Here is a 122,412-nt window from a genome sequence, read left to right as displayed (position 1 = left end):
CTGTGGGCCACATTTAGCAAAATTTGCACCACAAAAATATGCCGAATTAGCTATCAGCAGTTCATGTTTGCAGTGCAACAATGGATATATAAATAACTATCACTGCATTACTTTGATACTGAGGAAAACTTAAAAATGTGAAGATTATCAGGCACATTCTTCAGTTATAAGGAGCCCCTTCTTTCTTTGATTGTATATAAACAAATATCTTATTTACAACACACTATAATGTATTCATAAGCCGATAAGGGTTTATTGTACAGTGTTTGCCAATGGTCAAAAGTCATTTTGTTCTATTACTGATTTTTAGCTACATTTAAATTGATGTAGAATAAAATAACCTGTACTTTCACCCACCTCGACTAATTGGTGCCAACAGAAGGAGCTATAGCTTTAATAATATGCATATCTGCTTACAACCACATTATCGTGTGTTATAAACCATTTATTAACTATCTATATTGTATGCTGATTATTAATGCTTAATATGTGGGAGTAAAGTAGTGGAAACCAAAAAGAAAAAGCTGCAAACAGAGAATGTTGGCCATTTTTTTTTTCTTCTGCTTCTTTTTTCTCCTGTTAAGTGACAGCAAACAATAATGCAGTCAACAAAATAATCAACAGTCTCTTCCCCGATGGTGGACCGATGTGTTAATCGCCAGCATCTTCAGCTCTGGTCCTGGTGCAGCCGAACATGTGGGTGCAACAGAGCTGGTCTCGGGCTCCAGGTGCTGAGCAGACACCAGCAGAGGAAGGTGAGTGTGTGAATAACGCAGGCAGGCAGCAGATTCAGGGGCTGTGACAATGAGTCAGCAGCAGCACAGAGGGGGGGGAAAGCTGTGCAGAGAGTGTTCCCGGACCAACACACACTCACGCAGACACGCCGCACTGAAACATAATGGAGGTACCTTAGTGATGATGCATACCTGACATATTCAAGAACAGCATCTGTTTATTTTACACGGCTACAAGAATATTCCTGCTCTGGTGGGAAAAGACTGGCTCAGAATTTGCCTAAAAGCATTTCGGACTTAATTATTAAGTGCTCTGTGACACACAGCGTTGTCCTTAAATGAATGATTAGTTTATTGATTTGCTTGCTTTGCTGAAACTGCATATTCATGCTCATTATCATAAGGGGAAGGGAAAGACTCTGGAGTGAGGATGAATGATGAAGCAAAAGAGGTTCCAGGTAATTCATAGAGATAAATCACCTTTTAGATGCATGTTACAAAGACCTAGGGTCAAATAGCAGTAAATTATTCCTATTTTTTTGCACCAGGATTGGGATTTTAACAGCTATAGGAGCACATTTGACTTCAAATCCCTGTCTTCAAATGTCTAAATGAAATATGCCGAGCATTGGCAAAAATATGTCGACAAACAGCTTTTAACTCAGGTGTTCAGGACAAGCAGAAAAAAAAGCCCTGATTTTTCACTCCTCCTCTCCACAGAGCCGTCCTCTGCGGGGGTTCAGTCTGTTAAACTGCTGAAATCTCGCTTTCCTTGAGGACTGCAGCTACGGGGGCATGTGGAGAGGGCACAGTAGCTGCAGTGGCTGAGCGTCAGTGCTGAGAGGCATAGATGGATTATGAGACAAAACACAGGAACACAGAAGCAAAAAATCCAAGACTCAGATAAATGCAAAGCGAGCACAAAACAATGGTGCATTGTTTGGGGTCGTTTGGCATCGGTGAAATCTTGCAGATGAACCAGAACTCTCAGGTGCCGCTGTTGACAAAAGGGCCACGCTGTCAGTGTCTTGAACAGATTTTATACTAAACACTGCAGCACACTGTACAAAGAATTGTAAGAGAGCCTTTTTTTCTTAAAGGAGAAGTTCAACCAAAATGAAAAAAAAAAGAAAATATCAGTAAAGGAAGGAGGTAACAATTCAAGATAATAGAGCAATGAAAGAACAAGAGATGAGATAACACAAAAGGTTCAAATGCTTACAAAATACAAAAATGACACCCATATATACATATTTTTCAACATTTTAATGCAGACATGTAACATCTTAAATCTGCAAGGGATCACCAAAGTTAATAAAAATGTATCCTGTGTTGGACATCCAATAGTTGTCAAGACATTTCACTTCAAACCACAAACATCAAAATCACGGTGTTGCCAGAGAAAAAGTTAAAAATCACAAAATTGATGCCAATGCCAATCCATTCAGTAGCTGTTGAGATATTTCAGTCTGCACAAACGTAATGGATCGAGCCAGCAGACCAACACTGCATTCCAAGAACCGCGCTGCAAGCACGGCTAGGATTGTGATCAGGACGTCACTTCCTCTAACGAAGCTCTGCGACTTTACAACAAGGAACGGTAGCAGTCACAGGTCCGGGGCCCCTCAGCTGCTGTTTAATTCCATCCATCTTCTGAAAAGTCATTATTCTTAATCTCACCCAAGACATTGAGATTAAAAAACGTCATGTGTGTCACAGAGGAGGACAATCTGAACACACTCCGAGGTTATGTGGTTTCCATATGACAACACTCTGATGGTCGATGATATGTATAAATATATTTCCTGGCCCTGGTCTGGCTGCCTGCAGGGGAAACCTGTAGGGACGGCTCTCAGCAGAAAGCACTCTCTCCATTTGTCAGCCTTTGACAGGCTCTCTCACCAGTCGAGCTGCATGCACTGCAAAAAATGACCATGTTGACAAGTTATGTTGTCTCATGTTAAGCTATAAAAGGTAGAGCTGAGATGATGAGTCAATTAATCGATTAGCCGGTCTTCCGTAAATTATCTGAGACTATTCTGACGATCGTTTTCTCAAATGAACAACTGTGATTATTCTCTGATTTCAGCTTCTTCAGTGTGAGGAATAATCACCTTTCTTTGTTTTATATCCTTGTTGAGGACATTTGAAGTCAAGAGCTCCAGGATATTGTGATGGATAGGTTTCAGTTCCCTAATGGTTTATAAATCAAAATCATTGATCAATTAATGGAGATAACAGTGAGCAGAATAATACATGATAGAAAAACAAATTAAACATTGTTATAGGTGAAAAATGACTGACAGACTGAATAATTCCAATTATCTGTGGGAATTTGCTCTTCTTTTTTTTTCTTGAGACAAGTGGCGATATTAAGAAGAAATTCGCAAATAAAGAAAAATGTACATACAGTCACTTAGGTTGAGGAAATCAACACCATAAATACATGAAGTTATTTCACCTTTTCCTTTCTCTTCTACATTTAGAGAGACTAATTGCGAGATTGAATGACTCAATGAAGTGGATATTTTTTACAGTGTGGACAACTCTCAACTGACCCACACAAGCCTTTACTGTAAATTCCACCAGCAGTTCAGTTAATGTGTCCTGGGCAGGAAAACTGACGTGCCCCTCCATCATCTTACCATATGTAATGGCTCCGCTGCTGTACGGGGTCTGTATGTAGTGCAATATGGACGGTGGTTTATGTCCAACGAGGTCTCGATGTCCTCTCTTGTAATCTCAGGGAGAAAAACATGTTTTATTTTCCTCATTTGGATTTTGACATGACAGCTATTTATGAGCTATCAATATTTAACCTGATCATCAGATGAGACAATATGTCACATACGGTTAGAATCTAAAATAACTTTCAGGAGTGATACGAAATCAATAGACTACAGTAGTGTGTTGAACAAAAGACCTAATTAAGACTGAGCTACAACTCTATAAATGGTATCTGATGGTAGTGGAGGCCCAGTGAATGTTGCGATCAGCTTTAAAGGAGTAGTTCAACATTTTGGAAAATGTCTTTTCTTGCTGAGAGTTAGATTAGCCACCACTCTGGGATCTGTACGGTAAACATTAAGCTGGTGACAGCTTCTGGTTAACTTAGCTCAGCTTAGCTTAGCTTAGCTTAGCTTAGCTTAGCTGGAACTGGAAACTGGAAACAGGGGTTAACAGCTAGCCTGGCTAGTGCTAGGGTAACAAAATCAGCCTCCCATTACAACATCGGCTCATCGGAAAAGGGTGAAACCGACATTCATCCCTGGGATTCACAGGTATTTATTGTCTCGACCTTGGATGGACATGCAAATTTTTCCCAACACCATGCTACATGTATGGTGAGTGTTGAAGTCACCTTAGTGTGTATACTTCCTCCTTCTCCGTATCGAACATGGAAACTGTGTTGTTTATTCATAATTTTTCACATTTAACTTAATCAATCTTCTCGCGCAACTCTTGATAAGAAAACAAACTTCCCAAAACATTGAACTTCTCCTTTAAAAGATCACTTCTTTCCCACGCAAAAACCCAGAGGCAATCAACAACTAAACACCTTTTCCAGCATTACAGTGACCTAGCATTCACAAACAAGACAAGTGATATCCTTTTGTGGTTTTGTATTTGCCAGCCTCCTTGAGCACTGGGCGGTCATGTAATTGAAGCGGGAAGGTCACTCCGCCGCTTTCATTGATGTTAAGTTTTGAATTTTCTCCCCCAGACAAGCACGCTGACACTGCACACCGGGCAGGAGGAGCATGTAAACTGAGATCCACATCGCCTGATACCACAAGGACACGTCCAGACTGGGAGCACCGATGACAGACTCTACCATGACTGGATAGATTAGACACTAACTGCACATATCTAACATTAAGGTGAGAGATTTATGCATTTATAAGGGTTGTTCTGAAATTTTGTACAGACATTCGTGGTCCCTAGAGGATGAATTACTTTGTTTATTGTGCCACCGTGAGGTTGTGTCTCAACACCTATTAGATCGATTGCCATCAAGTTTGGTTGAGACATTCAAGTGTCCCTCAGGATTAAGGCCCCCAGGAATTGCACTTAGGAGTCAATTTGACACAGTGACCAAACCCTGTAATTACAACATCATATGATACGCACATCGGCCCAAAAAGACTCTAGAGAATACATTGTCACAATTCCCAGGAGAGGACTCCTCCATACTCTGGATGAATTGTAACAGCTTTTATGATTACTAATCCTTTAATTTGGCACCATCACCAGGTTAAAAGAATCAATCTATCCAGTACTTTGGTTTATGACTTATGTTAGGTGCTGTCTGGTCTTGCTGCCCACAGGTTCCAACAGACATGGAGCTGGCCAATCAACATCCGGACTTTCAATAACAGGAGCACGCCTTTGTGTTGCATTGTTTTTAGCAGACTTGTTGAAAATACTAATTGGTGGTGGCAGGTTGAGGGCGTTTATACTTTTTCTCTTCTTTTTCACATCTCTTTTTGGTTATTGCTTGGTGCCAACTCTGTAATAGTTTTGGACGTTAGTTGGGTTTTTTTTTTGGTTATACTAATTTCTGTTTTTCTGACAAAACCACCTTGTCCCATCCTGCCCCACATTTTGAGAACGTTTGTCGTTAAGTATCATGTTTAGCATTGAATAAATCACCTTTATTGTCACTTCTGCTACTTCAGAACTCCCTTTTTTGGTTGTTGTCTTCATTGCCCTGTGTTTTCAAGAAGGAGACGTGACACCGAATCAAAGTGCCAATTACCAATTGTTAGCACGCTAGCCGACTAAACTAAGATGGCGAACATGGTCAGTGTGTCTGCTAAACATTAGCATGTTAGCATTGTTTTTACGAACATGTTAGTTTTTAGCATGAAGTACTGATAGAGCCTCATGGAGCCACTCGCATGTCTGTAGACTCTCGTTTCAGCGCTGTTTCTTTTCATGGACGGGTGGATGAAACTACGGACTGATCACTTCATAGACAGACTGTTTAATGGGCACATAAACGGATGGCGGACAGACAGACACGCTGATGCTTGTTTATAGTCTATGTACTCTGTCATGCTTTATTCTTAGAGCACGGTATGATGGTAGACGCTCACTTCATGATGTGTGAGTGTGTCCACGTCAAAGGAAATTGGATAAACGGATAAATGGATCAGTGGGTCATTTATGATGAAGTAACTCCTTCTGATCTCACGGCCGCCACCTTCACCGGATTGTATCATCGTTTTCGAATCACTACAGTTATGTAGAGCTGTCAGTGGCCTGGGGTAAAGAGATACATTTAACTGGCCTGAGTTTCACAGAGACCATTTGTGGACTTCCACAAGGACGAGGAAATTATGGACGTGCCCTTAATTATTAAACAAGTGTGTCAGCAGCCCGGCCTGATGGAGGTAATGCAAAGAGGAAGTGGGCCAGAGAGAGGGCCTCAGGGATCGAGGGGATAAGAGAGGCTGGTGGGCTTGGACCTGGGGGTGGGGTGGTGTTAGGCCCAAGGGCTTTGGCTCAAGCATGGGAGATCCAATAATGCTGTCAAAGCTATTTTGCACATTGTTAACATTCAGAACCTACTGTAGAAGAGGATGTTAGAGGTGGACTACTGTGCACAGGCATCTCAGTGATTTGGTTTTACACAGCAGTAAAGCCATCACCAGAGGACACTTGCGATTTGATACAGAATAATCACACGATACTGTGCATGCACAGCTGATTGGGCCACAATGAAAAGGTCCTTGAGAAACTTTTTGGATGACGTCAACAGGAATGGCATTTTTTGTACAAGGGATATGGGATGAGTGTCTGTCTTCAAAGAAATCGATCGGGGAATATCAAGTGAGCCAGAGGCCTGACTCAGGCAAACCGGCCATCCTCTGTGTGTGTGTGTGTGTGTGTGTGTGTGTGTGTGTGTGTGTGTGTGTGTGTGTGTGTGTGTGTGTGTGTGTGTGTGTGTGTGTGTGTGAACGAAAGACAGAAGCATTGAGGGGATGAGCACAGTACATTTGCTGTAAGCACTCATTGCTTCATAGGAAAACATTTCTAACAGCTGACTGACGACTTTGCATTCAGAGTGATATGTTCAGGCTGTACTGAGACAGAGCGTAGAGGGTGGATGAGGAGGCGGCGTTAAGCTCGCTGTAGGCCTACTGCACCACTGACCGACAGCACCTCAATTAGTCCAACACACTGATCAGGGATTACCAAGACAGTGGCTTAAACCACTGTCAATTATATGCTTCTCATTTGCAAGTGGAGGCTGACACCTGGGCACATGTGTTAACCTGAAATGTATAATAAACATCCACCAGTGAGTGCCATCTTTCTAAAGTAAAAGTAAAAGTCCACCAAGAGCTTAGTGTTATTTTTGTGACCTTTAATTCCTTTGTGCTAATAGACCTCTATCGTTGTCCTGAAAACGTTTTTTTGACATGTAATTGAGCCACATAGCTGACAATAGACTTATTACCATAGAACAACAGCACTGGAATTAATTTTGAGGCAGTCAAACATCCACAATCCTGCCATGAATACTCACTCAAGTACCAAATCCTCAGGGGAAAATAGTCTCAAACATAAGCACAATTGACTCCAGTTTGAATAACGTTTGCTTTAACTTACGGTGATCAGCTTTGCCTCTCCCCCCCAAAAAAGGGGGGGAGAGGCAAAGTGACCCTTCATTGCAAAAGCCTTTTGTAGCATTCTCTTAAACAACTGAAGTAGATGGGACTTGTTTTAAAACTTAACTTTTGAAATAAAAAATGGCTCCATACAGCTCTTTCAGCATCATCCAAGTCTCAAGACGCCCAGAGATCCCAAACTGATTTGAAAAGACACAAGTCACGCACCTTTAAAAGCTGAGGTCTTCAGTGTTGCTGCTAAACTAAAAGCATTAGCACGCACCCGGCTTGAAGTGACTGCACAAGCTCGACCGTGTATCAAGGCTGTAAAAAATAACGTCTTTTCAGTTCGTCTTGGGATCTCAGGGCTTCAGGAGACTTGGTTTATGCCGGACGAGCTGTATGGAGCCATCAAGTCCCCATCTACGTCAGTTGTTTAGGAGAATGCTGCAACACTGTTTTGCTATGAAGCTCCAGAAACCTCACCCGACTTTCCATCAGCGCGGGACTGAGTATAGAATGACCGAATTGTGATTTTGGGGGGGATGAATTCATCCTATATATAATAAATCTGGTTGTTGTGTGGGATTTTATTTTTTTGGCTACTTGGGGGCAGTGGAGCAAACTTTAAACATAACACTAACACACTGTATCTGCCTCTAAAGCTGTTAGGACAAAAATGTTAGACAACAGTTAGCAACATTAGCATTCGGTGTGGTTGTTATCTCTTTGCTAACTGTGTCTGGTGTTTGGTGTTTGGCTTTTATCAGAGATTTTTTTTTAATTAAAGGTGTACACTACACTACATAGTTTTGGGGAAGACCTTGTAATGGCTGATTTATTTTATGCATAAACAAACTGACCCTAAAGGACAACACAATACTGTTTTACTTTGTTTATATTTGGCGGACCCTGCCACCTTTTCTAGTTAGAAACAGTGTTCTGGAGACCTTATTTTTCCTTTGAGAACAGCTTGTTAATTCAGTTATTATTCAGAGTTTGTATTATGACCTCATCAATAGTGTAAATATGAACATTTGTAAACCACAGTTTCAACCAAACAATGGCAGAAAGATGCTAAAATTCTTCTTAAAGGCACGGCAGAGTGAGGTGATGCCGCTCTGCTGCTGCGTTTGTGCGAGCAACATCTCTCACATCGCACGTAGTCATTTATTCCATCAATGATAAAATATTTAGTGCGGCCTTAAAAAAGAAATACTCGCTCACTACAAATGGTCACGGAGGATGGGGAAAAAGTAAACACGAGCATGTCGACTGTTATCCGACAGTCATGGTTGGATTTAGAATTGCGTGTGCGCAAAAGGTAAAGATAAGTCTAACAACAGAGAGAGCAGGTGTGATATCCTCCACCATGACTGAGCTCCTCTTCTGTAATATTACAGTCCAGTGGAGCTTCAGTACAGCACTCAGGAGAGGGAGAAAGAGGGAGAGAGACAAACACAGACAGAGGGAGAGAGAAAGAGAGAGAGAGTATGTGTGTGCAAGAAGACTGGGACCGGCGCCAGCTTACCCCACCCTTACTGCTGCTGCCTGCAGAGTGAGGAGTGCTGCATTTCCTGAGGGCAATGCAGAGGACAAGGAAGAGGAGGCTCGCTTGCGTTAAGGTCACCATACAGCAAACACAGAGCCGGGCTGCGGACACAGGGAGCTGACGGCGGGCACAGAAAACTGAGAGGGACAGGAACACAGAGAAAGAGAGAGACAGATGGAGAGAGACAGACAGATGGACAGACAGAGAGGGAGACAGATGAGCTGCAGCATTCAGTGTGATGCCTCTGCTGTCCAATGTTCTCCATGAATGTTCAGCTTTCACGCAGTCAGAGGACAGAAGTGGGAATGAATCATTTTCACACCCAGAAAATTACGCCCACATAGTTCAGTTCCATTCGCTTGATTGTCCTTTGACTGTTCCATGACTGGATGTGTTTGTTTGTTCGCTGCTTTAGGGTTTCTGCCCTCGACAGCTGCACGCATTTAGCATAAAAAAGACCTCTTGATTATGAGGTTTTATCTGACATGTTGTCAAAATCACACTCTTAGAAACAAGATGTTTTAGAGTATGCTTTCAAAGGTTATATTGGACTCGCATTACTTGGCAATTGTTTTAAGTATAATTTATTCATCTTTTAATCAATTTCCAAGCAAACATAACAAACATTCCCTCGTACCAGCAACTAAATTTAGGATTTGCTGCTTCTATTTGTCTCTTGTGACGGAGTATCTTTAGATTTTAAACTGTTATAGGACAAAATAAACAGTTTGAAGGTGTCACCTTGAGCTTTAGGCAACATTTTATAGATCGTGAAGGAAAATAATTATGAGCTGCAGAAACTCGCACTCAGCACATGCAGAGCACCTCAGAGTCACGCTCAGATGGTTTAAAGCATGTGTCTGTGTGAGTACAGGAGACAGCAGAGAGAGGAAGAGGAGCTCTTCAGGCCCCTGAGGTGTGTAACAGCTCGGAGGGAATGACAGAGGTAAGTGTGCCTCTCCCGGGACACGAGGATTAGTGTGGAACCATTACCTTAGCCCCGTGAATCACCGCTAATGGCCTCAGTGAGAGGGTACTGAAGTACAGAGGTAGGACACATTTAGATTGAGACTTAGAGTTCTGTAACAACGCACACTGCAGCATATTTCTCCTGTTAGCGCAATGCAGAAAGGGCTGTGACAACTTAGTGTACAAGATGGTTTTATTTATGTAGCTTTTTGCGCAGGTCCACAGTGCAGATACACACCCCCATCCCGAAATGAGCATACACCAGCAGATCCTTAAAAATTTATTGAAGGTAATGTAAGGTGAAATCATAAGTGATATAAGAAAAAAAAAATTACAACCCTTGCATAGATCACAGACCATGCCTTTGTCATCATCTGACAAACTGAACACATTGTAGCATAATCCTTGTTAAACACAACGTGACAATGACAGCTGGATTAGGTAACACAATCAGAGTTTGGTTTGCTTGTGGATGAAGAGTTCAACAGTCCTTTTTGCGCTTTGCTCCAAAACTTCCCTGCTAGCGATAAAATGTGCATTCTTGACAGAACAGACAAACTCATAGCCATCAAACAACACAAACAAGATCTCATCAATAATCACCTTTGGTGAGTGAGGTACACAACATCCCAACATTTGATTCTGTTCAGTGCCTCCTCAGCAGGCAGAAAGCAGTCCAATATCAAGACCCTCAGCAAACAATGCCTCAAAACCAATGCAGTACAGAGGAGGGTGTGTGCGGCACAGGCCCTGCTTAGACATGATGGGCATGTTTCCCACAACACAGTATCACTACAGTCATGACTGAGATACGATTGCACAAAATGTCACTTTAAAGAGCGCTTCAGTCCGAGAATAGAGATAAAGTTTGAGAAACTAGCCCTTAATGTCCTTGCTCACATTCACAGCCTAGCAAGCACGACCTGAAAATCACACACAGACGATGAGAACGGCTCGGAAACCCAACGCCGTCCGAGTGATGAGGTCAGCGCTAAAGGTGCTTTTAAGAAATCCAGCACAGGACACGTCTCACGACAACATCTGAACAGGGCCTTACAGGAAGCCTTGGTGCAGATGAAAGCAAGGGTTTCTTTTTTTAAATGATGCAACTGTATTATCATTGATCCACAGTTTGAAAGGCAAAACTCATGCAGTCTTCCATCGACCATGCAGTTTTTTGCGATTAGTAGGTTTCTGTAGAGATACATTATAGCAGTAGGTTCAGCAGTGGAGATTGGAAAAATGTGAACATGGTGTTTGAATGAATCCTGTTTTCTTTTTTTTTTCTTGAAACCAATAAGACAAACCATTTGTTTTTTCGGATAATAGTACACTTCTTGTCCATATCATTTAGTGTATAGCAATTGATCATAATACAGTAGTTTTATTATCATGGCTTGCCAGAGGAACATATTGTCTTTGATATTCCAGTATATGGCATGTTCTTCCTATATCAGTCATGTTACAGTGCCACCAAAAAAACAATGTGAAAATAAAAACATACATTAAAATTGTTTTCCATACGTAATTGCGGTATATAGTGGTTACTTTTCTCTATCCTATTGTAGCTAAATTGCATTTTGTTCTATTGACATTTCATGTTTTTTTTCTTATAGTTGAATTCAGTTCATGTAGTCATTGATTTTTTATTTTTTTTAGATCTTCTCGCTCGTGTTTGTTTGCAGAAGCGTAACATCTAACAGTAAGCTAAACAAATGAATATGTAAAACATTTTAGGCACCTTCTCTGACTTTCTCTCAAACAGCTGATCAGTCCAGTGAACTGACGACAGATCCTCTGTAAGTGCATTACGGGCTGTCCCTTTGGGACGGTGTAACAGGTTCGACTGAACCCTTCAGCAGCCTTACTTCCTGACTGCAAAACAACTCCAGTCCGACCTGCTTGGTTAATGGTTGCTGCAACTATTACAAAGTCTATATTTGGATTTTTCACGGGTTTCTCTCAATAAATCTCCACCTCTACATCCAACCCCACTGACCTTACAAAATCACAGAACAGAGGGTAAGAGGTTGGTACATAAACAGCCCTGTTGTGAGTTATCTATCAAGTGATCGCAGCTTCTTTGACATTCAAAATAGATTTGTTTTACTATTTTTTTCTTACAAAAAGCATCTAAGAAACAGGCGATCTGTTATTTCTATTGCTGTTAAGAATGCATGTCTCTGTTGGGTAATACAATGCATAGCACCATCCATACATGCCCTCACAGCAAGAGTAGCGACAGCACTGCTAATGTGAGGGGTATCATTTGAGTTTTCTTCACCTCGCATTCAGCTGTTTCCTGCAGAACATGTTACACACAATCACTACTTTCAAGCATGAGTCTTACAAGAAACTGGTGACCAAAGCGAACAATTTCCTGATAGCTGCATTTATGAGACTACTATAATTGCCTATATCAATCTATATATAGTAATATTATGTATGGTGTTGGGTATTATTGGTGTCCTTCTGAATGAGAAACCCTATACAAATTGAAGATCCCTGACACAAAAGTGTATCTTTTTTTGCTCCCATGATAAGTTACTGACATCTAGCAAGGCTTTGACCTCACCTGAGGCAGCCACTCTTCAGCAGTACAGTACGAAGATCAGTTCCAAATAAAATGACAAACACTGCCCTGAACTAATTAACCAACCAGCCACCGATAACAAAACAGAAACAAAGAATTAAAGAATGGATGTCTCGTCCAAAACAATTAACAAAGGCTTGCTTCAGTTGATGCTTCAGATAACGTGTGATGTAACAAGACAACAGTGTTAGTCCTGTACTAGCACCACAAAAGATAGCCATTGCACCAACAGAAACATCTATGACATTCAAGTAGCACTGCAGTGGAGTTTTTTTTTTTTTACAGGACCTTGTCAGGTGAGCACTGATGAAAAAAGAGCATACAGTACAGTACAAAATCTTACCATCATGTGTGTGAAATCATGTTAATACTGAGTGTAGATTGATGTACAGTAGCTGGGAATTTTCAAGTAGTCATTACAATCTGTCCAAATCTATCTGCAGTTAGTTGTCTGGAACAATATGCTGAGAAACAATGCACTACTCATGAGCAAGCACAGTGAAAAACGAAAAAGAAAATCTCACAGGCAAAGTAATTGGTCAAGCAGTAGAACAAAATGATTGTGCAAAAAGACGGGCCACACTTTGCTGTGCGTCGTAATGCCCTCGGATTGTGGGATGACAGATTTGAAAACTATAAATAACATCTCCACATGTGTGTTGAAACACGCGTTCAGGTGTGTTTCAGTGACACAACAATAACTTCAGATTCCATCGTTTCAAAGAAACTAACATATAAAAAAGTCAATCTCATCCTGTTCGGAGAGTCAAGCAATCTCTATAAACTCCCTACAAATGAATGTTTTGATTGTGCGTAGCTTTAAGTGAAAGAAAAAAAGGAGCGAGATTGTAGTACACTATTTGCCCTAAGTGCTTGTGTAAAGGCTATGCTTTGGGACTCTCACATTCAATGTTGCATGACTGCAGTTTACACTTAAGGCTCCATTTTGCATTATGGTATAGGAAGCCCTGCATTGAAGCTTGCGGCTCTGCAGCAAGTTTGCAATGACCTCACTGAGGTAGAGACCCTGAAAGGATGCATGGTGCACGAAAAAAAACAACAGACATAAATAAAATATGTTCAAAAACTCTGGTTATTCCCTTTTGAATTGGATTGGTAAACATGCAGAGTACAATACATTGCTGCTTAAGGGCATAATTAAGTGCGTGACAGTATGAAAACTGGGTTGTGCATAACAGCCATGGATCTTTTTTTCCTTTTTTCGTTTTTACCACAATCACCTGCTGTTTCAAAGTTGCTCATCTGGCATCATTAACATCGTAACCAACAGTGTATCAACACGAGAACAGAAGATGAACCAGCTCTGCTCAACCTCACAAATCCAATTGTACACAGAGGCACTTTCACTGGTCCTGTTGGTGAAAGGGATAAAGGCACTAGCAACTAATGTCAGAATAATTCTCTGTAATATGAAGTGAAAATTTGGTATTGATCCTTTTTTGAGCGGACTCCAAACTAATGTGTACTAAAATTTGACATGGAAATGGAAGCATGACTAATGATATGTTAACATTTCTTGTTCAAAGAAGGTCCATGCACTGCACTATTGATGTAATACTGTTATTGGTGCTTATTATGCTTATATGCATTTTTGATAATATTTATTCAGTTTCTTTGACTACTTTTAAATTAGAAACTCTGCATCCTCAAGGTGGGTTTGGATATATTTGATCGCAATTCAGAAACATCCAGAATTTTTATTTCCTTAGTTTCCCTGACAATAGGACACTGCAGAGTGCCTGAATCGCAACAAGCTGTATACTCATGTCATGCATTAAATATACCAGGATACAAAAGTATCTTAGTCGATAGACCATAATGCAGGTTACTTTTTTCATGCTATGATCTCGTTTATGTACTGTTCCCTTAAGATTTAACATTCAATTTCTATACTTCTAAATGATTAGCATTTCAAATTAAAAACTCATCCAGTGCACTCAGTATGAAAACAGATGAGAAGGGTTGATGGGGGCAGGTATCCAAAAGAACATCCTTTCCATTATGTGAGATATGTCTCATGCATGCCGATATCAAAATGGAAAGTCTCTAATCATGCTCGTGTGAAGCTCACTTTATCATTGTGCTGTGTTGCATCTAAAGGGCATGACATTGAATCACTTGGTGATATCATAATTACAGCATCTGCTGGAAAACAGCAGCATTGCAGATGTCCATGAAGCGTGTAGATCACCGTCTGTTTACATCCAAACAAGAGAGATCAGTCTTCCTCCTATAAGGTGCTTTGCTGAATAGTAGATCCTTCGTAGGGAGAGAGAAGAGAGAGCAAGAGAGGAGGGGGGAGCGGGGTCACCTAACTTCTTGGCGCTTACCACTTGGCTGCAGGTGCTTGCGTGTCTCTGCAGACTTTTCTGGTGCATTGTGCAACTTGCTGAAATGTTATCTGTACTCCATGCATAAGATTTTAATTATCACGCCGTCATCTGATAAGACAGTGTGTGCTCTGCATCCTCCAGGGAGCCGTGTATATGCGTAATAATTGATGTTTTCTTTTTGATGTAACTATATATTTGTAGGATCAGAAGAATTAATTATTCTATCTACCTGTCATATACTCTAAGAGCTTCGTTTTTTCTGTTTCCTTTCTATATAGCTGAGCATAGTTGGAGGCCTAATGCCATAGAGTGCTTTGGGGAGGTAAATGAAGCATTCCTTACTGATGGTCTACTCCAAATATGACAGTCCCACAGAGATCCCAAAGTACCTAACTAGTGTCTAAACATCCGTAAGCAGCTTGCTTTTATTTACACAGTTTTGATTGGCTATAGTGCAATTGCCAGTTCTGAGGTTTGCCTCCCTAAAGTTGTCGATGCTATTGTTTATGTCTCCATCAATCTCCATGTACTCTGACTTGCTGACGGTGGATGAACTACGGCGGCTGGAATTGGTTTCAGAGGGGATGTTGGGATTGCTGACGTTGAGCAGCTGGGCCTGCTCTTCTCCCTCGGTCTCCCTGTGGTAGAAGTAGTTGAAGTTGGACACAATGACAGGCACTGGGAGCGCAATTGTTAACACTCCGGCGATGGCGCACAGAGATCCTACAATCTTGCCTCCTATAGTGACCGGGACCATGTCCCCATAGCCCACAGTTGTCATAGACACAACAGCCCACCAGAATGCATCTGGGATACTGCCAAAGTAGGATCCTTGTTCCTCTGCCTCAGCAAAGTAGACAGCACTGGAGAACAAGATGACTCCAATGAACAGAAAGAAGATCAGCAATCCCAGCTCTCGCATACTGGCCTTGAGGGTCTGCCCCAAAATCTGCAGTCCTTTGGAGTGTCGTGACAGCTTGAAAATCCGAAACACCCTGACCAGACGGATCACCCTGAGTATGGCCAGAGATGTTGCCTGCTCCCCCACTCCCTCCCCGTCTTCTGGGTCTTCAGCCAGCTCGGTGCCCAGTGTGATGAAGTAAGGGATGATGGCCACTATGTCGATCATGTTCATCATGTTCTTGAAGAAGGCCGGTTTGCTTGGGCACGCCAGAAAGCGTACAATCAACTCAAAGGAGAACCAGATTATACAGAGTGTCTCAATGACGAAGAAGGGGTCCGTGAGGATATTTGGCTTGTAATAAACAGTCGTGTTCCCGACTGTCACAAATCGACCTGCTGGGTCCTCTTTCAGCTGTGGTAAAGTCTCTAAACAAAAGATGACTATTGAAATCAGAATTACCATCACAGACACTATGGCAATTCCTCTCGCAGTGCCTGAGCTTTCAGGGTGCTCGAAGAGAAGCCAAATCTGACGCTGGAACTCCTTCTCAGGTAAAGGGCGCTCTTCCTCCCTGATGAAACCCTCATCCTCACGAAACTTCTCCATCGCGTCCACTCCCAGCTCGTAAAATTTGATTTCTTCTGAGAACATATCCAAAGGGACATTCACTGGTCTTCTCAGCCGACCCCCAGACTGGTAGTAATAGAGGATTGCATCAAAGCTAGGGCGGTTTCTGTCGAAGAAGTACTCGTTTCTCAGAGGGTCAAAGTACCTCATCCTCTTTTTGGGGTTGCCCAGCAACGTTTCTGGAAACTGGGAGAGAGTTTTCAACTGAGTCTCAAACCGGAGACCAGCTATGTTGATGACCACCCTCTCGCAGCATTCGTGGTCATTGTGGTCTGGGGGGTATGCGTCCTGAGGGTGGCCAGGGACAGCCGAGGTCTCGTCCATGTTATCTGCTGCTACCACGGTCATTTTGGGAAGAGGAGGAGGAGGAGGAGGAGGAAGAGGAGGAGGAGGAGGTGGAGGAGGTGGAGGAGGAGTTGCGCTGGGATGTCGGTTAGTCTGACTGAGCAGGCATTCAGGTTCGGGGGGAAATTTTCCACTCCTCAGCTTCCCACACCCCTTAAATTGTTGGAGACGTCCCCAGATACGAGGGGGCTGGTTGGCTGCTCTGCCTCAGTGCGGCTCCACTGCGGTTCTCGCTGACTTGACCATTGCTGCTCTCCGGTGCATCTGCTGCTGTTGTTACTGCTGCCTCTGTCACCCAGAGAGGGGGAGAGGGAGAGAGAGAGAGAGAGAGAGAAGAGGAGGAGGGGGAGGAGGAGAAGGTGGAGGAGGAGGAGGAGGAAATAATGGGATCAAACAGCCAAGATATTTGCTGGCTCAGCATTTTCTGCACTTTATTTATTTATCTACTTCTCTCAGCCTGCAATTAGTGCAGCTGTCCAGTAGTAAAGGTAAAGAAAAACAATCACCATAATGAGGATTTGAAGATGTTTCTATAATATTGGCATTTTCAATCTCTCTTTATTGAGTTTACATGATTTTTTGGCGCTACGTGGTATTTTCTTAATTCTAGGTTAAAAATTCGTATTGCAGTTTCATGGGTATTTTGTGTCCTGTACAGATTTTGTTTCCGTACAGGTGTTTACTTTATTTGAACAAACAAACGCCATGGTTCTCTGCACTGAAGGTGCATGGCAGTGATCCATCCTACGCCACTCTAACCAGCCTGAAATATGATGTGACGCATAACAGTTCATAGTACTGATGTTTCTACATGCATACAGCCTACAGCCTCACTGCGGGGCGAAAGAGGCAAGAAGAGAGAAAAAAAAACAACATAACACAGCAGCTGTCTGTTATTTTACATTAAGAGCAGCTGTCGGTAAAAAGAAGAATCTCGCTGATCATTATTGTATAAGTCAGCAGTTTCGGGGCTTACCGTGGGTTGATCTTGAAAGGTCTTGAATGCGTCTTCTCCTCGAGTAGAATCATCCAACAGCAGGGCACCAGTGAGTGTCATGTGCCAACTTTACATTGCACAGAGAGGCAAGAAGGGGGGAAAGAAAAGAAAAAGGGAAAGCCTAGAGCCGTACTGTGCTCATCGCCATCCCAGATGTGTCCGCAAATAGGTCTAAACGCCTTGAGGCGGCGAAAAGCGAAAGGAGATAAAACAAGATGAAAATCAGGCAGGTCTGATGAGGAGAGAGACGGAGAGGCAGAGCCGCAGCGTCGGTGGCTGCTCACGGTGGCGTGAACAGCTTACAGTATACCGCAGGAGAAAATCCTGCGCTGCAGTTCAGGGGGGGAGATACAGTAAGGGGCAATAAGCGAGCCCTTGGCATTTCCAGACATCACTGCATCAGCAGGAATCTGCTACCTTTTTTTTTTTTTTTTTTTTTTTTAACGAGTAGACGAGATGACGGGCAGAATGTGTTTCAGCGCGGAGAGCAGGCTGAAAACATCGAGATGGACAGTCGGAGGCACAGGCAGGTGCAGCAGCGAGGTCCAAATGTTCCCCCCACTATGTCAGGCAAGTTTCTGCCGTGTGTTTTACATGCGAGTGCAGGGGAGGTGAGAGGGAAAGGGAGAGGAGGGAGGAGAGGAGAGGAGAGGAGAGGGGATGGGGATGGGAGGGAAGCAGGAGAAGTAGGAGGAGGAGGAGTTGGAGGGTTTCGACGCAATGCAGACCGGCTCTACTAAAGCACGCCGCCAGAAGTTCTCCATACACCACAAAAACAAGAGCGTTTGTGTGCCAGCACTGGCGCAATCAGACTGCAAGGAAAGGACAGTGGGTAACACAACCTCTAAAATCCACTCCGAGTGCCATTTAGGGCCATCTCTAATGTAGAAAACAAACCTATCATCCGTTTGTGAAGGGATGAAATCCCCTTTTCATTCCATCACTCAGGGATTTAGGTGGATGTGGATGTGACTGACACGACATCTGAGCCGGCGTGAGAACAGGTTTGATTTTTTCCTAGTGAACGAATTGTGAAGAGAAAAATCGTTATCATCTCAGAACTATGAAACATGACATCCAGGGTCTCACACGCAGTCTCTGACGCTGAGTTATAACATCTCACCAACCTCTACACTCGTATGCAGATTTGAGAGGAGTGTAAGAGGAAATCTTTACTCTGCAGAGGGTGGAGGATCAGATTCAGCACCAAGGACAGCTCAGATGATTGATTCGCCTCATAAAAAAAAACTACAAATCCCAAACACAAACACCAGAACATACTCACCATCATCAGAACAAATAATCAATGGAGAGCCTATATTTACCCGCTGCTGACTCGACAGGAGCCTGCACGTATGTGGGGCCTAACAACACACTGAAGAGCTGGACTCAAATCATCTGTCTCTGACTGCCTAAAAAACACGCATTCAACACAAAATCAGGTTATCAGACATCTGTCTAATTATTCTGAATAAATACCCCCCACATTAGTCACTGTGACATTTTATTAAGTAACTGGTTTTGTGGCAAGACAGCCCAGTGTCTGCTTCTGCGCCTTTCCCCCCCATCATTCAGCAGCAAAACTAAACTAATGAATTTTCGCGGATCTGAGCATTTCACACGGATGACTTGCTGCCTTGCCTTCTGTGAGTCTGGTCTGTGTTACACTGAGAGTGAAAAACAACGAGTGGTATATTTTCGGATTCATAATTTATTTATCAAAAGGATTAAGTTAAGTTCACATACATTTTTTAAATTAGAAAAATAAATATTTCATCACATTCAAAATTCACAATGAATTCACGTCATGCAGACATTGCATCGTATGTTGTTGTTGTTGTTGTTGTTGTTTACAGCGAGCTGCAATGCAACCTGAATGTTTATGACAACACAGACGTAAATTGCGTAAAAAGCTGCACAAGAAAAAGAAAAAAAATCAGGGTTTACAAAAACGCGGTATACACAAGGCGTGGTCATTTATAAAGCCAGCGCAAAAGAATGTTGTTTTTCTCTACTGATGGGTCACACAATGTCCAACAAGGCAGATTTTTTTTTCTCCAAGCACTGGCATTTCAAGAATATCCATGGAGTATAATCCGATATTTTGGAGAAGAGGTGAATCCCACAGTTGTGTCAAGAGTCAAGCTTCACTTAATCGTCTGCCTCCTGCAAGTAAGCAGAAAACAAAACTCACTATGTTAACATGAGGAGGCAAGTTAAAATGCAGTCTGGCTTCTGGTGAGCTTTGGTGGCCATCACAAGCATCCGGATGCGTAAAGAGCATGACCTCAGGGGCTTATACCTAAATCAGTGAAGGCCAGCTGCAACAGTGCAAAGACACCCAAGCTGTATTAGTATTAGTTTTGCACACACTGGAGCCTGAATTGAGGGACACAGCAGGGACACGCATCGTCCACACAGTGGCGCTAAGAGCTCACTTGTTCATGCCTTTCTGATCAGATTCAAATAGAAGCATGCGCCAAAGATAAAAATGAAGATGTTTTCTCCTCTCTCGCACACAGTTACAGTGTGAAGGCGCACTTCCAGAGTTGTGACATATGTTATTTATAGAAAATAATCTCACGACGATGAAAAACCATCCCGTGATCATCAGATAGCTATCTTTTAATTATGGAATACTGATCTCGTTAACGTGTAAACTCTTGTACCCTGAGGGACAGAGCCTCGGTTAAGCCGGCAATGTTCCAGTCCAAATGGGCAAACAAGCTGCAAGTGCTACTATTAGAACTGAAGCAGTGGTTAAGATCACACGCTGTACCAAGTGTTTCAGCGAGACACACGTGAGGTCTCTACGAACCCCAAAACAGCCTGAGTAACTCTGTTGTGACAGAGAGATTAATGCCTTGGTTGAGGTGTGTGTCCTCCGTGCGCCATGCGCGCTTTTACGCACGGATGAGCTCTCCTCTTCAGATCATCCAAAGCTTGGATAGGAATAGGCTTCATGACTTTTCTCAAAAGTAGAAAGCCAAACTTAAGCCCATCTCCTTGTGCGTAAACATCACTTGAGAGCTTTATAGACTAGAAAACATCTCCAAGAGTATTTTTCTTTGGTTATTGTAATTTCCCTTCACAGAGGTTTGTTAGGGTGTGGCCCAATGGCTGCAGATGCAAGTACACCCAGGCATCCCAAAATGCGCGTTAGTGCACTGCTCCCCACTTAACTGTTTTTGTTTTTGTTTTCTACCAGTAAGAAAGGTTGCAGCAGTGGGAGGAATGATTTTCTTTTACAGTGAAATAAAGCCAATCCTCATTTTGGTGGGGGATGTAGCGTGGATATCTCAGGCACCACATGTGGCAACCGCTGTAGACAGCTCCTGCAAGGAGCCTAGATTGTAAGTCCACCGGACGCCAACTCACCAGAAATAAATAAAAGTGTCATCCAAAGGTGCGTTTTATACGTCTGTCAGTTTCCCTGTGTATATCTCCACGTGTGGGAATGTCAAAGTTTCCAGGTCGTCGCTCTCCTGATAGGACTCAGTTTTGGAGAGCGACTGGCTGCTTTTGTGTGAGTCACATTCACATAACGAGGGCGGCTGCGGCTGTCCGCATGTCACGTGTACGTACTGCACATTCTCCTCCTCCTCGTTCTCTCTGTGGTAGAAATAATTGAAGTTTGACACAATGACAGGGACAGGTAAAGCTATGGTTAGCACTCCGGCGATGGCACACAGAGACCCCACGAATTTCCCCCCGATGGTGGAGGGACACATGTCTCCATAACCAACAGTGGTCATCGTCACCACAGCCCACCAAAACGCGTCAGGTATGCTTGAAAATCCAGACTCGGGGTCTTCTGCCTCTGCAAAATAAACAGAGCTGGAGAATAAAACAACTCCAATGATCAGGAAGAATATGAGCAGTCCCAGCTCCCGGAGGCTGGCGTGAAGCGTTTGGCCGAGGATCTGGAGACCTTTGGAGTGTCTGGAAAGTTTAAAAATCCTGAAAACTCGGACCAGACGGATGACCCTCAGGATGGCCAGGGACGCAGCCTGCTGACTGCTGCCCTCATGCTCTGCTAGATCGAGGCCCAGGGTGATGAAATATGGAGCTATAGCCACAACATCGATCAGGTTCATGATGTTTTTAAAGAATGCCGCTTTACTGGGACAGGAGAGGAATCTCATGGTGAACTCAAAGGAGAACCACACGATGCAAAGTGTCTCCACCATAAAAAAGGGATCTGTGAACGGATTGGGTTCTGTGCCGTTAGCGCTTCCATTGACGTCATTGTCGGGCACTGCGGGGACTTCTCTGAACTCAGGTAAAGTCTCCAAGCAGAATATAATAATGGATATTAAGATAACCATCACGGACACGATGGCGATCATCCGTGCCGGTCCTGAGCTCTCTGGATACTCAAACAGGAGCCAGAACTGGCGCTGGAACTCGTTATCAGGCAGCGGCCGCTCCTCTTCCCTCGCCAAGCCCTCATCATCTCGGAAAAGCTCTATGACCTCCTCCTCAAGTTCATAAAACCGCAATTCTTCCAGGAAAATATCCACGGGCACACTTACGGGCCTCCGAAGCCGCCCCCCTGATTGGTAGTAGTAGAGGATGGCGTCAAAGCTCGGCCTGTTCCTGTCAAAGAAGTATTCGTTTCTCAGCGGGTCGAAGAAACGCATCCTTTTGCGCGGATCCCCCAGGAGCGTGGCCGGGAAGCGGGAAAGGGTCTTTAACTGCGTCTCAAAGCGTAGACCTGAGATGTTGATGATGACCCTCTCGCTGCACTCCTGGTCCGCCGGTTCCAACTCAGCAGCATCTTGCAACAGAGGAGTTACGACCACAGTCTCGTCGTGGTTCTCCTGGGACACCACAGTCATCTTTTTTACCCCTCCGAGGGTAAATCCGTCACTCACCTCCTCGGTGCCTTCCTCTTGCCCAATTGCCTGTGCGTCCTCGAAACTCTCTTTCTCATGCAGCCGCCCGAGATTCAGGCAACGTCCCCCTCTCTCGCGTCCCAACACTTTTATATGTTGATGTCCGAAATCGTTTGTGCTGTTGTTGATTTATGCCGTCCTTTTACCAGATTAGAGCCTCTGGTCTGTTTAACTTTCAATGGTGCAGACAGATCTCCACTTGCATAAGCTATACCGATGGCTATCATATTCACACCATTTTAAACTCCAAAGCCCTCCCCAAGTTGGAAGACCAGATGACACTTGCTGCTGCTGCTGCTGCTGCTGCTGTCCCTCTCACACTCAGTCACTTCACTGGAGCAGTGCAGTGTTTTCTCAGTAAACCGTGGCCTTACAGATAGGATCTTTCTCATTTTAAGTACAAGCAAATCTTTAAAAAAATATCCCAAATCCTAGATGAGAAAGTCCTCAGTCTTGTTTTGTTCAGAGTAAGGTCCGGTAAGTTTTCCACATCCAGTGTCAGCTCAGAAATGGACTCTCTCAAAGCCGCAAGTCCCTCATTCATGAAATCATGGGGCTATTCTTGTCACAAGGGGAACCTCCAGGACCCAGACCGTGTCTACAGTTTTAGAAACCAGGAACACAGACGAAGGTGAGAAATAGATTCAGCTTGTTAAGTGCAGGGAGGGTTTTTTCTTTCTGCAGCTAAGCCTACATATTAAATGTGTCTTGAAATAAATAAGATGAAATAACCTGAATGCCTGGAAGCACGGAGCCTCGTATAACCAGGGGCCCTCCTGGACCCAGCCAGTGGAAACTGCTGGCTTGACTGACACTTGAGTAGCCAGCAGAGAGGATAATGTCTTCAGGAAGCCACAGCCAAAATAATATTCACAGTGAGGAGCACTTGAAAAGGTTGATTGTGCAAATTGGAACACGGGGACCCCCAGAAGACAAGTGACCCAGCCTGAGGTCAGTGAGGTGTAAAAAAAAAAAAGAAGAAGAAAAGAAACACACACTCTTCCAAGATCCTAATCAGACCCTGAAATTCCTCCTTCAAGTGTTTTTATTCAGCACAAGTTCAAACTACTAATACATTTTTTCAAGTTAGAGTTTCATAATTGATCTTGAAGATTTGAATGATAAAAAGTATAGAAGTTGAGGCCCGGTGTTACAGAGTGAAGTAACATGTGCACTGCTGCATTGTGATCTATTTATAGCTCAGTTTTTTCCACTTTCATTGCCTTCATAAAGCCGTATCAAGTGTGTTAGTCACTGCGGTTGTAGACACAGGAGCACAGCAATAATAGCACAAGGGTGCTAATCAGTGTTGCTAAAACCAACCTGGGCGGTTTGCATTATTACGTACATGCGGGCAGTCTTCGGCGAGTATGACATGCCATCACAAACTTTTATGAGTGTTTTTTTTTTTATGACAGGTTAGCATGCACGCGTTCCCAGAGGAGCACGATATTTTTTAGGGCCTTTCCATTACTGAACAAAGGCTTGAATTTCAGAGTCAAATGTCAGTGTCAAGACATGGTGCCGCCTGCTGCTAATGTGTTAGCATATAGCGTTCACCAAATGACAGTCTGGTTCAAGCCAAGGTGTAAGGCCTTATATCCAAGGAAACAAACAATAACAAACAAGCTGAGGAATGAACATGTGACTTTTATATATAGGTTAGACAGAAAAAAGACTTTAAACTTCATTAATCTGTCAACATCTGTAGTGACTCCCTCATCTCACCATTGTTTATCGATTTATCATGGTGTTTAGATCTCTCTTGCAATAAATGTATTATTTATATTATCTTTTTATTGTTTAGAGGGTCTCTGTTGGGCTGGTAGCTGGTTGCTAGTTTATGTTTATTTTACAAAATAAACTTAGCTACTGTTGCTTTCTGTTAGCGGAGCAGAGAGACGCACTGAAACAAGGCACTTGAGAATGTGAATAAAGTCATATCCTTTGGAATCTCACAGAAAATCCAGCCAGGGTCCTTCACAAAGAAATCCAGCAGCATGAAACAACTTAAACAAAACTTCACATGCTTGTAAAGACAACTGAGAGAGACAGGGGCAGTCTAATTTTTCACATCACATTACAATCTGCTCAACATGGCCAAGAAAAAATGTGACTAATACATGCAAATTGTTACATGGAGCCCCTTAAATAACAACATAATAATATATAGTATATATACTGTATACTGTATCCTGCATGTTTGTCTTGCAGTTGTCCGTTATAATAAAATCCATATATTTTGTTATGTTGATTGTAGGGCTGCACAATTCATCAAAATATTGTGAAAAATTGCAATATGGCCAAGTGAATATCCAAAATGCTGAAGCGATAATTGGAATAAAGGTTAAAGGTGTGATAAAATATAATTAAAACACAGTACTGTTGTGCTGCAGAGATGCCCTGATATATAAATCTTGTTCTGCAAATGTCACATCATCATGATTTTAATATTTTCTTAAGTGAAAATAAAAATTGTGTTGCAAAAATAATCGCAGTATGACTTTTTCACCATATCAAGCAGCTCTAGTAAACAGATGCACGTATGCACATACTTTACTGTGACCCCATGTAATGAGACATAGCCTGGGAGAGACCTGCCGTAAAACCTGCAGGGTGCATGAATGCTGACAGGCAGGAACCTCCTTTCGTTATTAATGGCTCGACCTATGAATGCAGGACACCCCCATGGTAACAAGATACTGTGGATTCACTCACACCAAGAAAACATCTGCTTTCTCATCATTCTTATTAAAAAATAATATCTTTGAGTCATTGAGAAAATCAGTGATCTTGACTGACAGGTACATCTTCTTGATTTAATAACTATGATAGCATTATCAGGAGTACATTAAATAATCTCCACAACAGCATGATTAAAAACACTCATTATGACTGAAAAATGAGTAAACCTCATCGTAAATATGATGGCAATATTACAATTAATTATGTAATTAAAAATGTCCTCATAATGCATCGTTTTTGCAACACTCAGATATTATGAAACACAGTCATTTCATTTACCTAAAAGCAGCATTTTGACTTATTGTGATAAATTTTCTGAAGCTAGTTTTGGACTAAAGTACACAGAAGGAGATTACCTACTAACTCATTACAGACATGAGGTAACCACAGTAGCAACTTGTGTCAGTGACTCCGCTTGGCTTTCCTCCTCCTGAACCCCAGGCCAAGTATTTACAAAGTGTTTGTGTGTGTGTGTGTGTGTGTGTGCGTGTGTGTGTGTGTGTGTGTGTGTATTTCTGTAAGTGTGTATCCGGCATTGCTATTAGTACTATTGGTGAATGAACACATGTGCGTATCATGTTTGTGTGCGTGAGAGTGTTATAAATTGAAAGAGGAGTTTTTAGAAGGTCAGCCGTGCTAGTCAACAGCTCCGTCAGATTACATCGTTCTACGTCCAACTGCTCGGCTTGAAATGAAATAGGGGGCATTCGACCCAGTCTAATGTATGCTCTGTAGGACTGGTGATGACAGCTTCTCAGACACTGGAATGAGTCTATAAAGGCGGTGCTATATCTGGGAGGCCTCTGATTCTAGCCTCTTTACCTTTAGTCAAAAGACTTTCACGAAGGATCACTTGTAATTTTTCCAAATTCAATACTAACATTAGCAAAACTTAGGAAGGAGATATGATGTAAGAAATCTTGTTAAGCAGTGATTTAGCTATTTTCAGGTACACACCACGGGGTGACTTTGAGATTTGTCTACCACTAGAGATTTTATCATACTGTTTATACCCTGTGAACCCCTCTCCTCATTGAGCAGGACTGCTTTATGACCACATTCAATTTTACATTATCTCTGCATCATTGTGATTAACAGCTTCGATTTGTCTGCTTATGAAATTATTGGATTTGCCAAAACCAGCAATTCTTGTCTGCTTATTTTATCCAATAACAATTTTTCAACAGATTTTTCAAAGAAACTACTCTAAAATGATTTCTATGAATATGATGATGTACTCTGATAGACGTTTTTAATCAATATTCCTTACCCCTACATAAACCCAGGATACATTTGATTGATAAATGAAGGTTTGAAACATCGACTAGTGTCAGACACTCTGAGTTAATAGACTCAGTTCACCACTGTCAGCAGCCATAACCCCCCTATTTTAATAACAGTACACATTTTGTGCAACATTTTAACTTGTTTCTGTGAAATATCATGTTCAATTGTGCAAACACTCCAGTATACTGTGGCCTTTATACAGTACATTTCAATCATCACCAATTTCAATATTATTTAATATTATCTACACTGGAAAGTGAAGTATGAGGCCTTATTTCGTATTTCTATCTTTTATATAGTTCTCATCTATCAGTTTTAAGGCCCATTTTTTACATATTTAATGTTGTTATTATTATTATTATTATTATTATTATTATTATTATTATGTTCCTCTATGCTGTAACATTTCTTTTCAGGACCCAATGCCCCCAAGGAGATCAATTAACTGTTTCTGATTCAGATAACTGTGGTTTCGTTGGACCTTTTTGTAACTAATTTTCCATGTGAAGCAGGTCCTAATGGCATGTTGAAATATACTGATTAAAATGTCGAATTGTTGAGGCAGTGGTTAAGCTCTTGCATTTGGTTGAACAAACAGGGACCTTAACTTCTACTGAATGTAACATTTTACACCTACTGCAGATGTTTTTTGATCTGCAAATTCCCAGCACCATACTTGCTGAATTTAAGATTTATATATGTATAGGAATATGTCAATGACCACTTTAAGTCATAACACAGTGACAATAACTACATTTATTATAAATCACAACTCTTATTATAACACTGTAGGGTGAACTTGGGTTACAGCTTCCACCTTAGCATTCAATCATCAGCCAGTGTCTATGGCTGTGATGTGAGAAGCGTGTGCAGCTGCATCTAATTAACAGTGTGAAAATTTTTGCCTAATAGAGCCTAAGCTGTGTTTATGCCGTCCCCATTACCCTCTGTGCAAGTGAGCGGAGCGCACAGTCTCCTCACCCTGAGGTGTTTGAACCCAGGGCTTCCACTGTAGAAAGAGGATACCTCATCCAAGCTCCTTGCCAGTTCCTGGGTTTTGATATCCACCAATTTTAGCCCGCTGTCATCTGCAGTTGATGTTCATGTTTTTGCTGATAGGTAACCAGGCATGCCGCAAGAGATGAAACTGAGTACCTCAGATCCGGAGGGCAGGGTTCCTTGGAATTACCTCTGCATGTCATGTCCCACACCCACCTCGGATGCTCGTCTCACTCGTTGATCAAGCCTTTCCCTTTTTTAGTAGACAGTGTCGTCCAAAATGCAGACAGCGGGCAACTGCAGGGGGATCAGTTCACAGGAGAGCCACACATGGGTTGTTAATCAAGCATGACTTCAAAGGTCTAAAAGTTGCATTTTTATTGATGGCTTTATGTTTATCTGTTAGCATTTGATCGCATACCTACCCAATACGCTGACTGAGTTCCTGTTGACTTCTATCTATAAATCAGCTTATGTGTGGAAGCCTTCTACATTCTTAACATGCTGAGCCTCAACCAGAATATTTTCAAACAATCCACAGGCATTTATATATCGACAGTATTTCTTCTAGAGCTGAGTCATTTAATTGATTGATGGATTTAGTGACAGAGTGCAGGAAATTCTCCCCAAAAATCCAATATCAATGAAAAAACATGTTTCCCCTCTGCATTTTACCGAAAGATTCATTGAAAATAATCAAAGCACTTCACTAAGCACTATGTCACCTCGTGAGTGTTGTGTCTTAAAAAACATCTTTTGTGACTGAAATGTCAACCTTTTTAATAAATGAATCAATGCAGAGGTTAACTTTGTGTTGGAGTAATTATTTTTCCATTGGAAAGTAATTTATTAGGCAAAGACATCGAACATCAGGCCCCTCCTTTTAAAATGTGAACATTTGCTGCTTTTCTCCATCTTATATTATTGTAGGATTGGAGAGTGGATTGGACAAAACAAAATAATACACTGTGCAATCAATTATTAAAGAAATATAGATAATTTCATTAATGATATAAATTAATCATCACTTAATCCCTAGTCTTGTTTGTGCTGCTCTGAGTCAACATTTTGATGACTGCGTTCATACCTTGATCAGTGCTACAGTCAAAAAGATTAACTAAAAAAATGTATCCAGTCTGCTATAACTTGTCAGCTTTTCACTTACACCACCCCAAAAACATGATACTGAAACCTTACATTATTTTTATTCCAAACCGACTAGTGGTCACAACAACAATGGGCTGCCCCTGCTGGAAAAAATGACTAAAACAAGTACATATTTCTGCTGACATTTCTATGTCATCACTGTCACAGACAATAACTCCTCCTCTACAAAGATATGAAATACATTTCCATGCTCAAGTACACAACCTGACTGGTTTCTCTTCTTGGTGAGCTGCTGAAGACTCTACAGCCAAATCATCAAAACAAAATTCTGCCTGTACAAATAATTTCAGGAATCATTTGAAGTGAGTGCTGCTTTCCGTTTTCTGATTATTTTCTTTATAGGAAGAACCATATTTACACTGGCACTTACAAGGCCTGGCTTGTTCAGAAGCACAGAGGTTTACTCAGTGTCAACTCAAACATTTTCCTCTTTTTGCACCTCACCTGCCATGTCCCTACATGTTGCAGTGAGCTCTACAACGTAAACAGACTCCTGAACTGTGATATTAGGTCAGGCTGAGGTGGGTGCTGACCATCTGGACTGCAAGTTGTTGTCATGTGACTGATAGCATTTCTCAATCCATAGCTTCCGTGAAGTCCTCTTGCTTGTGCCTGCTCATAAATAAATCTCTCATGACTTCCTCATGCTCACAGCAAGATCAATTAAAAGCATAGCAGCTGATTCCTGTGTTTAGAATCAGCTGTTGTGCTTTTTGTCTGCTTTTGTCTTTGATTCAAATTAAAAATGATTCTATGTTTTTGAGCACAGGGAATTTGTGGCTCATACAGACACTGATTAACTGGTTTTGGGACGTTCACAGCACATGCTTAGTTGAACCGATTATGTAGGGTTCAATTGCCAACGTAGTTACATATACATTCACAGTGCATTGCCTATTTTTATGCAATTATCTTGCATAAGTCCCCTACATCTCACAATGTGAAGAAATAAAAAGCAAATATGAATATTCAAAATATGGCCTTTATGTGTTGAATAATGCATTTGGCAATGTATAATTCTCGGGAGAAAACATCACCACTATGTGCTTCAACTACTGTAAACACAGCGCAATATCCTAGGCCATACAGATTTATATTAAGAATTTATACTCATGTTTGTGGCTGTATTTTCAGCTTTCACCAGAGCTGTAATTTAATCCAGCTCAAAAAGCAACCCTCTGCTGTGGACCCTTAGAGACTCCTATAAATAAACAGGCAACACTCCTTCAACACTTGCCTATATGGCACATGGAATGATTAACTCATGGCAAGAGCCCTCTGATCTTACAGTGTGTAGCCACAACTATTTTCTGTCAGCTATGTGCATTGCCTAACTCGTGGAGTGTGTCAGGTATGTGGTCTCTCAGGAATTTGCAAAATTTTGTGAGCCTACACTGTACAATGGCCGTACGTACATTTGTTAAATAATGCTTTTTTTAACAGGTTAATTTGTAGAGGTCAAATGTTAAAGTCAATATGGATGCAATAGTATTAATAATTGCTACCATAAATGACTGACTGTTACAATAAGCTCAGCCCAATCAGTGACAAGAAAGAAAAAACATCTCAGCAAACTGAATACATGTATTTACCCTACTTTGCATATCGTTCACTAATTTGGGATTTTTACTTTGGACTTGATATTTGATTATTTCAAATAGCATTTCTAGCATAAACCCGTAAATTGACCCTTTTATATTATTAAGTAAAAAGGTTTAGGTCTCAATGTGTGTCCACTGTGAGAAAGAAATTTGACAGACAACTCTGATAAGTTACAGTAGTACTAGTAACTTTTGCTAATACAACACTCAAAATTAGTTAGGGGATATTGGGATGTGGATATTGGGATATGGATGCAATAAAAGTCAAATGAAATGTGTCGAATTTGGATCCCAAAAATATTCACAAAACACAAAATAAATATTCAGATATGTTACAGAATAAACAATCCATTGAAACACTTAAATATCCCAATATCCCTAACTAATTTTGAGTAGTGTATTTGTGATTATGGCTAACCTGTTGACAAACTTAACTTAAACTTTCAGGGCAACTTGAGATAACCATTAATTAGATGTACTTTTTGGGTCACCCACTGAAAATTGTCCAGTATTCACTCACCTGCTCTGAATTTGTTGCCAACACCTCTTGAGAAGAATATTTCCGTCTTTAGCATGCCAAAAGCTACTTTTTTGTCCTAGGAATGCATGGCAAGGGTACAGAGGTGCCTAACTTAAATGACTAGTGTTACCTAGAGCAGGCACTGACTGACATAAGAACCAAAAACATTGCTTAAACTGGCTAACAAAAGCTAAAAGGGTACAGTCATGCCTTAACTTGAATGGTTAACATTACCTAGAGAGTATATTGTGGAACTTATGAGCAAAGATATTACCTAAAAGTTGCTAACACAGGCAAAAAGGGTACAGACGTGCCTGAACTTAAACGGTTAGTATAACCTGGAGGGTGTATTGGCAGACTAGTGACAGCCCACCCTTCTCAAGAAAAACTAGAAGACAACAACTTATGCGATCTCAAGCCAGGCCAATCCTAATCAAAAGAGGTCATATCTGCCACTAGAAGCCAGGCTGGACCTGGTTAAGTTTATACCTCCTTTCCTTTCTGATAAAAATGAAACCATTTTCATACGTTTCTTCATATAACGTTTAACATATTTTATCCTCCGCAGTTTTAACTGGGTGAAACAGCGCCTCTCTGGGCTGCAATGTGTGATTGTGTGGTAAACAATGGTATTGCAGCCACTTGTTTCAGCTCTACCACCAAGAAGCCAGGTGAAGGTGGCTTTCCTTGATTGAACCTAGCTGGAAACTTTGTGTTGCAAAGAGAAACTGTTCAAGTGGTAAGATAAAAAATATCGAACTACGGTAATGTGGTTTTGGACTAGTTAATAAAACTACTGGAAGTTAAATTAACTAGTTGCTTAATGGAAAAAAAAAACACCAGTTAGCTACTTTTAAATTGGTAATGGTTTTTGTAACGCTAACGATGCTAATGTTAAGCTAGCCGTGATGATAATCAGATTCTTCATAAAAACTGCAGTTAAAAATGACAGACTGGGAATAAAATTGAGGCCTTTCTACCCTGACCTGTGAACAGTGGACGAAACGTGGCGGACGTGAGGGTGTTGGATGGTGCTGTCTGAGGTGGAGGACTTCAAACCCAGTGGGAAACTTGGAGAGGTCAAGTTATGACTTTGCCACCATGATTGGGACAGTGGTCTCCTTCAGATACTGGTATGTGAGACAAATACCCCTTCTTCTCTATCTCTGCCCCTTCCTGGTTGTACTGTTGGCATCATGTTAGGTCTGTATGAAGATAACATGAGTGGACAAGCACTCAGATCTGTTACTTTAGTAAAAGTAGTAAAGCCACAAGGAAATAATACTCTGTTACAAGTAAATGTCTTGCGTTTAGAATTTTTGTTTAAGTACATAACTGTTAGCTTGATTAGTATAAAAAGTAAAAGTACTTATTGTCTAGAATACATTTGTGTATATGTAAAAAAAATATTTATTACAGTACATGACAGTTGTTACAGTAATGTGTTGTGTGTGATCACTTTAATGTCGATGAGTTCATTTTAATTACTCATACTGCTGGGTAACTTGTTAACCCCCTAGATCAATAAAGTACAGTAAGTAAGAAGTACACCATTTCCGTCTTGTATGTAGTGGAGTTACAGTTAAAAGCAGCATAAAATTGGATTTACTTAAGTAAAGTACCTAATATTTGTACTTCAGTACAGCAAATGATCTCCTGACTTTTTGCCAATTGTGTAACGATACTGTGCACTTGTTGATGGGTTATGGTGCTGGTAATGAGTCAAATGTAAGTCAAATATAAGTAACCATATTTGCCTGAACAGAGCTGCCTTTGTCCAATAGAACTCAGGACGGCTGGACGCTATCATTGTCTCAGCACCATGGGACAGGGCTTGTCAAGGTGTTGATCAAATCAAGTGTTCACTGATTTCATACAGGTAGTTCGCCAAAAGTTGAACCGTAGTCATGTACATTGTCTATTTTTTCACTCAAAAACATCTTTTAGCATACTGTTGTTTTGTTTTGTAACCAACTGGCCCCCTTTCAGTTTCCTTTACCAAAACCAATGAGTTGCCAAGCACCGCCCCGACCCACAGTATGTCATTCATCAAAGGGAGTGTTTATTGATCCAACAGTGCATTCTGGATGTTGTAGGTTTTATTTATTTGTACCTTTTCAGCTAATGGGGATACCACAGCCCTTTTTCTGTTAAATCTGGTCATGAAGCACCTTGTTGCACTAACCGCTCCCACCACATAGACAGCCCACTTATACGCAAGGGGTAAGGTAGAGCCAACATTATAAAACTTATAAATATACCCTCTTCATTTACCAAGCGCGTGATTAAGTTGTACCAGCATTCTTTAAACAGACGAGATCGTGCACTCTTGCTTACCTGATACATGGTAATGATGAACCATAAAGGGTTGTGGCTGTCATCTAAATGAATTTATATCTCTGTGGAAAGGCTGCTTCATGTAGTAGCTGCATAGTGACCAGGGCAGGGAGTTTTAAGTGACATGGTAATTTAAATACTTTGTGGCAGCAGTTCCAGTGTAGATGTTCTGAAAATACTTCCAACCATGACAGAATGTGTTTAAGTGTTTGCTTTGCTGGGTTTTCCTGACTCATAGGTAATACTGGCAAACACTGACGTAGTGTCAATTTAATAAAACTCTCCTGAGGATAATGCTGATTGAGAAACTGAGGATGTGCATGCCCAATGAACAGAATATTTTGCATCTGGTAGTTTGATGCAAGCGTGAAGATGTTATATTAGCAGAACACATTTTATTTTAAATCATAAAATTGTCCTGCGACTCCCGTGAAATCCCCTCCATGTGAAACAGAACATGTAACATGTAATGCAATATTGAAAGTGAGACAATTGATAAGATTTGATAGAAGGACAATGATGCAGAAATCAGAGTTTCTACAAAATGCATTATTTTATTTCATTGTTAAAAAAGATGCAATGAAACAGAAGCCAAAAATGAAATCATAACTAATGACGTGTCAAAAAGGAAATAGCAGTTAGAATAAATATGATATCTTACCATAATATCAGGTAGGCCAAAGCTAATACATCAGTGTTATTCATCTTATGCTACCAAGCTATCAGACAAGTTTCAGGAAATATACATTAACAATTTCTTTTTTATTCTTATCTATAAATTAGAGCTTGACAGAATGGGTATTGGTTGGCCGATATTATTGGCTTTTCAAAGGTATAGCACATTAGCTTATATATTGCCTGATATGCGCAAGTATGAAAATGTTTATAATTTATAATGCAGTTATAAATATATTATTCTTTAATTCTCAAGGTTTCCTGTTTCAATTCACTGGTGTCATTTTGTTTTTTTTAAAACTATAGAATATCCTGCTTCTTGTTGGTGGTTAGGAGGTAGAAGTTTCCTGTCAATAAAGCAAACATTCCCAAGAAAACACTGCCAGATTGAGTTAGGGGAGCCCCTTCCTCTGATTAATTTTCTATGAGAAGCAGGAAATGCCTCATGATGAGTACGGCAAAATCACCGATAATGAGGCAAAAGCAAAATACAAGTATAGTTTTGCTTGTTGTTCTGCAAAGTGTTGTGCTTGGCAAATGGAGAGAAGACCAACACCAAACAACAATCTGCAAAAGATATTCCATTTACTGTCATGGATTTTTGCCATTTACCATATTGCATTGATCTATATTACATGTACACCAGAAATGCAAAAAAAATTGAAGCAAACACAAAGATCTGGAATGACATAAGTTGATCTGTCCACAAGCACCTGTTTCTGGAAGGGTTTGGCGTCCCATAGCAACCCCTTGTGGCCTCATCAAATTCAATCTCAAGTGGAGCTGAAACAATTCATTGGTTAGTTGAAAGGCAGAAAATTGCTGGTCAACTATTTCAATAATCAAATATTTGCAGTAATGTTTTTTCTAGCAAAAAATGCCAAAGGTTACCTGGTTGCCAGCTTCTCCATTGTGGGAGTTTATTGTTCTTCTTTGTTTCAGTAAAAATGAACAAAAACTAATCTGTCGTTGTTCAGAGGTTGCAGAGCAATCTCTATACTCTGATGTACGTTCAGTAGTTTAACTTGAAGCGCCTGAGCATGTGCTCTTTATTGCTTCACCTTATCTGACATGCTGATGGTCTACAGATGACGGTCTGTACAAGTCAGGCCAGCTGCCCTCGCTGTACTCTAAGGAGAAGGCCAAAAGTCAGGGGGCGAGCTGACAGAGGGTGGGGCAGGTTGTCTCCTATTACTGCAGTGGCCGCCAGAACTCAGCCGGACTTGTTATTACCTTTCCCAATCCCTGTTCCTTTCTGTATAACCACAACACCTGCTGCATGACCCTCTGCTTACTCTCCACCCACTCCAAACTTTGCTGCCTGAGGGAAAAAAAAAAGTGTAAACTGGTGGATCCATCGACTGAGGATCCATCCAGTAAATAGTCATCAGCTGCTGGTGAATTAAGCTAATTTTAACAGTCATCCCTAAAACACTTAGTGTAGTAATGCACCATTTTTGTCCTTTTTTTAATGTTTGATTGTAAAATAAGCATGAGATTAACCTCCCGTCAAAAAAACTGACTGGATGGTGTTCTCTAACATGGGGCTACGTCCAGTGCAGCCATGACATCCTGTTACAGCACATAAAATATTGAAACGTATTATTATTGTTAATATTATTGTTATTATGAAGAGCAGTAATTTACAACAGCACAGCCAAGAGAAAATATAACTGTGTTTTGGAGAAATATTTGAACAAAATCATACTTTACCTCACAATCTCTGTAATCCACACACCACATACTTGCCCCTGGATCAAATCCAGACAGAATTATGATATCAATATAACTCTCCAATACTGTACTATATATTTAGCAATGTGAATCACATATATTATACACTAAAACCTTAACTGAAAAAATCATAATCAGACTGGAGATCAGAATCTTGTCATTTAGTCCAGCATCATATTTTGGCCTCTGTGTTGTTAAAACGTCACTGTGATGGCTCAATTACATTGAGAAAAAAAATTAAAGGCTGCAGCTTACCCCACTGGAATACTCATGGGCTGGATCATACAGCTCATATTTAATGGCCATCCTCTGCCAGGATAGCAAAACTTAGTGAATGATTTGTTGCTTCTTGGATAAGAGCCGATCGGTAAAAGTTAATTTGTCATATGAGAATTTTTAAAGCAGGTTTTTAGAGTTTGTGGTGTGCAAATGTCCAAATATGATGGAATAACACAGCTTTATGGAGAGTCTCAAAAGTACATCTGTTTTCTAATTTATCATTGCCATGAAATAAAAGCAGTTTTGCTCTGGAGTAGGAATATAGACAAAGGGACTCATGGTGCTTACTAAACAAAAACGGCAGAAAAAAATACCCTCACATATTTACATACAGATAAAGCACACAAGGGACTTACAAGACAGGTCTTACCTTGTTTTACACAGTAACTCGTTTTGCATTGCTATCCTTAAGGCCCAATACAGATGCATATATCTTAAAAGTATTAAATTGTTCCTGCTTTTGTGCAAAAAAATCTACATTTCTCGCTCTTTTAGATTTTCTTTTATTTAAAACAATATTTTTTAAAAACTATTATACAATGGAATTATCTTATTTCATCAATATGAAGTTATACAGCAATGTTTTTGTTAGAAGTCAAAAAATAATTTTATAAGAAAGCACTTTGTAATGATGTATAGAAATAGAAGACATGAGAACTGGGACAAAAGAGGCATACAAATGCAACACAAAATGCTTCATGAGGGATATGGTCATTTTACTAGCATGTAAAAACAAACAAGGAAAGAGAACCAACCAAATAAGAAAAGTCACAGAAACATCTTGACCAATGAAAATAAACTAATCAAAAACATTTGATACAAACTCAGTGGGAATTTAATCAAAGTGCTGCCCAAAATATGAAATCAAGCTCACTGCTACTTACTTAAAAAAAGACTAAACTGCAGCTTCATGAATGTCTCATCATATTGTTTTTAATTCTCCATTATTTAGGTGGTAGCAGTAGACTACTCACAATAGGCTTACAGAGCTTACCTAACACTAGATACATACACTTAATTTTGATGATTATTTATTCTTTTTGCAGTTAACAGTGAATGTTTTGAGAAAACTTAAGCTCAGGCCTGAAAAATTATCCTCCAATATTTCCATGGCTTCTTATTTCTTCATTTATACCTCAGAAATGGAAGGTAATCACAAAAACATCCATCTTATTGTTTACAAAAGAAGTAGATTTTTATAAACAGTATACATAAAGAATTTCCTTAAATCTCATCAACTCTTTGCTTGATGCTTAAACAAATCATGTGTATTTAAAAGCTGTCTGTTGTGACACTAATGACCTGCGGCTGCACTCTATTCCTGTTACATCTGAAGAGCCAGGCTGCCCTCGTGTGGCGATAGCGCTTTGACAGCAGTACATAGAGCACAGGGTTGATACAGGGGTGCAGGTACTGCAGCACAGTACAGACGAAGTAAAACATCTCCCATGCCTGTCCATGGCGATACAGCCCCAGGTACACACACAGCTCCAGCACATAACCAGGCAGCCAACACACTGAAAAGGTAGCAGCAGCCAAGAACACCATGACAGAGGCGCGGCGGGTGTTCCTGGCACTGGACACCGACATTACAGGGCTCTTGTGGAGAAAGACAGCCAGCCGGACATAGTTGAAGGCAATGACCAGCATTGGAACAAAGTAGTAAAGTACAAACTGGCTGAGGACCACTTGGTAGTGGTGCTCATGAATGGTTGGAAGGCAGAAGGATAAGCCCAGGCTTGGGCCCAGGCTGTCTTTGGTGGCAAACATTCGCAGTGGCAGGCTGATGAAGAAGCTGAGGGCCCAGACCAGGACAAACATGAGGATGACCAGGTCCATAGTGGGTGGGTGGTACGGGTTGGTGATGATCATGGCGCGGGTCATAGATACAGCACACAATGAGTAGGTGCTGGCTGCCAGGCTGAAGGCCAGCAGAAACTGGTAGACCTTGCAGCCAGTGTCACCCAGAGGCCACGAGTGGCTTACAGCAGAGTGCAAGGTAAAAGGGATGAGCAGGAGGGTGAGGAAGTCAGCCAGGGTCATGCTGAGTAGGAGGATGTCTAGGCGGTTCTTCCGCAACGTGTTGTGCTTGGCAAACAGAGAGAAGACCAACAAGTTGGCACAGAGCCCAATGCCCAGGATCACTCCACAGGTACAGGCAAAGATCAGCCCATACGTGTTGAGAACAGCCATATTATCACCGACGTGACTTCAGCTTAAAAAAAAAAAAAAAAAAAAAAACCTTATTCATTTTCAGGGTTAATTGATTGACAACATTCATCAGCAGCACCATTTGATATATTTTTATTTGTTTTAGTTGTTGTTTTTTTGTATTTGCTGGTTCAAGCTTTTCAGGATTTTATGTTTTTTTATCACATGCAATAGTAAACCTAGTATCTTTGTGGTTTTGATTGTTGGTCGGTTGGCACTGGAAACAAATAATGGAAATTTTTTAGACAAATCAGTAATTTTAATTCAGTAAATATCTGTTAATCGATGAGATAATGAAAATATTTGTTACTCGAGGCACTGTTTGTGAAATGCATTTTTAAGTTCATAAAATTGAATCTGAAAGGCTTGCAAACCCATAGTAAAATTCTGCATATGTACTAACAACAAAAAAAACACATGATGTAATATCACCAAAGTGAAAAGTACAAGGTTTTAACATAACAACAGCAATATAGTTATTTGCCAAGGTACAAAATGTCTTTAATTTAACAGTTGACAGCTTCTCTTAACTGTTGTATATTTCAACAGATAGTGTCACTGGAACAGGTGTTTGTCTTATCACGATTCATTGCATTTTAAAATGGAGTCACATGTAGAAAATGATCCCATCAATTTGTCATACTTACCATCCTCATTCCTCAAAGCAGCATCTTCAGGCTCATGGTTTTAAAGTGAACTATCCTTATATAGTAAACTAGAAAAGTTTTGTTTAATGTTTTCCATCCTGTTAAACTGGACTGAAGGGGGAGAGGTGACAGCCTCTCACGACTCATTACAAGGTGTGATTGCTGAATGTGGTGGGAAGAAAGGCAAACATCACTTGGGTCAAATTGATTCTGGCTGACTGGGTTTAAAGGGAAATGGCCTCAGACTAGCTGCTAAGTGAACAGTGTTGTACTACTTGTTGTTGTTAGTATTATTATTAATATTAGAGGATGTGTATCTTTTTTGTTTTAACAATATAATATATATATATATATATATATATATATATATATATATATATATATATATATATATATATATATAGTTTAACATTTTCTACACTTTATTCAAGCTATATTTGACATTGTGAAACTTGTTGACTTGTTGATCTAATCTGTGTGTCTACAATATATCAATGTCTGTGGATCTCCTTTTTTGAGAGAATGTTGCTGTAAAAACTGAGACATCTCTCTTTATGGAGATGGTTTTGGGGATTTGGGACTATGAATTTAATAATCAGCCCTCTCCAAGCGCCAAAGAACAGAAGACCAGTCTATTGATTATGTTCTCTGTTCCTCCCCCTCTCTGGAGATGTTAATGTCTCTCTCCATTGTTTGATTGATTTCTTCAGTGTGAACTGCAGGCTCCTTTATCAGGCTTTCCACAGCATTTATGACTGTGTGTCAGGTAATGGCCTACGGTGTACACTGCTGCTCTTAGCACAGGATATAGCTGATGCTAATGCATTTGCTAACCCCTCCATTACCAGTGTCTATGCTGTGCAGTCAGTGGCTGTTAAAAATGCCACATGTTCTCAAAGTGGACATAAACAGGTTTGTTGTTTTCTGTCCACGCTGTGAAGTCGAAAGCGACATGGGTGCATTGGGTGTAAATTTCTTTTTTAAGTTTAGACCCAGTTCTTACACATCCTTTCTTTCAGAAAAAACTATAGAAAGGTCAAAGGTCATGGTAAAATACAAAAACTGAGAGGGATACAATGATTTGCTTAAATACACTTGAGCAGAAAAGATACTTAGTGCTGATTAAACTCAAGATATGGGCATACATTTTGCCCTTTTCTACCTTTTACATACAGGTCTTTGTGTGTGTGTGTGTGTGTGTGTGTGTGTGTGTGTGTGTGTGTGTGTGTGTGTGTGTGTGTGTGTGTGTGTGTGTGTTTCTATACATTGAATTTAATATCACATGAGAATTAAAAGCAAGTCCTCATATTTGAGAAGCTGGAATGGGGCACTATTTAGCCTGGTAGATTTCTTGTCAACCAGCTTTTCTTTTAAAGCAAGTTGCCACAAATGGCTTGTAAACAAAGAGACTATGAATCAGAAATGTTTCTAATGACTACACTTTTAATGGTTGATTAACTGGAAACATGAACAGTATGCGCTCAGTGCAAGTGAAGAACATTATATGAGTCTGAGAGCCCCTGTCTCGGTCTTGTTCTATAAAAATAAACTATAATGTAAAACGGTGAGAGTGGGTTTGATGAAGCATCCAATAAGTTACAAGTCCATTAGGAATCTAGGGTGGGAAAGGAAAGCAGGACCATCAAAAAGAAACATCAAATCAAAACTCAACCACAAAAGAACATGTACAGGATATAACTAAAGTGCATTACGGAATTTAGTCAGCAGCACCAAGATACATTCACAAAATAAATACACACTTTCAAAGTGAAATAAATTATGAAAAAGATGCAACAGATGTATTCATTGAACAGTTTGTATGTAACTGTAAGTCCAAGATAGTTAACACAAATGGAGCCAACAAAAGTAGACCACTAAGCCTCCCAAGTTCATGAAGTTGACATAATGACATTATTCAGGAAATAAATAGTTCCTCCTATGATCTACTTGATCACACGGTTGGTTAGAGATGACAACACATGGAATTGTTAAGATGTAAATCAGGATTACAGAGGTCTTCAGATTTTCCAAATAAATATGAACTGAAGAAGATGTTATGATGATAATTCACAAAACTTCAGGAACTATGAGATTGAAAATACAAACAGCGAAATATTATACAAGCACAATCCTGGGCCCGTGATGTGAAGCAACTGAGTCAGTGATGGATCGAGTCTGTCAGATCCCAGTCTGGTTGAACCTTTGTCAGTGTCTCAGCGCAGTACCATTTAAAGTCTGTTCAGAGTCTCTTTGCTGTGGTACTGCATCATTCATTGTTCCTTTGTTGTAACAGACCGTGCCCGCCTCCTCTTCTTGTCGCTCTCTCTACGTCGGCCTAACCTCACCTTTTTTTTCCTCTTTGTGGCCACTTTAAGTGGTTGGTCCTTATAAGCCAGAGCCTTGTTGGTCTCCTGGGGCAGGTTAGGACCTTCTCTGTCCAGCCTGAACCTGTCAGGGATGTTCTTGGTGGCCCCTGGGGGCTTCTCGTGCAGGGCATTGCCACTGAATGTTTGGCTCTGGGTTCTGCTCTGCACAGGTCGATCATCGGCTGTGTGCACCTCCTCGAGCAGCTCGTGCAGCCACATACGACGCTTGAACTCTTGTAAGGAGCGACCCTTGTCATGCATCAGCTGGGCGTGGCTCACTGACCTCCTCCTAAAGCCATCACAATAAATAGATGGTCAGATCAACAAGGATAGTTGCATAAAATCTACTAGCATCCTAAAACAGTATCATGCACGAACAATACCAAGTTCATTTTCTCTAAATCTGTCAGAGATCAGTCATTCTGTCCTGTCAGATTTATTTTAAATTACTAGTGAGATTCTCAATCTCTGAGTTGAAACAGCAAAATCTTACAACTTCCGTTTTTTGCTTGACCTTTTTAATACATTTCTTGGTACACCGCAGTGTTGAGTTTATGTGTGGAACAGTTTTAGAAGAGTTGTCAGCTAATATTGAAGGTCAGGCACCAGGAAACCTCAGTACAGTAGGTGGCAGCATAAACAAGTTTCTGAGAGCCATTACTAATACATCCTTAAGAAGCCAAAGTGCAAGTCAAAACAGAGAAAACCTTCTGTACCTTAATTTAATCTGTATAGGTTAACTGCAGTTGAGTTTTCTGAATCAAATCAACAGAATTGTTTAAAAATGTTGCTCCACTATGTTTAATTTTAATAAAGCTCTATATTGCATAACATTAAATTACTTTTCTATGGTTGTCAAAATGATTATAAAAAGTAACTCACGTTCTGCTACCAAGTGCATCAACTGGTTTCCCATCAAGAGTCACTGGGGAGCACAGCAAGAACACCGCCAGACTCCAATGATGAAGAATTACTATAGAGCACATCCTTGAGCCTAAGATCTAAGAACACAAGAAATATTATTTTAGATTTAGTTAATTAAGCAAAAATTGGTTTAATTAATTAATACTAAATAGTTTTCTCCCTATTTAACAGTTTGTGTCAGTAGCAGTGTAGACAGCTGAAAAATGACACCGTTCCTGTGTACGTGAGATCTCCCAGGCGGCATTACTTCTGCCAATAAACAGCTCATTAAAGTAAAGAAGAAACTTAGACTTACATGGTATGTATGTTTACTGTGAAAGTCCTCGAAAATATCAGTCTGCAAGCTCTTAAAAGATGATCTTGTTGCAAAAACAAATTTACAAAACGACAAGAAACATTATTCTGCCAAATAAACTTTGGCCAGCTCAAAACTTGTTTCCAGGTCCATTGGTGTGAAGGCAGCCTGGGGAAATCCCCCGTCAGTCTGTTCCATTCATTTGCCTCCCAACAGTGTGTGCTGAGCTATTTATTTCTCCCCAGCGTCCCAATTAAAAGAGAGATAAAGATGGAAAGAGCAGCAGCAGCCCATCCGCTGCAGATCTGCCACTCCGCTCAGTGCAGTAATCTCATGAAGAGTAACGATGAAGCATCTTCTCTGGTGGCGAGAGCTGGAGAGCAGAGCTGAGAGGGTTGTTCAGTCCAGCACTAGAAGCGAGCCTGTGTGAGTCTGTCTGAGAGAGGCACAGAGAGAAAGTCAAAACTGCTCTTTACGCGAAGATGCAGTCACTACCTTAGCCCCTACCCATTAAGTCCAATCCTAACACCCTCCCCAACCCCCCATCCCTCGCTGTCTCTCTCCCTCCCCTAGACCCTTCACACACACCTGCTGTGACAAGAAGGTGGCGCCCACACAACATCGAAACTACTGTACAACAAAGAGTACACTTGACGCCGTCTTAGAAAATGTAATTTTTAATCAATTTTACCTTATTTTAGCCATACTCTCTAATTAAAGTCTACTAATAATTTTATCATAAAAGAGGTCAGAAATGACAGGTGTGCATCATGGAGGTAATCAGGGTTTACCAAGCAGAGAGTGTATAAGGGGAGGGGCAGGGTTACTCCAAAGTAAACAGCCAGGCCTAACCACTTTCCCAGGGGAGAATGACCATAACCTCAGAGAAACCCAACCCACAGCCTCTCACTGCAGACCATTCAATTCACCTCCACTCTGCCTCAGCAAACCAGCTCACCACCGAATGGTTACAGTGGGCTCTGAGGTATCTCTTATATCCAGCTAATAAGAAAGTGGAGAGCATTGAATTGAAGCAGCCGTATACAATACCAGGATCACCGTGTATGTTAAAGCGATGAGACCAGTCTGTTGCATCCAGCCTCAGTTGGCATAATAAATACAGCCATCAAAGGTCAGTAGTCTGATGCAAGAAGTAGCTCTGTGGTTAAAAGTGCATGTATTTTTAGGATCAAATTGGTAGACAGGGCTATATGCTAACATGTTGTTATATATGCAACAAGGGCAATATTTGAATATCTTGTAATGTGTGTAAGTGTGTGTGTATGTGTGTCTATATATGTATGTACATATGTGTGTATATATATATATATGTATATGTATGTGTATTTATATGATATATGTATGTATATATGCATATGTGTATATATATATGTATATGTGTATGTGTGTGTATATATATAGTTCAGTCTGTTCATTGGTTGTCAAGACGTGTTACTCTAAACCACAGATTTGAACAATTTGAACAATTTGAATTGATCCTCAGGGGCCCATGAGTGTCTGCACAATATTTCATGGGAATCAGTCCAATAGTTGTTGAGATATTTCAGTCTGAACTGACAGGACAGACAGAACAACATTACCATCCCTTGACCCACACTGAAAATGTGTTGTCCTTTACACATTTAGTGCAGTCTTCAATTTTTAATCTTTGTCTTACATTTTGCTTGAACTATAAAACTTTGCAATAAAACTATTAACATGGATCATGGATAATGTTCTGTGTGTACTCAGGATTCACTAGAGTCCCCCAGCTGTGGTCAAAGTCAGTTTAGATCTGTTGGCAGATTGTTCTCAACCCAGTTAAATGTTCCTGTGATTCATTTCTGGGTCATGACCCATCAGTTAAAGACAATAGTACGGCCTGTGTTAACACAGAAGTTCTGCCTCTGTACAAACCACTCCTCTTCATTACACTCAACACTATTTTTGTTTCTCATTATTTATTAGACTTAGACATTATCACATCCAGAATTGTCTTTTTAGGAGTGGCTGCTTCAGTGCCACCTGGAAAAAGCAGGTCAGGTCATAAACAGGGATGAAATTGTAATAAATGGTGAAAACAGTGTGACTACCCCACTTTTGAATATTTCAACATCTAAATGTGGCACAAGAAAGGAACTTACAACAGAATCATAGGACAACAGAATAAACCCATTATTGGAAAACAAACCAAAGTTAAAATGCAACAACATTAACCACACCATTAGGTTGATACTATATGAATGCATTGCTTCTTTGTCTATTTTTAAGGATTAATTGTTCAAATTGGTTGTAAAGTGATTACGATGAATACAGTCCATTCAAAATCCTGAGTCATTTATGTGGTTACCGTACCTACTAGCTCTGTTTTACTGGATGGAATAACTGCATTTCTCCTCATGAATAAAACCCATAAATTATTTCTGTGAGCAGTGATGATTAGTAGAATCACTCCAGGCTAGACTGGAGACCGGTTGGTGGTAAATTACTTAATAGAGGGCTCAGTATTTTACAAGCAGTCATGATTCAATTCAGCAAGGGGTCCAGAAGGGGTTGGGCTGGGACAAATATATGGCAGACCCCCCCTGCTGTCTCCAAAACTCAGCTTTCCTGTGTTTCCACGAGTCTGCCTCAAACTTCCAACACTTTAACATTCGGTAAGGAAAAAATACCTCATTTGATTCCATTCTGCAAAGACTTTACCTGCAAAAAAATATGAAAAAAAATCCCATTTCCTGGCAGACGGCAGCACATGGAACAGGAGCCAGGAAAGCTGCTTTTGATTCATGCTAAATTGCACTCTCAACACAGAACAGTATTCCTGTCCGTTTTTCATCCTTATTCACACTGCACCTACTTCACATTCACACATACAGAACATATACATACCCACCCACCCAGCTTTCAAATAATTTGTACCCTTTCGGTTCCTAACATCCAGCTCATACACACTCTGCATCCACAGAAACACCCTCATTTCATGTATAACTTCAGAGTTCAGCCTCTATTTTTGAATGTGTTGTACCCATTTCTTCTAATGGCCCACCCTATTATGTCATAAATCCTGGCCTTAGTGGCAGCAACAGTTCCTGCTTTTGTTGTAGAGTAGTTACATTCAGAATCACTATGTACTTGGCCTGTACATGATGATTCTGTCTGTGTCGGTGAGTCAGTGTTAATTCCCACACAAGTCACACTATGGTGCTGTCAGCATTACCTATTATTTTATTGCTTTTATACAGCACCACTCCCCTTTAACTCACAGTTTTTGAAATGTGATAGAAAACTGAAGAATTGTACACTAAAAACATCTAATATCTGGTCAAAAAATAATAATTGAATCTGTTTCAGTGCAGAATCTGTTTGACATTACAGTCAAAAGCACCTATATAACCGTACGTAACCATACATTTACCTGCAAAGAACTGAATTGCTTTTTACAGTGTATTTGATAATGGTCCCTTTATGATGCAGTCAGAGCTTTGATTGTTTCGCCATTTGTTCTCATGGTTTGTTATCCTGGAAAACCTCACTTGAAAAATGACTTTTGCAGAGTTACTTTTCCCCCTTAATGGTTTTTTAACGGTGAGTTACTGTACGGACCGTTTCAGTTAGTTCACTTGAGGCATGCTTCATAATGTCGTATTGTGGGCTGTTGGAAGGGTTTTCGTCTAATCATTCACACCTACCAATCATAACTGTCATCTCTGGAATGCTCTTTATTCCACTTTACCTTCCTCTGGTTCTGGTTTCAACAGCTCTGCTACTGAAGCATCAGCTTTTATTAATAAAAGCTCAGGAGATGAAATTTGAAATTGATGCACTCTATTTTCTTTTTGGTTGGCGGTTTGTTGATGCTAAAAATGTCACTTTTTGACTGCGGGTTTTGCTACAGTAAACCTGGACGCTATGCAGTGACATGAAATCAGCACTTAGAGGATAGAGCTTCTCTTCAAATTTGCTTTGGAACATAGGAAAATTATGTATTATACAATATATATAGTATAATAAACATACATGCTTACCTTTAATTGTAGATGAAATGCTGTGATCTTGAGCTACTGTATCTGAGTTCAGATTTATTTGACTGGAGGGAAATTTATGAAAATGGAATGATTGTCTAAGCTTTCTATGAACCCTTTTATGTAAGTGGTTGCTAATCCAGGCTTTTTATGTGCTGAGGCTGTAAAGTGTTGCTTACTGTTTTGTTTGGTAAGTCGAATTGTTAAGATCAGAACATTCTAAGGTTATTTTCAGATTTGTATGTATGGTTACATGATGATAAGTGAACAAGCTCCTTAGTTTCAGAAGAAACTAGTATGAGAGTTAGGTTTTTGGCTTGACAAGATATCCTGCATAAACTAAGATTTCAAGAACATATGCAATTATTTAAGCGGTTAAAGAAAGTCACGGGTTGCGTATACTATATTTGTATTGAGACAATTTTATTCCATAATATTTCCTGATTTGTGGTGCTGTGGTTGGTATTGAATCTAAATAAATGTAGTATCCAGAATAATGTAAATCTCATCACTCCATTTAAGAATGAACATTTTCAACAATATTAGTAGGGATGAACGATTTATATTGGACTGATGAATTATAGGCCTGATATTGGGGTGTCTTTGTTATCAGCTTATTATTGTATTGGCATCAGTATTTACAGTTTCATAAGAAGACAAGAGAGGGAAAAAGTCTGTGTTAACCCAAAAAAATCGTCTGAGAGCTATGGGATACTTTCATCACTACATCGTAGCCTTTCTTACCCTAAGATATGCATAAACAACAAGTTAGAAACGTATCCCCTTAACCCTTATCATGCATCACAACTAAGAAGTCAGAAAAATATTGAATTTTTATAATTTGTCATTTGTTCAGATGTCTTGTTATATCTGACCAACAACCTAAAACCCCAAAATGTTCTGTTAACTATCACATATGACAAGCGGGCACCAGCCAATGTTTGGCATAGAAAAGTTTTTTGTATTTATATTTCATTTTCTGTCCATTAACTTATCAATTAATCAACTATTTCTTTCAGCTTTGTAAAGTTTAAAGAATTAATGAAAAAATGGCGTTGTTCGTGGTCCATCAATAACCTACCTGGATCCCTCTGATACTGTGGCTGTAGCTCATATTTATTGAGAGAGTATACTGGCTCACATTTGTAACTGTAATGTTGAGTATAACATTTTACATCCTCATATCCATTATATCACATCTATTTAAATGTACAGGTTTTGAGTCAATGTTTCCAGAAGCAAATGCAGACTTTTCGGATTTGAGCCACAATGCACAATGGACAGTTTAGTCAGGATGTCAGAGAAGGGTCACCGCTCCACACTTTAAGAGGCATACATCCTGAACATTACCTAATTCCTGCTCAGGGTTACCTAAACATGCCCTCCTCCGTCACGCATTTACTTGATCTGGAAGTAGCTGCAAGATTTGTCTGTTTCTGTTTCTGCTGCTTGATATATGATAATCCTCCTCAGGTAGCGCTTTGGGGCTGATTTCTTATTTACTGCTAGATTTTTCTATGTTAATCATAAATGTCAAGCTCTTGGAGACAGTGAGTCGGGGAGGTCTTAGTAGGACAAAAGCATGTTGTCCAGACTCAGTCTAGAGCACAGGTACATTAAATCATTATTTTTCAGACAGGAAATATCTGCCACTGGACATTTTGCCTGTAAAATGTATTTCTAAGATGAAATGATTCCTACCTGGCATAACTCTACTCTCATCTGTGTTGAAGATTTTTACAGTGTGTTTTTACACTATTCAATGTTGGAGCTTGTTTCTAGTGAAAAGCTTCGATGTTGTTCACCTTGCGATTTAACCGTTTGTTTGATCATGCCCAAGATGTGATTCAGAGTGATTAAAAAAGCAGAAAAACAAGTCCAAAGCCAGAGTCTTTGACCTGGCCGTACGAGGTGCCCACCACATTAGCATTTCACTCTTGGCTGATGTTGATGGTGGGGTGTCTGACTGTGGCCAGCCTCTCTGCAGTGGCCCTGTGCTCCAGGCTCTGGGGAAGATGAGGGGGGCTCCTTACTCCTTACCCACCCCCCCAAACCCAAACCACAAGCTGCCCCATGTCTGATGCCCCCCTCTCACTCTCCTGACCTCAGAGGCAGACCCCAGGCCAGCTGGATGTAGCCTGAAACCCCACACAGTCACCACACAGTCACCACCAATGGCCGCCACCCTCCTGCCCCTGACCTATCACCCAAAACATTACCATAAACTTCTGCCAGGCTGCCAAGCAGCACACACATTAGAGCTTACAGTCAGACTCGACCATGTAAAGATAGCTCTGTCTGAGGGTAGAAAGTTGAGCTGGTGGAGAGAGGTAAGCGCTCTCGGTTACGATGGTATTTTACACGCGACATAAAACCTACTGTGGTGTTTTATGTTTTGTGGCTTGTGGTGATGCCGTGGCATTGCCTGTGGAACAGACTCCTGCCCGCTGTAACAACTACTGTGCAGTATTTGAGGCTGATGAAAAATGTGTCCGCTAGTATGTTAACCGTTTTGAAACATGCCACAAGTCTGCGTGCTCCACGTCTTTCACTCACTTGACAAATCGTGCCATTTCGCATTGCCTCAGCCGCTGCGAAAATTGAAGAATCAATAGAGGTCTGATTGAGAAGACCACACGCACATGGTGTTACGGTAATAACGGGCTGAGACTGTTTGTTTGCATAAGTGAAGAGCAGGCTCAAATCGTTAATGAGTGCTTTGCGTCCAGCGTGCAACCACAGCTAAGCCAGTGGGTCAACAAGGTTGGCCAGACTAACCACTGTGTGTGTGTGTGTGTGTGTGTGTGTGTGTGTGTGTGTGTGTGTGTGTGTGAGAGAGAGAGAGAGAGAGAGAGGGAGAGACTATGTACATGTTTGTGCATGTCGTGGAAAAGTGAAAAAAAACATACAGAAGCTGAAGTAACATTATCAGAATTTGTCAGACTTGTTTTCCTCGCTTGTATTAATTTGCTCTTACATCATCTATAAGCACTCGCTGTAATGTTTCTATATTTAACATCATTCTATATTTACTGTGCTCTGACACACATGCTGTTTTGTTTTCCCAGTGAAAAAACATGTCTTTGAGACATTTCAGTGAATATTTAAACACTGAAAAAAATGCTTAACTTGAAATTTCCAAATCATTATAATGCACAGTTTGAGCCAAGTGCACTTCACTGACTCAAAGCTGATCCATTTACTGTAAATGAGCTTGTCTCTGTTGGTTTCCTGACCAATTACTGTACAGTGAACTTAGGTCTTGTATTTATTTATCCATAGGTTATTTTAAATGGACTGCACTCAATGCAGAGGCCTTGTTGAGCGGTCTTGTCCTCCCAGCCTGTCCTGGGATATGCTAGCAGCGCTTGGCAGACAGACACGGATGCTGAAGGCAGCCTCTGGACAGCTTTATCCTGCATTGAGCAAGGCCACCCGCTTCGTGCTCACCAGGGCACAGTGACTGGCACGGCATTCCCTCTGCCTCAGATTTTACCTCTCAGTTTCTGCTTCTCCAAGAGAACTTGAGAACACTGTATGCTCCTTGAAGCTGGGAAAGGATATCAAGGCCAACCAAAGAATAGGAAGTCTTCAAAAAACACTGCACAGAGGTTATTATTAAGTGAATTATATATTTTGATAGTTAAAGGGGCGTCGTGTAGTTTTGGAAAGGAAATAAAAACTCATAATTTTGATAATGAGGTAATAATACAACCTCAGAAATATTTATTTATAAACAAGCTGTTCTCAGAGGAAGATTAGGTCCCCAGGACACTGTTTGAGGCTAGAGAGGTGGCAGGGTCTGCCACATGTAAACAAAGTAAAACAGCATTAAGGGTTTATTTGTTTATTCAGTTTATTCAGTCATGAAAACGAGGACAGTGTATTTATTTAGTTTGTTTAACTAAAAAAAAAAGGGGTCAATGAAGATCTTTCTCTTCACGTTGAAATTTCTTGTCCAAAATTACAACAGTTGATAGACTGAAAAGTAGAAGATATTTTTCCAATTGATTGATTGATTTAATATTTTGTCTTCTTCATTTAAGATTGAAGCTGAAAAAATGAATAATCATTTGATAACATATTAATAGTTTGTCATTTGTCAAGCTAGAATGCCAAACATTTCTTCCAGTTCTGCAAATTTGGTAATTTACCGCCTTTCTTTGTCTTGTGTGATAGTAAACTGAAAGTCTCTAGGTTCTAACTGTTGGTCAGTCAGATTATTTTCATACCAATGGATTAATCAGTTAATAAAGACAATTGATATAAAGATTAATCAGATGAATTAATAATTATAATAACTATTTGCTACTCGCACCCCGTAAGCTATTTATGAATTTTTGTTGTTGTGGATAATTCGTCTTACAGGTGAATCCAAAACACAAGACAAAAATTAATAAGAGGAAACTGGGGCACTGCAGCAGCAAATGGGACATACAAAGAAAAATACAGCACGAAATGTTATTTTAGGGGTTTCGCAAAGCAAATTTCAGAAGAAGCCACATTCATTGTCAGACTGACTGGTACTAAATAAAGAAGGGATATGTTATGTTTGTTAAGTTATTATTAATTGGTAGGGTTCAGTATGGGCTCTCATTTAGTAGAACTCTCTTTTATTATACTAACTCTTAAATCTGCAAAATTGAAAGATGGGATTTGTTGTTTTATTGAAAATGCTTTCCAGTTGCTTTATAAAGCTATAATAGTCAGCTGTGGTGAACAGTGACATCATGCTTTTTAACTGAAGGCCACATCTTTTGTGACTGAAGACTTCACCAAACACAGACAGACATGAGCTCTGTCAGTGTTTTTTCCTGTCAGACATAGTTAATGAGAGCAGCACTAAAAAAGTGACCGAATAAGAACCATGTTCAGTATTAATGCATACAATTCCAAGCTACAAATATCCTCAGTCTATTCTGTTTACATGGCAACTGAAATGGCCTTATCTGAAACTAAAAACACTCAATTGTCTCTGAAAAAACAGACATAAAAAAAAAGACAACAAAAACAAAAAGATAATACTTAATAAAAATCAGATGGATGCTATAGCAAAAATAATTGTAACTTAAGCATCAAAGATATTGTTGTATTATGTGGCAGGCTTGAGAAGGTGTACAGTAAATGCCCACCATAATTGGTCGAACATCATGTTCTGTCCATGTAGCTGGCGTGATTTTGGATGATGTTATTTCTACTCAGGCCAAAGAATCGCTTTTATGTATTTGTCCTTTAAAATTGTTGTTGTAATGTTCCTTTTAAATCTTTACGAGGCATAGTTTGTGGAAGTTTTCTGGTCTTGTGTTGACCTTTAGGTGATGAATCTGGTTCTGTAATGGTGGATTTTTCAGAATGGTTTACACAGAGAAAAATATCCCCACCCTCTGAGCAAAAAGCTCTAAAATAACTTTTTCTTTCAGAAATTGAAAACATGTGCTCAGCGTTGATGATGTAAATGTTAAAAAGTGTTAATTCACTAATGAACAGTGAGTCCATTAGACATTCGATTACATACTCTGGGCAGGAGATAAATCAACATTGAGTGTAATTCAAACATGGGCCGTGGCCAGGCAGCTTGTTTTCTGTCCGACTGTGGTTTTCCAACAGTCTAAATCCATGAAGCGGATTTGCTCACAACAGCCAACATATTTCTCCAATCTGCATCCCCTTGTAAAGTAAAGGAAGGAAGGCAGAGCTCACAACTGTTTGTTTTGTGCTGCCTACAGTCTCACAACCCTGTAACATAAAGCCAGGCTTTCATTGCCTCCCCGCTGCATGAGCAAAAGGGAATTAGCTTTTAAAAGTTTGTTTTGTAAGAGTTGTAAATAAAGCAGCACTGATTCAGACCTAGATCCCCTTTCTCTCAGATGGGGTATGGCTTGTGTGGGTGGCTTTGGAAATACTGAGGCATGCTGAATATGTTTATATTACACTGTCCCCAAGGAGAGTTGAGCTCTGTGGTGCAGATGGATTACAGGGGGAAAAGAGCTGTTGTAGACCTTTAAAGTTCAGTGTTAATGGTGGGAGTGAAGTGGCTGTGTAGGTGTGATGTGTTTATTTCACAGGTCGCTGGCATTTCTGTTCACGACGATATAGGGACAGGGGGGATTCCCACACTAGCCCAAAAATAAAGGTGTTTATGCTAAGGTTAAAGATACACAGAATAAAGCTGAACTGATATCACATGCCCAGTTGTGTGTAAGGGAGTCACTCTAGTAATGACCCTGAATCATCACTGGTTTTTTAAGTGACTATACGGCATTAAAATAAAGGCCGCAGTCCTGCAGAGATGCCCTGGCCTACTAATCTTGATCCAGATGTAAGAATACGTGTTTGTTTGGTACAGACCTCGACAAATGTCACATCATCATGACTTTAATAGTTCTTTCAGTGAAAATAAAAATGTTGATGGAAAAATTACCATTCCCATTAATTGTGATCATAGTGCAAAAGCAATATCTGTCAAAATAATTTTAGTTTTACTCTTTTAACATCATTCCCAGACCTAGCAGACAGATTTCTTCAGTGAAAAATGAAGTGGACGCTACCTCTCCAGCAAATGTCAGACAGTTAAAGTTAGGGACTAGCTGTTGAACATGGTGGAGCATTTAGCAGCAGAAAAGCCAGATATTTGCAATGTTAGTGGCGATAAAAACAAGGCTAGAAGATACTGAATAATGACTGAATCACAATGTTTGTTTACATTAATTTCGAGGTAGAAAAACCCTGCATTGTACAGTAGCATACATACAATTAAATGATCATTTTTCATGATGTTATTTCAAAGTGGATCGTCTAATCTATCTAAAATGCATGTTTGATGCTTTCGTATTGTATTAATAACAACTTTTTTATTAACGTTAGTTTAAAGACCTAAATTACCTTTTGTGCCACAGAATAAAGAAAATTACAGCTTAAATTTACCTAAAACTCGCAGTTAGTCTGTTAGGTAGACAGGAGTAAAGCAACCCAGTACATGGAATAAGCACAGCAGTAACATCAGATAGGTCGGACCATCGTGTTTAACTATCTATATATAAACTTTACAGTTACAACTGAAAATGACAACATAAATGAAGTTAAACAATTTCACATACTCCGCAATGTAAATCAACCACAGGTTGATTGTTGTTTTCGTCACTGTGATCCTGTTGGACTTACAGTCACCAGAAAGCCAAAAACACAAATCCTTATGGATGCTCATGTAGCTCGTGGTCTCTAGTCTCTATCATAACAACTTCCTAAGGTGATACGATGTCAGCCTTGTTCCACTGCCCCCAAGAGGTTTGCATATCAGTTAATGCAGGTTCAAAGTGTTTTGATAAAAATCGGAGAAGAAAAAATGTAAGAGGGTGTGGGGTCAAAGACAGTAAAAGATGTTGATAGATTTATTTTAACATCTCCACAGCTGTAGATCTCTGTTCCCAATCAGGACTTTTCGTGTAAGAGCACACCAGTTCTCTTCTACAGTAATGAACCACAGTGAGAGCAGTGCTGCGCTGTTCGGATGGGAGCATGTGTGTGTGTGTGTGTGTGTGTGTGTGTGTGTGTGTGTGTGTGTGTGTGTGTGTGTGTGGGCGGGCATGCCTGAGGTTGCTGAGCCTCGGCCTTCTCCTCAACATTAATAAGGACTTCCTTCCTACCAGACAGAGTCAAACACCTGATCACTTACCAAGGAGGACATGCCCACGCATCCCTCAGAGCTGGCAGCCTTCAGCCACTAATAAGGATCGGCCTGTGTTCTTTAGCTGCCCATCAATCAAAATGTTCACATGCCGGACATCCATACACAAATCATGTTTTCTCTCCGTACTCCACCCCGAATGTGTGAGAGTGTGTTTGTGTGCAAGTTTAGAGTTAGATATCATGGGTGGCAACTATATCCAGGGAGACAGAGCAAGAAATAATCCCCCTCATACACACACCACTTCAAAAATTACAACTTTTTCTCCAATGGCAATAAAGTTTGGCTTCTTTTTAGACGGGTCGAGCCAAGATACACCAGGTGAAATGTGCATTTTCATGATGTGCATAACCTCTTATTTTTCCTCCTTAAATATCAGGTTTTGAAGTGTTTTTTTCTGTAATTGAATTAGAGTGGCTAGTCACAACTGACTCAGGAACACACCGGCAGAGTTTTCAGCCCAGATGCTGTCAAAGAATGACTTGGCCAAACCAGACAAGCTGCTGAACAGAATATTGTCTTATTTACAGACCTCAAGCTTATGACTGTATTCACAAGTCAAAGTCAAAGTCCCAGCTACAGTTTTTTTTATCAAATGATCACATTTTGCTTCAGTAGTATGATATCTGAATTGTGTGGGCCACACATGTTGGCTGTCATGGATCTGGCTGTGATCAGGTAAGTGTTTCATGGTTCATATTCTGTCTGCATACCTCCCAGTAAGGTAGTGTTTCAGAAGTAAGATCTGCTCTAGGCTGTTTGTGCTGCAGGGAGTAAATGATAGTGAAGCTCGGCATAAGTTAGTGCTTCAGTGTTTTCACATCCAGTATCATCTGGTCTTCATGTTCTGTACACAGCAGAAGAACATCAGTAGATGCAGCACAAACACTGTGATTGTTTTGTTCTGATGTTGCAAAACAGATGTGATATAACACTTGATCCGTTGGAAGCATCAAGCATAAGATTCTTTGGCTTCATAATGTCTCATTTTATTGTTCACATAATTATTGTTGCATAAGAAATGGGTGGTGCACATTTCAGCCCTTATTTTAAGATAATAGTACTTTACTCAAGCACTATACATTTTTAGGTAGTACGCGGTATACGGTATAAGTACCAATTTTAGGAATTAATATCTAACTTTAGTATTTCCATTTGTTGTGTTTTGTAATTGACATGAAACTATGACTTTTCTGTGCGAAAAACGCTAATATCCTATTGTGTAATAGGGTGCAATCAAAGGCAGTAAACAGTGAAACTATTGATTGTATTTTACGTAGAACACCTTCGGGGGAATCTGCAGTTAACCTTCCTCATGCAGTTAATTATCAACATTTGTTTTCACCTCACTGTCAGGCGTTTAATCTAAAACGTCTTGTTTTTGTTGTTGGTCATTTTTATATCAGTGCACATCTGGCAATATATTAGTGCACATCTAGCCATATATAAAACGACACCGTTATATCTTGGATAGGCTGATATTGACGAATAAGATCTGCCAACCAATGTATTGGTCAGGCTCTAAACAGCACATTATCATATGAAAATGTAATGAACTTACACTGCAAAGTCATACCATGATACATATCTGTGTCATATCCCTCACATTTTTTATGATGGGGCAGTCACCAAGGTGTCAGAACTCATTAATCATAGGATTAGGGGTTTGATCCCAATTCTACCGGACTATATGTCAAAGTGTCATTGAGCAAGACAATGAAACCTGATTTAGGTGTTGGAAAAATGTTTTACTTCTTTGGAAAAAAGCTGTGTGCCAAATGAATGTCCAACATCTTAAATTTGGGCTGCATTTAGGAAAAGCATTCAGTACCTTCTTAGCTGACAGGAGTTGAGAAATTAGATATAACAGCAGAATTATTAACTTTCTCCAGCAAGTAACCACCCTGTCCAGAGAAACCTGGGCATTTTGTCACCTTGGAAAGCTTTACAGACGACAAATATGTTACATAATTTGTAAAGAACTGATTCCAAATAATTCCCTCGAGCTGCCTAAAGTAGGGTACTGCAGTTAGTTATTTGTCCCAGGCTTGCTACTGTGTTCAAGCAGAAACCACAAAACTCAGCGGCACTATCAAAGACAAACAAAATAAATCTTTATCAAGCTCCATTACCATAATGCAGTTTCTTTTTGAATATCCCTCTGTTTCGGTTTTCCACTGTACAGGTCTGAACAAATTCAATCCCCGGCTATTCTGCAGTGCTAGGGTTCTCAGTTCTGTTTGATTAGGGCAACACACAGGAGGTCCACTGCCACGGTGTTTTCTTTACCTGGGCCCATAACTCTTAAAAACACACAAACACTTGGGTTGTAAATGACCTGTTCATCACACAGTGACAGGAGAGGTGATTCTGGACTCTTGGTGGGCCAGGTGTGCAGATCAGGACAGCTGTGCCGTGCCAAGACCTGTTGGCATGGCGACGCGGGACCATGGAAAGTTCTGGAATCTGTCGCTGCTGGCAGGGCCGAGCTCCTGAACGGGACTGGTGTTGGCTTTGCCTCCAGCTGTTTCTTTACAGACATGCTGAACGCCAGCAACAGCCAGGGGCCAAGATCAGCCCAGAGAGTCTGGCCACACACAGGCCACTTACACACACACACATACACACACATATATACCCCCACAGTTATACAAGCACACACAAACAAACACACAAGCAATTTCTGCAATAAGCCTGCCTCTGCCAGAGCAACAAAATGCAACAAACCCAGACACATTTTCACACATCTGTTTTCTTCATATTCCCATATACCTATCATTATTATTGAATATGTGTATATTTTTAACAGTGTATACATACATTTTCATATTATAAACATTATGTTCAAGTTATCATGTCACTTCGTATTTGCATTTCTGTAATCATTATTTGTTTAATCAATTTAACTTTTTGCAATCCTGACTCACAGATTATACAATACACCTCCATCAGATGTCAGGTCAGCAAACTGATGATGTTTAAAGTGAAACTCTCGCCAAAATGCAACCTAGGCTTTTTTTGTGAATGTATATGAGTCAAACCTTTGTGTAAAAGCATAATTACGACTAAAGAGGCACTTTTAGGTTTGCCGTATTTTTGTTTTCGGGTCAAACTCATTTTAAATGGGAGTGCTTGGGGCACTTAAGCGTTAGCATCAAAATCGCTATTTTTAAAACACTAAGAAGGCTCGACACAACATGACACTTCGCTCGTAGTATCACCAGGGTCTCTACACATGAACTCTAGCACTGAGAACATTGTTTGTGTACACAAAGTTTACTAAAAAGAAAGTTTTTGGACAACTGAGGTTAGCAGATGTATCCTCTGCTTGCCGCTGTCCTGCCAGTGAGAAGTGTCGATCTCGATGTGACGTAACATGGAGGTGAGTTAAGTTGGCTCACTCCTAAAGCTTAGTTCCATATAAATGCATGGATAATTCATTGTTTTGTTGTTAGCAAAAAACAATATTGACCTTGAAGTTGAAAAAGGAGCCTCATATAAGAAACAATACTAAAATCAAAAGCCAGAAAAGTCACGTGAGATATTGCTGGATAGTTGTTGCCGGAAGACAGTAGCGGACCACCTTAACTATCCTCAAAGTTACGTCGCATTCTGAGATTGATACTTCTCGGCTGCCATGACGGCGGCTAGCAGAACAAGCTACTGCTAAGGTGAGTTGTTCAAAAACTCTCTTTTTAGTAAACTCTGTGTACACAAACAATGTTCTCAATGCTCGTGTTCATGAGTAGAGACCCTGGTGATACTACGAGCAAAGTTTCATGTTGTGTGGAGCTTTCTTAGTGTTTTGAAAATAGTGTTCTGAAAATCAATAAATTTTGATGCTATCGCTAAAGTGCCCCAAGCACTCCCATTTAAAATGAGTTTGACCCGAAAACGAAAATAGGGCAAATCTTAAAAGTGCCTCTTTCATCGTAATTATGCTTTTACACGAAGGTTTGACTCATATACATTCAAAAAAAAAGCCTAGGTTGCATTTTGGCGAGAGTTTCACTATAAATCTCAATAACTGCATATTCTTAAACGCATTTTATTGTTGCTTATTTACCCTACTTTTGCTCCTATTCTTTGGTCATTATTGCCTGTCTTTGGATATTTATTCAGTTGCCTTCTAATGACTGTTTTTCAACTTTACAGCACTTTTGTCCCCTTTTTTGAAGTGTCAGGTGTCTATTTACTTACTTTTTCTGTTCTGTTTATTTTTTCCTGCAATGTGGTGTTTGGTAGTCTGCTAATCAGACGGAATCGTCATATGTTTTCACTTACACGCTGAAGAAATCTTGATTTGGCCAGTGATTTAAAGGTGTGGAACCAGATGCTGTGTTTACTGCTGTAATAATATAATCTTACCTGTGAAACACACTGAACAATATGCTTCTTTGTGGGCAAAACTGTCCAAAGAAGTGACAATAATAAACACATTAGTGGCTTGACGTCATAAATTGAAACAGCATGCCAATCAGTGTTACAGCAACCGGACCTTTTTTCGGACCAATACTTTTTCTATGAAAAAATATACAAATATAACCTTACAGCTCTTCACTAATCATAATGTGACAATGTAATACACATTACTGGATTGTTCGTACTGTAGCTTAGTACTATCAGGGGTGCTTAAAACCTTTGATTGAGGAACCTTTGAAGGTGGTGTCAGTGAATAATCGCTCCGTTGAAACAGCCCCACCACAGAAAAATAAACTTGCCATCCTTTGTTTTCCTTGTGTGGTCGATGGTAATTCATTGAGTAAAGAGAAATGGGAGGGAATTCTTTTGAGGCTTTTGTTTGCTAATTCATTACGTTCTCAAGACCGGGGAAAGTGGCTGCGGAAATTAAAATTTATTGAAATCTATTTCAGCGGTAAAGCTGGCTGTATTTCTTGGAGAGTCAAGCCTTTCACAGCGAGTTTTGGTCAATGAGGAGGTGAACTGCTTTTGTGGTGTGCTCGGAGGAAGGAATGTGTAGGTTTGTGGCTGGTGGAAACCTGCAGTTAAAGGAACTGGTCATAATGGTGAGGTATAGACTGATCAGCAGTCCTTCATGTTTAAAATGAAAACATTGTGTGAATTTTATTCCTTCAGATAAGTGGCCAAAAGGTGGCGAGCCGAGTGTCACATTGACTGCCAGTTTGACTGGAGAATGGAGTACTGACAGCACCAAATGTGTCAATCAAAGCAACAGTAATACAAATAATAAAATTGCAAGGGTTTCATTTGCACATTCAAAAGTGTTGCAGGAAGTTATCCATACCATTCCTTTCACTTACAGCCACCACATTAATCCAACATACTGCTACAGGAAACATTGTGTTTTAAGAAGATGTGCAATTATGATGTTCTTTAAACTAGAAAAAACATGCTTCTTGTATTGCTTCTGCTATCCCTCTATTAGGTCTGTTCCATTGGTATTTTAGGGTGTGCCGAGTCAAACCATGTTGATTTGTATTTCTACCACCAGTTTTTAAATGTGCCAGTTGTGCCGAGTCACATCTGAGATGGACCATTTCCGAAGTCAAAACCAGCCACCTCCAAGCGGGTTGCAGTGACATCAGATGGGCTTCAGCATAATCTGGTGATGGATGGTAGCTTCCTCTTCCCCTTCTTGATCCATTTTGTTATACCATCTCCCTCTGAAGCAAAGATGCCAACAAAATCATAACATTGAGGACACTGCTGTTAAATGTCAATGGCTCATGACAAGAGCATTATTCTTAGCAAATAGCCCTGTTGTGATAGATATACAAATCCCTGCCATGCCAAGCTGACAGGCAAGGCCAAATATAGATGTTTTCTATAAAACACACAGGCGCTTTAAAGAGACTTACCAGAGTCACAACTTCATAACTTCTTGTGGTGTAAGGGTCTGTAACTTTATTTCATACATATTGAAAAGAATTTGGTGAGGCATAGTTGTATACTTCCTTTACAAATTTTAATGCCAAAACTGTTCAGCTTTCTGGGAAGTCAGCCATCTGCCAGCTTATGTCAAATCCTGTGAAACTGACTGTACTTCATGCACTGTGCCTTTTTAAGGGTATCTGTTATTCTTTAGTTAGACAGATATTGTGATGTTTTCTGAGATGTTTGCCTTGTAAATGATTATTGCAGAATTGCTGGATAGGCAACACATCGTGAATCTTATCATGTTGTGAATTACTCTGTGTAGTCACCCCACCCACCCCTCCATGGGTGCTGTCATTGTTGTTTGACATAAGACAACTGCTCCCCCTAATGAAGTGGGAGTAGATGGAAGTTTACAAGAAAAATGTCGTTCCATTGTACTTTTACTAGGAGGTCTGAGTTTTCTAGAACGAAGTATATGTCACTTTCACTGCATATGAGAAGGAAAATGATGGTGTGTTAATGTAAAAATAATGAATTTATTGGCATCAGCGATTGACAATTGTGTCTTAAGTTCAAAAACCAGTGTTGTTTTAAGACACATGGAAATGTCAGGCATGAGAAATATGTCAGTTGAAGAGTTATGTATTTTACAGCTGGCACAGCTGTGTAAATCAAATATGTGTTCTTTACCATTTTCATAGCACAGGAAGGTGATGTCACCATTTTTAATCCTGCCCACAAAGCTTTGACTGGCTCATTTGGTATTGAGCCCTCTTTAAGCACATCACCAGAAATTTGAATCGCTTAAAATATGTTGTCTTCTCTTCAAGGGTCTGGAACCAGTCTATAAAATTATAACATTTTAATGAAAACAGTTGTTAAATTGTCATGACCTTCTTAGGTGTTCCTGCATAGTTCTCCTATGCATTGTGTCACCAGCATGTTTCAGATGTGTAGAGTCTCACCTAAAGCTCTGTCCATCGTCCAGCAGCTCAATAGCCTGCTGAGATGAAGTATGACCTTACTGACTGAAAGACTTCCTCTTTGCTGTCTGTCTCGCTGGGCACAGAGTGGGTGGATATGGTTAGCAGCAGTCATAACAAGCATTTTTCAAAATGAGCTTCATCTGATGACAAGCTCGGACATATTGAATGCTCGACAGTGTTTTCCAGTCCAAGTCTGTGAAGATGCTGTCCAACAAAGATTTTGCTCTCCAACTGTATAGAGGGAGTAAATCGAAATAAAATGTTTTTGGAAACAGAGCAGTACAGCAGTGTTTTAAGCATCTTACACACAGCTGGACATGCACAGCTTCCCCAGGCTGCTACACAGATTTTCACTGCATTCAACCCAAATCATTATGTTGTCACTTCAATTTCAGTCTCACATATGGCTTTATATGTCTTAATGCATGTGGTTACCACACTTATTACTTTACCGGAGTGTGTCCATCAACTTGCAAAGCTTCACCAATAGACTAATTTCCATTTACTGTCCACTGCTGATGTTGTATGTCTTTGCTTTCCATATCCGTAGTGACTGAGTGCCAGCACTCACGCAACCCACCCATCTGTTCTCATTTTGACACCCGAGGTTGCCATCTTGTAAGTCAGAAAAAGTAAGAGCTATAGAAAGGTGACAACAGTTTTCCCTCCTAGTTTACCTCCGTGCACCACACTGAGTCTGACAAGCTGCTGAAAAATAGGACCGGGTCAGATTTCAGCCTCAGAAGAATGTGCAGGGGCTGTGAGTAACCCTGTGGTCTGCTTCGGCATGTTTGGTCTGGCTCTTCATAATATCATGTAGTGTGCCATTGAGGATTGAGGGCACGAACACCAAAGAGAAGTGCCCAGGGCGTTCCTACTTTGGACCAAAATCAATGCCAAAACCTAATAGTAGCACTGTAATCAGTCTTCCCCCTAATATTAGCACCATGGCTTTTTTCTCCAGGGTGGCGGTTGGTTTGTTTGGCTCAATGCATCCTCTTTGACCTTAAATTCAGTCCTGTGGCTTTATAAAGCACCTCTTGGCATAATCAGCAGTCAGCACATTAATAAGATTCAGCATCGACTTTGTGTGAGATGCTTTTACCTGAATGTAACACAGAAGATGATACCAGTGATGTCAAAAACATTGAATCCTTCTTTAAAACAGAACAGATTACTGAATTGATCCATTATGCTTCTCGACATGTCAGATGTATTAACTTTTTGAGCTATTTTCGCCACATGGTTTTATCATTGAAGTCCATTCAGGAAGTCTCATGGAACTGCTTTCTCTTTTATCAAAACCAGAAGTGCTGGCGATGGCAGGCTAAAGCAGAAAGAGTCCAGTTACACCAAGAAATAGATTATGTGTCCCAAAAGGACTGGACATGAACTTAAACATAACTTGGTCAGTGCACTTCAAATCACGGTCGACATTCAATATCACCCCCACTGGCAATTGTTGCACCTCTTACGCCGCAGGGTTACCTTCTACTATTGCACCTGTGCTGAATTTGCAGGAAAACTCATATCCTAACGCGAAAGAGAAGAGCCTGTCAATTAAACTTAGAAGCCGATCTCTGGTCAATCAAGCCACCCAGTAGGCGCTCTCACTGTGAATTAAAATTAAAATTGATATCCCCAGCAAGGCCAGTATTTTTTGTTCTGCCACTAAATGTCGGCGATTTATCATTCAAACATCCCAGGGTTTTGTGTAGGTACTTTTGGACCTCAGGTTCAGTGGGTTTGATGCTCAGCCAGGTACAATATCGAATCCATGCCAAGAGTCCAAGCTGTGAACGCTTGTCTGAGAGTTACCGTAAATCCTTCTGCTCGCACCACTAAGAAGCTCAGAAAGCCACAGCCCTGCTATTTGCCACCCCTGTGGTCCTTACAGGTAGCCACTGAGACTCCCCAAATTATGATTTTCGTGTATAGGGGAGCAATGCAAGAACAGAGCTCAATGGATAAAGGCATACCTGTTGCCCCTTATTTTCCTCAGTGGATAAGGACTTGGGCTGTCAGTTTTCCTCTGTGTTGATTAATCTGGCACTTTATTGGATATGATCCTGATGATTAATGGCATATTATCCAGGAAAGGTTTCCCCTGTGATAAAAACATTCAGATTTCAGATATTTCCTGGTTGAACCTGATATTCCTGGCTGTTATACATTAACACGCTCAACTTTGAATGTGAAATATATGTCTGTTTAATCAACGATTTCAATATCTTACTGTAGAAATTTGATGGACATGATGTATAAATAATACTTATTATAGATTCCCTTTATTTAAGTGTTATTATTACTAAATTTCTTCTTTCCCCTCGACTGAAACGATTAAACAATTATCTGATAATTGGTCAAATTAAACCCGTTACAGCCTCAAGTGGATCATGGTTCATTAATGTCCCTCAGTACTGATAGACTGAATTTGTAAATCATTTAAGTGGAAAAACAAATAATTAGCATAATGTAAATAAACATGATAATGTTCTTAAATTAGACTTCTTGTTCCAGATGGAAAATGGTCCATCAGAGGGGTCCAGAAGGTGAAGTCCAACACTGCCCCCACCAGGAGTTCCCAGCAGGGTTCTGGGATCACACATCAAGGTCTGTCGCTGGCCCTCGACCCCTGCCGAGGCCTCTGTGACGGGGAGGAGCCAAGATTGAGTGGGCCGGAGGAGACAACACACCATAGCTGTGTGCAACTGCACAGTGAGTCCTTTCGGTCGTTGCCATGCTGTAGCTGACCGCAGGATTGCAGTGTTTACTTAAGAGCCGGTGCATAAGAGAAAGGCAGACCACCGGCAGTCACCACCCGCCGGGCCCTGGGCAGGACCTGGGGCTCATCTTTGTTGAAAATGGCTCTGGAACCTGCCACCTCCCACCGGGCTGGCCTATATTTAGCAACAAACCGAAAAACCTCTTCATTCTTAAAAAGCTGTTTAGGTTTCCATTGAGAAGGGGGTTCAGAGGAGGACGGGCAGTGATGCTGCTCTCCTGTGGTCTGAGAGGTGCTTCTTTTATGCCCTGGACTCACCTGTAGAAGATACTTATGTTAACAACGTACCTGAGATGGAAATAGCCTATCTCCGATGAACAGCTCAGTAAAATGTGGTCAAATAAGAAGACGGGTCTTGGGAAACCTTATAACAGACATTGTTATGACATAAAGCAATCCAGCAGAGTAAAAAAAATAACTCAAAACACGTGTGAGCACTTCTTGCCAATGAATCTAATATGTACAGACAGCTAGATCTAAATTGGAACTCAACACTTTCTTCTAATTGTCTGACTTGCTTCTTAATGTAATTCTAACATGGAAAAGGCTGTTGAGTCTGTCACGGGTGTGAAGCCTAAATTGGTGAGAATCCTATATAAGGACACTCATAATTACATCCAAACAGCTATCCATACACCAACAACACGAAATCTGATCAAAATAAACAAAAGATTGCTCTTTATCAAAGGTGCAGGACAAAATTTGTCATTCACAGTGAAAGGAAAATGTCCTGGAGCTGAACAACATGCAAAAAAATATGAATAATAACAGGCATTTGAGTCATGATTTTAGTGGTAATTTTTGCATTTAATTTCACTGAAATATATAATATTATTTAATGTTGAGATGATTGTTAAACCGTTGCAACCCTAGTTAAGACACATTTTACAAAAAATCTTTTGATTTGGACATTGCTCCTGGCCATATTACAATTTCAACAATATTTTGAGTAACTGTTCAGCACTATCTAACATTGGATTTACAACCTCTCCTTAATAGTTACAGTAGTATACTACTCGGTTATCAGAATATAGGTTTCTGTCCTAAATCCAAGTGTTCACTCTCTAGCCTAGATTTGAGCTTTTAAAAAGTTTTCTTTGAAGTCTGAATGTTTAACTCGTGTCTGTTTTTTTGCTTCACTTGCTGAAGAAATTGGGTTGCGTGTTTCCTTCCTAATGAAAATGACGATTTGCTGACTCAACGTCTCATTGAACTCGGGAGGAGGGCGAATCCAAGACAGGACATGCGTATTACATGTTTTCATTTGCCCTCATATATGCCTGAATAGTGAAACAATCCCTCTTTTCATGCCCACGGTTTCATTCAGTGGGTGGCGAGAGCACCACTATGATTGAGGATGAGGGAGCTGGGTGATTTTTTCCAAGGTGAGCACCTCATGGGAGATGACTGCTCGCTGCCATTAGTTTAAGTGCAGGAGTGTCAGTTAACCCGACACTGGCACCAGGAATACTTAATGCCAGATGGAGGGAGCTGTCCTTGAAGTCGTAACAAGCAGGCACAGAGAAACAAGCCTTTATTCAGTGTGAGAGAACATTGAAAAAATTGATAACTTAGCAAGGTTACCACAAAGTGTACGTTAAATCCCACATAGGAAAGGGAGGGATCAAGGAGATTGAAGGGGGTGTGGAGGGGCAAAAGTCCAAAGTGGATAAAAACATAGTTTAGATGTTGCTGACTGTAATTTTTGATTGCATTCAAAATACGCAGGAATATAAAACAAAGCAGCGGTTGTCACGCTAAAGGGTCCAGCTGCTTAAGAGGTGTCAAATTATTGTACCTCAGCTGGATACATCGGTGTTGGAAGCCAGGGGGTGAGAAAAGAGCCAAACCCAGCAGACTTTGGCACATTTGTCCTCTACCGCTGGCACGGATGAGCCACGCTGTGAGGCTTCAGAGCATCGATAGGCCCCCGGTGTTTTACTACCCAAAACTATGAGCTGCTACAAGAGCCGAACCATCAAGACTACCTCCTGGATGGACAGTAAACATGACGACAAGTGCTTTTTCAACATGGTGTGCCTCCTAGTCCACAATCCAAATAGTTCTGATGTAGGTCCAGCTAAGAGAAGTCCATTCAGGCAGCATGAGGCCTAAAAGTTTCAGTTTTCAAGATTGGATAAATAAGATCATATCAGCTAAAGTACCAGGTTTTGGGGGAATGTGTCCTGGCTGCAGTAGACACGGAGCTGAGAGCTATTACTTAAAATAACTTGACACCAGAAAGACCAGTGAGGAAATTACAAACACAGTCATGTCAGTCTGTTAAAGCACCTCACACAAAGGTCCCTAAAGAAGTCTCTTTTTGTCAGCTTTTATAAAATCCACTCCCTTTTCTTTTCTGGTTCTTAATTGAAAATTGAGCTTGAGGCCTGCCAACGATTGCAATAAAATGCTGAATGCACTGAGCTGTTGGCACATTTCCTGATCTGGCACATCCACGTAGGAGTGCTGCAGAGTCTTTGTTGATTGTCTACTCCTCATTCATTACAAATGGTTAATGCTGATACTCCATAACGGTGACTCCTCGTTTGAGTGAGGGGCCTGTACACTCAGAGCCCAGGCATCCGGGAAAGAGAGGAAACAGTTGGGGGGCATGGCGGTGTCACACCAGACACATCACAGGAGGCTTTTGAGAAGTCTTTGGCTCTTCTTATACTGGTCTGGTACCAGTGTTCAGCCATGTGGACAGAAAGACTAAGCAGAGGCAGGTCTGTTGATAGCTTCAGCCAAGTTAAGCACGGAAATATTTCTTTCCTGTTAACTCAAGAGTCTGGCAGTCACCTGTGTGAGGTTGCCCTGTCTTTTAGTCATGAGCCATTGGCCATTCCGTTCAGCTGTGTCAGGCATGTTAAAAAAAAGTCCTACCTGGTGTTGAACCATGAGTTAAGTCAAATATGTGGTGTCTGAAATCTTCCAGAAGAGATGAATGGTTTGACACTACATGACGCTCCATGTCATTGTCTCTTTACTAAGAAGATTTTCTCTGTGCTTGTTGTGTTGGCAAAAGAAATTTCCCTAGGTGCTTAAATATCAAGTTGCAACAAGTTCCTGAAAGTGTCATGGGGGAGCCTGGTCTTTGCTTCAGGACAGTGGATACATTTCTTTTTGGGCAAAGCTGGTGATTGTGTTTGGCACACAGTAGCTCACTAGCACATGCTCTCCTTTAACATTTCTATTAAGTGACTTATTTGGCCACTTGGGTGCAGCTGAAAGAAGCTGAAACACAACATTAACATCATCTTATAAAGTTTGTTTGGGGAACTTGTTGCATATTTACACTTCCTGCAGATATAGAGCAACATTAGCTTTCATTAAGAGTGGTGTTTCTGACCACCCTTGTCACAGCTCCATGCTTGCAGGACTGCACACACACTTAAATGCTTAATTGCAAGGATGGTTTTCTGTTCGTGGATATTGTTCTGTCTGCTTGTATCATATGAAGGTACTTAGATTATATGTGTGGGGGTTTGGAGACTAAACACCATAGACGAGCCCCACTAGTTGTTCTTCATTTGTCTTTTGCCTCTTTTTCAGTGCAGCTAACACGACATCTCCTTCCTCTCCAAAGCAACAGAAGACAACAGAAGCTTCAAAGCATTAGGGACGGTTTTAGAGATTTTAGATATTTATTCTAAAAAAATCATTTTTTTTCACTCTGTAGTAACATTGTTAATGAACAATAGCAGTAAATGCTTAACTCCCTGAACACATTGCATTTCCTGTGACTAGCCTACTTCAAAATGAAGGTCAACTTGTGTTTTACCAGATAAATGCTCAGAGCTCCACAGATCTCTTTTAGGAAAAAGCCTGTGTTATCAGAAATGCTGATGCTGTCACAAGCATATTAGTTGGTGGGAAAATTTAGAAACTGTGGCAGTCCTAAGTGAGTACAAGGAAACCAAAACAAAGTTGTGGGCCGTAAGGTCAAAAAATGAGCTGAAAGACATTAAAACGCACAGTCGCATTGAGGGGAACTGCAAAGTCAAGTGGTAGTGATAATTAATTGGTCCATTGTCAATATTAAAATATTGACTATAGCAGCTTTAAGTATACAGGGTTCATGACCCTGTTGTGTGAACTTGATAAAAGATCTTCACCAGTGAAGCTCCTTGGCATTGCAATGCATTTGCTGTGGTCACCAAGTGCTGCAGAAGAGGCAATTCCAGTGGCTCTAAAAGATCAAACTACTCTTGATCCTTTTATGTGGATTACACTTTGAGATGGATGGCCTACATTTAGTTTTCCTCTCAATGATCCAACATGGCATCCCATCGGTGCCTCACTGGAGACTTCTTCTTTAACTACATGAAAGTTTGTGCACAGTAATGTGTGCCTTAAGTTCAGTGAGGACATGAGCAAGTGTGTCTCTGTACTTGATGGCCAAATAAAACGGGAAAAGCCTTAATCATAATAATACAAATACATGGAGGAGTACTTGTGATACAACCAGGCAGGTGGCCAAATGGGCATCAACAGGGGTCAGAGAGGGAGTCTCATTTTTCCTTCTGACAGAAATGTCTACAGCTAAGCATGTGTCCTTTAAGTAGTTTGGATTGTCAACAGATGAAAATATACTGTGTGAGCACTACTGGATGGCTGTTCCTAGGCCAGGACACACAAATCCCAGCTCCTGTGAAATACACTGCTCTCGCTGCCCGCATCCTACCCACCTTTTTGCACAGGAAACTGCCCAGGACTTGATCTTAATTAGTTTGGCACCGAGTAATAACATCCTCTGAGGATTAGAGATGTTGTGATAGATTAGTGCAGGAAAAGTCACTTTTTTTAGTATTAGTTGATACAACAAAATTCTCTGCTAATGTTAAAAATCTTACATTGGTCCATTTGGTGATACAAAATAAACTTAACAAATTATATATACAGCTGACCATTTGGTTATTAAGTCAATCTGGACCAAGCAACAGATGTATGCCCATGAGGATGACAAGACTGTGATCATATGTCGTGCTGAAATTTAATAACTTTGATTAATTCTACAAGTATATGTTTTGTTGTGTCAGTGGAATTGGATAAGACATTCTCTGGGTGGTAAAGGTTGACTTTTCCTAAGCTACTTCAGTGGTTGGCTCAATTGGGATTTAGAAATGCTTAAAATCCAAAATAAACTTCACCAAGGAGTCTGAGCTTGACATTTTTCTAAGTGATCAGAAATCTACTTTTATACTGAGTATGTTTGAGTTTGTGCCATCTTTTCCAAACACTATTTATCATTCAATAATTCAATTGTCGGTACAACTTTCCATAATGCACTCATGCCGTTATTTTCCTGATTGATTGATTTTTGTCCTTCTCCTGTGGGTAATTGTATTTGTTCTCTAGGATTTATTTTACAATAATCTGTCAAGAAATGTCGTCGATTATACTGACTAGTCGACATCAGGTGGAGCAATTCCATTTTAAACGAACTCATTCTGAAAATGTGAATGTTGACGATTAAAGAGCAGGCTTTGATCATTTTTCAGGGGCCATGACTGTTATGCTTAAAGAGGCACTCTCTATGATTCTTGGCCCATGCCTTATTTTCTGTATAAATTACATACAAAGAAAGCTTAAGAGGTGTTTCTCAAGGGCTCAACATTTTTTATGCCTACACTCCATTGGCAAATGCACTATGGAAAAGCTGAACTCTACTTGAAGTGCTGTATTTTAGTGTGGTTTAGAGCTGAGGTGGGGATCAATTGCTTGGTTTCTGTAGCAGCATCCCAGAAAGCCCCGGAGAGGCAGGTCTGAAGGACAGGTGGGGAGCCACACAGTGCCACCTCAAACCACTGTCCCCACGGCAGGAGGGGGGCTCACCACAGAGTTAGAGACAGGCTTGCTCAGAGACACAAGACAGGCAGAAGGTGTTCAAACACTGCCATGTCTGTGTCTAGTGAAGGGCTGCAACTTCTGATTATTTTCATTATCGATTTATCAGTTTTCTATGTCAATAAATCATTTTGCCTTTTACATGTCAAAAAATACTAAAAACATTGTCTTGCTCCATACCTCTGTATTGCTGCACACATCCCATATTGTGTTCAGTGGTTCAACGAGATAAAACAAAATTAATTGACTAACGGTTCCCAACAGCCCAAGTTGACATCTTCAAATGTCTTGTTTGGTCTGTCCTAAAACGCAAAAATATTCAGTTTACAATAATATAAATGAAACAAACAGAAGAGCAAATCCTCAAACTGGAGATGGTAGTAATAGTTTGTGTGCATTGAGGGGGACTGATACAAAGGGATGATTGTGTCATCTTTTGTCCTTTCATGCTTTCTTATCTTGATTTGGTCATCAACATGAGGTCCCTCAGATCTACTGTGCAGGGACATCTAGCTGGTTCAAGGTGAAGGCTGAAAACTAATGGTGATCATGCTTAAGCTGCTCCGGAGAAGCAAAGACAGTGCATGTTTGAAAAAAACTTTCTTAAAGGATAAGTTCACCCAAAACTGAAAATTCAGTCTTTATATACTCCCCTTCATGCCGATGGAAAGTCAGCTGAAGTTTCGCAGTCCACAAACTATGTCTGGAGATTCACAGCAACTGAAGTAGAGACTTGTTTCAAAATGTGAAACGCAACCAAAATAAGAACATAAAATGTCTCCTTACAGCTTGTCCAGCATGATCTTAGTCTCCAGAAGCCCAGAGATCCCAAAATTATTTCAAGTCGACGCACTGTCAAGCTTGTGCAGTCACTTCTACTGGGGTGTGGATAAACATTTTTAAGGGGTGTAAATGGCATCTTTTCAAATCAATTTGGGATCTCGTGGCTTCCAAAGACTTAGTTACTCCATATTATGTTTTTTGACATTTCTAAATAAGTTGTTGAATCATACCCTACTGCAATACCGTCTGTCTGTGAAGCTACAGAAATGTTTTGTGGACTAGAAACCACCCGGCTTTCCATCTGCATGAGACTGACTAGATAATGACTGCATTTTTATTTTTTGGGTGCAGTTATCCTTTAAAGTCCATGAATTTCCTCTGGCACTTCCTTTATACATTTTATTTTCTAGGTTGTTCCTTTAATTGTCATCCTGTGTCTCTTATCTTAATCGCTCCCAGTTTCTTCTCCCCATAATGAAGTTTACATTACTTCTGTGGTAGACAACTTGGTGGCTTGATATTGAACATGAGGCTTCTCCATGTTTCTTTTGAATAATGTGGCTCATGCTGCCCTCTGCTGTTACTTATTCAGACTTATTGTACATGGCTTAGCATTTGCTCACAGCCTCGTTATGTAACATAAAAACCTAGCAGTGACACTGTAGTAATTATAATTAACTCATAATCGATATCAACGATTAGTTCATGCGACAAACATGCTCGGCAGACTGGAACTCCAGCTGTGTAAACGCGGGTAACAGCCAGTGGCATCAGATCGCCATTAACATTGTTCTCTCGCCACTCAATACGACTTAAATTACCTATTTAAACTCGCATTCGTCCACTTGTTGAAAACAACGAGGTTACGAACATTACTAAACTGAAACAAAAGTGGATATATCGTCGATGGGATTTAAGTAAAGCCGTTATCTAAAACACACAGCCTGCGGTTTCTTTGTGACGGCGGCCTGCAATTGTTCCATTCATAGCCAGCCAATCAGAGTGGAGCTTACTGGCGCGTTCCATCCAATAGCGGGGCTGGTTGTTGTTCGGCCCTGTTGCGACCGCGGACAGACCGAAGCAAGTGGACCGGTTGGAAGCTAAGCTAATCCAGTCTTATTACAGCTAGTTTATTAAGATTTCTGCATTGGCTCCACCTGCAGCACACGCGTGTATCTGTTTCCGAAAAATCAGAGCTACCCGTGAGTATTTTATCTGTGAGGCTAAGAAGTTAAACCGGGCATTTATTTTGTTTAACCGCTTCTGGGCTGCTAGCTGAATTGGCAGCGGCAAGGCGCCAGTCGTGTTTGACAACAGCGCTATTCAGTCACGTTCCCTGTGTTGTTGTTGGTAGCTGCCGACCGAACGCGCTAATTTCCGTTTGGTGCAAGCGGCAAAATAAAAAAGGCTCCCGATAGCTAAAATAAAGTTAAAACATGGCAGAATTCCTCGAAGATCCGTCGGTTCTCACGAAAGATAAGCTGAAGAATGAGCTCGCAGCCAACAATGTGCCACTTCCCAGCGGAGAGCATAAAAAAGAAGTGTACGTGCAGCTGTATCTGAAAAACTTGACTGTGCTGAACAACAAGAAGAGTCCGCCTGCAGACACCTTCTCCAGCGACGAAGAGTTACCTGCTCCCGTTGTGTCCAACAAAAGCCGATCTGGAAGAGTAAGTGACTGCTTTTTAATGAGTTTTTATCTGTGTATATCTGAGATGATACCGTGGGCGTCTATATGGATTGATTGCAAAAGTGTGAGTTGTGATTTTTGCGATATGTAACTTAAATCATTTTGCAGAAAGCAACCAAAAAGACAGACAAACCTCGCACAGAGGAAGTGGAGGTGACAGATCTGACTGATGAAGATTTGAAACAACAGCTGGCGAAACATGGTGTGGAGTCGGGACCCATTGTCGGTGAGTTTCCTGCAGGGCGGTTTCAGGCTCCAAGTGGAAACGCGGGTTTTCTGTGTTGTTTTTCCAGCATGAGAAATTAGATTGAAGTTAGTCGGAATTGCCAATAAATTGATAAGGAATACATTTTTGATACTATTGATTGATTTAGCAATTATCAAACAAAGGGATTCACTTAAAAGAAAACATATCCAGTTTTGCTTTGTCTTGTTGTCCAGTTTAGCTACTAGAATCTGGTTATATTCAACCAGTCATAACCGAGAAAAACACTTTTGTGATTTGAGGGCTTCCAAGTTAGTTTAACTGTAACGTTAGCCCAACAACCCTGACTGTTTGAGGCCAAGATCAACATTGATATTTTAGTTTTAAAAATCTTATCTGTAAAATAAATAAATAATAATAATTAAAAAATAATAATACTAATACTTTTTCTAAAAATCCAGTTTTTGGTCACTGCAAATTAATGTTCATTACTGATCATATACACTGATACGCGGTTTATGCAAAATGCTAACATCAGCCTACTTGATTTATCTATCCAGTTTGGATTAGAAGTTGGGCGAAAATATGTGTAAAACATTTTTTAAATTATATTATTGTGATTTTAAGACCATTTTTTTTATTCCATATACTACTGATGTAGTGATAGTTATAATAGCGAAATATTGTGAAAACTGCCATTCAGTGAGTAATGAACTTTAAATCCTGGTATCCAGACACAGGAATTATAATGTGAAAAAAATATTGAAGTATCCTAAATAAATCACAGCCAAAACGATAAATAAAATACTTCCTCTATTTGTTATAATGAAAGTGAAAACCCTGCAATTTATTCAGGCAAAATGTTGGTTAAAACACAGTTTTATGCCTAACAATAAACTATATCGAAGTAAGCTGAAATGATCAAGGACTTATACATACATTATACAAATAATATGACAAAAATGTATAAATCATTCCTCAGTGTTAGTAAAATGTTTCATGTCATTTATCCTTTTTTGCCTCTGTCCAGCCTCCACCCGTAAGTTGTATGAGAAGAAGCTGCAGAAGCTTTTGGACCAGCCTCCAGCTGAACCTGAAGCTCCTACAGATGTCACAACTCTCCCCAAGGCAGACAGTAACCAGAACGGCAACACAAACTCTGACCAGTACAGTGATAAGGAGGATGGTGAGATCTGAACACACATTACCAATGAAGTTTCACAAGACTCTCCAAGACAAATAACCTGAATATATCACTACATCTTAAAACATGTTTTCTTTTCTCCACACAAAACTATCCAGACAGTTTGGTAAATCTGGTTCTTGCAACAGGTCCCTGACTGTAAAACCTGATGACTAGTACTGATATTGCCATGCTGTGTCTACATAACAATGTTGTTGTTTTTTTTTACAGAGGAGATTGCTGCCCCTGAACCAGAGCCAGTTCCTGTAGTAGAGAAGCCTGTGAGGAGCAGAGGGAAAACCCCAGTCACCACTAGAACCAGCAGCAGACGACAAACCAAGGTGAGGCACATGCCTTCCCCAACCTTAAAGAAAGAAAAGAGTATATTTTTTGAGTTGGTACCAACATGTTTTTATATTATTCTGACAGGTGGTGGAGGAAATTGTTATTGAAGAAACACCGAAGAAGACCAGTAAGAGTGTTGTTGAAGATATCCTTGCCAATGAAATAAGCACACCAACAGGCATCAGGTAACAGTTGATGATTTTTCATGCTCACAAACAGCCAAGCACGCTTTTAACTGGAGCTTTCACTCACTCAGCAGGGGTAGCTGGAGGTAGCTTTCCTCTATATAAATTATTTTCCATTTGTGAAATACTTCTTCTTTAAGTTTGTTTGTTTTGTGTGCCTAGCCTCAACGTTTTATTGTGTTGTTTCCCTCAACAGTGCAACCTGTCGGCGTCCAATCAGAGGGGCAGCTGGTCGACCAGTCAAACCAACCGAATACTGGCTGGATGAGTCTCGTGTGCAGCACACTCTCTACACTGAGAACCGCTCCTCTTACGCAGAGTCTTTCTCCATAGCAGGCAGCAATGTCTCTTCAAGCAAAGCACCAACCAGACGAGGCTTCTTGTCTGTGCTGCTCAAGCTCCTGCTCCTCGTTGTGGTGGTCAGTTCTCTTTACTATGCCTACCAGAACCTGGATGCCGATCACATCAACGCCCTCAAAGGTCTCCTAGACAGCGTTATCGTCCCCGTTCAGGGCATTGTGAACAACGCAGCCACCTACCTGGGCATCAGCGATAGCAGCAGCGGTGCTCCACAGAGCGCCGGCATTTAAAGACCCTCAGCAGTCTCTCGCCATGCCCACACCACCTTCCCGCCGCCTGCCACAGCACACCACAACTCAAGCAGTACACTTGGCACACCTCTTCCTTTAACCTTCATGGTTGGACAAAGGACACAGATTAAATTGGAACTATAAACTTACTCCTCTCTGGACTCTGGTTTTCCTCCCACCACAAGAGGAAACAGTAGCTTCTGGATAACACTGTTTTGTGGCAGTCAGAAGAGACTTGTTTTAATGTGGATTTTAATCTGTGAATTGTTTTGTGTCTTTGTGTGTATTTAACCCTTGTATCTAGAAACGAGTGCAGAATGGAAAAGTCAGGATAACCATGCATGGTTGTAGTTTTTGAAGGTCAAATTGTAGTTTCTAACTCTCTGTGCCAGGTGTTTTTCTGAAGGTGAAGTGCCTGGACACTGTTAGCACTTAGTGCCCTCCCATTTTAAAGCACAAAGCAGTGCTACTAATACCAGAATGTCTCAGTGTTTCTGTACGAATTTCAAAATTTGCTCTGTAGCTATAGAGTTAGAGTGATTCATTATTTCTATGGTGCTCAGGTCGATTCAGCTCAAACCTTTTAATATGTTCTGTGTTGGGAGGAGACACTTGGTGTAATCAGGTTACATCACTGCATGAGGAAAATCTGCCCACGTTGAGGTTATAAAGTTTTTTGTTCTGTTTTTTTCAGGGGCTAATCGCTGCTTGAATCATTGTTTATGGGGCTTTGTGATCATGATGAAAATGATAATTCTGGTCACTCTGTTCTAATGATTTTTACTGTCAGCGGATTTAATTACAATTATGATGAAGAAAGTTTTAAGTACTTTTATCAAAATCCTCATTAATTTGCATACAATACTCGAAATAACTCAGCGTGTTAAGTAATATCTGCCAAGGAAACTGAAATTGCAACATTTGATCATGGATTGATTTTCCAGCCCTGCCGGTGTGCCCATTTCAGTTTACATGCTTTGGGTTTAGTGGTCTGTTGTGCTTTTTTTTTGCTCTGTTTTTTAATTAGATTTCTGATCCTTCGGTCCTACATGCAGGATTGGCTTTTGCAGTGCACCCACATAGCCCAGCTCACTGACAGCACGTGTCCATACATGGCGGGTCTGTTAAGAAGACACATGAAAAAAGTTGATCAGTTTATTCTCTTCAGAACTATTGAATAATTCTGCCTGTGAAAAATTATCACAATTAAGTCACTGTAGGTAACTGAAGGGGGTGTTTTTACCCACTGGGGGTGATGTTGGGGGGTGAGAAGAATTCTGGGGCATCTTTGTTTCTATTTTGATATTTTTCTAAAGTGGTGTGTTGAACTTTTTATAGCACATTTTAAAGTTTGAAAGCAATATGTAAAACTTTCAAGTGATACTGTATCTTAATCTGAATCTTAATGATTTAACACAAGTGATTCATCATCAGGCAGCTCTCCCACAATGGACAGAAATGACAGGGGTTATGTGGGTAAGGATTTTTAATCTGTTTATTTATGATATTGTAGGCGGTGTATCATGAAATAAACTTTGTTGTTATCAGATGTGTGTCCTTTGTCTCTATCTTTTTAAGCACAATACCAGGAGCTTTGCACATTTTAACCAGGTCATCACAACACGTAAATGCATTAATACTGCCTAAAGCTGCAACAACCAGTCGAATAATCATTTAATCTAACTAAGAAACGTGCCAAATTCTTTGATTATTTAATTCAGTTGACATTTTTTAAGCACAACATTTAAAATTTGCTGGTTCCAGCTATTTAAATGTGAGGATTCGCTGCTTTTCTCATATTTTTGACTTTTAAAGGAGGGTCTTTGGGTTTTGGACCATTGGTTGGACAAAAGAAGAAATTAAAGTTTTTTAAAGTGGTCATGTTGCATTTTCCCTGTTAGAGAACCTTCCAGACTTCCCAAATTGCAGTTTTTTGTAGTCAATACCAGGGCACCATCTGTCCAACTCGCGCATTACTGCTTTTTGGTAAAATCTGACAAACAGACATGGCTTCTAAGGCTAATAGTGATCTTGGGCGTAGCTGCAGCTTATCAGATATCTGTCTTATCTGATCCTCCCACTGTAGTTCTCCTCTGAGAGGAGTATCCACCTGCTGGCCTAGTGGTGTCTGTGCTTGAGAAGGAAATGCAGCTCAGCAGTCAAGTGTCCTCAAGACGTTCAGATCCATGGGCAAGTAAAATCACTGAACCTCTCTTGAACTCATCTGTCGCACAAACAACATAGGTCATAAACGTGATTTATGCCATTAATTACCTTTCTCAGAGTAGTATGTAGCCATCTGTGTTTAACAGGAAATTACAGTATGTGTTGTTTTAGGAGACTGTTGTAGCAGCTCACTGAGGTGACCCTCGGAGTGCCAAACTGAGACTTTGTAGGGGATGGAGAGGCTTAATCAATTAAATCCAGCAGGCTGCAGGCTGACAGAACAGCAGGAAGAGGAGCAGGCACACAGTACAACACAACAAGAGTGAGTCTGATCAACTGTTGGAGAAAGGACTTCACTTTCCAGCAACTGGACCCTCGAGACAACAGGTGAACATCATGATTTTAACTGTTTTAAGTAGAATTTTAGATTTAGATTGAATTTGGGAGGATTTTGGTTTATGGTGCAGTCGTCCAACCATTTCTCTAAGAAGTGACAACAGCAGAATTTAAATTGCATGCGTCTTGCTGTTCATGCTCTCTGCTCCTTGTGCAAATTTAAGGCTTTTTTTCGGTGCTTTTCAGCCTCCATAGAATTGCAGATTAAATGTATTTTAGTCATCTGTTCATCCACCACGTATAAGCGGGTCAATCTACAGTTTTTTCATCACAGCTTCTTGTTTCTCTGTTCACTAAAGATAAACGAAAATGATATTTTGTTTGTGTTTATTCTCTTGAGGTGTTTCGTGGATTGTGTCTCATTAAATATTTACCCAGATAAATAGAAGAAATGTTATCAAAGTGACATGTTTTGCAGAAGGTATTATCCCATTAGCAGGGCCCCAAATTTACACAAGCCAAAAAAGCAGGTAGTCTCCTGACCGGATATTTGAACATTAATTTGCTGTTTTGCAGGTGGACAAAAAGGTTACCTTTGCACCCTGCGGTAGTTGAGTAGTTGTACTGAAAATGACTGTTTATAAGGATTTTAGATTGTAGTTTTCTAATGCTTAAGGTGTCTCTGCCACCTGTACTGCACGCTGTCTGTGTTCAAGCTCACGCTCAGTCACATACAAGCATTCGACTAATCACTCAACCTCTATCTTGTCGACAGTTTGGACATAAAATACATTTTCTGTTGCTACTGTGGTGCCTTGATCATTCCTGTATTTTTATTTTAGGTTATTAAAAGTTCTCTCCCCTCCATGTCCTTGCAGACTAAGCCACCTCATTAATGACTGCTTGTGTTTACACACTGAGCGCGCATTGCTTTAATCCAGTTTCACTCTGGGCAAGTGAATGGACAGTTTTACCGCTGCACTTTCATTCCAGAGGGAGATGATTCGTTTTTGCAGACGTCTTGGCTCACAGAAACGTGATTAATTTCAGAACTGGCTCATCAACTACTGTTAATTTGCAGCAGTAATCTTGTGTGCAGATCACAGTATGTACAGTCTGCAGCATAAAGTAAAAACAGTCCCCTAGATGTGCAACGTGCTGAAATACAGTGGCAGCTAAATCATGCATGATTCAGATTTCTACATATTTCTTATTTAACAGTGGTAGTATTATAGTTTTAATTAGTTTTTATTTATTTATTTATTTATTTATTCATTTAGCACACTAATACAAAGCAGCAGACAGCAACAAAGGAAATGAAAGCAAAACATGCTCAACTTTAGAGGCTTATAGAACAAATCTCGCCTCCATAAAAACAAGCAAACGAGCAGCCACAGGAACCAGAGGGGCAGATATCAGATAATGCATCATACTGTTACATCCCTTACACTGTTTATAATAGAAGTCATTTGTTTCCGTTCTCCAGATTCATCTTATTAGATACAAGGTTACTGTTTAGCTGTAGTCCAGGTGCAGCAGATGGAGGCCGCGTTAAGGGATTACTGTAACTCCTTTAACAGTCTGCAGTGAAGTTCGCCATCCGATTATAGTTCTCTGTCCTCCATTTGGGGAGGAGGGTGGAGGGAGGCAGAGGAGAGGAGCTCTGTGCAGCTCACAGCTCCACAGTCCGGCCTCAGAGTCACATGCGCTCTGTGCTGCCGCTGCAGCTGACTGGATACCTGCCTCGACTGTCTGGACTGCACACACACACAGTGACTGGAGGAGGTGTTGTGGATGCAGAGGGTACGCAGCTCTGTGAGAACACACCTTAGGTATCCATTCAGTCTGCAATGCTGATCACATGGTGGTATTTATACCTCGCAGCTCGGAGCATCGCAGAGAAATGCAAGTATTGCTGCTGTTTTTGTGCATGTGTGGCTGCTCGTCTTTTCAAGGTGAACTCTGAGGAAGACTAATGTGTGGGGGACGGAGCTCAGCCGGTGTGTTTTTCTTTTTTACTTGTAACGGATGTAGATTTCATGGAAGTCATGCTTCCATTAGTGAGATGAACGTCAGGCTTAATTTGTAATCCCTCTACGCTCAGAATATCTATGCTGTGTCTCGAATGCAGTATTTATGAAGTTCGAGCATGCAGCCCACTTTCTGGATGCAGGACTGTTCCCCTCAGTTGTGACTGTGTGTGTGTGTGTGTGTGTGTGTGTGTTTGTCACGACAGTCTTTACTAAACAGGAACACTCTTCTCTTTCCTCATCTCTCCCTCCTCAGCACTGAAAATGGCCTCAATCCTGCAGAAGCTGATCACCCCGCTGTTCAGTGGTCCTCCTGAGCCCCCCAGGAATAAAGTGACAGTGGTGGGCGTGGGCCAGGTTGGCATGGCCTGTGCTGTCAGCATCCTGCTCAGGGTAAGAGCCCCCCTGCTTCTCGCCTCTGCTCAGATTACATGCCTGCCTGCTGGTGGCACAGGATGGGGTAATACCCAGGATCCTCCTAGACTGACTCTGGATTACTGACCTCTTGGTGTCTGAGCTAGCTATTATCCCTTTACTGTCCTTGTTAAGGTTTGGTGACAATGACAGAGAAATGGACTTGTCACCAAGAGGGAAAATCCACAATGACTTTCTGCTAAAGTAGATCAGCCCGGCTTCCCTTCCTCCTCCTGTCTCCAGAGTAACAAATCATTTTAATTAAATGTTCTTGTAGGCACAGTAGCGAAGTGCAGGAGTAGGTAAACAAAAATATAGATTTATGATCAGGTTTTCATTTGGTATGTGACCAAGCAAACACGTCCATCCTGTTTTGCCATCTGTTCTTATGTCTCTTTGAGACAATTCTGCAATAAGATAATGTTTTTTCAGTAATTTGCCATAATGTATGCTCTATATTTAAATGATTGTTATCTCTGTAAAAGCAGTATAAAATACAAACAAGTTCACATATTAAGTGATTGCTTCCTTTTTGAATCACCCCTTGTATAGTGTAGCTTGCAGCTATTCACTGCAGCATGTGATTGGCCTATTACCACCATACAGTCTGTGGTGTGACAAAGTCTAATCTAATCTAATCTAACAAAACCTTAATTTAGCAACTCTGCAGTAGTTGCTTTTTTTAAGTAGAAAACAAAGGCATGAAATGAAGAACATTATTGTAGCCATTCCCAAATTTAGGAATGACAGGGCCCAAGTGGGAATAAGAAATCTTCTGGGGCCACCGAAAACACACGATACTAAGATGATTAGTAGCATTCAGCTAAATGTTTTTTATTTTATATACATAATAATACTATGTGAGCATGGACCTACAGCAAACCAGTGAAAAAACGTTGTAAAAATGTACAAAAATTTGGAAATTGGAATGTATTCAGTGTAAATGACCTCACAAGGCCCACCTGCAGTAACTTTGAGAGTCGTTGTTCTATTTCTATGTTGGTTCTGGTATCGTCATTGTTTCAAACAATCCCAAGTCCCTACCGAAACAGTGTGTCTATGTTGTATCTATATATTTAGTCCCTAAAAACAGTCAGCTTAAACTTCTTTATTGAGGTGAGTTCAACTGAAAGAACGGGTATGTTGCTGAATGAGTGGATTCTGGGGTGAAGCAGTTTTTTGTGCGTCCTTCTGAACTCTCCTTGCCGTCTGCAGGAGCTGGTGGATGAACTGGCCCTGGTGGATGTGATGGAGGACAAGCTGAAAGGAGAGATGATGGACCTGCAGCACGGCAGCCTCTTCCTCAAAACACCCAAAATAGTCGCAGACAAAGGCAAGTCTATACCTCAGATGTGCCAAAGAAACTCATCTCAACACAGTTCATGTATTTGCAGGATGCAGAAAACTTGCTAACACTGTGACCAAACCAAATTTCCATATTGGCATTAAAAACAGTAAATGTGAATACCTTTATTTCTATAGAAGTCTAAATCTCAGAACTTTTTAAAGGTGATGACGAATCTTTTCTTCTTCCCTGTTGTCTCTCAGACTACTCTGTGACAGCAAACTCCCGCATCGTGGTGGTGACGGCAGGAGTCCGTCAGCAGGAGGGAGAGAGCCGGCTGAACCTTGTCCAGAGGAACGTCAACATCTTTAAACACATCGTCCCTCAGATCGTCAGGTACAGCCCCGACTGCATCATCATCGTGGTTTCCAACCCAGGTCAGTCTAGCACACACTTGTTCATTCTTTCGGACAAACAGCGATCACCCTCTTAACGTCAGCACTCTTCAACAGTTGATGTGCTGACTTATGTGACCTGGAAACTGAGCGGCCTTCCCAAGCACCGCGTCATCGGCAGCGGCACCAACTTGGACTCGGCACGCTTCCGCTTCCTGATGGCTGACAAACTGGGAATCCACGCCAGCAGCTTCAATGGTTGGATCCTGGGAGAGCATGGAGACACCAGTGGTGAGGACTTGTGGGATTTCTGCCTAAGTGTTACTGGTTCAAGGCTGTGACTGTGTGGAGGTTGATGGTCTCACCGGTGTTTCAGTGCCTGTGTGGAGCGGGACAAACGTGGCTGGAGTCAACCTGCAGACGTTAAACCCGGACATCGGCACCGACTGCGACGATGAGAACTGGAAGGAAACCCACAAGATGGTGGTGGACAGGTAGGTCAGACACGTCTGCTCACATACCTCTGGTCTCTTTAACATTAAGCCATTTAGCCCTCCTCTGTCTCATAAAACAAGGATTGCATTGGTATGAAAACAGGATATTTTTTATAAGGATCAAAATCAGTGAGATCGTCTTACAGTCCATGACTTTGCATGAATATCAATTTAAATTCAACATACTCTCCTTCTGTCTCCCTCTGGCTGCTGTTGCTCTCATCTGGACAAAAACAACAGTCTTGAGAGAAAATCTGCTTCTAAGAGTTTATTTCAGTTTATTTTTAGCACTTCTCTTCCACAGTGTTACCACTGAAACAAACTGACTGTAATAAATCCAAACATGAATGAACATGCGACATGTTTTGTCTCTCAGCGCATACGAGGTGATCAAACTGAAGGGTTACACCAACTGGGCCATCGGTCTGAGTGTAGCTGACCTGACAGAGAGCCTCATCAGGAACATGAACAGGATTCATCCAGTGTCCACCATGGTGCAGGTAAAGCCTGCTCGCGCACACTGTCATTCCCACAATTTATGTCTCATGTTGTAGAAAGCAAGATTGTCATGTCTGTTCTGTTTATAAACCAGGCTATTTGTTTTATCAATACTATAAAAGTATAAAAACCCTCAATAATAAAACACAGCCTGTATTTAGAAACTGCCTTCAAGCGAGCCATCAGGACGACTTGTATAAGGTTCTGATGTCACAATTACACTGACACCGTCCTCAGTGCCTGTTCAGGCCTGTAAGTTCTGACCAATCAGACATCGATATGAGGAACTGTACATGCTATACGTTAGAATCTTCTGTTATGTAGGTGTGAGATTAGTGAGTAATAATGACTTTCAGGTCTTAGCATTTCGATTTAAGTTATGACTCACAAAATGCTTTTTTGGGGGGTTCAGTCTTTTTGAATATGAGCGTAAGAATTTCTTTTTATTAGCTCTCTGCTGACACTTTTCTCTGTTTTGGGGATGTATATATTCACAACGACAGTAAGATTGTTGTTCGCTGTGTTTAGGGCATGTATGGAATCAGTGACCAGGTGTATCTGAGTCTGCCCTGCGTGCTGAACAGTAGAGGCGTGTCCAGCGTGGTCAACATGACCCTGACGGATGACGAGGTGGCTCAACTGCAGGCCAGTGCCAACACACTGTGGGACATCCAGAAGGACCTGCAGGACATCTAACTGTGCAGCAGGGGGCGCTGTAGCTGCACCTTCCTGACTGCTCAACACCTATATCATTATCACTGTGCAGTCACAAAAACACCACACAGCTCCACCTTCTACACCTTCAGCCCACTGCCCTCTGTAGATTCACAGCCGTTGTTAAATACCCTCAGATGTTGCTGTAGGTTTCAGTTTGTACTCGTCTGCACACTGGAGATGAAACGTTACATAAGCTGAGTCAGGCGCTGCCCTGACTCATTTGTCCTCAACTGTGCTGCAGTGTGGGAACACTCATGTCGCTCTGATGTCTAATAAAGTTTGCCGTTGCCTGAACAGGAAGTGCATGTGTTCAGTTATTCAGTGCGAAAGGGAGAGCAACTACACAGTATTTATTTACCATTTTCAAAGTGTTATGATCATCAGTTGCAACTTCACAACAACTGGTTTATAAAGAATGTTATTGTTCACAGTGAAATAAAAAGTTTGATTAACTATACATTTACCATTTATTAAAGGTGCAATATGTAAGAATTGGAAACCTGTCAAATTTAATCTCAAAACAAATCGAGGGCTGCATATCGCCAAAATAACAGCTGCTAACTGTAGCCACCTTGGCTAGTTAGCTCAGCTAGCCTTGCAGCTAGGGGTTTAGACTCGGAGCTCAGGGACTGATGTCAGGGGAATGTCAAAACCAAGATGCACCAATTTGCTTTTTCATCACCAGGTTTGCTCCACCGAGTGGAGCCAAACTGCGCCAGCAGTGGAGATTGTCTGCGCGATCCCCACTGAATGAGTCACAGAATGATGATCAAAACTCAGAGAGAAGGTCTTTGAGAAATTCACTTGTATCAGTATGTTTTTTTTACTATTATATGAGCCCTTTAATTAGTCTGTTTTTCAGTACTCTTTACAAGGGACAATAAGACAATTATGTCTAAATCACAAAGTGACAAAAGCTATAAAGTTGTTCTTTCTGTTTACAGAAAGAATAAAGGAAAGTTTCTTTAGGAATATATCACATGTCCCCCTTATCCATGTCCAATGGGCAATTTGAAGGGGGATGGCATCTCCCCTGCCCATTCCCTCATAGCAGACAGGGGTAGAGGGGTTGTTTGGTTCAATATGTCCGTCTAGTCTGTCTGACTCATTGATCTTTTATCTGACTGATGTTTGTAACAGTTAGAATCTATGACCCCAATCTTGGCTCCATGATGAATCCATCCCCCTGTCCTAAACAAACAAATCACCTACTGTCTATGTCCATCCTTAAATATCCATATGGACTGTCAACATGTGCATCAGGTTTGTAAGGAAATGCAGACATCGATCACATGTAGGGGAAACATTGATAAAGACAACGCTAAATAGCTTCACAGTTGATGTTTCCTGTCCTAAATCTAACAGGTTGGAAATTTGTGGGTACATTTGCTGTATACAAATGAAACACCTGTTGGTGAGTGAGCTGGTGTCAAACAAAAAGCAGCACAGGTTGTTGAAACGGTGAACAGAAAATGCCGGTTCAATTAACAAATGGAGTTTTATCTGGATTAAAAGCTCGACTCCACTACATGTCAGCTGCTGACCGTTGTTTGACCGAGTCATGGCTGGTTCAGGCTGCCGTTTCCAATAAGACTCACTGAGCCGCCTCTCCCAGTGACCTCAGCGTAGACAGTGTGATGATGAATGGTGTTTAGCATGGTGTTAATCACTGGTGGGGTGTGAATGACTTAATTGTTGCCCCAAGCTGACAGACTCTTTTTTTTTTTTTTTTTTCCTTAATCGATAACAATATGTAGGACTGTGAAGGGAAATCCTTCCATTTTGAGGATTCTGCAAGTTCATTCATGAGTAGGAGATGTGATCATTCAAGTCCAGAAATAAATAAACAACTTGTGGAATTTAACAGTCACAGCTCACAAACAAGGCAAGGGAGTTTTATTCATACAGTACATTTAATGAAATAATAAGTATACTACAGTGAAAAGTGACACAAAACATGATGAACACAAGAAAGTAACTTGTGGTGAACGCGTCAAAAATAGTTCAAATCAAGTTCTTGTTCTTCTGAGTATTTGTCTGGATTGCCTCCGACTGAGGAAGAAAATACATGGAAAAAAAAATGTTCAGTTAAAAACATAAAGTTGCTCAGATGTTGGTGAAGCAGAGTGTTGGAAATAACTCTCGGGGTTTTACCTTCTTCCACGGCTCGCTGCAGCAGCTCCAGAAGAATCGATGACAGAGAGAACCCGCGTCCATCACTGCTCGGGATGTGACTCACTGCAGAGAGACGAAGACGTTTAACAAAGGAAACCAGATGCAAAACCAAGAACCATGAAAGAAACACAAACATAGAGGAGACATGTTTGCCTGAAAGATGACCTTCATTTTTGTGAGAAAAAGTCATATCAAACTGATGTAACTGATAAGTCTCGTAGTAAGAATAACTCATTATAAAGTGCCAATTAGTTACAAATGGTTTTATTGAAGGTTAATGAATCATTTGTGTTTTATATATTTATATACTTTATAGCTCATGGATAGTGCATGCTATTGAAGGTGCACTAAGTCGTTTTTGTAGCCTTTTAAAAATCTTCTGCAGTCTCCAACATATGTGACTTTAGGCAAAGTAATGTCAAAGTCATTATGAGGTCAGAGTAGATAAAGATAGATAAAGGAAGAAGAACTGCCCATCAATAGGGCAGAGCCACGTCTCACTTTCATTTGACAGGTGACATTTTTTTAGTGACAACTATTTTCAGAACTTATTTGACAAATTCTTCTTTTGAAAAGTGACAGCAACAAAAATCAAAGTGGCGGACACAAGTCCTCAGAGTCCTCAATGTAAATCACACCTACGGTTGTTTTCAAGTCAATAAAAAAGCTCAAAGTTCAATAAAAAGCACTGGTTAATTATTAATAACCTTTAATGAAGTCTATAATAGTAAACATTTCAAAACCCCCTTTCAAAGGATCACTTATTATGTAGTGGTACAAACTTTACATTACCAATAATAATACCACACCACTGCTTACCTGACATTATTTTCTCTCAGCTGAATTTGCTCACCTGAATGTAAAGTGTCTCCTTCCTCTCTGTTGGTGCGCTCCAACACTGAGCGGTGTCCTTCTGTAACAGATCAGCAGCGTTTAATTCAACCAGGCAGATCAAAACATAAAAAACTGTTTTTAAATTTCCTCCGCTAATTCTTACGTGCTCCTTTCAGGTATAAGATGGCCTGAGGGGTCCAGTTTCTCCACTGAACAGTGACAGAAAATAGAAAACAGTTCTGCCTCAGAATTATGTTTAAATTCATCTAAAACATTAAAGAGAAAAAAATCCATTTGGACCCACCTGTGGTGCACTCCAACACTGGCTGACCAATGTCACCACAAGTAATGAGACAATTAGAGACATTGTTGAATCCTGTAATGACATTTAATTTAATTTAGAATAGCACAAACAGTGCAATTCATGATTATAGAAATAAAAGAGGAGAAACAACAACCAACATTTTTTAATGAATCAGTTATAAGCAGATATGAGGACGTTTTCAAGTGTTGATTATTGTAAAGTGTCAACAAATATAACTTCTCTATGAGGAACTATTTTTACATTATTGTCATAGTTGTTTTTTTGTTTACTACATTATACGCCAACATCCATTCTTGAGTGTTAACAAAAATATAGTCATATTTCTGCTGACAACCACGTAACAATGTGTTATTAAGAGTATGTAATATGTTTGTATACTTATTATAAATGCTAAATGTATCAAATTTTGATTTTAATTGTAACATGATCTCTAGAGAAATGTTGAAGTCAGCTGCCTTGAATGTTTTAGGTAAAGATACTAATAACAATAACAATAACAATAACAATAATAATAATAATAATTAAAATAACTTACTGTTTAATTGATGTGTTGCTCTCCTGCAGGCTGCAGCTTGTCTTTGATTTGTGCTTCAATCCTCCTCTGCTGTCACATTATAAAGAAAACAAAGCAAACCACCTCATTATAGAGCCAGACTGATGAGGGTGACAGGTAGTTTAATTATGTCACGTTGGGAGTGACGGGTGTTGTTGGACATGTCATTGCTCGTTAATCAGAGACACATGAGCGAGAGATTTAAACTTTTCTGATCAGCCGAGTCTCTTCGCAGGGTCACCGCTGAGGTTTTTATGAATGAAGCTGATGTGATGACAGTTCGTCAGTGAGAATGTGGGCGTAGACACCTGTGTCAGGTCGGTCCATGTGTTGATGGTTTCCATAATAAGCTGACTAACAAAGCAACATGAGTGTGTGTGTGTGTGACAGAGAAGGAGAGAAAGAGCCTTAATGGTTAATGGTAAATAATGACAACATTTTCCTTTAAGATGTTATTCAAGCTATTTATTAACTATTTACTTTAAACGTCACATTATTTACTATATAAGTGGTGTGTGAATTTTTAGGTTTAATTTTTTTTTAGTTACACTGTCCTTTATTATTGACGTTGCACTGTTGTTGTAATATACTCAATGTTTTATGTTTATTATTGTATGCTTGTTGTTTTTATGGTTTTAATCATGAATTTTCTTTCTTTTTTTTTCTTGAGTTTTCATGTTGGCCTGTTTATTCACACATGACTGTTTCATTGTGCTTTTGATGGGTGCTATCCAAAAAAACTAATAAATAATAATGATGTTGTGCTGTTAATAATCACATAAATTAAAACTCTGATATGTACTTAATTCTGCTGAACTGTTTTTTGATGCTTACTGTACATACAGATCAAAAAATGCTAAAATAGCTGACTGAAGTGTTAATATATAATGCTACTATTATTATTGGTACATCAAATGAGAGACTTAGTGGATGAATGAAGCTGCTTTTAATTATCAAAGGCATATTTTAATAAAAATGCTACATGAACTGAAACTTTTACTCATCTAACTCTACTAAAATTGTTGGATTTGTGACAGAACTCAAAGGCTCTTTGGTGAGAAGGACACTTAAGCAATGGGAGTTAGTACACACAGTACTTTAAACCAGGGTTATTACACTGAAACACTGGGTGGCATAAAAATCTGATCTCTGCAGCGAAAAATATATAAAAACACATTTATAAAAGACACACTTTATTTCAAGTATGCACTTACAAAAGTTACAGTAAAACATCTCCATAACAAACCTCTTCAAACTTTTCCACAGTTCGGGTTCAACATTTAGCTCAACAGTATTTATTTTAATGTACAAAATTCCAGGAAGGACTCAAAACAAAAAGCTCTCAGCGACGGTCGAGGCACACGATCTGGCGGAGTGGATGCTGTGAAGAGCTCCCGACACTCCGCTAAATTAATCCAGTGGTCCCAAGTTATCAGTCCATAAATATCAGACTGGAATGATACAAAATGGGAGACCTGCTTCCAGCTTTTGAAATGCAAACAAGAACAAAACAAAAAAATCTCTTCGTAGCGTCGTCCAAGTCGGATAGAAAAAACATCATGAAGTCAGTCAAACGTCCGCAGGTACAGTTGTGTCTTTTGTGCAGGGAAATGTTTCGGATTCACAGTTCTGGAGTGGCAACGACCAAAATATACAGTCACGAATAGAGACTATGATAAATACTAAAACTCTCCTCCGGCTCGAAAACTGCCCTCTGTTATACCATGTTGTTGCTCTCCCCAATCTTATCCACCAGCTGGAAGAGAAAAACAGAACAATCCACAGTTAGTTTTTACCACTTACACTGATCAGGATAAAAACACAAAGAAAAAACTTAAGATATCTGTGAAAATGTTTGACACCAAATAATTTCAACAGCTGAAGGTCTAAACAATATTAAAGGGTTTCAGGAGTTAGTCCAGTGTTGAGTGCTACAGCTGCAGGCAGTTCTGACTTCTGAATTGCAATGAAACACACCATTTCTATTTGATCAAAACCTGCCTACTTTTCATAAAACCAGGTGTTTTACTCTGCCTTTACAAAGCACTGACATCAGGGTTTCTCTTTCAAATTGGGATTCTTACGTATTGTTGTTGCTCTGGACAGTAGCCAGGCTGTTGTTGTTGTTAACACTAGCCCCTTTTAGATAGAAAATGCGCCACACAGTTGCTCATTTTGATGTCCGCGGATGAAGTGATGGACTGACTGCTGTGATCAGCTGTTTCCTGGTTTTTAAAACTCCCCGGCTGTGGGTCACACAACAGTGCACGTCATGCACATCGACGACTTGGATTTACATAGCAATGGAGGTGGAAAAAAGTGTAACCTCCGAGGCGCCAAATTGGCGGACCAAAACAGACCCCCAGTATACCACCTTCTGTCTAAATCCGTGGACCGAGCCGTAAATAGGACAGCCAAACTGGCGGCTTGCTGCCCAGTACAAAAACGACTACTGTCTTTGTTGAATAAGATCCTTCGCTATCACTACTGCCAATGACACTGGACAGTTGCAGAAACAGTCATTTCATCACATTCAAAAACAAAAGAAAATCATCTTGTTTTGTCCTTTGACTTTCCAACAATCAACAACTCTGGTTTTGTTGAAATAAACCTTTAACTCACTCGTTGATTTCAACATATCAGGAGAGGAGAAAAACAGATGGGAAAACGGTGTGTAAAACCAGAATATTCTCCAAACTAATCAATTGAATTAAAGGCTTAACTCAACCAAATAAGAATTCTTTCTTTTAATTTTCAGTTCTAGTTTTTGACGTTAATTTAAGTGTAAAGAGATAAAACAGAATTTGAGAGCATGATGTTGACACAATCAGATATCGTAAGACTAAGACAAGATTTGGAAACCACTGAAAAGGAAGTTTTCATCGAAGACTTTTACGTTCTGATATCGGATCCTGGACACTGACAGTCTTCATAAACTTACAAAGGTCTCACACAGACAGCCGACTCTAGGAGAGGAATCTCATGGGGCCGTTTTAAATACAAGGGAGACACTGTTATCAGCCCAGACAAGAGAGTGACTGCCAGCTCTCACACTTCAGCTCAAGTCCTCCTATCAGTGTTTGTAACTATGTTTTCTAAATCCATACAGATTGACAGTATTTCAAAATCTAGCTTCTTCCAGAGCTTTCAACTGCATCACTCAGTCTGGACCTGCTGAAAGATCTGGCAAAACTTGGTTAGTTTGCTTTGTCAACGTACCAGGATGCACCAAAACAGAAGTAAAAAAACTCCCTTTAAAAGTAAAATACATAAAATACTTCACAAGGACTGAGACAGAAGTGACTAAATAGTTGCCTCAAGCTAGTTTTATGTCTCAAATAATTTATATTTTGCAAAAATGTCCAATCACAGATTGTGATGAAATACTTACTGAACTGATCCCTGGTAAGCTGAGCAAAACACCGAGCACAGGAACTCGTCTGATGAAGCCAACTGCCACTGGGAAGAATCCCCTGTTAATGAGAGCGTCAATGAGTTGAGACCAAAAATGAAGACTAGTTCAGGATAGCAGTGATAAGGAGACTGTTGTATTTCTCTTTGAGCTGACCTGAATAAGAGGAAGAACCCATAGATCTCCAGAACAACTCCAATAATCGGCCAGCCGATCAGAACCACAAACACTCCTCCCAGGAAGAAGGTGGTGGCTTTCGCTTTGTGTCTCTGGAAGAAGAATCTGAATGTTCGCTCAAGGCCGATGACGAAGGAAAGGCCTGAGACAAACAGAATCTGCACAGAAAGCAAAGACGGACAACACGATCACAGATGTAACACGTCTCACAGATCATATGAGTGAGATGTTGTTCATAGAATTATGGATCAACTCACATTTCCAATGGCGAGGAGAGCTTTATCAAAAAACAGCATCATCCCAAAGAAGAGGAAAAACACGCCGAACCCCGTCAGCCCCATCCCAATTTCTGTAGGATTTAAGAAACAAAACACTTATAGCTGTAACATCACATGTCATAAACTGTAGTAAAAACAGAGCAGATGCAGACACTAATATCATCACAAACAAAAACTACAGGAAATAGGAACAGGACTGTGTTAACAAAAAACAACTTTAAAATTCAGTATGTGTGGGTGAGACTAAATAGGTTTTGCCATGTTGTTTATATTCACACAGTTATCCTTTAAATATTTCTGGTTCAATCATATTATTGTGGACGATGTTGCAAATCACTGCATATGACTGCCAAAACACAATATTGTTTTTTTAAACTGATCATTGCATCTATGTGATAAATGACATAAATTATTTTATGTGTTGTGTCTTGTGTGTCTTGTGTGGTTACTGAACCAATAAACTGTTTTGAATGGGGTTTTTCTGCCAACTCTTAAAGGTGCAGTATGGAGTTTTGGCAAGGACGTTTCAATAGTTTTTCTCTGACTGATTTTGTTCATGCCTAAACAAACTAAATAACAAACTCTCTGAGTTTTCATGACTGAAAAAAATGAATAAACAAACTGACGTTAATGGACAACACAATTTCACAATTTCATACCTTTTAACTTTGTTTCTAGCTTCAAACAGTGTTCTGGGGACCTTATTGTTTTTATTCATTTAGTTACAGAACAAATAAACATTTATGAGTTTTTTAATATTGCAAATACACTTACAATCAATTATTCATCTTGGTCAAATTATGAAAGTGAAATTCATAAGACATACACATACACTAACACTTCCATGCTAACATTACATTACTTTATCAGCAACATTTTCACACTAAAAGATTAATCGAAACTGTTTTTGTAACCTGTTGATTTAAGTAATAAATTACAATTACTATGTAAATAGATTAAGATAATATGTATAAACCAACAGTTCTTAAATGAAAGGTTCTTTGGAGGTCATAAATGACACATTTTTCCAATTTATCCATAGTTATTTCTTCTTTTTAAAACGGTGACGTACAGCTACGTGACGTAGCATCGCTCCCAGCCAATGGCGTTTGAGCTGCTAACCTCATACATTTAGCTAACCCCGGGCTTTACACACAAACAAACACTGTAAAGACGAAGAACAGCGTGAAAACATGACCCGGTCTTACTTTGTGAATCCGTGAGTGAAATCATTTTGGCAGCAGCAGGAGGATTTATCGGTTCACTCAAAGCTCGCAACGACTCTAACCTGCTTCTTTGGCTGTTAGCGCTAACTAACTGATGCTACAGGAGCAGCGATGAAGGCGAAGCTAGCGGTTCGCTGCTACGCCACGTCACGTAACGTCACGTCTTCCGGAGCCACGCAAGCGCGTATTGCAACAAAGATCGTCTAATTATGGTGCTCCTTGTCCAACCATCAGTTGTGCTTCTGAAAGCTGAAGATGTGTTTGTTACTTTGTTAGTTGGGATTGACATACATTACAGAACAAACTACTCAACAGAATAAGAAGGAGTTAAACTGTTTCCCTCTTAAAGTGCTCAACATCACAGTTTTGCATGTGCATTCATATATTAGTAATCTTTAACACTCTGCTACTCTTTGCTGAAATGTCCTTAACCTCCAGGACTGATTGAACTTGTAATTGAGTACTTTAACAGTGTGGCATTGCTACTTTTACTTACCATAAGTTAAATCTCTAATCATATCTTCCTCCACAGGTCATAACTACAGATTTTTCCCTTAGATGGCATCTCAAAATAAATCCACCAGAATGCTGCTGTTTAGGATCTAGGCAGACCAGAATTCCACTCTACTCACTTTACTCACATTTCAACTTGCAGGATTTTGTGCAGTATTGATGAGCAGATTTGCTGAAAGCAGGAGGACAAAGCTGACATGTAATTCCGTTGTTAACAAATTAATTAATTGATTAACAAGTTAAAACATTTAGATCGGTATTGCACAACTGTCAGGAGATGGGAACCCACATGAATATTGACATGTATTTCGCACACTGGTAAGATCCATTAATAATATAACCTCTATGCATCTGCTATCATGGTTATTTCATTAAGGGTCACAGGGGGTTATGCATTTATCACCACCATCTATGATTGTGCATTTGTAATAGATATATATCAGTAAACCTACTCAATGTACATAAGCTGGGTATCAGGAAAACTCCACTGACTAAAACAAGACCCAATGGAGTTTTGTTTTTGTTTGTTTTTTTGTTTGTTTTTTTATTCTGTGTTTTGTTGAACCAAGATATCCGGTCAGAGTGAGTGCTCTTCATATTTTTTGAGGAAACTACTGATCTGCGCATGCTCGTTCAAACATTTCTGTGCATCATGACTGCGCAGAGATTGCGCCGTTAACGCGTTGATTTAAGATATTCGTTCGCTATTTTACGCATATTTCATTAATATTTACTCCTGGTATTACTCCCAAAACAATACGTGTATTTAATTTGCAATAGTGTTGAAAATAAACAGACGTTTAAGGACACTGCGCACCTTTTTCCTTGATTTTCCTTGATGAACTACAACTCCCATGAGCCCACGCGATACGGAAGCGGTCAACCATAGATTTAGACGTGTTCTCTCAAACAGGAGTTTGAGTGGAAGAAGAAAAACCTCACAGAAAACATTAACCGCTGCTTGTTTGCAAATATGCTCCTTTCAGAAAACCGCATCGTTAAGTGACATTTTCTCCACCGTGTTTCTCTTAGCAGTGAGCCAACATGGGGACATATTTTGCCATTGGTCTTGTCTTTATCGGATGCTGTAGCAATGTGGTGTCTCTGGAGCTGCTTGTAAGGTCAGTGACAAACTTAGACTGTCATGTAGACTTTATTACATATAAGTTTTAACAGCTGTCACATATTTTTGGTGACATCCCACTGAACGAGTAGCTGTTAGTGTATGCAAAGTGTAGTTAGAGTGGAGTGACACATTAGCATAAAGTCAGAGGTGGAAACTAACTATTTAGTTACACATTAAGTCGTTTTACTCACGTTCTTGTGCTTGTGTTGAAGCTTTATTCCTTCTTCATTAAGTTCTCATGAGTGGTCGCTCTGGTACCTTTAAAAAACAAGACACTAGAGAACTTAATTCATCTAAAAGGTAGTTTTAATGCACAGCTGTTAAACATACTGTAGTTACTCAGGAAAATAATACATAATGTAAATCTACATTATATTGTATAGTGAAATAAAAATCCATACATACACTGAGTGATACTTAAAAAGAACAAACAAAATGGAGAAGAAAAAAAAAACTGATAAAGGTTTATCCAGAGTGCAAATTGAGTTGCACAAAAAACATTGGTCATTTATTTTTCTGTTTTATCCTAATTAGCTTCTGCCAAAGGAGTTGCCTATATTTCTGAGGTCCATACATACAAAATATTCAAATAAAACATTGATTAAAAACATGATAGCTTTCAATGTTAAAAACAAAGCAGATCTTTATTCAACACAGCCAAGTAAATAACAACACCTAACTATTCTATGATATAGACAAAATAAAGAACAAAGTGACGACAACTAGTAATTACAACAACACAGATAAATTAAGCAAGAATTAAACTGGAACTTTTAAGATTTCATTTGGAAAATTTTGGCAGTAAAATGTCTCAAACTGACAACACTATCATGATACAATTTGTTGAGTTGTGTACTACTTGAGTGTAAGTTTACTCAAGTGAACAGTGTGTTTCATTTGGTCGCCCGTCACTACAACTTGCAGGAGGAGATAGTTGGAGAGTGAGGAATGAAATCAACAAATTTAACTAAACATAATGAGAATAAAACTTTTAACGCATTGCCTCGTACGTGAACATTCTGTGCCTGAGTCATATCGGATAGATTTTCATCAGCACTGGTGGTTGTTTATTGGTGTATTCACTTCTTTTCTTGCCTGATTTCTGTCTGATGTGTCCTCCAGAGAGTTTCCAGGATGCGGCAACATCGTCACCTTCGCCCAGTTTCTATTCATTGCATTAGAAGGTTTCATCTTCGAAGCAAACTTTGGGAGGAAGAAACCAGCGATCCCTGTACGGTAAGAAAACAAAAAATCCACTCGTTGATGGAGTTTGAAATTCATACTGCAGGAAAGATATCACACTAAAACCAACCCATTGTGTCTCTTTTTTGTCCAGAAACTATGTGATCATGGTGACCATGTTCTTCACAGTCAGTGTGATCAACAACTACGCTCTCAACTTCAACATTGCCATGCCGCTACACATGATCTTCAGATCAGTAAGAAGTGTTGTCTGTCTGCTTTAACCTCCATCCATCACCTCCACCTCAGTCTGATCTCCATGTCTGACCTGCTGCCTTTTTTTCTTTGCAGGGGTCACTGATCGCAAACATGATCCTGGGAATAATAATCCTGAAGAAAAGGTAAATTCTTACTTACAATAACACCTTCATGTCTCAGTATTAGTCTGCAGTTTGATTGCTTTTATGTGTGTCTTCTCACCTTTCAGGTATTCAGCAAGTAAATACCTGTCAATAGCTTTAGTTTCAGCTGGTATCTTCATCTGCACCATCATGTCTGCCAGACAAGTGGTGAGTCCTCACAGAACGTGCCGCACCACTGTAACAGTGCTCAAATAACTCATTAAGTATATTTGCGACATTTTAAATACATATCTCTCTTTTGAAATACCTGATATATATATCGATGTTGCTGTTTTGTCTCTGCAGAATGTTGCCAATGAGGGATCAGAAGAGCAAGGCTTTTATGCCGTCATGCACTGGCTGATAGGTGAGTTGGTACCACTTTATTTGAAGGGTTCTGACATGACACCTGTCATGAATATGAAAGAGTCTTTATGTATGTTTACGGCTGTTGTCCTTAAGTGTAATTCAATAATTTTTGTCATTTTTAATGAAGGTTGGGGTTAATTGTGGTATGCGACATCAGCATGCCATTACAAAGCCTTCCACCTCTGTGATTGATTAGTTAGGTCAGACATGACTGTTTTTAAGATAACAGGGAACCGGTGACTTTTAGAGTGCAAACTCTAGTTTCATTTGCAATAGGACTGCAACTAATGGTTGTTTTTATCATAGATTTATTTTAGCTTTTTATCATCATCAATCATTTAGACTATAAAATATTATAAAGTATTATTATAAAGGCAAATGTTCATCATAACTTTTGTTTCAAGCCAGCGGTCCAAAACACCAAGATGTTACATCAACAATAATATTAAAGAGAGAAAAGCAGATAAATCTAAAGAAAACAGTTGGCATTTTTGCTCGATGAATGACTTTCAATTAATCATTTCAGCTCTAATTAGAAAACCTTTTTATTAATAGATAGAAACAACCGGCAATATTAGAATGACATCATAAAACAGTTTTTTGTTGTTTATGTTTACTTCCGTCCACTCAGGTATCGGCATGTTGACCTTTGCTCTCCTGATGTCTGCGAGGATGGGTATTTTCCAAGAGACGCTGTACAAGCAGTATGGAAAACACTCTAAGGAGGCTCTCTTCTATAATGTGAGTCTTCTGTCTGCTCCAGCACGTAAAACACACCCACAGAATTCAAACAGCTTCAGGCAGAGTTGTGCTTCATTTGAGTTTAGTAAGTTTGTCTCTCCTCTCTCTGTCCAGCACTGCCTACCTCTGCCGGGCTTCCTGCTGCTCTCCACAAACATCTACAACCACGCTGTCTACTTCAGTCAAAGCAGTGAGTTCTTTCTGGAGACTTAGCGGGTGGAAAGTTAATGATTTGTATCCTCAACTCACAGATTAGATAAATGTCTTCTGTCTCTCAGCTCCTGTCGTTGTTCCTGAAATTGGACTGACGGTGCCGATAATGTGGGTCTACCTGCTGGTCAACGTCATCACACAGTATCCTGTCAAAACAAGCTTTATCTCACTGCCTTACAGATGTAATTCGCCTTCTTGGAATTTAAGTGTAACTTTCTCTTGTTTCAGACTTTAACCAGTTCTTTCAGATATGTGTGTATTCGCGGCGTGTTTATTCTGACCACAGAGTGCGCCTCGCTGACCGTCACTCTGGTGGTGACTCTGAGGAAGTTCCTCAGCCTCATTTTCTCCATCCTTTACTTCCAAAACCCCTTCACCACCTGGCATTGGGTGGGCACGGCTGTGGTCTTCCTGGGAACTCTGCTGTATACGGAGGTGCACAGCAGCCTGCATGCGGCACTGCGTGGACCCAGAGTCAAGGAGAAGAAGGCCGAGTGAAGAAGAAGAAGGAGGGACTGGTGGTTGAGTAGAAAAACTGCCACAGTGTTGGACTTAGTAAATTTTGTTGACTATCCTGCAGCGATTTTATACATTTTCGCCATTTTATTTGCATACTTGACTGCACATCATAGGACTTAAGTAAGCCCCCTCGCACCAAGACACTACAGGTTAAAGGATAAAGCCTCTCTTATTTTTATTATTGTCAATAAATCCCATGAAAAGTTACTGGTAGTGACGAACAAAGAGAATCATCAGCCAAATCTGCAGCTGCTCTCAACTCTATGGTGCGTAACTTTACCACCTTTCAGCTCATTGTTTACCTGTTTGACTCACAACTTTACAGTTGTGGTTCACTTTAAGGCTGCAACCAATGATCATTTAGTCAATAAAATGTCAAATAATTGTGAAAAATTCTTATTAAGATTTCCCAGAGCCCAAAGTGACATCTTCTTCTGTACGATCAACAGTGTTAAACCCAAAAACTCTTCATTCACTATCATAAATGAAAAGAATTTTCATAACCCTAACAAATATTCGACACTGTGCTTGAAGAAAAAATACAGAAATTAATCAAAATAATTTGTACGGCGGTACGCTCTCTCCACTCTCACAGCGTCTATTTCGATAGCTGGTTTCAGCACAGAAGCTCTAATAAATCATTTTACACTTCCTGCTCAGCACCAACAGAAAGTGGACATAGTTAATGACGAGCTGGTGAACATAGTGGAGCTTTTAGCAGCTAAAGAGCTGGATATTTCCCTCAGGAGGTGGTGATTGAGACCACAACAGAACTGGGAGAGAATACTAGACGTACAATCATTATGTGGACAGAGACACAATTCTAAATGAATGATAATGTTGCTCCATAATTGCTGTTAGACTGTTTCACCATATCGGCTTTAAATGTGATGATAATTCTAAAGTTTCAACGATTTATTGATTGAAGACAAATTAATCTGCAACTATTTTCATTATCAACTAAAAAATGTGTTTAAAGGGGCTCTGTGTAACTTCTGTGTCATGCTGGAAGCCGGTCATTACTTAACGTTAGTGGACTCCATTTCTAGATTAAAGGTAGCTACTGATGCACCAAGAGGAGGCACTCGAGAAAGTGCATAAAGTCACATCCTTTGGACTGTCGCAGAAAATATGTCCCGAGTCCTTCTAAAAGAAATCCACAGTCCAGCAGCAATATACAACTTAAACAAATCATCCACAGGATTGTGAAGGCAACAGGAAAGGTCTCATTTTACATGTCTCGTTAGAATCTACACACAAATTCCTACAGATTGTTACATAGAGCCAGTTTAGGGTTTTCCACTGATTTCAAATATTCAATGAATCATTAAATGAGATTTTGCTTCCTTTTTTGGTTCCTAAAATACTTTGAATATTAAGGTCTTTGGACTGTTGGAAAAAACAAGACTTTTTCTATGTCAAATTGTGCTGTAAGATATTGAGATGGGCTTGTTTCACTTTCTTTCTAACTCAAATTTTTAGGCAGATGAATCGATAATGAATCTAGTTTAATTGCAGCAATATTGCACAGTAAATATGTCTGTTGTGGTTACAGCCTGTTTACACTGCCCCCAAGTGGCCAAAAAAACCTTGCGGGTTAAAAAAACAGGATATATATTGGGGTTAAATAATCTAAAACATCTGGCCACTAGTTTTTCATGAACGTTGCGCTAACACAAGTTAGTTAATGGGGCATTTTTAGGGAACTATTTTCAGCTGCGGAGTAATACACAATTGTTGCGCTAATGATTATCTGCAGTAGCAGCAGCACTCACGTGTTTTTAAATTGTTTTTGAACAATAAAGCTCGATAATAGAGAAAATAATATGACAGACTACATGTTAGTTTGTTTTTTGTTGGGATTTGTTGATTATAAAAATACAGGATATCGTCAGTTCTCGTCTTTAGCGTTCGTACCTTGTTAGCGTTCACAGATGCAAAGATTTTGGTGCAACTTTCTTTTGTCTGTAATGTTGTGTGAATATTTATTTTCTAAACACGACAGCTAATATTCCACTCCATATTAGCACTGATGCTAACGTGCATAAGTAGGATTACACAATAATGTGATGCCCTACTGAGAGGTGATTTATGGAGATTGTGGGTTGTCTTTTTTCTCATGTGTCAAATTGTCTCAGGTGTTTTGAGCCAGTACTTCAACAAGAATTTCATTGTTTAGTTGAATAAATATTTACACTCCCTGCGCACTGACATTAAACACAACCTGGATACAAATACACACTGTGGAGTCTTTGTGGAGTTGTTTGTTTTGTAAGTTTTACACAAAATACAGGCCGGGACACGATGTTCCCTCATGTTTTCGACCTGTCGACCAATCCGGAGGGACGTTGTTCAGCTGTAGCCAATCGCAGCGGTTGTTGTTGACATTCCGCGGTGGGAAGGGCAGATTGTTGCAGCTGCAGGAGCTGCTGACTTCACTGAGCTCAGATCCACGCTGTGGATTAAAGTATTTGCAGTAACCTCAGTTGTTTCTTGGTGGTAGCGTGCAGCTGCGGGTGCGGATGGGGGGAAACGGCCCGAGTCACTTCTCTCACGAGGATGGAGAAGGCGGAGGAGTCACTTTTGTGAAGGGCATTCGGGTGAGTGAAAGCTCAGGGAGACTTTTGCATGAATTTGAATTAGGAGAAAGTATGCACACAGCTATGTAGGGGACAGAGTCGCATGAGGGGGGTGTTTTGTTTTTTTTTACACGTGCACACCTGGAAGATGTTTGATTAGAGCCCCTGTGATTATGGAAAGTATTGATGTCGACCTCATGGTTGACTCTGCTCTGGTGCTGGTGTTAAATATAGAAAGGCAATGGTCAGGTGTTACATGGACAACAGGAAAAACAAATACTCCTGAGGGTAAAGTAAGAAAAACTCAAAATCCTGAACAAGAAACTAGAAAAAAATGTAATTAAAAGAGCTTTAAAAGAACTATTTTAGTCAGTGGTGTATTGTGACTAAATATATTTCCTCAGTTATTCTACTTAAGTAAAGTTTTGAGGTACCAACTTATAATATTATATTTATATGTAGAATATTTCTATTTCTACTCCACTACATTTCAGATAAAAAATATTGCACTTTATACTCCATCCACTATATATTTGACACTTCTAGCTGCTAGTTGCTTATTGAGGTTAATAATACAAAATATAAATCATCTGATATATTATCATAGGTTAAGGTAACTAGCAGTAAACAAAGTAATTAGAATTAGCCCCACTTTTAACAGCTGCAGCATTAAAAAGGATGAAATCATTGTCAGGCGATGTCAATAATTATAGTCCTGCTATATAATACATATCATTCTGAAATGGGCCATTCTGCATAATAGAAAAGTAGCTTAACTTTTGGTAGTCAGAGTATATTATGATGGTAAATAATTCAACCAGGCTCAAATAAAAGCTAAAATCCCATAAGCAGAAATGACACCAAAAATGTACCAGGAAAACAAATTTAAAAGAGGGAAATGACAGGTAGACCGACACCTGCCATCATAATAAAATAGTAGTTATAGTAGTATGGCTGAGGATTTCTGCCTCAGGACTGCAGTGGACCAATGTCTTACATCAGACCACCAGGGTTTTACACGTCACAGATCCAATGAACCAGTCCTGTCAGCTTGCGGGTTTCGAAGTCTATATCACAGCAAAACGCTGCTGGGAACGAGCTGCGTCCAGGTGAAGTCAGGTGTGCAGGCATATCTAAGGGGGGTGGTTTAGTTTACCCGCCTTATATCCTCAGGCAGGAAGGCAGCAAAAGCAATATCACCTTGGCGGACTAGTCAGGTTTAGGAACCATTAGTAGGGCCCTGCTGTAGGATCTCAAACAGCAGTCAGGCTCATAAGGGGTCAGTAAATCACATACAGTAAGTCGGTGACATGTGGTAAAATCTTAAAATCAACTCTAAAGCCTACAGCTAACCTTTAAGGTTGGACCTAGGAGCTCCAAAACTAAAGTAGAAATAATGTACTACAAAAACAGGAACTTCAGAAAGACGCAAACGCATTAGAATTAAAATGGAATTAAATTAAATGCTATTTATGTTAATTATGGTGTATTTTATTTCCCTCCTTCATCAGCTCTCAGACAAAGTCATCAATCGGATGAGAGAGTCTCCAGAGTTTGTCTGTCCTCATCTCTCACAGAATGAAAGTCCTCCTCCACCCTCACCTGAAACACAGACCCCCACCCCAGTTCCCGCCCCCTCTGTCGAACACCTGTTACCTCTGCTGGCACCTCCACCTCCTCTGGAAGTCCCATCCTCACTTCCATCAGTGGAACCTCTTCCTGTAAAGCTCGCCCCTCCTCCTCCTGTGACGTTTCACTCTCTCCCTCCTTCTTTCAAGCTTGCACCTCCTCCTCCTCCAACTGCAGAGCCAAAAACCACACCTGTAATCGACCCTCCCCCACCTCCCCAGGAAGCCCCATCCACACCAGAAACTCCACCTCTAGTCGACGCTGTTATCTCAGCCCCCACTCCACCTCCATCCGCACCTGTGTCAGTGGAGGCCCCTCTGCCTGTAGAGTTTCACTCTCCCCCACCTCCCCAGGAAGCCCCATCTACACCTGAGGCCCCTCCGCCTGTAGAGTTTCACTTTCCCCCACCTCCCCAGGAAGCCCCATCTACACCTGAGGCCCCTCCGCCTGTAGAGTTTCACTCTCCCCCACCTCCCCAGGAAGCCCCATCTACACCTGAGGCTCCTCCACCTGTAGAGTTTATGTCCCTTCCTCCAGCCTCTGTGGAGCCTGCAGCCCCACCTCCACCGGTGGAACCAATAACTACACCTCCAACTGACCTTCTTGTCTCAGCCCCCCCTCCACCTCCGCCTCCTCAGGAAGCCTTATCCACACCTCCATCAGCGGAAGCCCCTCTGATAGAGTTTCAAATCCTTCCCCTTACCTCCCTGGAGCCTGCAGCCCCACCTCCACCTGTAGAGCCAATAACTACACCTCCAACCGACCTTCTTGTCTCAGCCCCCCCTCCACCTCCGCCTCCTCAGGAAGCCCCATCCACACCTCCATCAATAGAAGCATCTCCTTTGGTAGAGTTTCAAACCCTTCCTCTTACCTCCCTGGAGACTGCAGCCCTGACAGTAACTCCACCTGTACCTGACCCTGTTGTCTCAACTCCATCTACACCTTCTCCACAAGTAGAAGCACCCGTGGCACCTGAATCTCCTACTCTTCCTCCTCCACCTGCTGTAGTGGAGTCAGTAGTCCTACCTCCTGTTGAATCCTTCATCCCACCACCAGAAGCCCCATCTACACCGTCTGTAGCGGAACCTGTTTTCCTACCTCCACCTGTGGAGGCACCAGCAGCTGTTGCTCCAACTGAACCTCTCGCTTCATCTCTGCCTTCTGAACTTGTGACACCTCCGCCTGCTGTTGAACCTCCTGCTGTAGCTCTCTCTGTAGAACCTCTTGAACCTGTTGTCCTGTCGACACCACCAGTGGAAACACTCCAGCCTCCACCCGTTGTTGAATCTACACCAGTTGAACCAGTAACCCCACCCTGTCCAGTCGATTCAGCTCCAGTTGAAGTTTTACCTCCACCGATGGAGACGTCTCTTGTTGAGCTTGTAGCTCCACCTGCTGCAGTTGAAGAAGTGCCTCCAGTGGTGGCTTCACCTCCTCCATGTGAGCTGGTTCCACCGCCACCACCTCCATCAGAGCCTGTAGCAGCACCCTCTCCTGCTCCAGAGCTCACTATTGAAGAGCCTCCTCCGCCCTGTCACTGTGTGGAGCTGGCTATCGTGCCCACAAACGCACCTGTAAGCGAACCTCTCGTCGAGCCTCTGGAACCACCCCCACCTCCACCTGATCCAGCACCACCTGCTGAGGAGCCCACCATCACCCTGTCTCTGCCGACAGCCATTGAGGAAGAAATACCTGCTGTGGCGTCAGTGCCACCACCTGCAGCAGGTGAGCTGATCAACACAGTGTTCATGGTTGTAGCCACAGTTTGAACCAAATAAAATAAACTTCTTCTTTGTTGTGTTTACGTGCAGCTCCGCCCGTTTCTCCTAAAGTGGTGGAGGAAGAGTTGAGGGTGAAGATCAAAGACGAGATGCAGAAGAATCTGCAGGAGGAGATCAGCCAGAGGAGGATGGAGCTGCAGCAACAGTAAGTAGGAATTACTGTAAAGTTTCTGTCGTGTCTCATTGTGTTAGGAACACATGGATGTAGTAAAATAAAACAGGTAAAAAGAGAAACACAATACTACATTTCGAATTACAAGCAATGATTCATTTGCACAGAAAGTTGCTTTGTTCGAAATGAACAGAAATTTGAAGCATGATATCAACGTGCCAGAAACTGTTTAATTGGATGGTTTTGTGTATAAACTGAGAAAATAGTAAAAAATGCTAATTTTACACATTTATTCAAATGTCTTTGGTCCACCCACAGTCCAAAAACCCCAAAGTTATTCAGTTTAAGGTGATATAAGACAGACCAAAGCCAGAAATCTTGACATTTAAAGAGTTGTAACCAGTAAATTTCTTGGCAATTTTGATGAAAATAAACATAAAAATGTCGCCTGTGTGTTCGCATTTGAAGTCTGGAGCAGTTGAGGACTCAGGCTCAGGCAGAGGCTGCAGCAGCAGCTCAGGCTCAGGTGGAGCTGCAGGTGAAGATGACACTGGAGGCGGAGAAGGCGGCGTACACGGAGAACCTGACGGAGGCCATCGCGAAGGAGCGGCTGAAGACAGACGATCAGAGGCTCATGGTGCAGCTTTATGTAAGAACATATGTGATCTGTGTGTGTGTGTGTGGCAGGATCTCTCTGGTTTATTTAAAATCTTTCCTCCTCTTAATGTCTTTTTCTTTCTTGCCCTCTTGTCTTGTTTCAGTGGATGGAGGTGAAGGTAAGACGGGAGAAGTTTATACGTGCATGACTCACTTTTTCACTTTCATTCTGTCTATTTACATTTTGTGTGTGTTTTCCGGCTCTTGATTTCTTTCATGACGAGACAGAAAAGTAATTTATTACCACGTGGAAACTGTGCATCACCATGTACACAATATTAATGGAAACGTAGCTCTGGTATGAATATTGACTTGTTTTTAACATTTTAAACAGGCTCACCAACTCGAGGAGAAGGAGAGAGAATTACTGAAACGAGACGCTCTCTACAAAGAACACGTCGCAAAACTTGAATCAAAGGTAGGCGACATTTGGATTATTCCTCATCCATACATCTCCTCTAAGGTTGAATTGCTTGAAAGCCCCACATGACTTGATTCAAATCCTTTGTTTTTATTGATAACAATAAGTATTTATGACTCAAAAAGTTTATCAGAGCAAGACTTTTCACCTCATTGTTAACTTGTTAACTATCATGTCATGTTTTTATCACTTTAACAGTGCACTGAGTTTTACAAAGTGACTGCTGAGAGCTTCCAGAAGGGCAAAGAGGAGACGCACAACCGCTTTGCGTAAGTTCCAGAATCACTGTGTTTGAATTAACGCTGTAATTATCTGCAAGATATCCTTTCTTAATAATCTTAACACTCTCTCTCAGACGTGTCAATATCCAGCCCATCTGTGGTGACTTGCAGAGTCAGATTTTGAAATGCTACAAGGAGAACACAGGGAAGACTCTGTCCTGTTCGAGTATCGCCTCGGCCTACATGCAGTGTGTGGACAACGCCAAGAAGGTGCGAATCAACATACAGAATGAGTTCTTCCTTCTACCCTCTCTCACTTTCCACTCGTCACTATCTTTGTTTTTTTTCTTTCACCTCCATCTGCAGAATAAACTGAGCACTGGAGGTTAATCTGGACAATTTGATGACATCTGACGACTGGAGAAGTTAATCGACACAATTCAGCAAGTCACAGGGAACGCAGGAGAATCAGCTCCAGCCTTTACAAGCAGAAGAAGAAGAAGAAGAAGAAGTGCCATTAAGGCCAGTCAGGCTGATAGTCTGGTCTGTTACGAACATTAGCAGCTTGGTGTTTGCAGCCTCGCGGGTTCTTGGGATCATCTTTAAACCACTCGTGCCACAACAGTAACAGAGGGAACATTTTGAAGTGCTTGTCTTTGTCTATGAGGCAAAACGCAACTAAGGAACAGAAGATTTCAGTTTGTCATTTATACCACAGTGTGAATTCATGTGAGGTACTTGTATGAGATATATATATAGTGAATGAATCATCATGTACGTGTGCCTTTGAGTCGTGAGAGCTAATTATCGGATTGCCGATGCATGTGAGTGTGAAGAAACAAAGACTTGCACATGTTTAAGGTTGTTTGTACTGTACATTAATTATTGCAGGGGTTACTTCTGATGCATGCAAAGAATTTAATCTATCACAATAAACTTTGTTGTTGATCGACATTCAGGGTTCATAATTAAAGCGTGGAACTTTATCTGTTATGTTAGGTCAGGGATATGTTACATTTTCTACATAATCTGGTGTTTCAGAATCACTAGTTTAAACCAAAACTCTTTAAATATTTGAAAATGAAAGACCCTGTTGTTCTGAATACAACGATGCTGAACAAAGAACTACAACAAAACTGAGAATACAATACAAAGATGAAATCCATTTTTTTTGTCTTTTGCAGTCTGAGAAGATGTTGGCAGGTGGTCGCCGTCCTATGATGGATGTAGATTAAGTGGAAGAGAACACGACTAAATAAAAAAGTTATCCAATCTGTGCAAAAATGCCATGGAGTGAATCCTCAGCGTGATAATGTATAATACCCTGGCAAAGTGATGTCACAGCAGACGACACACCGAATAAATTATCACTAAGTCACTGAAAACCTCCACATGCAGGACGATTCGAGGGGGTTTGATGGAGAGATTTTCTCTTCTGCAAAGTGTTGCTTTGTGAAAACAAGATGCTGCAGCACAGAGAGGCAAATTATCTTCATTTAAAAAAGTCAGTGTGGGAGTTTTTAACTCTGCAATCACAACAACTGTACAGACCTGTCAGACAACACAACTCACTGTTAATGGTTTGGATTTATTCAGTCACAAATCAATATCCATAACATGGAACACGGATTGAACAGAATGGGAGATGTACAGCAGGAGATAAAATTATGATAAACATAAAACCATAAACCATAAAGAGCGTGGGACACAAAAGAGATGTTAGGCAGCAGAGACACACTGAGCGAGGCTTTTTATGAGAGGATTTTAAAGACATCATGACTGAAGCTCTGAAGAAATCCTCCATGCATTCCCCCTCGTCGTCCACCGACCCATGGATGAGATTAGCGCGCTCTCTTGGCAGCTGAAGATTTAAAGGCCTGTCTGCAGTGTAATCTCTAACACAAAGAATTCTTTTTGAAATCATCAATCTTGAAGAGCTCGACTTCATGTTGCAGCAGCTATAAAGCAGTTCATACAAACTGTTTAAGATCAGGGCTCATTTTTAAATCAAATATTAATCATAAGAATAGAAACTATTCATCAAATTTCTTAAAAACTTAAAAGATCCCGTAGAATTTGAGAAAGCTCCAGAGATCTCCACAGCACAGAAGTGATTGTATAATATATTAAATGGTTATGATGACTAATGTATTATTCTTTGTGCCATTAGCATTTTATCATTATTTTATTTTATCTGCGAGGACGCTGCAAAACAAGAAGCTTTGTTTGAATTTGTTGAGGTGGATTTTCCAGAACATGCGAAGGTATCAGACTGACAGGCATCAACATCTGTAACATATATTTTTCCTGTATAAAACAGGTAAGTATCTTGGTTTATTTTTTGTAGCTAACAGCAAAATAAATAGACTAGACAAACAGTAGTGTCTGTATGTTGGTATTTACAGCACTAATTGGATACCACTACATGTTGCTCCATAGTCTGAAAATTCATGTGATTGTTTTGCCAGAAGTAGAAATAAGTCGCCTCACAACTGTGTCTTACTCCTCAGTTTCAATGAAGATGTTTTAATTATGAGTTGCCTCTTTTTGATAACTAACTGATGTCAGACAGGACCCGGACGGCTGCTGTCTGACACCAGCAGGACACTCTGATAACAACAGTATCACCAGCAGAGGGCTCTCCACCTGCGGCTACACACTGCTACTGCTCCCTCCTCTGACCCTCACTGAGGGAGGGACGGTGTTCCTTTTTGTTGGAGTCACTCGTGTTTCATTCCTCAAATAGCTGAATGAGTTCAGTGACAGGTCTCCTTCCATTTAGCCTGTAAATAGGAATATTGACAGCATCAGTGCAAATATAGAAATGTTTAGCCAGTAGAGACCTGAGGCCAGGTTGATCTCACATTTTATATGTAACATGTAAATTAACTAACTACACTGACCACAGCTGTGAAATGAATTAAGTTACAATATTGGCTGCAGAACCGAAGAGGAGTAAGTACATGCACTTAAAATACTTCTAAATAAAGTACAAGTGCTTAAGTGTACAGTGCTGTGTCCTTTTTTTTAAAAAAAAATGTGGTCAGGTAAATTTCAACACTGGTCTCTGTGTCCACAGAAATGAACATTTACAAATCTCACATCCTTCTGCTCCAAGTTTTGGTTAAACCGCAGCGCAGCTAAATTGGGACTTGCGTGCCTGTTAACATGTGAGCGTCTCAGCTAATTTTAGGTACCACACGTCCGGGTCGATATGAAGAGGAAGTGAATGTTTGTATGTATGTGCAGTTGCGTGTGTGCGAGTGCAACCATATAGAGAAATGTTCCACTGCTGGCGATTTACATGCAAGAGAAAACATTAAAGGATTACATGCTCTTTATATAGGTTGAAACAATCCCACAGACATGGAAACTTCCTAAATACATTGATTATTTAATGGTTGTCAAGCTGAAAACAAGGCCGGTTCTGTCAGTTCCTTAAATTTCGACATTTTGGAGTTAAAGTTGCATGAGTCTTCAACTACGTTCTAACCATTTAGACCACTTATGCTCAGTCTTACTGAATTAATCGTCTTGTTCTGTTGTTTTAACCTCACAATACTTGAATTTATTTTTAAAAGATATTGTAACCACTTCCATGCCTACAACAAGGACTTCTTGAAGCAGTGGCCAAACTCTACAAAGTCTATCTGTGGCTTCTTGTGTTTCTGCAGAAGAGCGGTGTGTGTTGAACATTATGTAATCTGTATACACCTGTGCCTTTTGAAAGTAGCTCTACTCTGCATGTCACTGTGTGTTTGTGTGTGTTGGATCTGTTTTTACTGTCAAATGAAGCTCAAATATCCTCTGCAAAAAATGCAAACATGGAAAAATGGCCCTTTGTGCCCTTCAATTTCTACACTTCACTCAAACTCTTACCTTTCAGTGTAATACGGCTTATGTCTGTTTCTCTTGTGGTTCTGATACAGTGGTTTATGAGCGGTTGTTTACCTGGTATATGCACTGACTTCTTTGGCCTCCTTCCTGGTCTTCTGCTGCTTTTCTTGGGGGTCACTCATCCTCCAGAGCTGCTCTTCACTGCCAGAGTGTCTGTGGGCTAGGCAGAGGGGATAGGCCGGATGTCCACAGGGAGAACAGCTAATGGTCCGCTAACTAGCCATAGAGACACTGCAGCTGCGAGGTCGGTGTGTTTACCAGGGAAACTGCCACTCACCATCCGCTAAAACAGCATCACAACTGGCCATTTGTTTTACAAACCAATGAAACCACGAAAACCCGCGGGATCCATTATAACAGAGTAAAGACGATGGAGCTTTGGGATGCTATAGAGACCCTCAGGAGGAGTGGGGATCAAAAAACAGAAGTGTAACAGTTTGTTTACAGGAATCACATGGACAAAAACTTGACACAAATGAATGCTAATGTTGCACTATGTCGGCGAGTGTTTGTTACATGTTCATCACTGACTTATATGTTAGTGTTGTGTTTACGGCTTGTTTCTGTTTCTCCCAAGTGTCCAAAAACAATACTTTATCTATCTCTTTTTATATTTTCTTCTGTATTTATTACGATATACTATCATGGCTTAACAGTCTTCATATATTCATGTCTGCAGTCATGGTGCAGATCACAGATAGGATCTTCTGACCCTCTAGATTATAGTCAGACACTCTCCATTTCCTCTGACTCTGTCTCATTTCAAGTGACTGAACAGAGGAGGTGACTCTCACAAACGTCATCCCCTGGAAATCCACCATGTTGAAGTGATTCTGGCTGTTAGCCAGTGCCTGTATGTCGATCCGCTCCGGGTGGACTGGAGTCACCAGCAGGCTGCTGTATGGCTGGTGAGGCCTCCTCCTTCTCCTCCTCCTCCTCCTCCTCTCTGTTCCAGCTGCTCCAGCTGAAGCTTGGGGTGTGTTCATTTGGGAAGTTTCACCGAATCGATGCACATCACAGCTTTCCTGGCACCACATTTGGTCAAAATGATCTTCATCTGTTCTGGGTCCACACTGGAGTGAAGGTAAGCAGGCAGCCAAGGATTTTATCTGGTCGTCACTCACAGCATACGACCTGAGGTTTGACACCTCCATCTTGATGAGCCTTCGCCTTGGCTGTTCATGGCAACCACCTTTGTATTTGCCAAAACAAAGTCATAAATGTTAACTTAGTGTTAACTTATCTTGCATATAAATCTTAGATTTTCTTTAACCTATGTTAAATGTGCAGCAGTCAGCCTACCTGCAGCTTCATTCCTGTGGACTGCTGACCTGAAAATAAGTGTGAAAAGACATATTTCTTCTCTCTCAGTGAGAAATTGTTCCGAAACAAAATGCGCCATTTTGCTAAAGTGAATTGAATTAAACCTTTTTGTTTCTGACTGATGCTGTTTTTAAATCAATACGACCAAACATTCTGAATTCTGAACCAATCACAATGTTTATTTACAAAAACATCCAAGTAGAAGTCCCCTGAGTTACGTTACTGACATGACGATGAGGATGTTATTCAAAAGTGCATTTTTTTATGCTTTGATATCTTGTGAATAACACTTTCACTAATGTGAGGTTGGGAGACCCAATTTACCTTTTGGGCCATAGACTACAAAAAATGACAGTTAGTCTGAGATTTTTCTTATCAGCACATTTTGGTTTAAAGGGGCATAATGTAGTTTTGGAGAACAAAATTCCAACTCAGAATTTTGATATTTACAAAATAAATGAGATAATAATACAAACTCAGAAATGTTTTTCCATAACTGAATAAACAAGCTTTTTTCATAAAGGTGGCAGGGTTCGCCAAATATAAGCAAAGTAAAACAGTATAAATTGTGTCGTCCTTTGGCGTCAGTTTGTTTATTCACTTTATTTAGTCATGAAAATAAACATAGTTTGTGTATTTGTTTAAAAAAAAAACGCTAAATGAAGATCTTTCTCTTCTGATTAAAATATCTTCTCCAAAACTACACGGTGCACCTTTAAGCAATGCAACACAGTCCGTAACAAAAGCACAACAGAAACATAAGAAATGCTTCTGTGGTAGTACCACATTGCCACGGTGACACACACGGATTAGACATTACCAGCCGATGCTGTCGCACCTGATAACTAGTTTACCAATTTGACATATCTCCACAGTGCAAATCAAACGCCACTTACCTGGAAGTGACTGCTGGTGTTGGTGCAGCATCACAGCGGTTCAGTCTATAAGCATGTGTTGTCTGCGCTCACAATGTAGCTACATGGCTACAGGCTTTCACTGGGAACAATGGTGAAACAGTGAAAGTGTTGATCCAAAAAAGTAACATCGGCCCTCAGAGTAGGACAAAATAACCAGTGAATGAAAAAATATGACACACATATAACACAGAACTAAATCATCAGTGTCAGAGAATAGCTTTAATAGCGTCAAGGACATCTAGAGGCATTTAAAAAGATGACAGTCTGTATTTGCTTGATCGCAGATTTGACAAAATGGTGGACATAAGAACATCGGCTTAACTATAACTGTTATGGAACAACAATGAAGATAATTATTACAGGTTCTGTCTTTCAAATGTTAGCGGCCTGACACACATCCCTCTGTGAGATCTCAAAGCCTGGTATGCAGGTAAAAAGAGAAAAGTTGTAGTATTTACATTTGGGACACAGGTTGTAAATTAATCTAACTTAATGGATTTTTTTAAATGTATCAATGTATTTAATGGGATGAAATACAACAAAAATGGTGAGAAAAATGTCCAGTTTCTCATTCCACAGGGTTGAAAAAGTATTTTCACTGACCTTATAGCACACTTTGTGAAAAATAACTCACATTACTCACATTACACTTACATAAAGAGTACTGGTGGGCCTGTTGTCTTCACCAGCACCAAAACGCTACATATCGTTAGATACATGTTACAGAGTTAAAGACACCTTGCACCCTTGAACGGTGACTATCAATCTCTTTTACTGCAGGTGTGGGAGGTGTACGTATGTCTTTGTTGAAATAACAAAACAATGCTGAAGCTGCAGGTAGATTATGTTCATCACAACTTTGGCCACTGAAATATTGTTCTTTATTTACGATATCTGAATTTCGTCTGCTGCATTAAGCTGCTTCTGGAAGGCATTAGGTTTGTCGTTATGCAATCCTGTCCTTTCATTGATGGTGCTATAGTGATAGTTACCAAGGACGCATCTGAAGCCTGCAGGCTACTTGAGCAGGACTGTTACATAACGCTGCTTGTTTTTTAGTGTTCTGTCGCCCTGTTGCTGACTCAACTTGAATGAGAGTGTGACGTCTGATGGGATCTTATCTTAAGAAGCCCACACAGGTCATATACACGGTAGGTACAGAGACATACAGAGTATCATTGCTGCTTTTGCAACTCTATGTTTAATGGAAGATTTTTCAACCTCAGTCTAGATGTATTATCCATTTTCCATCAAGTAGTTAAAAACATGTTAAAAGTTTTAAAGCAAAATGTTTTTTTCTCTTTGTCATTTTTACTGTTTTATTGTTTTTACACAGTTTTAGCAGTGCTTTCATTCTACACCAGGTTGACCTTGAGCCTAGTTTCTTATCTTTCTGCTAAGCTAAGCTGTAGCTTCATATCTAATGGTTCGATATGAGAGTGGTGTCTTATTATCAAACTCTCCACCAGAGTTTAAGCATATAATACATCTAACGAAGAATTCAAACAATTGAAAGCAATTTCAATCCACTTAGATTCTTCATGTCCTGCTTTACATGCCCATAGAGAAAAGTTAACACCCTCCAGGGCTGTCAGGCTATCTCAGCTCCGCTCTAAGATCAGTGCAGACTGTGAAGTTAAACTGAGCATTTGACAGTCCAGCGAGCTGGATCATGAGAGAGAGATCTGGACTGAGACAGTCTCGATATAGCTTGTGTCTGTATGCTGGCAGTCAGAGTCACACAAACAGAGAGAGAAGAAGAAGAAGGGGGAGAAATACTGAGAGCAAGTGAAGACCGAAGAGATATTTTCAGTCTCTCAGAGTCTTAAGAGCTGAGTTGTCTTCTTGGGAAGATTAGCGATCTTGCAAGGATGGTCAGGATGTTGGTTAGCGGCCGGAGGCTGGCCGCTGGTCTGTGGACATTCCTTTAAAAACTGTGGCTGCGGTTTCACACACAGCGGTAAGGATGCATTAAAGTGAAATATAGGAGGTTGGAGATCAGATGAGAGAGCAATAGCAGGTGCACACGGCGCTGTAGCAGGATGCTGGAGGACTGACAGCAGAATCAAAGTGAGGATGACGTGGAGGGTCGAGATCAGGGCGGGAGTTTGATTTGACACAGCTCTTATAGCCACTTCCTTTGGCATCTTCAGGATGCAGGGATGAGAGGCGACTCATCGCGTGGTCAGCTGACTCACCACACAGGAACGGATACTGGGAAAGGAAGCACGTGTTGGGTGACGGCGGCGGGGCTTATGTATGCATGTTTGCCTTTGATGTTTGACAGAGGCACAATTACTCCATTTCCTGTCACACCAGAGGAATGCAGGGTGAGATTCCTGCTCCGTGAGTCGTGCCCTCTCACCTGCCATCACCATACGGATACTATTTCATCCTTCAGTTTCCCCCTCGGCCGGGGAATTCTTCAGTGTGTGTGCGTGTGTACGTGTGGCTTTACTCATAGAGGAAGTTGGAGAGTTTTTTTGTTCTGTTAATAATTGGATAATTAAGGTTATGGCTAGTTTAACAATTGTTACTGCTCATATATAGGAATGAGGGATGCCAAGGGGAAAATACGTCTGTGTGCTGTTTACACAACATTTTAGCGCTGGTCATGTACAAGCATGGAGGAAATAAATCTGGGGGATTATGTGAGTGAAGTGTGTAAATGGAGTAATTGCTTGTTTGCGTTGGCTACAGCGAGAATGCTTTGTCATGCTGGGTGTGTAATATTTCTGAGAGAGCGAGAGAGAGAGAAAGAGTGAGCTGCTACTGTGAATTTTAGTTCCTGGTCGGTGAATCTTCTTCTTTGGCTTGCAAAACATTTACATCTCCACTGTTTACATCCTCTTAACATATGGTAAATGCAGATATCTATACAGAGCATCTGTGTGTGCGTGTGAGTGTGTGTGCGTGTGTGCGTGTGTCTGAGTGTCTGTGTGTGGGAGCCCGTGTTGACTCACAGTTACAATAATGACTCTGGCAGAGCGGTGGATGAACAGCTCACACCGACTGTAAAGAGCAAAGAGAGAGAGAGAGAGAGAGAGAGAGAGAGAGAGAGAGGAGAGGGGGCTGAGCTCTCCCTGGCATCTCCATCTCATAACTCCCCTGCCGCTCAGTGCTTCCATACACTCACAAACACACACACTGCAGAGAGAAGATGACCTCCGAGGACTCCAGCACCTACGGCACAGGATGACAGAGTGTATGCTTCAGCACAGAAATGGGACGGGAGCCGCTTTCAGCCAGTCTCCAGGGAGGAAATAGTTCATCATGTGGCAGGTGACGGATCATTTGCAACAGGTTAGTGTTTGTCACTGTACTTGTGTTTGACAAAAATGCTGTTTGATTTTCAGCCCTTCTGTTTCGCAGCTTGTGTTAAAAGCATAATCTAATGGGGTGTCACAGAAAAGTGATGTAGCAGTTTCACTTTCAGCCTATTTTTGAACTACGATCAGTCACTTGTAGCCACGCAGAGGGACTGATCTGTCATGTCTTCTTCTTCTTCTTCTTCTTCTTCCTCCTCTTCTTCTTCTTCTTCTTCTTCTTCATGTCTTGATTGTCTTTTTTGACTGTAAAAATAAACAACGCTTCCGTGAACAAGGTGAACACGCTTGTGTGGATTCGCGGAAAATTAACCAGGGATCTTTTTCAGAGGGAGATCCAGCATGGGGGTTTTGTCTCTAAGTTACTATCTTCAGATCTTGTCACTCAGCCACTAATGTTGATGTTCAAGGCTAAACTTCCTTAATGCCATGTAATCTGGAGTGTCCATACAGCACTTCCCGTCTTTATTCTGCTCTCTTGCTCTAGACGTTGTGAATGCCAGGTGACCACACCTGGATCCTGTCCTACATCACTGCGGGTATATATAGCTACAAGAGCACACTCCCCCCAAGCCTCATTCTGTCATTTAAATCCTTGTTCGTGTGATGAAGTCTTCCTTTGTGTGCACAGTCACTGATCTCAGGCAAGCAGATAAAGGTCCAGTCTAATTAATGGCAGACTTTCTTAAAATCCCCTGCTTACTCATCCTCCAACATCAAACACAGTGACATTTATTTGACGTATTCTGAGAAAAGTAATTCAGGTTTTCGTATGCACTCGTCTTTATTCATAACCGTCACCAGGCCAAGACAGATATATGTTTTCATAAACATGAGACTGTCCACCGGTGTTTGTGTTAGCCGCCTCTTTGAAATGAAAAGCCCAGTAGGGAATTTTTTTTATGATTCATCTGTCACAAGGCTGATTGGTTTAAGTAAAGGAAGCAGAGAAGCACATCTCAGTGTAAGTGCTGACATCATAGACAGTGGGCTACATGCACGAGGAGGTGGATTCACTAATCGTAAGTTCAGTGTGCGATAGTTTGTGACAGTCCAGGATGGGTTTCCTCCATCTGGCAAAACGCCCAGAGCCTTATTGGGTTTCTGATTCTAAGACCATCCTGTAGATTCCTATCACACTTCCCTTAAAGCTGTAGTCAGAGATGTCCATTTTATATGATGCTACAGCCAGCAGCCCCTTAGCTTAGCTTAGCATAAAGACTGGAAACAGGGGGGAACAGCTAGCTTGGGTCTGTCCAACGGCAATAAACCCCCTTTAAAGCTCACTAAAACTTACACTAGGTACATTTTAATCTCTCTTGCTTCATGTTGCCTTCAAATAGTGCCAGGCTGGCTCTTTCCCACTGTTTCCAGTCTTAATGCTAGGCTAAGCTAACTGCCTGCTAACCGTAGTATCATACAGAAAAGAGAGCTGTATCAAACTTCTTGGCAATTGTAAATAATTTTTAACATTTTGATATACTCTTAACTCAGATTAAAGCGGGACCCCTTCGATGATGCTAATGCCTGTCTGTCACATCAGTAAAAAAAGGACTTTCAATAAAAATCGATCATGTCAGAGCAATCAGCTTGTGATTTTCTGCTTTTTAGCAAAGTGAAATTACCAGAGGAAGGACCCAGTGGGGAGAAGCAACTAATAGGGCATCTAACTGCATGGCTACCTGAGCTAACTAGCTAATGGCAGCATTCAGCATTGATCCAGATCAGTATCGCAGGCGCTATAAATCACCTCGATATGAATAACTACACAGACTGAGAAGGTGGATGGGCGTGTCTCTGTATTTAGATGTTCTGCCTCAAGCGGACAGTGAAGATCATGTCAGATCATTGCGAAAGTTGGAAATGTTGCATTCAAAGCATTGTGAAACATTTCTTTTAGCACATAGGGATTATTTTCTTTTATAAAGGTTTCCTCACTGTTTGAAACTTTGGCCATGTTTACTATAAACATCCAACACTGTAACATTATTCATGTGAGCAAAATAGAAAGCATACTATGTCCTGTTTAAGTCACCCTAATGTGTGGCTGACTTCGCCTGACTTCTCCTCACCTGCCAAATTTCAGACTTATCCAGTTCATCAGTCATGAACCAAAATGTCAATTCTGCTTTGCTTGAGTCAACAAGCCTCCGTGTTCATGTCACGATGAATAGGCAACCTTTCTACTACATTCACTCCCTCCTTCCTTCCTCGTCTCTTTGTCTCAGGAGCACATGATTGCACATATTCATGGGGTTATACCTCCGCCATTATGGATAATTACTCTGGTTGCCCTAGGTGTGAACTCATTTAGGCACTCTGAGGAGCATTCAGTCTGATTTGAACATGGAGCTGCAACGAGACACACACCACCTTTAAAAGCAGCTCCAGGGAGACACACGTTAAAATCATTATATCCTCCTCCTCCATGAAACAGAGTCTCCACTGACTTCTGCTCCTCATATCCGAGTGATGTCTGACTGACTCACTCCTGCTCTGAATTCTTGGGTGCTTGATGACTCCAGACAAAGATATTGGAGTAACGGGAGACAAATCGATGACTACAGTTTCTTTGGCTGGCTCCTGGGCTCTCACTCATTTAGCTGCGGCTCAGTCATCGTCCCAGTTTGTTGATGCAGAGCGTTTACAATCAATCCCAGAGGAGGGGAGAATTTAATTTCCTTTCCCTGAACTCATCCAGGGTGGTTTTTCTGTGATGTGGCAAGATTGCACTGCGACAGATCTCCTCCTCAAATGCCAACAAATGAAAACATGCATTATTCTGTATCTTCCCTGTGTGTCGTATTTATATTTAAATAGATGAGATTTGGCCAATGTAAATTTGGTGGAAAGGAAAGGGGAAGAGGAGGTGTGATGAACAGCGTGTCACATGATAAACCTTTACCCCCTTCAGCTCCTGTTCAAAGGAAGCCATCTGGGAACAAACATGAGTCACAGCCTCTGTGGTGGATTAGAACCTGCTGGACCTGATACCTTTATGCTGCACATTTAATATCAGCAATCTCCCAGCTTTTCCTATAGCTCAGACCTGATTACTCAGCCATAATGCATGTTTTTTTTTAATCCACGTCTCACTTCTCTTCCAGCCAACATTCTGCTGTTTCTTTCCAATATCTGATGTTTTGTGTCACACTTTAATATCAAGACAGTGATTTTAGATGCCAGCAAATGTCACAACACCTTTCTGACCTGTATTCAACCTTACAGAGTAACCTGACTGGAGGATTTGCCCTTGTAAAATTGTACTGCCCTGACACAAGAGGAGCAACACTACTGGTGCATGTCCATGGGTTCCGTCGTTTCTATGCATTCTATTAATGGCAGTGCAATGCATTCTGGTCGCATTGCATCGTGTTTCGAGAGACTGGGCGTCGCGTTACCTGCCCTTCAATTGCACAAAGTTGGAGTCTAGCCACTTTATCAGGGGCATCAAGTACGGCTCACTGCCTGTGGAAACTTCTGAGAAAAAAAAAAATTAAGACAGATTAAGCAACTAATTTCTCACCTAATATGTATTTAGTAATGCATTTCAGTGAACTAATTTCTCAAAATAATAGAACATTTCCAAACAAGTCGTCATGTTGGTTTGAAATCCTGGGAGAATACGGCCCATGACTGCCGTTCGTCCAGTCAGGTGCAGCCAGTGTTTGTGTAGCTCTCGGACTGTGTGGCTTGTTTTGGTCAAGTGTCCAATACTGGGAAGCATTTGTGCCCTTGCAACCAAAAACGCCCCTGTGGACACATACCAAAAAGTGTTTACCCTGCTTCTGCATTAATTCTTACTACCATTTTTCTGGCACCTTGTATCCTTAAAGCAACATTAAATTGTGTGCGATTTGGTGCCCCTCACAATTTCTGAGTGCAACACCACTGTTGTAAATACAAATTTACAGGTCTGTAACAATTTCTCAGATGTTATATAGGTCCTAACTAGAAACAAAACTCATGTGCCGTAACGCTGTGATCCCACCCTCTCACTGAAGCTACTTAGTGCAGAAATAACCGATGGGGGGCTGAATTCACCCTATTTCAGCATTCCACTTAAATAACTGAAGTAGACGAGGACTTGTTTTAAAATGTTTAAAAACAATAGATAAAAACACATATAATGCCTCCATACAGCTCGTCCGGTGTAAGCCAAGTCTCCAGTAGCCCAAGATCCCAAACTGATACTGAAAGATGTTATTTATACTCTTTTAAAAGCTGAAATCTTAGCGTAGTTGCGAGCTAAAAGACATGGCATGTTCTCCATCTGAAATAGGTGCACAAGCAGATTACAGTGTACAAGCTGTATAAAGTTTAGTCTTCAGGTGTTTTTTGTGCCCATCTACTTCTGTTGTTAAGTAGAATGCCGCAACATTGTTTAGCTGTAAAGCTCCAGAAATGTTTTGTGGAGTACTAAACATCCCCCAACTTTCCATAGGCATGGAGGTGAGTAGATAATGACGGAATTAAAACATTTTGGGGAACTGTCCCTTTTAGAACATCCTTACCAGTGCTCAAATGTCATCTGAGTCAAAAATAACAACTTTTTCCCCCCGACAAGTATCGTGACGCATAGTATCCTACCATGTCAGTCTAAAACCTGACATGATTGTTGATGATGGTCTCTAGCTGATGACTCTGCGCCCTGCCAGGTGGGTGGAGTACCCGCCAGGGGTTTCCTCTAAACTTTGCTGACGCTGTCTCTTCAAAAATATATCCCTTTGAAATTCATGAGGTTCACTTAAAATTTGTCTTCCACCACTGGGCCACTGGTTTGGCTCTGGCTTTCAATGTAACCACACCCTCTGCTGTTCGTTTGTAGAAAGGACCATCGTGCAGTGAGAGGAGCATACACAGGCACAGCTGCCCTCTTCAAACAACACCAACTTTTGACCTACATCTGCACCCAATTAAAGGCTCACCAGTCCATATTCACAATACCAAGAATCTTTTTTTTCCCTGTCCAACATGTCTTGGATTGCCCATTTCAAGCGTAATGCACTGCCAATAAAAACAGAAGACTTGTTGAGTAAACTGCACTCAGAAACTGATTTCATCTGGTGACGTAGATGTTTGTACCCAGTCTCTAGCACCATATGAAATCAGTGTTTTGGGAAGTGGACTATCTGCATGTACAGACGTTGTACATGAATAAACTGAAATATGAGATGTTCCTTTAATGGTAAAAAGTAGGTCACATTTGTATAAATAACTGTACTCCGCTGCTTCATTCACTAACTGGTCACAGCTGCCGTCCTGCTTCTTGTTAGATCTGTGTTTTTCTTCTGCCGTGGACTCAAACATACACTTGTCATGAATCCACTTTTATTCATACATTCTGCCTTTGTTGTTAAATGCTTTTTGGATATTTAACCTTAACTATGTAACTTCTCCCCAAACAGTGACAATAACTGGCAATTAAGAGATAATGTTAAACGCAAAAATAGAGGATTCAGAAAGCAGTATTGCTAAAAGTATCCAAAGGTCATACTTGAGTAAAAGTGAAGATATTGTGTTACGATATGATTTTGTTAAAGTGAATGTTAAAAATACAAACAGGCTACTGGTATAAAAGTCTTAAAGGTAAGGCATATGCAAGAATTTTTGTTGCAAACATTCAAAATTTTCACTGACATCATCGAGAAAATACAAATAAAATAAAAGTTTTGACATTACGACAGCTATGTGTTGTGTTACAGCGATATCTACTGAAGTTAGCAGGCTAACCAGCTAGGCCCAAACTGTCTGGATCCAAAGCTCCTGTGGCAGCTGTGAGAACACTATCACCAACCCTGTGCTCTGAGCTCCTTGTCCAGACCACCAGCTGCACAGCTAAATGAACTAACTGGCCAATGGTAGCTATTTATCAGCAGTTAGCAGTTAGTCAAGGGATATGCTGCCCCCCATTTGTTTTTACATATTGCACCTAAAAGTATTTGAAATCAAATTATGTCAAAAGTAATTTTCTGGCAATAAATAAAAAAAAAACATGAAAAAGTAAAATTGTATACATATTTGAATGTATGTACTGTACTATGGGTCGACTGATTATTGGATCCAATACTTAGCATTTTCCTGATTATTGGAATCAGTGTTATTTTTATCTAATTGCCGGAATAAATGAATAATGTAAAAATCAAAAGATTTCATTAGAGTAAGGACGCATCTTTCTTATTTTAAAAGCTACAAAGTCTCACTTTCAGTGCTCATTTTCAGGCAGAGGTCTGATACCGACTTCTGGATTTTTTTTCTTTTCAACTGATCATGAATGTATTATTTAGACCTGATTTAAAAAGTTACTTTACACAGTCCTGTGGCAATCAAAGGTTGCAAAATAATGCTGACATGAACCTGCATTTTGTTGCAATAAAAGTACTAAAATTGTATGAAAATGTTTGTTGTGTGCTTATTAAATCTCACATTACCTGTCACACAGATAAAACAGCTGTTTCAATAAAGTTTTTCACTGCAGCTATATTTTTACCACAGCTACCTACTGCTTTATTTCTCAAGGTTCACTTCAACTTAATGCATGCGCCTCATTTATCTGAATCAGCTCTTGGAAACATTTTACATAAGAAAAGTCTGAAAGTGTCATCAACTGCTTGATTTAATGGAGCGAATGAATAACAGTTGAGAGTAAGACCTTCTACATTTAAAACAGTAGTTACCACAGAGTTGGTTTAGCAGCTCTTATGGTCACACAGTCTCCCTCCACAGACAGAGATACAGATTAACCCAGGCCAGTTGTCATGGCACCATTAATGTTGAAATCGATTTTTTTTTTCTATAGCTGTAAATACAAAGGTAAGTACACATTCTCGTGTCCATAAAGAGCAATTTCAAAATGGCCTCTCCACCCTGACTTTATGAAGACACCACAGCGGTGATGTCAGGCACCGTATTTCATGTGACCGACAGGTGTGTTGATTAAAGTGGAAATGACGGCCCTGTCGAGGTGATGATGTTCTCATGAGGGACTGAGTTACAGAGTCCACGGAACTCATCTCGCTCAACATGATTGACTGATGGTCCCTATAGAGGACGGTCAAACAGGCTCACTGAGTATCTATACATCTAACCCCAATCCTTAAATGGAGGAAAAGAAAAGTTTATTTCATATGTCCTTGTAGTGAATTAACAACACCATAGCCTTCATACTGAACATACTTTCTGAGTTGTATATGAAAAACAAATGTGCAATAGAGAAGTCACAGGCAGGCTCCTGATGTAATATCATATTTGTATTTTCATAATATTTACATCCCTGACTCTGAACGCAAACAAGTCTGTCTATTCAAATGAGACATTTCATTACTAGTATTTGTTCTTCTTTTGAATATTATATACCTTCATCCTTCTCTCACAGTACTCCAGTTTTAATATAAAAATAGAGCGGAGCAAAACAAAGATTCAGGTCCCTATTGACCAACTCTGTACCATTACACATTCAAGACAGCCTGGTATGTATTCTGTAACCATTAGGAGTCCATCCACTGCAGTGCATACTAGTGTTGCAACTACAGATTTGTTTCATTATTGAAAAATGTGGTGATTATTTTCATGATTAATAGATTTGCCTATAAATGAAATTGAATTGCTCATTACAATTTCCTAGAGCCTAAAGTGGCATTCCCAAAACACCTTTTTTGGTCCATGCATCAGTCAAAAACCCCAAAACTTGTTACTTACTGTCATTTATTACAAAGAAAATCAGTAGATTCTTAAAGCTAAGAAGCTAGGAACCAGCAAATTATAGAGTTGTTTGAGTATACAGAGGCTGTGTCCTCGCTGCAGTGACCCAGGGTGCAAATCTCTTGCAGACTCTAAAAGATGATAAAAGAAAAACAAAAATCATATAGCAGCTATGAGCAGGTCACCTTGTCATGTTTCTACCAAGTCACTGTCTGCTTGTTACTGTGCTATAGGCATTCAAGTACTGCAAGATGACTGAGCATATAGATAGATAGATAGATAGAATTACTTTAATGATCCCAGACTGGGAAATTATTTTGTTACAGCAGTAGTGGGTCCGCAAATAAAACATTTCATACATAAATAGAATCCAATATATACATAGTGTATATATACAGTGCACAGTGTGCTATAAACAGTAAACAATAATAATATATACAACAAAACAAAATATGCAAAATATACTATAACAATAATAATATATACAACAAAACAGTAGAGAGACCAGAGTTCTCTGTCAGGCAGAGGTGAGAGAGTTGTTGTATAAAGTGATGGATTGTGGCAGGAAAGATTTCTTGTATCTATTGCTACGACAGCGAAGCTGAAGCAGTCTTCCGGAGAAGGTGCTCCGCTGTCTGACCAGTGTGAGTTGGAGAGGGTGGAGAGGATTATCCATGATGGATAACAGTTTTTTCAGTGTCCTCCTCTCCACCACAGCCTCCAGAGTGTCCTGTTTGCAGCCAATCACAGAGCCAGCCTTCCTGATCAGTTTGTTGAGTCTGTTGGTGTCGCTGGCTCCAATGCTGCTTCCCCAACAAACCACAGCAAAGAAAAGTACACTGGCCACCACAGACTGATAAAAGATCTCCAACATCTTGCTGCACACGTTGAAGGATCTCAGCTTCCTCAGGAAGTAAAGTCTGCT

The 122,412-nt window shown here is 40.5% G+C and overlaps 10 protein-coding genes and 2 long non-coding RNA genes across 16 annotated transcripts; 5 read left to right on the top strand and 7 right to left on the bottom strand.

Annotated features, from left to right (window-relative positions):
* Window positions 1–1,985: 1,985 nt before the first annotated feature.
* On the bottom strand, window positions 1,986–4,470 carry LOC115586299 (uncharacterized). The gene is made up of 2 exons (XR_003984852.1): window positions 3,380–4,470; window positions 1,986–2,927 (listed from the first exon to the last, which is right to left on the bottom strand). It is a non-coding gene; the product is annotated as an uncharacterized LOC115586299 (long non-coding RNA).
* A 5,577-nt stretch (window positions 4,471–10,047) lies between these two features.
* LOC115586297 (potassium voltage-gated channel subfamily A member 1-like) lies at window positions 10,048–18,345 on the bottom strand. Its single transcript, XM_030425208.1, has 2 exons — window positions 17,672–18,345; window positions 10,048–16,983 (listed from the first exon to the last, which is right to left on the bottom strand). The coding sequence occupies exon 2, from the start codon at window positions 16,696–16,698 to the stop codon at window positions 15,220–15,222; it is 1,479 nt and encodes a 492-aa protein (XP_030281068.1). The 5' UTR covers window positions 16,699–16,983; window positions 17,672–18,345; the 3' UTR covers window positions 10,048–15,219.
* Window positions 18,346–19,661: 1,316 nt separating this feature from the next.
* Window positions 19,662–22,864, bottom strand: LOC115586189 (shaker-related potassium channel tsha2-like). Its single transcript, XM_030424999.1, has 2 exons — window positions 21,071–22,864; window positions 19,662–19,858 (listed from the first exon to the last, which is right to left on the bottom strand). The coding sequence occupies exon 1, from the start codon at window positions 22,531–22,533 to the stop codon at window positions 21,106–21,108; it is 1,428 nt and encodes a 475-aa protein (XP_030280859.1). The 5' UTR covers window positions 22,534–22,864; the 3' UTR covers window positions 19,662–19,858; window positions 21,071–21,105.
* Window positions 22,865–31,566: 8,702 nt separating this feature from the next.
* Window positions 31,567–64,145, top strand: LOC115586900 (uncharacterized). The gene is made up of 3 exons (XR_003984933.1): window positions 31,567–31,648; window positions 31,906–32,042; window positions 63,449–64,145. It is a non-coding gene; the product is annotated as an uncharacterized LOC115586900 (long non-coding RNA).
* Window positions 40,216–42,849, bottom strand: LOC115586899 (parathyroid hormone-related protein). The gene is made up of 3 exons (XM_030426344.1): window positions 42,378–42,849; window positions 42,041–42,159; window positions 40,216–41,447 (listed from the first exon to the last, which is right to left on the bottom strand). The coding sequence occupies exons 2-3, from the start codon at window positions 42,142–42,144 to the stop codon at window positions 41,063–41,065; spliced, it is 489 nt and encodes a 162-aa protein (XP_030282204.1). The 5' UTR covers window positions 42,145–42,159; window positions 42,378–42,849; the 3' UTR covers window positions 40,216–41,062.
* Window positions 64,146–71,374: 7,229 nt separating the features above from the next.
* tmpob (thymopoietin b) lies at window positions 71,375–76,091 on the top strand. The gene is made up of 6 exons (XM_030426343.1): window positions 71,375–72,016; window positions 72,145–72,262; window positions 73,272–73,427; window positions 73,656–73,765; window positions 73,854–73,954; window positions 74,151–76,091. The coding sequence occupies exons 1-6, from the start codon at window positions 71,783–71,785 to the stop codon at window positions 74,542–74,544; spliced, it is 1,113 nt and encodes a 370-aa protein (XP_030282203.1). The 5' UTR covers window positions 71,375–71,782; the 3' UTR covers window positions 74,545–76,091.
* Window positions 76,092–76,963: 872 nt separating this feature from the next.
* On the top strand, window positions 76,964–83,176 carry LOC115586011 (L-lactate dehydrogenase C chain). 4 transcript variants are annotated; one of them, XM_030424737.1, is made up of 8 exons: window positions 76,964–77,097; window positions 79,333–79,469; window positions 80,706–80,823; window positions 81,039–81,212; window positions 81,288–81,461; window positions 81,547–81,664; window positions 82,041–82,164; window positions 82,691–83,176. In XM_030424737.1, exons 2-8 carry the CDS (start codon window positions 79,341–79,343, stop codon window positions 82,856–82,858), a joined length of 1,005 nt encoding a protein of 334 aa, XP_030280597.1. In that variant the 5' UTR covers window positions 76,964–77,097; window positions 79,333–79,340; the 3' UTR covers window positions 82,859–83,176. The 4 variants fall into 4 exon arrangements, with proteins under 4 accessions (XP_030280597.1, XP_030280593.1, XP_030280594.1 ...); XM_030424733.1 differs by lacking the exon at window positions 76,964–77,097 and adding an exon at window positions 78,667–78,849; XM_030424734.1 differs by lacking the exon at window positions 76,964–77,097 and adding an exon at window positions 78,725–78,951.
* Window positions 83,177–84,824: 1,648 nt separating this feature from the next.
* Window positions 84,825–86,817, bottom strand: LOC115585921 (spexin-like). The gene is made up of 6 exons (XM_030424582.1): window positions 86,749–86,817; window positions 86,193–86,264; window positions 86,052–86,097; window positions 85,908–85,967; window positions 85,034–85,117; window positions 84,825–84,931 (listed from the first exon to the last, which is right to left on the bottom strand). Exons 2-6 carry the CDS (start codon window positions 86,253–86,255, stop codon window positions 84,873–84,875), a joined length of 312 nt encoding a protein of 103 aa, XP_030280442.1. The 5' UTR covers window positions 86,256–86,264; window positions 86,749–86,817; the 3' UTR covers window positions 84,825–84,872.
* A 1,125-nt stretch (window positions 86,818–87,942) lies between these two features.
* golt1bb (golgi transport 1Bb) lies at window positions 87,943–92,041 on the bottom strand. Its single transcript, XM_030425477.1, has 5 exons — window positions 91,842–92,041; window positions 90,613–90,704; window positions 90,335–90,513; window positions 90,158–90,239; window positions 87,943–88,522 (listed from the first exon to the last, which is right to left on the bottom strand). The coding sequence occupies exons 1-5, from the start codon at window positions 91,864–91,866 to the stop codon at window positions 88,484–88,486; spliced, it is 417 nt and encodes a 138-aa protein (XP_030281337.1). The 5' UTR covers window positions 91,867–92,041; the 3' UTR covers window positions 87,943–88,483.
* A 1,072-nt stretch (window positions 92,042–93,113) lies between these two features.
* On the top strand, window positions 93,114–99,164 carry slc35b4 (solute carrier family 35 member B4). Its single transcript, XM_030425476.1, has 10 exons — window positions 93,114–93,493; window positions 94,621–94,734; window positions 94,835–94,937; window positions 95,032–95,081; window positions 95,168–95,249; window positions 95,388–95,448; window positions 96,082–96,191; window positions 96,306–96,381; window positions 96,470–96,545; window positions 96,653–99,164. Exons 1-10 carry the CDS (start codon window positions 93,417–93,419, stop codon window positions 96,900–96,902), a joined length of 999 nt encoding a protein of 332 aa, XP_030281336.1. The 5' UTR covers window positions 93,114–93,416; the 3' UTR covers window positions 96,903–99,164.
* Window positions 99,165–99,287: 123 nt separating this feature from the next.
* On the top strand, window positions 99,288–105,277 carry LOC115586422 (extensin-like). 2 transcript variants are annotated; one of them, XM_030425473.1, is made up of 9 exons: window positions 99,288–99,523; window positions 101,014–102,856; window positions 102,943–103,057; window positions 103,493–103,673; window positions 103,786–103,800; window positions 104,016–104,099; window positions 104,301–104,371; window positions 104,458–104,593; window positions 104,690–105,277. In XM_030425473.1, the coding sequence occupies exons 1-9, from the start codon at window positions 99,446–99,448 to the stop codon at window positions 104,711–104,713; spliced, it is 2,547 nt and encodes an 848-aa protein (XP_030281333.1). In that variant the 5' UTR covers window positions 99,288–99,445; the 3' UTR covers window positions 104,714–105,277. The 2 variants fall into 2 exon arrangements, with proteins under 2 accessions (XP_030281333.1, XP_030281335.1); XM_030425475.1 differs by lacking the exon at window positions 103,786–103,800.
* A 3,544-nt stretch (window positions 105,278–108,821) lies between these two features.
* On the bottom strand, window positions 108,822–109,681 carry LOC115586244 (uncharacterized). Its single transcript, XM_030425096.1, has 2 exons — window positions 109,523–109,681; window positions 108,822–109,412 (listed from the first exon to the last, which is right to left on the bottom strand). Exons 1-2 carry the CDS (start codon window positions 109,620–109,622, stop codon window positions 108,880–108,882), a joined length of 633 nt encoding a protein of 210 aa, XP_030280956.1. The 5' UTR covers window positions 109,623–109,681; the 3' UTR covers window positions 108,822–108,879.
* Between the last annotated feature and the right edge of the window lie 12,731 nt (window positions 109,682–122,412).

This window comes from Sparus aurata, chromosome 8, assembly GCF_900880675.1.
Source record: "Sparus aurata chromosome 8, fSpaAur1.1, whole genome shotgun sequence".
NCBI lineage: Eukaryota > Metazoa > Chordata > Actinopteri > Spariformes > Sparidae > Sparus > Sparus aurata.
This window is presented reverse-complemented; position numbering and strand designations above follow the sequence as displayed.

Excerpts from the sequence above, each read along its gene's own strand:
- golt1bb (XM_030425477.1), bottom strand. The coding sequence starts at position 91,866 with ATGATTTCACTCACGGATTCACAAA. Across the intron at positions 90,705-91,841 it reads TTCACTCACGGATTCACAAA|AAATTGGGATGGGGCTGACG; the intron begins GTAAGACCGGGT and ends TAAATCCTACAG. Across the intron at positions 90,514-90,612 it reads CTCTCCTCGCCATTGGAAAT|ATTCTGTTTGTCTCAGGCCT; the intron begins GTGAGTTGATCC and ends CTTTCTGTGCAG.
- LOC115585921 (XM_030424582.1), bottom strand. The coding sequence starts at position 86,255 with ATGTCTCTAATTGTCTCATTACTTGTGGTGACATTGGTCAGCCAGTGT. Across the intron at positions 86,098-86,192 it reads AGTGTTGGAGTGCACCACAG|TGGAGAAACTGGACCCCTCA; the intron begins GTGGGTCCAAAT and ends GTCACTGTTCAG. Across the intron at positions 85,118-85,907 it reads AGGAGACACTTTACATTCAG|TGAGTCACATCCCGAGCAGT; the intron begins GTGAGCAAATTC and ends GTCTCTCTGCAG.
- LOC115586244 (XM_030425096.1), bottom strand. The coding sequence starts at position 109,622 with ATGGCGCATTTTGTTTCGGAACAATTTCTCACTGAGAGAGAAGAAATA. Across the intron at positions 109,413-109,522 it reads CCACAGGAATGAAGCTGCAG|GTGGTTGCCATGAACAGCCA; the intron begins GTAGGCTGACTG and ends GCAAATACAAAG.
- slc35b4 (XM_030425476.1), top strand. The coding sequence starts at position 93,417 with ATGGGGACATATTTTGCCATTGGTCTTGTCTTTATCGGATGCTGTAGC. Across the intron at positions 95,250-95,387 it reads TCATGTCTGCCAGACAAGTG|AATGTTGCCAATGAGGGATC; the intron begins GTGAGTCCTCAC and ends TTGTCTCTGCAG. Across the intron at positions 96,546-96,652 it reads CTGGTCAACGTCATCACACA|ATATGTGTGTATTCGCGGCG; the intron begins GTATCCTGTCAA and ends CAGTTCTTTCAG.
- tmpob (XM_030426343.1), top strand. The coding sequence starts at position 71,783 with ATGGCAGAATTCCTCGAAGATCCGTCGGTTCTCACGAAAGATAAGCTG. Across the intron at positions 72,017-72,144 it reads ACAAAAGCCGATCTGGAAGA|AAAGCAACCAAAAAGACAGA; the intron begins GTAAGTGACTGC and ends ATCATTTTGCAG. Across the intron at positions 72,263-73,271 it reads GGAGTCGGGACCCATTGTCG|CCTCCACCCGTAAGTTGTAT; the intron begins GTGAGTTTCCTG and ends GCCTCTGTCCAG.
- LOC115586422 (XM_030425473.1), top strand. The coding sequence starts at position 99,446 with ATGGGGGGAAACGGCCCGAGTCACTTCTCTCACGAGGATGGAGAAGGC. Across the intron at positions 104,100-104,300 it reads TCGCAAAACTTGAATCAAAG|TGCACTGAGTTTTACAAAGT; the intron begins GTAGGCGACATT and ends TCACTTTAACAG. Across the intron at positions 104,594-104,689 it reads GTGTGGACAACGCCAAGAAG|AATAAACTGAGCACTGGAGG; the intron begins GTGCGAATCAAC and ends CTCCATCTGCAG.
- LOC115586297 (XM_030425208.1), bottom strand. The coding sequence starts at position 16,698 with ATGACCGTGGTAGCAGCAGATAACATGGACGAGACCTCGGCTGTCCCT.
- LOC115586011 (XM_030424733.1), top strand. The coding sequence starts at position 78,750 with ATGCGCTCTGTGCTGCCGCTGCAGCTGACTGGATACCTGCCTCGACTG. Across the intron at positions 78,850-79,332 it reads AGGTGTTGTGGATGCAGAGG|CACTGAAAATGGCCTCAATC; the intron begins GTACGCAGCTCT and ends CTCCCTCCTCAG. Across the intron at positions 79,470-80,705 it reads CTGTCAGCATCCTGCTCAGG|GAGCTGGTGGATGAACTGGC; the intron begins GTAAGAGCCCCC and ends TGCCGTCTGCAG.
- LOC115586899 (XM_030426344.1), bottom strand. The coding sequence starts at position 42,144 with ATGTGCTCTATAGTAATTCTTCATCATTGGAGTCTGGCGGTGTTCTTG. Across the intron at positions 41,448-42,040 it reads GATGCACTTGGTAGCAGAAC|GAGGAGGTCAGTGAGCCACG; the intron begins GTGAGTTACTTT and ends TGATGGCTTTAG.
- LOC115586189 (XM_030424999.1), bottom strand. The coding sequence starts at position 22,533 with ATGACTGTGGTGTCCCAGGAGAACCACGACGAGACTGTGGTCGTAACT.